This window comes from Labrus bergylta, chromosome 3 (genome assembly GCF_963930695.1).
Source record: "Labrus bergylta chromosome 3, fLabBer1.1, whole genome shotgun sequence".
In the NCBI taxonomy this organism is placed as follows: Eukaryota; Metazoa; Chordata; class Actinopteri; order Labriformes; family Labridae; genus Labrus; species Labrus bergylta.
Window position 1 is genome coordinate 16,643,758 of NC_089197.1, and position 144,179 is coordinate 16,787,936.

Consider the following 144,179-nt stretch of genomic DNA (forward strand, 5'->3'; position numbering starts at 1 on the left):
CAGCGACACTCACCACCTGTCACTGCCTGATTTGTGGGGGCCAGACGCTCCCCACACATCTATAGCTATAGAACCTGGCGAACAGAGATAGGCGTGACGACGTTGCCGCCGCAAAGACCGCAGTCAAAGTAACGCCCCGCCAGAAGGCCCAAGAGGTTTCTAATGGCCTATGTGGCGTGCACTCTTACTCTTCCCAATGCCTCAGCACCCTCTATCACCTGCTGTATCGTTTCCACAATCCAGGGGGCCAGTCTTGACTTGGACACCCGCTCGCCCAGGCACTGGGGTTTAAAACGGAGAAACAGCTGATCTGGTTTCCTATGCGCCACTTTTCGCTGCAGGTAAAAACTAAGGGCTCTGACTAGGCACAGCCCAAGTGCCCTCCCTCACCGTCATCCTGACGGAAAGGTCTGAGCTCCACTGCCTGGCTTTCTTCAGGAAGCTACATGGCAAACATCACTGAAACAAGGTTGTTTACAGTGAAATGCCACACTGCGCTGTACCTTATCACTAGGTCCAAACAGGACTTGAAATCAGATTCAAAGTCCAGAGTGCTAACCACTTCACCATGGAACCGGTCTTCTTCTTTTCTAGGTGAAATCTAATATAGAAAGTCTTTGGCAGAAAGGCATGAAACAATAGCCACTTGAATGTGCAGACAGAGCCTGAAGCTCACTCACTCTCCTGGCTGATGTTATCGCTATGAGGAATGCAACCCAGAGAGATAGCCACCTGAGACTCACTGACTCTAGGGGCTCAAATGGCTTTTTTTGCAATGCAACCAGCACACAACAGGCCCTACTAATCCGAGCCCCACTGACAAGAATGGAAGAGAATCCTGCTTGTCTGGGCAGAAGTACTCAAAGCCAGAGTTCCCATGGCAATCCGTTCATCAGAGGGGATTGCTGAGAACCAAAGAATGGGGAACTGAATTCCCCATTCTTTGGGAGGGGCCACCAAAATCGGAGAAGCTGCTGACCATGGCAGACTCACTGGATGAGATCAGATCTACGTCCCCCCCTGCCCAAGCTACACCAGTTACCTTCAGCCTTCTAATGGTGAAGTTTCCAGCCCTAAGGGAAAGGGCTCCCTGGCGACCTGATGACCACTGCTGAGTGTAGAAGGCCCAGTGTATGTACTGTACGTCTCAGCTGATATAAGCAGACAACTGTACTGGCAGTCCTGACATTAACATGGTAGTGACCATTGAGGCATGGGCGGAGCTATCTGCGGGCAGTGAGAACAGGCCCCAGCCACAAGCCTCTCATGTGCCAAGTCAGGCCGACAAGGTCCAATTGATCCAATAGCCGATCAATAGCCCTCGTGGATAGTGACCCAGCCCCATTTAGATATGGGCCCGTGAACACCTGAACACCTGTGGGCCCTGTTCAGGAGCAGTGGGACTATCTTAACTGCTCAAACAAAGCAATCCATGCATGACAGGATTATCCCTTGCTGTAATGCATGTAACTCCTAAACAGAAAACCACAAAAATAATGTGGGAGGGGAGCATTCAACCCCACAGCTTCTACACAGAGCCCCGCCCCTGCCTACTACATTCCATTGTGACGTAGCAACCCAGGAAATGCACTCACGCTGTTATGTTTGTAGCATTTGCAGCCTTAGCTACCAACTGCTACTTATTCCCTCCTTCCCCCTGGGGTTAAACGGCGAAATATTTATTTATTGTCTGAGCAGCGTTTATGCACTCGTAGGCACTATGAGGGGCCCCGTGTCTGTGTGTTTGTTTTCTGCCGTATGAGCAGAGAGAGGCACCCGTCACCGACAAGCCGGCTTCAGCAACAGGTTACCCACACCTCGGCTCTAGCAGATACCGGGAGACGGAGAAAGCTTCCACCAACTTGGCCGGTTTCCACAAACCCCTGTGCCTGCGTTAGCAGAGCGGATCACGCAATACAGTTGTAGGTACCCCATGCCGGTTTACCGCAGCAAAGAGAGGAAGATGTTGAGGTCCTCCATCCTTGCCCAGAAAAGACAAGAGAGGGGCACGGACGCCAGCTCTCCTTCCTACTCAAGGTAAGCGGATACTATCTGCTGAAGCTTTCCGTAACGTTGTCCTCTACAATTCTGCTCTCACGTCGCACGTTTCCTAGGTGGAAATCAATGAATCACCAGAGCATGCGTACATGGGCCTTTAATACTCTCTGATGCAGCCACAGGAGTGGTGTGTCTTAAAGATTTTGTTCATGTCAGATGTCCTGAATGGAATCAATTCCCATATTGGAAATATGTTTGGTGAAGGGACAACCTCGATACGATAGAGAACAGAAATTCCCTCAGGGATTAATAAAGTATATACAATTAAAACAAAAAGTTTGGTTGGGGGAAAATCTGCCTCCTCTAGAAATTTACAGCTAAGGCACTATCAGGTTGAAGATTTCTCATACCAGTCAAATTAATACAACCAACAATCACTTTATCTTTGTCCAATTAAGTCCAATGGAGCTAATTGGGATTTAGTTTGATGAAAAACAGGCGTAAAACAACTAGTTTACAACAATCTATGTTGAGTTTGCTGACCGTTTTTAGTGTTTCATTGATGTATTTATCCACATAAATTACTTCAGTTGTGGGCAATCATTACTGTAGATGGTCTGGGATCGGCAGAAAGCAAATTAATCAATAGTAAACTACAAACAATTGTCCCTTTCTGCTTACAACTACACTGAAGTGTGTTTGATTTATTCCTGTGTAGTGTGCATACAGGTGAGAGGGCTGAGAGGTCATGACTGTTCAAAGACCTGAAATATACCTGAATGGAGATTTGAGTCTGATGTGAAGGGATCAGACGTTTTCTGTTTGATCTATTAATTAGGTCTTTGCCAGACGAGGCTCCAGTCAAAGTAAGCACTTTAACTCCAGATAAAAGACATAAAAGACTCCAGCAATAATGATCCACAGTTTGATAGACGAATTCAGAGAGAAGCATGTGTTTATGTTGTGCTTATTTACTGCTGCCAGGTCACGGGTGTCATGTTTCTGAAGAAACTGTTCTTTTGCAAAAGTGAACATAATCCCTCGCTGAGGATTTATGTTTGAATTATAGAGATATGGCACTGTTTGATTAGAATGAAGTACTTTTATTTTCCATCTGTCATTTATCTGCTAAGTCTATAAGAGTCTTAGTTCTGCACCGGGCACACAGGATAACTTATCAAGTACCCCTTACACAAAATGCACACAGAACAAAGAGCATGATTTGTTTGCTCTCAAAGAGAGGGTATCAATTACAACATGGCAATGAGATGCTAAAAACGTAGTCTGAACAGCACTAACGTAGACTTGAGGGGAAAAAAATGACTCCATTATGTATGGATTTATGAAATACATGGGGAAAAAAAGTCAAGCAGAACTTATCTCTTGGTAGGAAAACGGACCTGAGGAATAGAAAGCACTCAGGTTCAGGGCTCTTTGACAGCACAGCGTCTGATCTACTCTGATCTGAAAGATTGGAAACTATTCTGATTCATTAGAGTTCTAATGCCGCCTATTAACACATGAATATTAAAATGTTCATATTCTAAGACGGGGCTGAAAACGGGGCTGAAAATAGCAGAGGCAAGAACATTTATATGTAGAAAGCTACACATTATAAAGACAAATTCCCGAGCAGACTAATTGAGGCAATGTAATTCGTCAATTAAGGGTAATTTATTTTCTGAGGCAGCGCTGTCTCCCTCTGATTCAAATATAGTTCTTTATGATAAATTCAATCAAATGGTACTTTGCAGTTAAACACGAGGTATAATGCTCTCATAAAAAATGTAAAAGACAAGAAAATTGTCAGTTAAACATTCATCTCTGTGACCAAATATGGTTACACAATTAAGTTAAGCTGCGAGTGATTAATGAGACTCAGTGGAGCAGCCGCTCTTTTATGCAGGGGAGACTCCGGGTACTGTGCCTTCTAAAACAATAAGCAAACATGGCACCACCCTAAAGATGTAATTTTCTGTTCCTAAATACTGTTTGACCAACCTTCTACTATGATTTATTTTTTCAATCAGACACCTATTTTTATGCATCAGGCATGCCAGTGTGCATAGAGGGGAAAAAGCAGTATTAGCTGACTTATATTGGCATCAGAACAAAGGGGTCTTAGCTTTGGCAATACACTGCTTCCATTACGCAGCTCGATGCCAATGAGGCTTATCATATTTTTAAAGCTGTGTCTTGCAGTGACATGTGCGGAGTAAAACCGAAGAGTTCCTGCAGCCGACTGTCAGAAGCAGATATCAGATGTCAGAGGCAGATGGCGCACCAACAATGAATTATATTAGTTGTTTGTCAAATCTTAACAAAATATTTACACTAAGGAATGAATGATCAAGAGGCTGCTTTTACAAAAAGAATGAGAGAGGTTTGGCATAAATGATCGAGATCGGTATATCTGAGAGAAAGCAGAACAACAGGGACATTATTAATGTTCAGAATAAAGTTTTTCAGAGCCCACAAACTAAGCCTCTTATAAACTTATGTAAATGAACATGTCTCCTCCTGCAGAGGATAGAGACTGACATTCTTCATTTGTGTCCTTTTTTTTTTTTTGGTTTATGGATGTATTATGGGCTAAAGGATTCTGACTTTCTAATTCACATTTTTAGTTTCATAAATTCTCTGAAGTTGAAGAGCTTAACTATAAAGTAGAACAGCAGCTTCGAAAAAGTGCTGAAATCTTGTTAATGAATTCTTGCGTTAAGGCACTTCTATTGGTGAGAAGAAAAAATAAGCTTATGTGTTAATACCAATTTTTTATAACACTAACTTATTTATATTGCATGTCTTGCAGAATTTCTTTCATATGGCAACAAAGTGAAAAAAAAGGAAAAACTTTGTTGGAGTAGAGCGGACAACAGAAGTGGTCTGTGTGTGCAGACAAAGAAGCTCAGGGACGTGGCATGGAGCCAGAGATCCTGAAGACTCCCAGCTGCATATCAACTTCCAAACCAGATCCCATTGGAAAACAGTGATCCGACCACAGAATGGTAACAAATCTGCTCATCCGGGATTCTGTCATTGTGACCTGTGTGCTAGGTGACCCGCAGAGTCAATGGATCAAGGTGAAGAGAGAAGAGGAGGAGAATGAGGTAAGGTAACAGGAGAAAGAGTTGTTGTATTGGTATGTATGTGTGTGTGTACAGCAGGCCGCGGGCCAACTCCGGCCGACGGATGACATCAGACTAGTCCCGCAGATCTGTTCTATCTACTGTAAAAAGCAAATTATAAATGGGGGGAAAACTTCTGATTGACTGTCAGTGTTAAAAACAGCTGAGTGCTCCCGTTTAATTGGTTCTGTGCTCGCAGCCTATCACAAGCTTGTGTTATTGATGGAAAGCACTTTAGTGGGTTTGCTTCTTCTGCCCCCCAGGTCCCTATAGCTTTCTGAAAATTTAGCCCCCTGAACAATATAGTTAAATAGCCCTGGTGAACAGTATGTTAGCTTTGTGCGTTTGTGAGGGAGGAATAAAGAGCCTGGATGGTCATTCTTGTGGTTTGTATTTGTCCATCAAAAATCACTCTCGGACCAAAACCATGGTGGTACATCTTTGATTATGAGCTTTTGAAGATTTTATCACCCACACACTAAAAATCATTGCCTTCATTACATGCAGGAATAGAATAACTCGATGGTCACAAAACAACAAGCTAAAAATGTCACACAGGATTGTGAAAATACTTACTGTTATCAACAGTAGTGTCATATAACACGGACGATTGGCAGTGACCAAGTTAAGTGTGAAAACAAAAAACAGGGGGAGGGACAAACGTTAATGATTTGTCCAATCATGACGAAGGTTGCTCAATATGCTCTTAATATTAATAATAATAATAATAACTATATTTATATAGCACTTATTTAAACAAGGTTACAAAGTGCTTTACAGAATGCATACAATCAAACAAAATAAAACATAAATTAAGAGTGCTTCACAAAATACACGGTATAAAACATTGGTGAGTTATAGAATTATGAATAAAAATTGATTAAATTAATTCAAGCAGGACATGAATTACTAATCAATCTTTAAAATAGCCTTCCTATAAAAATGTGTGTTTGAGCAAGGATTTAAAACTAGGAACAGAGTTTGCCAGCCTAATTTCTCTGGCTAAGGAGTTCCAGAGTTTAGGGGCTATGATGGCTCTTGTAGCTTCCTATATTTTATTTACAGGAGAATCATTGCTTGAAAATGAATATTGTCTTTCTCAGCTGTTAGGTCAAATATGAGCAAAAAGAAGATACCGTGACGTCTGATTTTTCTATCATCTTGTTTTTCTTACTCAACTACAACAGGTGCCTGTAATGATGTTTCTCTGTGTTCAAATAATACCTGTAACATAAGAGAAAAACAATGACCACCTTCTTCCTTTTACATATTCAATTTAACCTTTCAAATAAATATGGTGCATTAAAAGAGTTGTACTAAGCACTGACAGGTTACAAAAAAAAACAACACATACTATGCTGTGCTTGATCTGGGAAGTCTATCTTGTCTGTCATGTCTCACCTGACACACACGCACAAACACACTGACGCACACAAAAAGCCAAACAGACTATCAGAATCATGTGTCAGCTCTGACAGCAAAGCCCTTCATATGATATTACACACACACACACACATACATACATACACGGTTGTCATGGGACGGTTTGCAATGTTGCTCCCAAAATCGTTTAACCAATCAACACATTAAGGAGTAAATGCACACGGAAGTCCTAAGAACATATTCACACAGTTTCCTCAAATGATAACTTAAAGATATATGGCAGAAGCATCACATCAACACTTGATTGGCAAAACAGATTCATGAGACTCTTTTTACGTTCTGTTGTGTGTTTGTCCGTGTTTCTGTGTTGCTCTTTGTGTTGCTCACTACCCCTACAAATGACAAGTAGGATCTGGGACACTGAATCGCTGAATGACAAGACAGAGGTGAAAGGGGAAAAAAATACCATTACAACAGTGCCTTTCTCATTAGCAGTGATAGAATCACTGCAGGCAGCATCAAAGCAGCCAGAACATTTGGGACAAAGAGTCAGTCAGTCAGGAACAGGAAAGCTTTAAAGCAGCATTACGATGACATATTAGGAGCTTCATGACATCATTTCTACTGTGTTTTTTTTCTTCTTTCCTTCCTTCTCCAGATTGTTATTTTCCCTTCAGATTTGTGTTAGTGAAAGCCTAGCGAATGTAGCAGAGCGCTTCCGAATATCTATGCCACAAAGGCACAAGATTCACTCTTACTTCACTGCAGATCCTCAAGTAAGGCTTCACCATTTTTATCAGAGTCTGACATTTCCTATTGAACTGGTACAAATGGCATTTCCCCAGACAACTTGTTAACTTTTAAAGGTTGATGGATTCAATACACGGCCGCCTCAAATAAGCAGTGGATCCCTCGGAAAAACAAAGCTTCAAGATTAGTTGCTGTCAACTTGAGGATGAGATGTGCAAGTTTGAGCAGCAGAATGTGAACACTATTTATACGGTGATGTATTGATTTAGGGGCATTTATTGGCCAAAAAAGGCCTTCATTTGTGGTTCTCTTCTGCTGCTGTCTTCGCCCCCATGACGGCAATCTGCAAGCTCTGTGATATTAATGTTTCCTCCGCTGACTTTGATTTTAACAATATGAGACAAGTCTACATAAGAAACTGTGTCAGGTCAGAAAATGCATGCAAACACAAAGCTGAATGCAGGAAGGACACATTTGCTTCATTATATTGTTTAAAAATGATCAGCAATGAAATAATTTACCCTTCAAGAATACATTAAGGATGATTACAATTTTATGGTTGTACAGAGAGCAGTATCATTAGCGAGCCATATTGAAAGTCGTTTCTCCCCGAGGTTCCAAGGTCATCCCGTGTACATTACCAGGTATGCGCGTGGCGGAAAAAAAAATGAGCACAAAAATAATTGCAAACCCGAAGGTCAAAGAGAGGTCAGCGCAAGTTTTCCTAAAGAGAATTAAAACTGAGGAGATTCACAAGTAGAGCATCAGCCTCTCTCAACTTTAGATTGCAGAGCGATGGAAGAAAAATTAATCATTAAGTGTCTTCAGTGTTCTTATCTCAAAATGACCCACTCGTAATGGTTTTATAAAGTCGGTTTAAAACAAAGAACTGTTCAGCTGAAGAAGGAGTGCTGAAAGAGAACACGTGTTGATTAAAAAAATAACTAAAACTCATTGTTCTTTTTTTTCCCCGTGTGTGGTTTGACGGACCGCAGCGCGCACGGAGTAAATGTGAATTGGGGGTTATGTTGGACTACGTCAGGTATTATTTTAGTTAGTAAAACCACACTCAGATTTGCCTTTGTCTTTGTTTAGAAACACAAGGTTAGGGGTGCTGTTTATTTGTTCGATTTGGTTTGTTAGTGTATTTAGTAAGGTTTTATTTTCATTTATTTTTACTGATTAGACTCAGTATGTAAAACCTAATTTAGAGTCCGTCTGTTTTACTATGTTTTTGATTTGAGCAGCACTCGTTGGCCCTTTCAGTTTCCCTTACTTTTTGTTTTTTTCACAACTTCCTTCTTTTGTAATAAATCACTTTTAGTTTAGAATTCACCATCTGTTTTTTATGTTGCTTCTCATGGCTCACAAATGCAACCTTAAAGAAAACAAGAAGAGCACTGAGTTTTCAAGATAGAACCTTTTGCATTGTAGAAAATGAATGCAAAAGAAAAACAGCCACGCAGTGAAGAAGCATAATATGTTTAGAAGGTGTTATACGAATGACTAATTCTCTAGTTTAATTCTCAAAATAAAAACAGGAAATGACAACCTGAATAGAATGGACTTGCATTAATCATTTAAGCTTAATTGATCGGATGAAATGAATAAAGAAACTATTCTTTATTGTATACATTATAGAGCAGCGCAGGAATACATTTTGATTACAAGAGGCAAGAGGGAGAATAAATGAAGAAGTATGCCTAATTGAACTTTTGCTCAACCCAATAAAACAGAACGGAAAATATTCCCTGTGAATCATGAAGTCAGTGCTAATTCTTTTTTTGTTTTTTAAAGCCCAATCCGACAATAGAAAGTCTGCTATTAAAGTGCTCATAGAGTGTATTTGGATGCAGCCGGTGTTCATTAGTAATGTAGAGCAGAGAGTAAGGAGCCCATATGAACATAGTAACGTGATGTTCTAGCTTTAATCATTCCCTTCCATTCATGCCGGCCATTGAGAGATCCCTGCCTGATGCACTTTTTAATGCAAGTGATGCAGGATCCAACGTCACCCAGCGCACAAACACACTCTTCAGTTTATCTGAATGAAAAAAAAGCCTTTTGCAGTCTGAGTTAAACAAATCAAATGGATATCTCCAAAGTTAAAGTCTTTTCAGTATTAATTCTCCCCTCTTTGTGCCTTGCTTGCTGCTGCAGTGAAAGGACAAAAAAACACAGAGGGATTTAAAAACTTTGGCAGATATTCACTTGATTTCCTTCTCACACAGATGGTTGCCTTGAATCAACTTCAAATAAACTCTTTTCTCCCTTATTTTATGGAGCGAGGACTTTGCATCAAGCATCACTTACATGGTTTTTCTCTCTCTCTCTCTCTCTGTTAATGGAGGGAATGTAGAGTGTTAAATCTGAACACTCAACTAATGTTTTCGAAAAGACTAAAATGAAATGTGAATATCCTTCAGAAAAAAGGAGGTAGTTGTACGCACATCATGTAGGTATAGGGCAGTGCAAAAACAGCAGACTGAGGAAGAAGCAGATAGGCCGACACACTATCACAAATGTTTTGACCAGAGGTCTTCTTCAGGTGATAATTTTTGCATTAAAACAATAAATGGGAACTTAGAGATAATAAACTGAGCCCATTACAAAGCCTAGCAAACATCTTTCACCTGTAGAAGACCTCTGATCGAAAGGTTGTGATTGTAATGAATTCAAAACTTATTGTGGCATTTGAATAAGTATGTGGGCATATCATCTTCTTCCTCAATCTATCACTCAGGGAATATTTATAAATGTGCTGGCCTGTTTCTCAAATACTGACTTACCACACATTTTTCCATCCTAAAGTTTTACATTACATTTGCAGTAACATAAAACCAGCAGGGGATGTGTCAAACATTGTTAGGGCTACATTCAGTAATAAGTGTGCATAATTCTGTCAGCTAATGGGATAATCTTGTAATTAATAGTGGTATAGAAGTATAAGTTGTAAAGTAGTAGTAGTGGTGGCAGTAGCAGACGAAGGAGAAGCGGAAGAAGTAAAAGTAATCATAGTAGTACCAGTAGTAGATGAAGTAATAGCACTAGTAGTGGTTTAATAAGAAGCACTGGTATTTTTATAAGCATTTGTATTATTCATATATTATCTAAGTGTCACACATATTATTCACTTTTTTGTCTCACAAAACATCACTTAAACGATTTAAAACAAAAAATATTATTACCTGTTTGACTCAGCAACCAGATTGGAAAGCTGCCTTATTTGTTATTTAAAATGTCAGTTCAAAATTGGCGGCTGTGGATCAGTGGTAGAGTCGGTTGTCTCTGTACCGGAAAGTTTAGGGGTTCAATCCCCAGCTCCTTCATTCATATGTCAAAGTGTCTTTGGGCAAGACACTAACCCTAAGCCACACAACGTCAGAATGGGATTAGTTAATACTGATAGACACTTTACAAAGCATCCTCTTCTATCAGTGTGTGAATGGGTAAATGTGACCTGTGGTGTAAAAAGCGATGTCCAAGCTCAAGGCCATTTACCATTCACCAAAATATTGCTTATCATACAAGTTATCTGCAAGCTATTAGTACATTAGAAGCAAATTTAGCTGGCTGAATGATGTAGCCCTCAGGCGTAGAGTAAAGATTGAGCACCAGACCTGCCGTGGTGATTGTTGTGTCTCCAGGATTGAAATGACATTCAATCATGCAGGCTTTGCCACTGTGTTAACAAATTCCACAATAAGACCTCCGTAGCAGCTTGACATTATCAGTCGAAAAAGAAAAATAACAACATACGCGTTCAGTTGCACAAAATTGAAGAAATATAAAAGATGATAATAATAAAATTGAAAATGGGCATTCTAACCAGATTAGAGTGGCATCATTTTAGAGGAAATAAAGGAGGAGAAAACCTCATGTTTACTATATTCAAGGGCACGCTGACAAACAAGGACAAAATGAAAGTACAGGATGACATTGACATTAAAGTCCAGTTGAGGCCTTCACTTCTCTACCATCAAAGTGCTGCATGTGCACTCATCACTGTGATGGCTATGATGCGCATCACTGCTGACTAGGCAATGGCACCCATGTGAGAGGAGGGAGGCATAGATGAGGAGAAGGATGGCGACAGATTGGCAGATGAAATTAAGCGAAGGAGCACATCACAGGGACAATAATGTGTCCAGTTGACATTTTTTGCTCAAGTTCTTTTTAGCCTCTCTTCTTATTTCACCAAGTCCACATGCCAGGCTGTTTATTTTCAGTTATGTTCACAAATCAAGATACCATAAAAATGAACAAAGATCACAGTATGATTATAAAAATAAAACTCAGCTATATTTTTCAAAGGACTTCAACAAGAACATTGAAAGTGCGGAGGTCAGGAGGAGGTTTTCTGCTAAAAGATGCACAAACAAACAATGCTCAGCTTAGACATTTTTGAAGCAGGGGCACTCACAACAGTATGCTAACCAAACTAAGCCATGGTGACAGTGAAAGACAGAATTACACATCAGAGAGGACAGCTTTATTGCTGCTTGAAGGACTGAAACTGTAGAAGAAGTGACAGCTCTGTAAGCAAGGTAACTGTACCTTTAAGAAGTGGTTAGAAGCGTAATTAACCATGTTTTCAAAGGAAACCATTCATAAAAACAAGCTGTTTTTAGTAAATATATTACCTTTTTTTAGACGTGATTTAAGGGTAATACAAATGTACAATATTTTCGACTATGTGTATGTTTTTAATCATTGTGCTCATTGTAAATCAAGATGCTTCAGGATTCTCAAATTATTTTTCTTAGCCTTTAAGCGCTGAGTCTTATCATAAACTTACCTATCTTTCAATGTGCTCTAGAATTACCCTCAATAACGTGAGTTCCCTGGGTTCCCTGAGTTTCTTTTTCGCAATATTTTATTATCAAACAGACATGCAACAGATCTGTTATATGCTATCATAACTTCACTGGAAGGGCAATCAAAAGGTTCACATGTTCCTGGGGCTGGATAAAAAGGCTCTATTAATTTCTCAGTATGCACCACCGGCCCACGCAAAGATAAAAGCAGTGGAAAAGCATGCTGGGATCTACAATGACCGAACAATAGGTAAATATACAGTTGCAAAGGATGACATCCATGCCTCTCTTTTCTAAGACGGTGTGGTTTCACCAGAAGCACAGCATTTCCTTAAAGTTCATGATCAAGATAACATGCAGCGAGGTGAAAACTACCTAGCTAATGTATTGCCTATTTTATTTTTATGTGCTTTATCAATAATGTATGTCTTGGCTTGTTGTGTTGGGATATTTAAAACTGTTCTCAGTTACATTTCAGATTTGCTAATATGATTGTTGCGACATTTGTGACATGCCAGAGCATTTTAATTATATATGAAATATTAAGGTGTTTAACTGTTTGCTTGTGAGGGTGTGTCTGATTTCCTTTAAGATGCCAATTGTGTTGGAATTGCATAAATGTAGATATATATATATGCTCCTGAGCTCTCATGTCTTGTAGGTTCCTCTGGATCATAGGGGGGGACGGCCTGTAGCTATGGAACCCAAGATGAAATTCAGCATCCTGTTATTTCATATAACTTGTATTCTTTACGGTGTTTCCCATATTGTTTTATTATAAGCTCACAGAAACAAGTAAAACCATTTCAATTGCAAATAACTTGCCTGGCCTTTTATTTGTCTTTCTCTGTCAGCCCACTTATGTTGTTATTGCCTGTCAAACAGTGGGCTGTAATACACAGAGAGACTAGCATTTTGCTGGCAAAGGGAATAGACTAATTATTTTGATCACTAATTTAGCAGTCCTAGGGCATATATTTTATTTTTTTTTCAAATCCCAGCAGTTGTGCTCCTCTGCTCTGCTGATACACAGCTGGAAGTGAATTAAGAATCCATGTCCTCGAGCATCTGTTTAGTACAGCAGATAATGTTTGTCCCCCCTCCAGGTCTAGAGTACTAGCATGCTGTGCATGAGCTATTCTTTATAAAATACAACTAAGACAAGAAATGAGGGCCAGTCTACCCTGAGAAACTGTTAGATACATTTCGTTTTGATCTGTTACACATGATGAAAACAATTGTTGGGCTATTTTTGTCCTTGTTGAGTAGGAGAGCTGAAGAGAGACAGGAAATGTCAGGAGGACAGAGATGGGATGACGGGCAGTAAGGGGCTACACAATAACAAGGCCATCTAGCACCCACAAGAAACGTTTTATGATATAAGATATTAGCCATGTGTCCATTCAATCGCTTGGTGAATTGACTTTTTAAACACTAAACAAATAAACGGGAATGTGAGTATCAACAAACTGGATTTGATAATAAACTGGGCTAATTACAAAACCTATGTTCTGAGGAAAATGATGTTACAGGCTCCACTTTATTTATGGCTGTAATCAAAAAGAAAACGGAACAGAAGAAGTAAAGACTGCAGATCAGAAAAATAATAAGTCGCCTTGGCTATTGAGCTGAAAAATGGAGAAGGACCCTTGGTAATTTGATTCTGTTGGGTATGTTTTAATTGTTCTAAATTAATACTATGCTGCACCCACATTTTTGAGTCTGAAGTACAATTCAGACTTCTAAAACAGTGTTGTATTCTGGATTTTGGTTGCCACGTTAAGTGTACAAAATATTCCCTGATAGCACTCGATGTGAAGGGCATAAAATAACATGGAAGAGCTGGGCTTAAGCACACACAGTTGAATGCATCTCGAATTAAATGGCTACAAGAACAGCCAAGAGACTTTCCTTTATCTATATACAGTTTGTGTTTCTTTGCCCTTCACATCCCAAACTTAACAACTAATAATACTGTAATGAAGCCTTGTTTAAATTAGCATTACATTAGCATCTAAGCTTCCACTCAACAGTGGAAAAGTCCCCCAGACAGGCTGCCTTTGTTTTGTATTAACCATGGATTACACTTTTGCCCTCCCATCTGGTCTTTTCCTAAAGCCTTGTAATGAGAAACTGAGCATCATTGTGCAGGATGTCCAGGCTTGTTCACAGTTATGAGAGTGCTGGGTGTCTATGCCCAACGCCAAAATATGTCTATATGTTCAACTATGGCCAATTTTATTTTAAGCATTGGCTCTGATAGCACAGTAATAAACTCTGTGCTTATTTTGAAGTTTATTGTACCCTATGGACAGCAATCTGTAATGTGAGAGTCAATTGCAGTGGCTACCTGTGAGTGAAGGCATTTTTTTGTGTCTTCCTCTCAGCTTTACAACCCTCTGGGTAAATTAAAACCTCTACAGATAAGTGGACTGCCTGCAGCCTTGCAAAGGGGAAAAAAAGGAAACAAAGAGTTTTGAATCAAAGGGATTTATTTTCACAGGAACAAGCTGACATCCCACTGAAGCAGTTTTTTTTTTTTTTTTTACAGATTTTATGTGCATGCTTAATGTGTATTGTAGCAATATTTCTGAAAACAATGAAAATGAAGCAACTGGGTAACACAAAAATGAGGGTGATGGGCTGATTTGAGGAAATCTGTTGATAATGAATTCCCAAAAAGCCTCCATAATTTCGGTGCTCAATTGGCCTTGCAGCAGCTTGGGTTGTAGCATTTACTGGATCCACCAGATGGAGACCTAATGAGCCCCTTTTCAGGAGCAATACACAGATGGAGACAATATACTGTAAGTATTCATAGTAGTATGTACCCAAATCAACAGATGAAAACTACTGCCATCCCCTTTCCAACCCGGATACACATCGACACAAATACTTTGGCTTGTTTAAACTGTTTGCTATTTTCTGTGACATTTTGTTGGAAATCGTGCCAGACTAAGCAGCCATATTGTTTCTCAAAATACTGAAATCAGGAAAAGTTCTATGGATCACCCATCATTTGGTATATTGACTTAAGCAGAACAAATCCCTCTGGAAACTGGAAATGAATGTAATTGGAGTAAGGATGGTCCGATCCCATCCAGTTTTTCAGAAAATCTCAGGATAGCCTCAGGTGGGCGCTGTACATTTGTATCAGTCAATCAATCAATCAATCAATCAATCAATCTTTATTTGTATTGCGTCAACTCATAGCAAGTGTTATCTCAAAACACTTTACAAAAAGCAGGTAAAAGACCTTACTCTTTGTCTTTTAATATTACAAAAGAGCAGGTAAAAAGACCATACTTATTGTTATGTTACAAAAAGCAGCTAAAAGACCTTACTTATTGCTCATTTATTTATTTATTGTATGAAAGGCAATGATTGACTCAAGGTCCTTCAGATATTTAAAAAGGCAGTGGTGACTGGGTGAATTTTCTCATGACCAAATCTGCAATATCTACATAAATTCTGGGTTGTGCAACTTGTTGTTTTGCTAAAGCTAAGCAAAATCATCATCAGGAAAAAAAACATTTGTAGCGTTCAAACATTTTCGTAATGGCTCATCCAAATAACACGACAGATGTATGATAGTCATTTAAGCTGCTTTAAGCTAAAAAATAAATAATTTAAGGGAAAAAATTAAAGCATTTGGCGTCCCTAAAAACCTGATATTTACTATGATTTTGTGCATTGTGCTTCATGAAAAGATTCCTTATGGGTTATATAAGCTTAAATAGTGTCTGTGCACCATACAGAAAGAAAGTCACTGCTGTATGAGGATTACAGCTTCAAATGTACCAGTTACAGCATCAAAGATGGGGGTAGTTAGGTGTGGTCAGAGGTGTGTTCTGTTGCTTCATAATCCACAACTAGAAGTTATGTTTCTGCAATTCAACACATCCCACATTTACATCTGTCAGTTAAGGGTAGAAACATCAAAAATATTGAGCAAAAAAAATAAATGTATATATATATTTTTAGCCTACGTTTCTTTTGGGCTTAATGATTTATTTTTCAAAAATATTCAGATATTTTACTTGATTGTTTGCTAATTGCTAATTGCTATTACAATTGCTAATATTTTTATAGCCTTGGTTTCATCTGTATATTGGTGAAAAATGTGATTGGTTGATGAAGATGAATATATAAGAAGCTAAAAAATGTTTGGTCTTTGGCTGAACTTAAACATTGAATCACACTTTTTCGTAATTCTTTTGCATGTTTTGTAAACCATCATTTTGAAAAGAAGGGTTAAAGAAAAATATATACCTATTCATAACTTAAGTATAAAAATATGAGGTAAATGCCTGAATGAGAGCAGTGGAATATTTTTCTGGGTGTATTTCAGCTGACATCCTCCTGAAGCAGTTTCCAGGGGCCTCATTTATCAACAGTGCGTAGAAAGTGTTCTAAATTCTGTCTTACGAATGAAATTTAGAATGTTTCTAAGTACAAAAAAATGTGTATATATCAAACATGCGGACATGCGATCGTACGGAAATTGGTAGGTAATCAGTGTTGATAAATCCCACATGTTCTTAACCAGCAAGCTCGTGCATGTTTGGGGACATTTGCATTCAGAAACGCCTCCACCAAACTATTTATGGTAACAACACACCTCTTTAAAAACCACATGAACATATTTACCTCGGCGGAATAATACAAGAGCAAAGAAAAGGAGCTTCATAACAGAAATGGAAGTGGATGAGGTTGAATAAAAAACGGTAATAAATAAATAGATAAATAAAAATAAAATAAGGTTAGTAAGTCTTGCGCTGTGATCCAATTAAATTATTAGTCTTTTCACTTAGTCGAAGTTACTAACAAAAGAACAAATGACGCATGAGAGAAGGTGACAGGTCAGAGGAGAAAAGGCAGAGATGAAGTTTGATATTAAGCTCAGTGCAAAAAATAAAACGCATCGCGGCACAAAAGCGAGCAGCTGGAGCATAACAGAATAATCCACAATTTCATCCAAGAACGGTGCATTTACAGCATCATCGGGGGCACAGCTCTCTCTGGGAAAAAAATCAAACAGTGACGCTCTCACAAGAGGACATGCTGGACCAAACAGATCAGTGCGCTCTTTTGAAAAGCCCTTACTGTGGAGCGCACAGTTCGCCAAATCATCTAATAAGGCAAAACGAGTCCATGATGTAAAATTTCAAACGCCTGTCCCAGCGGTCTTTTTAAGGTTTTGGAACAAATTAAGGCAACACGTCTGTTTCAAACGAGACAAATCACTTATTTGGGGTTTTTAGTTAAAGAAAACTCGGAACATGCATCTACGTTGAGATTGATTCTGGCGTGCTGTGACACTCATAGTGCTTTTTATTTGTAGTTTCAATGTTCTACCGCTAGATTCTGTCCGTAAGCATGCTCAGAGCTGTGCTTATATTTACACACATTTCTAAGTAAAAGTACAAGTTGATAAATCCCACTATTTGCGTGGCCCTCAGGAGTTTATATACAGTATGTACGGTTTGGTAACACGTTACTGGTAAACTACTTTGTATGTTTTTTGGGCTGACACAAAAAACAGCATTTCTTGGACTTGCCTGTTTAGCTTGAAAATAAAGGCCTTAATGAGACCATTTCTGCATGAATACAACCTGTCCTCATTAGAGGTCTGAGCTGTTTATGTATCATGGAACTATTAACAACCTTCTCCTTTTCTATCATGTTTTCAGCTGCAAAACTCCTCAGTAATGCTGTGCTTGTTAGGGTGGTGGTTATATCAATGTGTTACCAAACCCCCCACCCACCCCCTCCAACAGCCACCCACCCACCCATCCACACACACAAACACAAACTTTGTAAGCACTGACATTCTATAACAGGACTAATTTCACACATTCACAGCACTAGATGACACAGCTGGAGTGAATGACACACAAAACTGACAAAAAAAAACAACATCTGACAGGAAGTCAGATGCACACAAAACAGTCTCTACAGCTTAGTGAAATTGATACACACTTTTTAAAACCTCCCTTGACACAGGATAATCCAGGGGCGAGTAAGAGCACAGACATTAAGTGAGTGCAAATATCTCCAAAAAGTGTGATAGCAGCATTTTAAAGAGAAGCTGTAAGATGGTTTATGGTAAACTTTCAAATGTGTCTTAAAGTGTGCGTAAAGTGTGTTTGTCTGTATGTGATATATATTGGTGATCTATCTCTGTAAATAGTATTATATTTTACTCAAAAGTTTTAATCATGCAAGCACTGTGATGAAATGTAATCAGTAAAAAACTCAGTTCCGACAAAAAGTACATGATATTCCAGTTTGGTTAAAATTGTTGACAATCACAATCATGGTCTATCTTCTCTTCATAATACAAATGATCAATACTTGTATTAGGCTGGTCTCTGGAAAGCAAAGACCAACAGAATAACACAAACTATTACTGATTATATGTAAGGAAATACTGTGTTTATTCCCCCTTTTTTCCTACCAGCTTCAAGAGTTAAACATTTTATTTGAGGAATTTGCTGCAGTTCTGATGAGTTGAAAGCTTTTCACTTCTCTTTCAATTTATCAATCTTAATTAGTGTTTACTTTGAAACACTTGGGAAAGAGAAGGGCATGTGGCTTTGGATAATTTTGCTTCATTGTAAATAAACCTTGTTATTTTCTTTTCATCTTACTAAAAAACTAAAGTTTTTTTTTAATATCTTATTTTTAAGTAACATAAATCAAGAGTACTAAAATACAAATGCTACATGCCTACATCCACCCTCAAGGTCAGAATACTAATGAAATAGAACACCAGAACACATTAAGATTCACACACTTACATTTATGGAAACTTCAGTGACTCTTAGTTTTTGTTTTTGTCTTAGTTTTTGTTGCATGTTCTCTGCCCATGCCACTTCAAACTCCACTAATCCGGTTAAGAACACTGCAGGAGCTGCATTTGTTATCAGTCAACCATGATGTTACATCTGTTCTTTTTATCATCAAATAACTCTGACGTATCATAAAACTGACGTTTTCACTAAATAATGAACACTTAGGGGCGCAGATGGCCTAGTAGTGATTTTGTGCCTCCTGTACAGAGGCTATATTCCTCAAAGTGGGTGGCATGGGTTTAAGTCTGAGCTATGGCTTCTTTCTCACATTTGCTTCTTTCTCCGTCCCTGATTTCCTACTCATTCCACTGTACTATCAAAATAAAGTCCAAAAAAAAAAAATCACTGTGATAATGACAAACTATCAAAACAGAATCTGAGTTGGAATTGAATGTACGTGCTGTGTGTTGTGATTTCAAAGTTTGATCCATATTGACCTTTACTGCAGCCAGTCAACAGAGGGAGCTCTAAATCATCTGGCTTCACTTCCAGGGATCCTGTTGTTTTGTCCATCTTTTTATACAGTCAATTTTGAATGTATGGGTTCAATATGTCTGACAAATTCTAGTTTTCCCAAGTTTTAGTTTTTAGATTTTCCAGATCTCCATTAACAGATCCATGGTTCTTATTGTATCTGCTTTAACTGATGGGTTTATCTTGTTTTTACTATGGGTTACTCTTTGAGTATTGAGCACTGTTGTCACTTAACCATGTTTTTTTCCTGTGCCGTCGTTTGTGTTTTGAAAGAAGCCGACTCACTCATTGTAAACCAAATCTACCTACAGGTACAAATAAAGTTACCATACCTTACCATATGGCGATCAAATGGACTGACCTATGAAAATGATGAATGAGGGGGTGAAGAACACTTTTTTCACCATACAGGCAGAGTGAAATCTCATACAAAGTAAAATATGTACATTAAAAGATGACTAGGTAGTGCACTTTGTTCCTCAATAATCAACAGCCCTGAGTAAGGCTGCATACTTCTTATCTAAATATTTTTCAGTCTATTTGTTGTATTTATGCTGCAGCCCTGAATGTGAAAGATTAGACCGTTTTTCTGTGATGAAATTTCCATTCAGCTCTTGGACTATTCATTTTCAAGTCCAATTGGACTGACCCAATGTCTGCTGGGTGCTGAGTGGGTGAGTTTATTTTATTTATATTCAAGCATAACATCACATGCATACCATTAGCCGGCCTGATCCTGGAACACAGGATCAGATTTGTATGATTAGAAAGTGTTTGAAAACAACATTGATTGTGCAGGAAGGAAAAATCTGAGTGGGAGATTGAATAAGATCATTAACCCTTTCATTACCTTGGGGACTTGTAGCAACTGCATTTTGCCTCAAAATGATAAAATAAAAGAAATATTTCCAATTCTTATCATACATTTATATTCATTATTCATATGCAGCGTTTAAAAAAACAGGTACATCCTGCTAGACCCAAAATACAGACCTCTGACATTTGAAAAACTCTGGCCCTGGCCTTTATGCAAATGAACCACAGATTAATAAGGTCTGAGAGACTCCAGTACTGTCTTTGAGAGAACTGAATTCTGTTATGTTACATTGTGTACATGGGTTAACCAAGGACAGTGCATATTATAAATATCCTACAAATGTACAGTATGTGAACCCAATGGGACAGTCTCATTGATATTCAGGGATAATAGGCTGTTTTTATGCATTTTCAGTACAATGTCTTAGAAGTTGCAACTACCATTATTTTTAAGAAAATGTTACTTTGCATATGTCTCTGCATTGTTTGTAAACGCTTTGTTCGGACAGTGACCTACATGAGGACTGGTTAATTTAGATGCCATTGATGTTTTGAATCAACCCATAACACATATTACCGGAAAAGTATAAAAAAAACACTCATCAATCATCAATCCATGGGGTTTTAATTAAGACTTCACCAATTGATTGATTCCCCCCTGCTTCATAGCATCTTTGTATCTCCAAACACTATAGCATTATCCCAAGCCATTGTGGCTTCGAGGACTATCTTCATCCTAAATATATCATGGTACAACACTGAGAATTATTTTTTTATAACTTTGGATAACTGAAAAGGTGAACAATAATTTGATTCTTCAAATTACATGTAGAATTTTGTCAGTAAGATCTTTTAAAAGAGACTTAACATTGATCATATTGGGCCAAAAGCATGCACTTGGAAACAGTGACTTGGAAAAGCTTCCTTTAAACAGAAATCTTGGGCAGAACCACTCATCAGAAGACGATAATGAAAAAGAGAGCGATGGATAGAGCCAAACAAACAGACAAGGAGTCATATAGACCGATAGATAAACAAGAATAACAACAGATAATATCAATGTATGGTGGCAGTACCAATAATAATGGTAGAAATATGACTATTATAAGCGAATAGCAATTCTGAAAACATCTATAACAAGGATAATACGTTGGACAGGTAATAATGTGTACTAATATTCTGCAGAACAGACTGTAGTCCCTATTACTTTGCATGTATCTTCACACTTTAAATCTAACATCTAAAGTGGGCGGCTAAAAAAAGCTATAACAAAAAAATATCTAACAGCACAGCAGCTGTAAGGACAAATAATTTGCAGTACCAATTGTCCACACTCTTGAGAAAAGCTCAACCTGCGGCCAAATATGAGCAGCTGAGAGTGCAGAAAGGTGGAGTGTGTCTTTTGAGTGAGTTTACTGTGAGAAAAACAAGAACAAGCTGTGCATTTACAGTACGTACTGTAAGTGTGTGTGGGCAGCAGCAGAATAAAGAATACAAGCTTTTTTTTTCCCTTTGAAAACACAAATATGACTATAGACTTAGACTAGAGAGAGTGTTCACTGATGCAATTTGATAGACTTTGACAGGTAATTGAGGAGTGAAGTTTAATGTTTAATGTAGTTATTTAAACGAAAAAAAGATATGAATACACTTTTAGAACAATTGAAATTAAATATTTAGAATTCCAAGAGTTCAGTAAATATCTTGTTCTGTTGAACATCCTGTTTTAAGCCATTCTAGCGGCATTGCTCCTTTCCGACAAGTTAAACAATTTTCAACTCGAGCGCTCGGAGCAGCAGCACAAAAAAGGCAGAGTGCTTGGGCACATGAGGCTGGTGGCTACGGTTTTTGTCCAGGCGGCCGCCTGCTGTTGGAAATGCTCTCTACTCATTGAAAACAATTGAAAAAAGAAGCTGGTTCTCAGAAGAAATCCTGTGACACCTGCCTATACCATTTGTGGCCATTGTGTCCATCACTTTTTTGAAAAACAAATCCTCCCAACAACTGTGGGATGGGTAACCAGAAAGAATGATTCACACATGCACCTCCAAGTAAATGTCATAACTTTTGTTTGAAAAAATACTTAAATAAGTTTGGATTATGACCAAGTTCTTAAAACTCCAAGAACATTCCTTTACTGTCAGTTGTATGATGTGCAAAGCAAAACAAGCAAGCTACGCTTAGATTTAAAAAAAAGAAAAGAAAACATGGATCTTTGCATTGTCATTGAAAATATATTAGCATGTTGTTTGTATTTAGGTAAGGCAAGGAATGGCATGTTTATTTATGTAGCACATTTCAGCAACCAGGCAAGTGCTTTACACAAGAAACCCAAAGCATCATGACAGAAGGAAAACAAATCATTAAAAGAGGCCATTTAAAATATGGTAAAACAGGTCAAAGCACTGCTGCGCCAAAGCACAGCCTCAGAGCTACTAGTGTGGCTGTAGATTCTCCCATTTTGGTCATATTTGGACACTCTTTTTGATTTATTGCAACTGGCAGCTTTTAGGAGTCTAACACCACCAGGATGTGCACTCATCCTCTAATACATGCTTTAAAGGAAGAATACGCAAATGATGAAAGGAAAAATCCAAAGTGGGTTCAATTATGTATTCAGTTTAATTTGACTACAGTTCACACAATTACTGTGGGTCTATTTTTGCATGAAATCTCACTCTAAACAGCAGGTGAAATTGGGCAGGGGTCTGAAAAACTGTCATATGAAGATGAGATCTTCAAATAACGGGAACAGTTACTGCATAATTACTCCTCTGGAAGGAATAAAAGGCAACCTTGAACCTCCCACACATTATTCCTATTCCAACCCAGTAATAGACCAGCTTTTGCATTATTACACCAAATAGCATCTGGATAATTTCAATGGACAGATGCTGCTTCAGCTGGACTTTAACGGTTTTTGGCTGTGCCCTATGTATGCTGGATGGATGCAATCTTGCAGCACTGTAGTGAATATAGAGATTTGCCCTGGAGATGTTACACATACAATAAAAAAATGAATGAAATACAGTAAATACTTTTTGGACTTAGCCAACTGCCCTCTAGTTATTTGCACCATACTGTTCCTGATATGTCACTGCATTTAAGACCATATGTAACCCAGGGGCAAACACTGTCGAATTAAGATTGCATATGACATTTTAAAACAGCAGGTTTTATATTTCCAACTTTGGATTTGGTGCATGCATTTTTTTCCCGTTTAGACAGCAGTTAAAAAAAACTACATAACCTTTCTTTGTTGTTTTGAGTTGGACAAAGATTTTTCTCCATTTCACCAGGGATCATCAATGTGGCCATCAATCCAACAGCTAGCAAAAGAAAAGCTGCAGCTGGTGCCACATCAGCACCCGCGTCAGGCCTGAGTTCACACTCGATGCCTTCACAATGATATTCAATTGCTTCAGTCACGCTGGTGTGGTGCACAAAACAAACCAGAATAAATGCTAATCTGTGAAGGCACGCTGCATTCTCCACAACCTCCACAACAGACACAGGATGCATAAGAATCTGACGTGAGAAGATATGATGGAACACATTTCCCAACGTAAGTAGAGGAATGAAGATGTGACGTTTATGCAGCCTAGATGAAATCCTCTTGCAACACTGTTTCCACACGGTCGATGCCTTTTTTAAGGCCTGCTTTAAACAATCTTATAGTTTGAATAATGGATTATTATCTGAACTACAGCATACACATATGCATTGACTTTTTACCATATCATACATGATTGTGTGATAATAGATTTTTTGGGGGGCTGCTTGGACTTTGGTTTCACCATTAAGGCACCTCGGTTGTTGGATTGCTCCCTGGGTTTCAGAATGGATTCAGTGGATTCTGGGAGGGATTGACCCACAAAGGTGATGGGGTGTTTACTGATCCTGTGGCTGGTGTGTCACACAGGTCAATGCCTGTGTTAGTACTAACACTGCTCCCACCTGCTGTGCCGCTGCTGCTGTCGGCTTTCTGGCTGGAACAGAGACTTGTCTGAGCTCTGACTCTCTTTTTATAAATGAATTGACGAACAACTGATATTTAATTTGCCATATTGCCAAGCTAAGAGGATAACATGATGTAGGATGGATTCAAATTCATAAAAACAAAAGGGATGAGTTTGGGGTGTCCTTAAAGACGGCATTTGTATACAGGTATTCATGTTTTGAAATGTTCTGGTCTTATGAATTATATTTACAGAAAAGGCCAATACGTAGTATGATCAGATCCCTGATCAGCTGTGCAGGGAATTAAATGACTGCAGATAAATCAATGTTTTTAGTATTTATTTGTACTCTTTCAAGGCAGCAGATCTTTGCTCATCTTCCAAAAGGGTCAAGCCACACTTTGTTCCAAGTAGTTCTGTGTGTGTGTGTGTGTGTGTGTGTGTGTGTGTGTGTGTGTGTGTGTGTGTGTGTGTGTGTGTGTGTGTGTGTGTGTGTGTGTGTGTGTGTGTGTGTGTGTGTGTGTAGGAGGCTGTGTATGTGGGTAGGTGTGAGTGCTGGTAATGTTTTAATAAGTTATTATCTTGTTTGTTGCCATTAGAGGTTCAGTTGAAGAATGAACACACACACACGCATACCCACACACACACACACACACACACACACACACACACACACACACACGCGCGCGCACACTTACACCCATGCACACACACTAACACAAAAACTAATTATACAAAAACTACAGTGTTAGCAGCAGCAGGCAATGGCAAAATTGAAATTCTGTCCATGTATTCAGACCACCTTCACACATATTCCCAAAAGATTCATAAATGTCATAAATATGGTCTCTGAATAGCAAAAATGTTCCTTTCAACGAGTCAACACTGCCATTGCTTAGAGCTCAATGTTGACTTTATAAATATTGAAATGAACCTTCAACTTTTTTTCTGCAGTTATGCTTCTCTTTCAGTCCATGCTAGCCAGCATTAGTTGATTATTTTGGTAACTTGTGGGCCTTAAAACCAACCCTAAGCACATGCACTGATAAAATATAACCAACTAAAGTAGATAACGTACACCTGTTGGAGACTTATTACTCATCAATCCCATAGCCCATTCACTATTGTCTAATGACTATACCCAACATTTTGAGGCTCCTGTTGCGGTCAGTTGGCGATACGAGACATCTGCCCAATACTTCCTTTTCCTTCAGTTGCTGTTGTCAGTCAATAGCGTTCCCTCAAACAACTTGAAAAACGAGTTGGAGTCGAGAGATGACACCTATGACCAGATTGTAAGATGCACCTGAATGCAAATGTCCCTTCAAGGAGATTTACAAAAGCTATACCTCCATCAGACAGTGGGCTCCAGGATAACATTATGGCCAATGACTTTCAAGCACACTGCTCTCTACACAGACTGTTTTCCTGCTTACAGTGCAAGCATGCTAAAAAGTACTACTCAGACAGCAAACAGAGACCATACTGCTTCCAATGTGTCCCATGCTTACAGATTCTACATTTGTATTCACTTGTATTGCCTGTTTACCCATCCATACCCAGCAGACACCGGATTTCATGATAAGATGAAAGGGTGATCCTTTACATTGTGTTTGTTCTAATAAGCAACATATTTCACAGTACATATATTAACCATTTTCATTTTCTTAATATACAGTATTAACTAGAGAAGCTTTAAAATGTGATCCTAGGCTTGGTATGGTAGCATTGGCAAAACAAGGATTTGTCTCAGCTCAGTGCGTATACCGCTTTAAGAGCCCCAGAAACAGCACATCTCTGTCCTTCTCACTCCTCACCAATATCTGGCCATCTGAGGCCTCTGTGACAAACACTCACCTTGAGTGCTGAATCACACATCCCTGGGGCTGGCTGACTCCGCCTGATGAATTTTCTTGGGAAAGAAAGGAGGGGTTATCTCTGAGGTCACCCTAATGTGAGCGACATTCATCAAACCTCGCTCCAGAGGAAGCGGCTGAAATTGGAAAAAGGGAAAAGGTAGTGATTCTTGCAGTGTTGCAGGCAAGCCGGGGCCACAAATGGGGGGGGGGGGGGGGGGGAGGTAGCAAAACAAACAAACAGCTTCAGTGCAGAGTTGCATGATAGCTAATGGGTTGGAGATATAACAAGTGGGCAGTGCATGTTTACATGTTGTAAACTTCAGTCAGCTCATTCATCATGGTTGCTCCTAATATTTTCCTCGAGCAGACTCTGTAGTTTCATTTTGGTAGCAGTCGCTGCACCTACATCCACTTAGACACATCAACTCCGACACTGAAGTGAATTAGTGTGTTCATCTAGAATTATGCATGTATGCACACGTGTAAGTGCACAGATGTATTCATACATAATATATGTGTAAGTCAAACATATCTCATCATGTCATCAGTCATTTGTGAAGGTTTTCACATCAAATCTTTTGGTTCAGTGTCTGTTTCCATCAGTGGAGGCATCTCATTTTTTAGTTTTTCAAATTAAAAGGTTTTTTAGTCTTCTAACCTTTAGAAAATAGTTAAAGTTTTAGCTACAGATGTGCACTCCATGTTTTATTTCCACGTGTTGGCATAGATCAGTTATGAATTTCCTGGTAGTTGCTCGGTGCAGTGAAGTTGCTCTGTGATTTGATCGGTTTCCTTTCAATAGTAGGAATTGAATTTGATTTCTGGCCCTGGATTTGATGTGATTTGCATTTTCTATCTGTGTTTGTTTTGTTCCCACATAACAGCAACATGCAAGCGAGGGAGATTGGAGACTCAAAAATGACCCTGGGTATGAATGTGAATGAGTTTGAATGGGTTGTTGATCTTGGATGGGCTACCTGTTTTGGGGCTTTCAGTGCCTTCCAAGTTTTTTTTTGGATCGCCTTCAGGACACGGTAGTGCTGAAAGAGAATGAGCGAAGACAATGGCCAAATCAGATCTAAGACAGGATGAATATGCAGAATACATTTTTTTCACACTTGTAAATGTTTTTCATGGCTGCTTTTTTTATTTTCTCCTTTAATTCTCCTGTGTGTGTGTTTTTGCACACCTTTTAGCGTCTGCTCACACATGTGCACCTGTGTGTTCAGTTAGCATCTGAGCTTTTTCCCTCACATGGGGAAAACAAACATATGAGACCTTGTAACCAATTCTCAAGCTTTGCCACGTGTGTTAAATTCATGGGTTTGCAACAGGAGTTATTTTTACTTGTTTTTATTACTTCTAAGATGTTATATATAAATGAGATCAGGATAGCTCAGCAAATAAAACATGTGAAAACAATGCTGTCCAGAGGATCGACTAGGCCTGATCTGAGTTATGTTGTCAAACTTGATGTTTTTTTTCATCTTTACACCCAAATTCACGGCTCTGGTTTCCTGTTTTACAGTCAGTTTTAGATTTTAACAGGTCAACCGTGTCAGAAAACAAACAAACCACACAAGTGATTGTTTGAGCCAAGAGGGCTGCAGAGAATGCTTTTAGAAATTGCATGTACAGTATTTGACAGCCAACGGAAGAGTAAAAACGGGGAGAAATTGATGTGATATAAGCAGTGTTTGCAGTGGATGTGGTTCCTTTTTTCACCAAATAGAGTGTTGACCATGATGCCTCGGGGAAGAAAGTGTTAAGTGCCTAAAAGTACAAGAGCACAGGCTGAAGTTTAGTGCTGGAACATTTGCCTGCAGGAATGTAGGATACCTGAATTTTAGAATATCCACCTCGTGATGGCTTTAGGGGTAAAGCTATGGAGGGGGGCTGGAGATTGCTTTTACTCAGCTTTTGCTCTGGACGGGGCTAAATAGTGTCCTATTATATGGCTTCTACCTGAAATCAACTGAAATGTATTCTTCAGACATCTCAGCAGGATATCAATGAATGATTGATTACCTGTTTGAACTGGAAAAAACGAACGTACATGTTTAAAGATGGCTAAATAGTGGTTGTTTTTCTCATTCATAGAACATTGCAGTCAAAAATAATAATTTCTATAATTTTGTGATTTTGATGCTGAACAAATTAGTCACTAAAACTCATACTTTGAAGATGAAGTCTCAGTGGATTCTGTCAGTATGAAAATGTGTTCTGAGCACACAGCAGTGAAACAGCCTCTAACCTTTGAAGATAGAGTCATCACTTTACTTCAGGCGTGCCATTCAGTGGGTCCATGATTCATACCGGCTGCAGGGCTGTGGTAATAAGCCTATCCCTTTAAACCGTATCATGTTTGGATTGTGCTGTTCTGCATCTGTGTGCACTCCATCCAAAAATGTATGCCATATATAAAATCAGATTCTAGTAATGTAACATGATTTAATTTTCCTTTATTTATTTGTAGGCTTTTTGGGCCTTTAATGGAGAGACAGGACAGTGTATAGAGTTGGAAATCAGATTCGAACCTGGGCCATCCGCTTGGAGGAGCAATGCCTCCATACGTGGGGCGCGTGCACAAACCACTGCGCCACCAGCGCCCCTACAAATTAACTTTAGTAGAGTTTATTGTGTTTGACCAACATACAGTTATTTACTCCGATGATTTTTTTTTCTATTACAAATATCTATGTGGTAACACAATTTTACAAAAGGATACCTTGTGTTACTTAATGAGGCGCCCAAGTAATGTGACATACATTTGGTATTTGACAACCTGGGGCTTGTAAATAGTTTGCTTCTTGTTTAAAAAAAATAAACAAAATGAAGTCCCATCCAATAGTTAATAGCGCATCCGTTTTGATTTTAAGAAAGATATGTGTTATTCATAGTTAGGCGCGTAGCTGACCTCATTGGCAGACGGGCGCGGTCTAGCTGTTTGTCAGGGGCTTAAAACCCGCCTCAGCTCTTGCTCTCAGCCTGTTGTTAGGTTGACTGAAAAGTTAGGCTGAGACAGGATTTCCAGCATGGCAGCTGCTGCCGTTGAGCTTTTAGAGCCGCCTGCAGTGACAGATGGTTGACGTCACTCAGGCTTCATTAATATTTACAGTCTATGGTCCCTTCCTGATTTTAAGCAATGGTTTTCAAGTTTCGGTTCATTTAAACCGTTAATTGTCTGTTTGATGATTCAAACCATAAAATAACAATTTCCTTAAATTTTATGAGAATAATTCACGTGTTTAATCATAATACAGTCATATTAGTGCAATGTACTGTATGAATTCAAATATGTGTTGATGAAATGAAACTTAACATCTATTGACTGTCCTCTCTCCTGACTGTCTGGTCGGTCTGTTAGAGGAAAGAAAGACGAGACAGAACAGAACCAGCGTGTGATTAAAACCATGTTCAGCTGAGGCTTATAGGAGCAGCCTTGTTGGCTAAACATCTTACTCTCATGTTTTTCCAAATACAGTTCCTTTGGGGCTAAATGTAGGAAGTAGGTCATCCCTTTTTTGGATCAGCCATTTTCTGTTGGTACAACATTAATATTTGATGTACATAACGTCCCGTATGGGTAAAGAGAAAAATCAACTAGAGGGAGGGCTTTGTAAAGGCTATGTAAACAAATTTAAAAAGAGCAGCCATTAACACTTTGACACCATGTGTGCTGTAGTTTCTTGATAGTATTTATATTACAGTCTAAAAAAACACACTTTGGTGTGGTAGTTATGCAGAAGATGGTATTAGTACATTGTATATGTGGTTGATCACAGTCATATTTAAAATGCTTTGACGGCCACAGAAAAATTATGAGAAAGTGTGAAAGTTTTGAAAGACATACAAAATGATCCAAAAGTTCTACTGAACATTACGGTTCTTTAGCAGCTAGAATGAATGTAAGTCACATTTGACAGTGTCGCATTCTTAATGAAGGCCAAATAGTGGTAACAGTTCTTTTAGAAGTGATATAACATCCACTTTACTAAAAAATAAAGGAGAATCAGAGATTTGCATTTCCTCATACTAGCTGAAATCAGTAATGAGGTCATGAAGTCCAGTATATTGAAATATGCATTATATACTGAAATATGAAAATCCAGCGAAACAGAAATACTGAAAAGTACAATGGTCCTGAAGCCAAAACTACTGAAGATTATATTTCATTGGAGAAGGTACGCTGTGCAGGTTTTTTTATTTTTATTTTCGTCACTGTTTATTAGCATTGATCAAGTTGCACCATTATTGACATACAGTAAAGCTTCAGCATACTTTATGTACGTAAAGTAATGTGGAGGTTATCTGGACATTGTATCATAAGCTTGAGGAAAGTCTTATAGACTGCAAACTCTATTTATAATATATAAGTTTGATTAGTTGAGACAACTGCGTTATTGTCGCTTCCCTTTTTTTTTTCCTGAAAAACTCTAGGTTGGAGTTGAATCTTGGGGTTGCAGCAGAGATATAAAAATCAAACGTATGAAACAAATGAAACAGAACTGGGATTAAAGTTTCACAAGTAATCGATGAATGGAATTTTAAGATTCAATTTCAGTGCCACAACATATCTCAGATTTGACATATCACTGCTATACATTTGTTATATACAGTAAGAGTAATGGAAATGTCCTTCCCTACCTAAAACTTGTAGGTAGGGACATGGCCGTCCATGGAGGAAAGCAACGGCTGCAGTTTGAAGTTTCCCCCAAAAAATAACAACAAAGACAATAGTATAAGGCAGTGTTATTTTGCAGCTGGGCCCTTCATTAATTAGTTAAACAGCATGGGCCAGATGTGCCAATGGTGCATGAAGGAAGTTTGGCAAACATATAATATTGACTGAGGGAAAAGAAGGTGTTTATTTCAACATCAAACTGTAATAAGATAATAATTGGGTAGTAATGTATGTGAGATTATCAAGACCCACTTGTGCGTAGTAAATAGCCTTGCAGTGTATAATGGTGTCTAATGTTGTGTGTAATGATACAGCAGTTGCATCAAAGCAACTTTCACAGAAAAAGAGTGCATTCATCATAATATCTGTCTCCCTTTGCACACTCCAGCTACAGAGAAGCAGGTTTTCATACACCACGTCTTCCTCTCTCCCACCTGCTGAGCTGACACTGCAAGACGTCTCACTGAATATTCATTAAGTGCTGAGCCTGCTCCACAGCACCCCCCCACTGGCAGGAAGCCTAAAGGGACATATCAGGATATATGTTCCAAAAAGGATCTTTGCCTATTTGATGAATTTATGACAGGGTAAGACTGTGTAAATACATGGAAAAGTGTTTGTTCAACCCTATAGAATAACTCGTCATGGCTGGAAAATTTAAATGTGTACATTTTGAATGCCAAACTTCTGTGTTGGACGCATTATAATGGACAGCGTGTCAGTCCACCCCCTGTAGCTCTCAATTAAACTCTTCCCAGGAGAGAGTGAATAATATCACATCGGCTTCATGATTTGTTATAGAAGACATCAATTTCAAGTTTTCAGAGGTCAAGTTTGTTGCTTTCAGTGACACATCAAATAGTTCCAATGTAGCGCACAGTGATCACACACAGAAGCCCTATTCAGACTTCCGTTTTAAGGTGTAATATTGACGCTCTTGTGATGTTTTGCCAACAATATGAATGTTACAGAAGCCGCACAGTCTTCCCAGGTTGTAACAGAGGCGTTAAAGGTGCAAGACGGGATCATATGAGCCAGCGGGGGAACTCAGAGCTGTGTGTGAGTGCATGTCTGAAAGTGTGTGTATGTGGAGCTCCGGCTGTGCCGTACTTGTGCAACGCCGAAACGCAATCTGAAATCACAGACTTGGCCAGCAATATTACGCCATCAAGGAATCAATATGAGTACACAAACGTGGAATGACGGCTTAGCTTAGTTACGCCACTGTTGCTGAAACGCAATCTGAAAAGGGTTAATTACTGATATGCAGAGCACACAGCTGATTCAAACTGTAAATAAGATCTACTTAAAGACAAAAAAGTGATACCCCCAAAACTTGTTGTTTTTTAATGATACCTTAGATGTTACTTAATGTAAATGGCCATTAAACAAGAGCAGTAAACAGCAGTGCACTGATTTCAGCAAGTTGAAACAACATGCTGACATTACTTATGCAGCACTTACACAGCAGTTGTCTTCCTTACAGTGTTTATGTAAATTACCCCTTAAAAAATGAAGTTAACTCAAATCTAATAAAAGTGATTAAATAGCCTTACTGCAAAAAAAAAGGCCTGTATCAACCACAGTCTAGACTCAATGAATTGTCCTTGAATATTTTTCTGTTGTTTTTTTAGTTTTAATGCTCCACAGACACAAAAGTACATTTTTGCAATGCTGCAACAGAAAAAAAATGTGATATGTCATAGGCGACATAAATAACCACAGCAAGCTCAAAGTACATATGGGATATTGTTTTCACTCAAACAGAGGAATTGTATTCGTGGACCACAGTTTTGTCCTCCCCATTTTTATTCCCTCCTGAGAATTGAAACTTGTGAAGCTAGCAGGCTGAGACAGGAAGCAGCTGCTGGAGTCAAATAGCATGACCTCAGGTTCACAGCCATGGTATAAATCATGACCTCGCCTAAAATGCCTTGGATGAAGGGTCACAGTGTGCCTGGGTCATCATCACACAAAGATGTCAAGGGGCCAAGAGGGACACTTACCCTAATACCCTCCCACTCCCCTTCTACCCTCTAGGTGCTCTTCAGATCGATTTTTACCTTTGAGGTGAAAGCTGTATGATGTGTTTGGTCCAAGCCCACTGGCGGGCTGACGATTGAATTGGTATGCAGGGTTAAAGTCCAGTAGACCCCTAAAAAATGAAAGAAGAAAAAACAAGGCTTTCAAAAGTCTGGGATTGAATACAAAATAACAATAATTCAAAAGGTTTCCAGCACAAAGTTTTTCAGTTAATAAAAAAAAAGGAAAATAAATATAGAAAATCCAATAAAACAATTAGACTGCTTTTAGTTCTGACTCAGAGCAAGCAAAACATTTGATTAAAAGCAGCTGACCATGAGCTCTGTGTATGTTATCCATTATGGAAAGGAAACAGGATCAGTGCCCAGAAAAATATTAGTTTCCCACTGTATCCAAGAGATACTCAACACATTTTCATACCGGGTCACCAAATACTGTCTCTTTGGCATCATTCAGATGCACAAGGTTGCTCTATTGTGCTATAAGTATGCAGAGGAAGATGGAAGCATTTGTTTTAAGGGCTGTCTAACTTTAACTTTAACTATGCAAAGCTGTCTGATTAGGGATAAGTGAAAAATGTACCATCAACGTCAGCGAAAGTAGATCAAGTAGACTGTCCTCGTCTAAATAAAAGATCACTAAGTGTAGATGTTAGGGCCCTATAGCCTGTTTGGCTGTTCCTTTTTTCTTCTTGTGTTTCAGGTACATTTCATTGGCAGGCGAGGCTGTACACTTGGCCTGACAGGGCGCATCTTGGCCAAAATATAACCAGTAACTACAAAAGCTCCCACCAAAGTCCTTTCGGCAAGAAATCTCTCCATGCACTTTATTTGGTTTCTTTGTCCTCTTTTCTACAATCACCTGTAAAATACACTTCCAATACATCTACTCACTTTTAACACTGAATCTATTGATGTCCACATCACATCTCTTTTGCAATTATATTTTTGTAATTACATCAGTAATCAATTAGATTATTTTGTTGTTTCTCTCCCTTTACTTACCATCCTCTTTTGAGTCAGTCATTACCCCGGTGCTCTGCTCATGAGTGTGCTATTTTGACACCAACAAGGTTTTATTACATCTAGACGGACGTCTGGTATGTCCCATGCAGCTACTGAAGGATAAATAGTTTGTATGAGATGCTGAGGGCCATGACAAAGCGAATGTATTCAAGGACTTCAAGGAATAAGGAATGAGAACCCTATGTTGAGGAGTGAATGGGAGCTGAGATTTGCCTTGAGATTTCTTGAATGCATATAAGGGCAGAATGGAATGTCTGGAAGTATTGATATAATGCTATGAAATGGCTGAGAAAGGATGGAAGGAAGAATGTCATGGAAAAGGAGGGGTTCAACACAGATGCTATGATAAGGTTAGAGGGTTAGGGTCAGGGTTAGCAACCTTGAGTAACTGAATAAGCTGTCAAAGGGAGGTGACAAAGTGTTGGTATTTCCTAAAGAATAACTGAACAGCATGAAGCTTGAAATATATGTGTTAGCATAGTCAGGAAACAATAAGCTTCTGGTAAACAACGTTTTCTATTTGCATTGAATGCACTGTTACCAAAAAATAAAAGTTTCTTTAGAGCAGCCTTTAGTAATACATTGTCTTACATTCTGAAATTAAAAAAGTAGATTAACTACATTTCTGAATTCAATCATACATTAATGTTATCATCTGTATTGCATTGTGTCCTACATATTGGCCTCCTAGACATCACCAACCAAAACTGTAATTGCACGCTCCACTCTGGAGATTGACTCATCCTCCTACGTTTCCTGTGTGTCCATTACCTCCAACTCTAGTTAAGAGTACTCCATGGGTGTGAATTTCTTGCCTAGTCCAACCCTGATTACAACTGAATCTAGCCTGCAGCTAGTATTTTTTATGTTAAATTAGCTAATGCTGTGTGGCAAGTCTTGCAGTTGGTTGCGAGGTGCCAAATTGTTCCCACTCGTTCTGTTATATATGTGTCAGGGACCTTAAATCTGTAAGCATTACGGAAGGTAAATCCTTGTTCTTACTTGACTTAATTCAAATGTTCAAAAATGTACCTTTTTGTACAAGTCAATGATCTATTTATTAAATGTAGCTGAGTTATTAGTAATTTCACCATGATGGTTTTAGTTAGGGAATGTAAGTGCACGCTTTCCCCACACTACTGGACTCTAGATTCTCAGAAGAGGACATCTGGGTTTGTATAAGATTCCTCAAGATGTCAGCCCCCCACACTGGGAAAAGAAAGTTACACTCGGTCACAGGAGGTCAAGCTGTATAGAGGGAAAGCAAGTTTGTCTAGACTTCTTTAAGTACATAATACTTCTGTTTCAATCAGTGTATTTAGGCTGGTAATGCACAGAAGCAGTGAGTGGGTGGGTGGGGGAAAGCAAGAAGCCAGGAGGAAGTGTTGCTGGACTCGCAGTGGGAGCTGTATTTTCTGGAAACCGCACATAACACTGTGGACTCTGTATGTATTAAAGCAATTAAATGAGGCTAAGATTGAACTATTTTTCTTTACAGATGCTCCTCACTGCAGGCAAACTATTCACAATTAGTCAAGCTGCAGTTTTGACTCTCATGAAGCAGTTATAGTCAATTAATCTTTCATTTCACCCACTCAGCCACATGGCTTTAAGAGTTCCTAGACGGAGCAAAGTTCATTGCCAACATCCATGATCGTGTATTATCTTCAAATTATATTTTTGGCACATTCCCCATTACCATACAGAAGGCAAGTGGAGAACCAACAGCAAATGAAGTGCAATGAAATGGAACAAAAGTCCAAAAAATACATTTGAAAAAATTATAATTCTCAAAATTGAAGTTAGAAAATTGTCTCTCTCTTCAGCCATTTAAAATAAGTTGCAAGATTTTCCTTTTAGAGTAATTATAAAGTTTAATAGGTTGTATTTCCACTTTGAAAGACTACAATACTGCAGTGATTTGGGGCTTTTGATAGGGATTGAAATGTTCAGGGAAAATATTCCTTGTTTGCAATGTTGCATGACTGTTACGCAATGATTATATAACAACAGTAAAAGAATATGTCTGTAAAGATGGCTGTCAAATCGTCAGGCAGTAGTTTCTTGTTTAAATTTATGACTTCAAATGATTCCAGTGAAAAGTAGTCTTCAGAAACATAGGTATGGGTTTATATGATCATGTTGGCACACACTTGGCACTGAATGGTCAGTTGTCTGCAATAGCATATATTCTCTCATGCAGGGTGCATGGTTAACAGGAAGTTGCATCATTCCATAATTTAAATCCTTCTTGAATACAATTAGTGATGTTTTATGTCCTTGATGCTGAAGAACACTATTGGATTTTGGTTTTGAATTTGTTTGCATAACACTGATTGCATAGCAGGGATATACATAGATGTAACTATGGTCTAGATATAGTAGATCCATACAACTTTGGAAAAATAAACTTATATACATTTTTATTTAGGCTTCTTTGATGTGCGACTTTTTAAGCTACTGCTGCAAAGAAAAAGGGAAAGAGCAGTCTTTAATAATTCATTGTAAGAGCTGCTCCAGGCGTATTGCAGCCCAGTAACCCTGAATACATCTCTGGGCTATACACCCATTTATCAATTACTGTGCAGCTTTCCAGGACTCGAACATTAACCTCTAAGAATAATTGCACTTATCCATGAGAATCCTTGTTACTCATTTTGAACATTAAAACTCCACTTCAGACTGTTGGAATCGGGGGGAGAAGCTATTTAAGCTACATTAATAGAAGGAAACTGGCATTAGCATCAGATAAAAGACACTTTACTTTTGATTATGTTGAGTTGGTCACACTTGAGTGAGAGTTAATGTTGGGACTGTGCAATGTTGGTAATGCTTTAAAAAAATATATTACTTGCCCTACATGAGAGCACATAGACATGGGGGGCCAAAAGGGCTTAAGTGTTAACTTGTAAAGTGATATGCTCTGCAAAATCTTTGATGCGCTTACTGTCATGAGAGGATGTTAATCCATGGTATTCATGCAGCATTGAATACTTTGATTTAAATAACCCAGAACTGGTAATATTGTCCAATGGTGGAAATTCTTGTCAGAAAATGTTAAATGTTAAACGTGTTAAATGTTAAGGGGAATACAACATTATTAGAATGTAAGGGATCTCATTGTATGTTGAATATTATCCCTTTAGCATCTAAGACTTGGGGTAAACGTCCCATCCTTCAAAGTGTATTTGAATGAATGATGAATGAGCATGTTTGGGGAATGGCCAGAGAAAGAGGGGGGAAAAGCCAAAATGTCTTTCTGCATTGACAGCAACATTTTCCCTGAGAGGCTTTCTAGTGTGTTAGCGCTGACATCTCATTGGAGCCTGAAATTCAATTTAAGTTAAAATCCAGGAAGTCAGTGGTTGGACAAAACGGTCGTTTATCAATCAGCCAGTGACATCCTTTGACCGTGCGTGAGGAGCACAGTAAACCCAGTGTTGTTCCAGTGTTCGCTACAAAATGAGGATTTAAAGGGCCATGCGGGTGTTTTGGCACATTTGCCGAATCCATTTTCTCAAGATGTGCGTGCTCTTTTGGCCTCTCGTAACCTCATAGTGAAAGTGCTGTGTGATAGGTAAACATAAGCAGCACAAAAAGCAGCTGGTGAATCCATGTGTAGGAGAAATAACACATGGCTGATTTAACCCTAAGAGCGGAAAACAGTACACAGGGAATTGTTCGCTTTTTTCTTTGGAATCTCATGAACATTTAAAATATGCTAATCTTCAGTGTTTACACTGTGGATCTTTCTTGTTCTCTAGTTTGAGTATGAAGAAAATTTAAAAAGCTATTTTATGAAACTGAATATACATTTTAAACTAGACAAATTCATATATCTATTTTACTATTTTCCTTATTTCTTTTTCATCTTGAATTGGTATTGTTCATGTTTCTTTTTTCCAATTGTGTGTGCAATGTAGTCTTTTTGTAACCAGAGCCAAACTATATATTACTTTTTAAGCTTTTTTTTTCATGTGTCTACGTTTGGACAGATGTTCAAAACAGTTCTTAAATGGCTCGTTGACTCTCACCACCACCATGTGTCCCAAGTGGGCAGATTAGACCACTGAGCATGTCCACTCCAGTGGTCATTGAATGTCGCCAGCCCTGCCTCCTTTTTCAACAATGTCGAAGAAGGATCATTGGTATCAGTGGTAACGTCCTATAGAAAATACAGCCAATACAATCTATGATGCAGCTGTGATGTGACGGCATTACAGGTTTAGTTTAATTAAGATGTGTCTTGTTGACTGGCTTGCTGATCCTTTGTCACGACACACTTTAACATAACGGATGTGAAATCCTCAACCAATTTGTCTTCATAATATTTTGGCAAAGGTGTATCAATGTACAAAACAACACTACATCCTTTGACAATTTATCAATGCCAAATCAAAAATAAGTAGATGATTGTGTCGCACATTATTCCAGCCAACAACTAAGCTCATCAACAGTCTTAGTGACAGACACAAGGGTACCATGTTTATGTAAGTAAGTACAAGTTATATGTATCAAAACCAATGTGGAAAAGCAATAGGTGCATGTTAACAATGCATCATACAAGACAGGGCCAATATTCACAGTAATGAACCCAAATGTGCCATGCTACTCTCCAAGGACACAGTGGAGCCATCTTTGCACTTTGTGAGATTAATGTGGAGTTTACGAGTGACCTTCGCTGCTGAGCAAGGACACTGTCCTCTGTGATGGGCCTGATTTTAGAAATATTGCTTATATGTCTTTTTTCCGTGTACTGACAGCAACAGCATTTATACTAAGCAACAATGCAGAGCAAAACTTTGATTTGGTTTTTTTTCCAAGCATGCCATTCTTAGAAAATGATGTCATTAAGGACAGTTAAGAGAGGCTGTTTGCATAAGGATAGGACTAGACTGTGGCTTAGAGGACTGATAAGAACCAAGAGGACGTATATTGGTGTACTTTACTTGCTTGACAAGTAGTCAACACATATTTGAGGACAATAACAAATCTTTATTTTAAACAGGTTTTCCAGTCTTCCACATATTGAACAGTTTTCTGCACAAAATAAGAACCTACTTCTTTTTTTTTTTGCTGTGTAGTTTACCTGACTTAAAGGATAAGTTTAAAGATATTTCATATTTTTCTGTCCTCTCCACAAAACCAAGAATCTCACCAAACCACTAATAAATAAATCATACTAACAGTCATGTCCTGTGCAGCAAACTGATGCAGCTTATTCCTCAGTGCCTCAAAGCTCTATTGTTTAAAAATAATAATAATAATAATGAAACCACATCATGGAGCTTTATCCTGTAATGGTTGACATCTTCCTTTATTTCCATGAACATTGGCAGTACAGTTTGTTTTTATTTAATTCCTCATAGGCCGCCCTGCTGCTGTAAACACTCACTAACCAAATCCGCAGCTGATCATATTCCAAATGCATTATTCACTCCTGTTTGGGTACATTTTTACTAAAATAATACAGTACCCAGCTGTTGTAAGAAACTGTTCAACCCTTTAGAAAAATGAAAGTATAATTATGTGGCCTATTTTTGTTTTTAATGAACACCTCCATTTGTCCCCAATAGTTTTGAAGCTGGAGGCTATTAACTCCACATGCAGGCTAGTGAAATAAGAAAACAGTGAAAAGAGGATTGATGCATTGTTTGTTTGGTCTTTTCATTGGATTTATTAAAAACTACTTGAATATAAATCGTCACCACTCTCCCTAAGTTTTGTATTTTAGATTTGACTTTGGTCTCTTTATAACTCATGAGCCTGATGAGTTGTTTTTTTATTTATGCAGATTTTATCAGTATCAACAAAAAGGCACCATCCTGTCATTGACTCCATTTGAGATCAGGTGTACAAAATGTAATATCTAATGTATATGAGTTCAGTGAACCTCATGCTCAAGCTTTGATTAAAGAAAAATGAACAATGTAAATTTCCCCATTGTGGGATAAATAAAGGATTATCTTATCTTATCTTAAAGCTAATTGGTAAAAATGTACATGCCTCTTCAATGTACCAAAAGTGAGCAGCCTAATGCACATGGACATTAAAGTTATAGACTACTCAGATTGAAAGTGCATGCCCACAAAAGAACTAGTTTCATGTGACTGCATTAAAGAACTTGACATAGCAAACTAGCAGTGTGGCAGAGAGATTCAATCATTTACGGTGAATTTATGATAATACTTTGAAGGCTTGTTGGGCGTAGCATTGTACAGTGTGTGTGTAGGAGTGACATTATCGACTACATAATCTGTCCTTTAGGTGTACAATATAACAAAGGCTGTTTGGAGGTGTGACCTTCTCAAATGGTGGAGGACAGTCCAAGATTTATGTCACAGTTGAGAGCTTCTGTTGGGCGCCCTGACAGACGGATAATCCTGTGGTTTAAACTTGGCAAATATTGATCCTGTGGCCCTCAGTGGCAAGCCTCAAGACCTGAAATTGAGGGAAATGGATTACTCTGCAGAGTCAAAAAAAAAAAAAAGGAAGATGGATGAGGAAGAACAAAATTTACTATCTTGGCCATCAAGCTGGATAACACATTGAAAAGGAAACATAGACATTAATTCTGGGCCATTTGGAGCTATTTCATGCTCTCCTTTTAGTAAAAGATTGTCTTGTCTGTCTTTGCATTCATGGTTTAAATGCCGCTTCTCCTCATCCATCAATGTAAGCATCCCACCGGAGCTATTGACATTAACCTCAATAACAATGCCACACATAACAAGGCTTTATGGAGACTGATGCGATGGAAGACAGTCAATGTTGGGACTTTTTTTTATAAAGTAAGACATCTTTTTCTCCTCATCCAACCTTAAAATGATCTATACGTTTGAGACTATATCCTGCACAAATTAGTTTGAGACCATTGCAGGCTAGAATTTTTTAATTTACATGATGCGAGTTAAGATGGTTGGCATTTTTCTGTATCTTAGTAAATGTTGACATAATGTGCAACAATTTTCAAGTTTCAATGATCTGTTCATATCAGAGAACCATCTAGAACCTATGGAGGTTGTTTACATGTTTGATCTGAAGCCTCTAATGACCCTCACTTGTACTGGGATTAGATTGCTGTTATGGATATGGTAACTTCGAGTGACCCATCAAGGACTCATCCATGTTGGTCTTATGGTTGAGCTTGGAGATGGTTTCTTCACCATGGAAACAGCAGCTGGCAAAACAAACTGAACACACAGTCTTTAAAGACTAACGGTTTATCGATATCAATATTTGTGCAAGTTTTACCAGAAACATTTTATGAAGGAACAACACCTCTGCTAAGAAAAGCGATAAATTGGCTATGTTGAATACTTTATTCTGAATTAGTCATTAATGGCATTCTATGGTCTGCTCTTTCAATATATCCATCAGCAACTGTGATTATGACGCATCTCTGATCACAGACTGCGCAGGAGTTTATTGACGTACTGTAGTTTCGTTAACAGTGGGGGGAAACATAAGAGCCAAACATTATATTGAAAATGCAAGAAAGATTATAAGACACAAAACAGTTGTATGGCCAAAAAAGTTCACACTAAATGGAACACAGTATGGGCTACAGCAAAGACCAGTTAATAACAAGACAGTCAACAGACTCTGACATGGAAGACTCAGAAAACCTCAGTCAGTTGCCAAATTAAACTCGCCTCACGACGCCATCAGGGGAAATGTTTAGTTTTATGTGAGTCATAATGGCAAAGTTGACTGATTTGAAGGAGGCCTCAGAGTTTACTGTTGCTTTTGAGGCAGTTCCAACCACAGAGTCGAAGGGACTAGTTGTTTAGAAGTAGAAATAAAACCCATTTCATATAATAAAACACTTTCTAAATAATTGTTTGTTCAAATGACTGATTTTTCTAGTAGGTTGTTGTGTAATATTTGGGATGATGTATGGTGAGCAGGTTGCTATAGTTTGGTGAACCCCTTCAGGATAGGACAAGATCCCTTGACCTTAATCACATTGTTGAGGTTTGGTTTCAACAACCTGTTCACTGTACATTAGACAACATATCTTAACATGTAATGCTTATCTGCCATACTGAGGGAATAGATGCAGTGTTCACTGTTTCATTGGTTGTTCTTGAGTAGAAATGAGTACAGTGTGTGCTTCTGCACCTGGCAGATGAGTCCTGACAAGCATCAACCAACTTGACCCTGTTAGCCTGTTATGTGTACATCCACGCACAAACAAGGAGCCCAGTCATTTCATAACGGAAGAAGGAAAGTCAATATATGAATTCAATCTTTCTGAGTGATTCCCAGCAATACAATGTTATTTCACTCCAATTTGGTGTTACATGTCCGGTTGTTGTTTTTTTAGTTCTGTCTGTCTCCCCAAGCCAGTAGATTTCTTGTGCATTAGATTATTAATGAGACTGATCATTGGAGGGTCTAAAACTATTGGTATATTGCTTCTCTGTCATGCCAAAGTGGAAGAAAATATGAATCTATATGAGTTAAATATACACAACATCTGCTTTCTCTGAGGTCTACATAGTTCAGGTACACCTCACATTAGAACATACATACATTAATTGCACACTTGTATGTTTATACAAGCAATTGTTGTGACAAATAAGAAGATAATACAAACCAACATAAAATGAGGAGCTCTCATAAATAATTAAGAGTAAGTGTTATATACTAACATGTGATGTTTTGTATAATGAACCTACACAAAGTGTGCAGTGCTTCTTTGCTTGCTGACACTGCAGAACAATTTATTTTTATACCATATCATAAAAAATGCACTTGCGTTTCAATGTTCACAGGGGTTAAACGTTGAATTGTTCATTTTCTTTTACACCACAATCGCGATAACTCATAATGGAACATTCATGCATGTGATTGTAGTTCAGCTCACATGGCATCTAAATTATTCAGCGTTTTTAAAGGTGTATGCACTTCCTCTGTTACATATCAGTTTTAGTAATACACATATCAGTGCAGTGACAAGAATGTAAGGCACATATTATCATCGGTCAGCTGCAATATTAGTGCTAATTCAGTGAACTATGATATTAAAGAGCCAAATATTTCCATGACAAAACTCAAACATCAGGCAGATCTTCCCTCAAAAGGTCAGGATCAGCTGCACAGCACATACGCTGAGCAGTTAGGGTTCAGTTCCTTGTTGAAGGGCACTTCAGTGTGTTGATGGAAACCATATTGCAATCCCCTCAAGGGAGTAGTTCACAAGCCACAATGCTTGTGGATGGGTGGATGTGCTGTGAGCACCAGCTGGATGCAGAGAGGGATTGCTTTTCTCTTGACGTTGCCAGTTGGCACACCTGTCCGCGACTCAGGTTAATTGGCTTAGAAAAAGCTAAGGTTCTCATCTGTCCTGATAAAGTGTGAAAGACTCAGGAAGGAAAAGAAAGAATTTAAGATCTACACCATTGAAACATGCATATTAAAAGACTGTCCTCCCTGTGGATGTATTTAAAAAGCCATGTTGATGGTAGTTGATGATATATTGAGTATTATATATTACAGCATCTCTGTACTTATCAAATAAAGACAGCTTGTTTTCAGTTTCAAAGCAAAACATATTTTGGTTGTTTTTTTCTGAAAATAGGGATGTAGGGGAGACTTACAGTATCACTCCAAATCTGTTTGCAGGGTTTTTTTTTTTTAAATCTAAAAAGTACATTTACAGTAAATCAATCAATTTACTTAAATATACATTCATTTAGAAGATGCATTTTTATCAGACCAACTTTCAATAAGTGCAAAAAAACATCAGACAAAATTTTCCTTTTTGCTTTTTGTTGGATTTTGTTGAGAGAGAAAAAAAAGGAAGTAAGCACTTGCATTGCTTGTCCGGGTGAATTTCTGAAGTTGAAGTCATGCATTGGCAGTTACTCTGCTGTCCTACGAGCACCGAGAAAAAAAACATTTCATCACACTGGAGTCAGATTAGAGCCTTTTCATGTGGAACTTCATCATTTCATTTTCATAGGACCTTGTGAACATCATACTATTTCCTGACCCCAGAAAAGTCCACATGCTGAAGAGGGACAGGCATCAATTGAGCCACAGGGAAACATCCATGCAATGTTCCCCAGTCAATCACAAGAAAGACATCAAATACAGATGGACACAGGAAAAGGTCACAATTTGTGTGTGGGCAAGTTAATCCTTCTAACTCACCTTGCAAGCAAACTATGCAAAGAATCATAACACCCAAAGGGAATGATGTAAAATCAAAGGAAAGTCTGCACACATTTTTTTTTTTTTCATCATGTGAAACTAGATGATTAGGCAGGGAGATGTAACAACCATGCGGTGCACTTATCAGGAGCAATCAAAGACCAGAAAGCCTTTTTGTCTATCAGGTAACACCTCTATTGTTAGGATATTGAGTTTTAGTCTCAAGTTCCTTTTTATAATACTACATTACCCTCAACCTTTATTGATTCTTCTCCTGTCAGTCTGACAGCTGATTGCAAGCTGTTAGAATTTTTAAATACTCCAAAGTCGAACAAGTGTGTTAACCTAATTCATTGACAACTGCTCAAGGACTGTCTATACTGCAGCTGTTATGCTTGAGTTATATTATAGTGGAGAACTTAGTTTCTTTGGCTGTGGGTTTCAGGTCACTGTATTGGAAATATCGCAAGCTGGTACAAATATATTTTTCTTTAGAAATGTTATATATGCATTCTATACATTAGTATACGTTTTTTGTATTGGTGATCTGCAACAATAATTGGAATCATTAAAAATAATGTTATACTCAACATATGAGAGGGAACATAATGTTAATTCTTGAGATCTATTTAAAGAGCCCTGTTAGTGAAAAATAAAGATGGGAGAATTTCACTTAATAGTGAAACTACTCTGACAGTGTCATTAGTCATCAGAATTAAATAGTGAGCAGTTTAGGGACACTTTAAGGTCGGTTAAATAAATACAATAAATTATGGTATGGATATAGTCAGGTATAGTTTAAATAAACAAACATGTTGAATATGTTAACTGATGTAAAGTGATCAACGCTCAAATTGTACAAGGCCTGGACTAGATTAAAGGACAATTGAGCATGTCATACAGTTCAGGACAAATGTCCTGAACATAAAGATCTGAGCAGCTCATAAACTGTACGCTGAGGAAACTAGTTGCAATCCATAAGGTTTCTGCCTTTATCATTCTTGTGTCCTGCAGACAAATACGTGTACTCAAATGTACACAAGAAAATATTATGGAACTGCATGTATTTGCTTTGACAATTTTCAACAATGGCTGACTTTCGATTGAAATATAATACAAACCTTTTCTGACATTTTCATGCAAATAGCACGACTGGAAATCTGCAGTTCTCCCTTTGTGTTCAGGATGAAGTCTATTGTTGATTTGATTATGCTTTGTTGAATTTGGGAAATTAAAAAAGAAAGAACTGTCCCATATTCTGGAAGCACACACAGAAGCATTCACAATTTGGTTGCAGCCAAGCTAATCTTGGCAAAGCTAAAGCAAATACAAAACAACACTTCTGGGCAGTGTTCCTATCGACTCAGTAGCCTCATCCAAATGCAAGGAACAAGTGATTAGACAAGTGAGCCCAAATTGACTAAAACCTCGCAACAATACACTAACAGTGCCTAACGGAGCATACGAAAGCGGACAGAATGCCTCAAATAATTAAATCACAGATGTGCTATAAACAAATAGCGTTCCCAATGATAAACCCAATTTTGGATACTCTACAGCTATTATAGAAATTAGGATTTTAGTTTTAAGCTTTAGAGGTATTAATTTGATGAACTTTGAATTGTTTCCTGCTTCATTTTATTTCTGAGAAAAATGACACATATTCAGCCTAAGATAATGAAAAGTCTAATATTAAAATGTTTAATGGAGATAGAAATATTTTTAAATTCCCTTAATAAAAAAACATCCAAGTTTAAATTTGAATTTGTAAAGGTAAAAAGTTTTATTCTTAGTATTCCCTTTTATTTTTCTTCAATTACACCAAACATGTGACCGATGAGCCCAATAATGAAGGTTTGGAGAGTCAGTGAAGACGGTAGGAATCATGTTGTTTTTGTTGCTACCTGACCTTGAATTAAAAACAAGATGCCTGGAAGATGGTTTAAAGAGGGCAACTTTTTAAGGAATAAGCCTATTTCTGCTGATATCCTGTTTAATGTTTTTCACTAGACATCAGTATCCTTTGATTAAAGCCTGTCTCAGACCTCAGGATAATCAGGCTGATTTGAGGTCCAATTCCACCTTCCAGAAAATCTGTGAATGTTCTCAACTAAAGGCTGCTCTGAATCGATTATCTTCCATGATTATCTTGTAGACTCCCCCCATTGAGTGTATGATATGTAGGATATGTGTCAGGTTCTTCTTGGTCTTCCTCAGAGCCTTGTTGTTCTTGAACGAGTCTAGGTGAGTCAGCACGCCCATGATGCGAGGGAACCCGTGCACCTGGCAGATGTTCAGGAACTCAAACGTCTCCATCTCGAAGCCAAAACTGGCGTCGATCAGCATCAACACCAGGTCGGTGACTCTAGCGAGGTCGATCATGGTGTCGATGTCGTTGTTACACTCATATCCTCATCATAAAAGGGCTTGGCGGAAGTCGAATGTGATTACAATAACCGCAAGACGAGAGAGATCATTGGACAGTAGTGGAGAACTGCGGCAGGACGCAGCCTGCACAGGTCCGCTAGACAACTGTTATGGATATGACAGTTACAATCTTACCTCCAGCTCTCACTGAAGAACAGACAATCCATGTTGCCCCCGTCTCCCCAGACATTTCTTTACCCTAACTTATTAGTGATGTGCCATGATTTTGATATGTTGTAGTGTGTGCATGCTTGAGATTAGGGAGAAGAAGATTTTAAAACTCCTTTAGTGGGAGCCAGGCTTAAGATGTTCATTGGGGTTGTGATGGGAGGAGGCATGTATTTTACTTATATAATATTCATTTTATTGACTGCTTATAGCTGCAGTGGAAGCCTCCCAACAGTGTCTCTAAGAACGTAACCACTGAATAGCTGATTCATTATGCTCCTGCATCTTTTATAGGGATCATTCAGTCACCTAAATCTCACATGAAGGGATGTATAACTCGGTTAACTACCATGTATCTGATGTAAAAGTCCAAACAGCAAACACACAAACAGCAACACATGGACAGTGAACTTAGAGAGGCACATTCTTCAAAGTGAAGGAAAACCATACATGGAGGATTTGCTGAGGAAGCACCTAACTCTTATTGCATCACAGAGTTGGAAAAATCCATCACAATGGGCCCCTGGAGCTGTTCCTTTGTGACTTTGAGAGAGAGCGAGCCCAGACAGGATTGTTCTTCTCTGCCTGTTTGAAGTGTGAAGCTGTTCATATTTGTTGCTTTATAGCAACATTTTGAAAGTACATTTCTTATAGAGGGTTGTTTATTGGCTTTATGAAACTGTATCAACAGGCTTACTGTCTCCACAGTTATTTCTCTCCCCCTTGGTCAACTATTGAGATTACTTTTTCACTTTATGAACTGGAGAATGTGAACAACAAGCAACAACATTGTTTCTGTTTTGTTTCTTGTGTTACATTCCTTGCAACTTATACTCAGTTTCGGACAGTATTGGCACTACGTATAGCAGTGTCAATGGTTTGACTAAATTTCTTTAGTGGTCTTGTGGTATTGTTGCTGTTTTCTAAGTCTAAAAGCTTTTCAGTAGCTTAATTGTTTCATCGATTAAGCTGTGTGTTAGTGTCCAAATAAGTTACATTTTCCCACAACAAAGTTGAGTCAAGGTCCAAAAGCAAACTTCTAAGGATGAGTAGAAGACGCCAGCCAATATACAGACGTGTATCTGTAGAGGACTCTTTACTTCTATATGACGGAGGCTTCACAGTCTAATCCTTGAGGCCCGCTACCTCCATGCTGGTGATAGTGCAGACAGACAAGCATGTGCTCCCCTACAGCAGAACACGCAGGTGAATGCCTAACAAGCTAATATAACCAGCACCTGTTCAGTTAACCATCACCAGTGCAGTCTGCATTTTTAGTGAATTGACCATACTTTACATCAAAATGGAATGGAAATAAGGTAGTATGTATATTTAACCAAATTGATCTTGGTCAGTTAACACTTCCATAACTTCCACAATCACCAGGGAATGGGGTTCAATTTGAGTAGCTCGCCAAAATTATTTGTTTGAAATAAAAATAAATAAAGCTGATCATGTCAGTACAGGGGGGGGTCCAACTAATCAGTACAAAAATGGCATTGGTTCAATAGAACAATAGTGTTCATAATAATGATTTTAATAATGTAAACAATAAAAACTAAATAATAATAATGATTGAATGCATTGTTTTCCACAATGACACAGTGTTGTTTGCTGACATACATAGACTTTAATATAGAGTCTCCCTGTGACCTGCTATTTAATGGCCAGTCTCTTCCCACTCCTTTTAACCACATATTTCCTGGGCGCTCCTGAGCTCTCTTCTCTCGTAGGTTGGTGGGGGACGGCCTGCTGCTATGGACCCCTGTAACCACTGTAACTTTGTTATATGTTGCTTAGTGCTGTGCTCATGATGTATTCACATTGGGTCTTTGTAATTTAACAATTTTAACATGCTCTTTTGTAACATGACAAAGAGTAAGGTCTTCAACCTGCTTTTTGTAAAGTGTCTTGAGATAACATTTGTTAAGAATCGGCGCTATACAAATGAAGAATTATTGATTGATAGATTGATTGAGCAGAATTCATTTACATCACTACCAGGAGGCACCAGTGTCCATGTAGCATTTACAGAGACCAATAAGAAGAAACATTTGAATATATGAATCAATCTAGGTTGGGAAAAAAAAAATATAATCTATATATATATATACATTTGATTCATCATGTAGTGACCTCATACAGAAAACTGTTTTCTACCAGATTAAATTCATCTGTTCATAATTGATTTTTACAGTCTTTCATTGAAGCAGCAGTTCTGTAGAGCAAACACATTTTGCCGTGTATGTGAATCATCTACAACAATGTAACCTATTCCACTATGTTCTCCTCTTTTCCTATGACAAATTGCACACAGTGAGTGCGCCTCCCTTTAAATTGTATTATAATCGACAAATGAACCCAAAGATTAAAAATATCGCCTCCACCAAAGAAGATAGGCCATTTACTTAAACCGTGTTATTATAATAGCCAATTTCGACCTCGAGGAGATTAGTAGGAGACGGATATTTCAAAGCTTTTGTGTACTGATATCTACAAACAAGCAAAGAAAGAGGCTGTCTAAGCAATGCAATACAAGTATTAGTCAGAGGCAGCATATGCCCACATGCTTGGCCCTCGGCACTGAGGCAACGCTGGTTGTTGTCTGCTTAATTTTCTCCTGAGAGATTATTTGCACTCGCTTTGAGACCCAAACAAATGCTGGAATGCTCCAAGAGAGTGTGTCACTAAGAGGGTAAATAAATAAATTGGGGAAAAATCTTGACAGGTTATTACACCATGTGGGTTAAGAAGGAGGAAGTAGCAGTAATCCATTATTTAAAGTTTGTTTTTGGACTTCAAATTAACTGCTTCCAAAAGAGTCATTGCTTACAAGATTAAAAGAATGGGCAAAGCAGGCCATTTCTAAACCAAAGCAACTTTTGCTTGAATATTATACAGTCATGCTTTCTGTAGTTTTGCTTGTAGTCTAACAGCAATATTGTTTCAAAGGGCACTTTCTCTTTTACTCCATCCCATAACAAATGTCTCATCCTCGGAAGAATGTCATCTTATTGTTGAAATGATCAAACACATCTCTAAGAAAACATTTTTAATCAGGTACATAAAGCAAAAAAAAAAAAAAAATCTATTGTGCAGAAAGGTTTAGCAATGTGCAAAGAACAGTGAGAAAAGGAAACACAGGGATCCCTAAAAGACAAATGACCCTGCAGTTCTAATATGAGACAGCGAGAGCTGGTGAGAAGCTTTAGCAATTTATTCTCTGAAATCTTCCATCCTGTTTTTTTTTTTTGTTTTTTTTTTGTAGAAATCTCCAAACGCTTGACAAAGCACAAAGTAATGTTTGTCTGCGTACTTGAAATCACTGAAAAACGCTTGAATGCTGATGTGGTTATTTTCTTCGCTGTGAAACTCATGCATTATGAATAAAAAGTGATGAAACCTAAAGTAACTGTCTGCTCCCCTGAGTCCAAATCTGTAAACGGCGAAATAATGTAAGTGGAAGGGATGGGGGCAATACGTGGACAAGTGTGTCTGTTGTAGTACACATTTACACCTGTGCAGGTCACAGCCAGCAAAAACACAAACACTGTTATCTCTCCAGTTTAATCCTCTGAACCGCGTGTCAAGTACTTCCATTTGGCTACATTTTGCAGACACTCAATGCAACAACAGTATTTTTTAAAGTGTGATTTATTCAGTTGTGTTTGCACCTCCAATGTGCAAGGTGTTTTTACTGCTAAACAAATATCAATCAAGTTGAAAAAGGAAAAAGAGCACACTGAAGAAGCTGCTTACTTTACAGAAATAGTTCTACCTGTTAACTTCATTTTTAACCCAGATATCTACTTTAGCAGTTTAAAGACACACAGCTTTGTGTGAAGGCTGTCAAAGCACTGTGAACAATCATAGTCCAAACCTCTTAGAGTACAGGAAACCTATCTTGAATGTGCCCTGATCCTCCTACACAGGTAATATGTCTATTTTTGTATGAAATACATGGTGAGAATGTGTACTGGCTCTGGAGTTCAAAGGGGGGCATTATTGTAAAACAACTTACTTATGATGTCCTGTCAGTCTTTGTACCAAGCTATAAATTGCTGCTGGTTGGTTTGTTAGTATGAATACATAACATAAACAGGGGAGAGTTGATATCTGTAGCTTCATCGACAAGACACCAGAGAGAATCACTCCCATGATTCCCCGCCAGCCTCGACGTCATCTTTTGTTATTGTTTTGATTGAGAGCCCCCTGGCGGTGGATTTTACATACTGTGCATTTAAAGAGAGGTTTTTTTTTTAATTTGATATCTTTGAAATGGCTTTGGATTTATACATTTAAAACAAGCTTAAAATCCTCCTGACTAAAATGACAGTGATCATGTTGCATTGTTAAAACTGGCAGAGGCACATCAGCATGCACTTCTGACAGACTCACTGCAGTCACCTTGAATTCTTTCTGTCCCTTTGCAGCTAATAAAATGTGACGTCTTCTGAACACAATGCAAAATAAAATTATATTTTGTGGAAACTGTTGCATTCATTTTCATATCATTATTAATTATTGCATGTCCTAATTGTCTGACAGTACAGAGCAGCGTTTCAAATTGCAAAGAAATTCCCTGGTTTATTGACTGCCAAAACCTACCTGCCTGGTTCAAAACAACCCACCTTTACTTCTGTTTCAACTGCTAATCTCATCTTCTATTTTATCAAAAACATTAATCCTACTTAGTGAAGGCTGTTTAAAGCAAAAATATATCATTTGTATCACCTTTAAACAGTAGTTTCAGAAGCTCTAATAGCACAATACCGTTCAACTGGGAGAATGGGGTCTCTCCCATGTCCACAGTGGAGCCTGATCACCTGTATACTGCAGTATGTAACTTTGGAAGCGTACCAAGGCCATCTTTTGAGAAGTGCGTAAGGCTTTACGACACTAGCTAACACACAAGCTTTCACTCATGAAAAGAAGCCAGTTAGCCCATCTCTCTGTACTCCTTGAAAAAAAAAAGAAAGTCACCTAACCCCAGTTATTTCTCACTGTGCATATAAATGAGGAAGTTGCCTCTTACCTTGACAATCTTCAAGTGAGCTTTATAACTTTGGAACCTTGCAAACCTACTTTTACTAGCATGTAATAAATTACCCTCTCCAATGTAGCCATTTAGCCCCAGCCCATAGATACCATGCAAGGCAACAGTTGAATACACATCCACATACTCCACATGCAAACTGGTGTGCAACCAACGGGCTATAGATGCTTGCAGAGTTATATTTTGGCACAATCCAGTAATATTACTGTACTTTGTCAGTCAACATGGCTGGTAAGCTTCTCACAACATCTTTGCCAGCACCATCTGCTTGTAAACAAATACACGTTTTCTAAGAGGGGGAGGCGTAACAGCAGTTGCACTCAGAGACTTTTGGTGGCTGCACAAGTAAAACCAAATTCCTACAAATTGTTGCTTTAAGCGATATATAATTAGAGGTATTTTAATATTCTTCGTCCCCATTCCCTCCAATTTAAGCATTGCTTTGTTTGAAAAAAAAACAAAGTTCTTAACTCACAAACAATTACTAATTTTACAACCCATGACACAATATTTCAGTTTGTGGAACGTATTATTGGGGACAAAGAGCTGTCCCTCCCTGCATGATTTATCATGGACACTGGGTTTTCTATTTCCAGAGAATCAAGAATTAGTTCAGCAGGGCAGATGAAGACAGGAAAGGCAGATTCAATCTCCGAGAGGTGGAGCAGCAGAGCATGTAGAAATGATTCCTTCAGGAAGGAGCTATTTCATCTCAGCTTCGGTTTGGGGAATATTCAGAATGTGTCAGAGTAAAACTTCACAGTGTTCTGTGGTTGTACAGTGTAACCTCCTAAATTAGATTAACCTAAGTGTGTAGTCATTATGGTGTATAAGAATGCATCATTTCAGGGGTTGTACAGAAGCAGAGGTTTTGGGTGGGTGACACAATCTGAATCAAAGCCTGAACAATAAATCACACTGACACACCGTGGGCAGAGTAGACGCCTAAAGGCAACTCTGTTGCTTTTCACTTGATCAGCACGATTGAGATAAGATACAAATGCACTGGAGGAATGAATGCAAACAGGTATGAGGGAGGATGATGAGAATTATTAGTCACTGCAAAATTCAGTGAGACATTACTGGACTTTTACTTTTATTTCCATTATGCAGCACATTTTGCACAACAGAAGAAATGAACTGCTTATATTCTAGATAAAAATATATTTTTTATATAAATGTATTAGTTTATTTCCCAATCATAAAACAAGTGGGTTGAAAACAAGTGGCAACCTGCAGTTCCTCATGTGACCACTTGAGAAGCAGAAATTCATTTTTTTTTACAACCTGGTTCAAATAACAAATTCGGTCTGAATATTACATGCCCTTAATGTCACACTGTACAGGGGCCGGATTGTTTTGTAACTCATCCCTTTTGATGACACATCCCCTAACTGCCACACTTATAAAAGGGGGCGTGGCTGATCTGACGAGCAGGCACATTGCAGCTGTTTTTCAGGAGGCTTGAGGCCCTCCTCAGCTTCACCTCTTTGCCTGTTACTAGGATACTCGAATGTTAGCTGGAGACAATATTTCCCATATGGCGACCACCACCAATGATGATGATTCAAAGTACACTTCAGAAACCAATGGGGGGCATCAATGATTATATACAGTGTACATGGTTGAAAAGATGACTAGTGATTGGAATATACAAAATTCTGCACCATCTTTTCTTTGCTTTTCACTATACTGTATTGTTTTACATTCCATCATACATAATACTCTTAAGCCTGAGAGGGAATCCTTTTCATTCAATTTCATTTATTGATATTAACTTTATATGTTGAGCCTTAAAAACAAGATGTATTTTCATAAATTTAAATCCATCAACCGATTTACAAAAAAGTTCAAATATGGTGTAATCCCATAGTGACAACATGCTTAAAAACAGTCCAACAATTCTAAATCATATTCAGTAATATCAAGCTAAAAAAAATAACCGTTTTTCAAAATACAAATATAGAAAATGTTTGTATACTTCTATTATGGTATGTTTTGCATGTGCTGTATTTCTGCTCTTACTAAAGTAAACACTTTGAGGTTCACCTTTACCAGTACAGCCGTCATGAACTCAAGCGTGAAACAATGATATCAAGATGACAAACACCAAAGTTTAGTCTTTATCAAACATGAGTCAGTATTTGCTTTGATTAGCCCCTGTGAATGCAACACAAAGAGCCACCAAGCTGAATAAAAAGCCTGATCATGTGCTAGAAGTATGATTTGTGACTCAGACTACTTCAGTGGGGACTTTGGGCCAGCTATTCATCATTACTTTGCCTAGAATAATACACATAACAACTGCAGTCAGATGCAGTGGTCTCAATGGAGACAGATAAATGATACATTACAAGATACAGACGCTGAAGAGGAACACAGAGAAAGAAGAGTGCTAACTGCAACAGTTTAGGTTTCATTATAAAGTAAAACAATGAGGAGATCACACCTTTTTTTGCTCAGAACACAATCGCTCACAATGAAGGGCCCGACGATCCCACCCTCATTTAGACGACGATCAAAGCCTCTCTCTCTGAGTGAGCTGGCATATTGGTTCCTCAATGTTGTTTTCAATTTCACCAGTATGCAAATTTCCCCCCACATTTCCTTGGGAAGTAATGAGGAAAATAAGAAAGCTCTAACCCCAGATGAAAAGGAAATGGCTTTTGAAATGACACGCATGCACTGTTTTGTGGTAGCGCACTCAAAAAAACAAACAGAAAGCAAACACTGTCACAGAATATTGGCCATAAACAAAACAAAACAAAAAATTTGGAACATCCTTTTTTTGTAGTCCATTTGTGCAACTGTGTTAAATTGTATGCTGTATTTGTATAATATTGTAGTCCTCAAACCATCCCTTGTAAGTAGTCCTCAGTTATCATCATATTTCAGTCTATAATGAATATTTGAATAATAATGAAATCAGCACATTAACTTAATGTACACAACTAATTAAGAAATGCGCATGCAAAGTCCTAATAGTCTTAGGTGCAAACAAACAGGTTGGTGTTCTTAACAGGCATCTTGATAGTGTATCACACATTTTACAAAACACACATTATTTAGATTTATATTGGTTTAATTGCATTTATGATTGATTATGTTTTACAGATGCAGAAGGCCTGGAAGTGAGCATGTCACTGTCTCATTTAGTGATTGAAAATAGGTCAGTAGACAGTGATTTACTATCTTGGATCAAGCTAGCACAGTCTAGACGGTAATAATTTGTCATGCTTTAAATGGCAGAGCTGATTACAGTCTTGGTGCTGGTGTTACATTACAATGTGGATGTGGATGAAGACATATGTACATTTTATACAGATTAAGAAGAGAATAAATATTTTAATGAAAGATGTTAAAAGGATCATATTTACAGTAAGCACTGTCAGGATTGTTTTCTTTTTTACTTTAACAATGTTCTATCAAAGTTTATCACTGATAACTCAATATTCCCCAGAATGGCTGTTTGGCTACAGGATGAGGATGCCAGTAATGCATGGAGGCAGATCTTATATTGCTTCACTTGAGCGTCAAAACATATTGATTTGTAATGTGAACCTGGCCAAGGAGTAAAAAACCACAAGCCACAGTCTCAAAGAGGATTTATTTGTATTCCATTACAATCTATATAGACGGCCTCCCTTATCAACCTTTATTTACATGGAGAAGAGCTTCCTGCACCGCACACTCTGCTGCTGAATTCTAACACTGCGTCTTATAACCTTTAGCCTCTCTTATGATTGTATTTTCGATCGTGCATGCACATCGTTTTTGTATGTACTTGTGCTGTTTCTAGGTTTGGTGACACTGATATGATGTTCAATGACTCATGTAAGAGTAGGTTCAGGGAGGGAGAGAGGAAATCAGTGAGTCACTATGGAGCAAAGCCAAGCAACGCTTTGTGTGATGTGTTGTTTCGCTCTTTAAGGTGTTTCAAAAACTGAGAGATTTAAACTTAGCTTCCAAATCCAATCCAAATTTATTTATAAAGCAACATGTAAAAAAAAAAAATTGACAAAAGTGCTCTACAATCAAACTTAAAACTGGCAAAAACAAAAAAAACACAGACCAAGTCAATAAAATCAGCAGGACATAAAAAGTAAAGACGTGTTGAGACAAATAGTAAGGGATGAAAGGAATAAAAGCCAACTCTCAAGCAGAGCCAAGAGCCAAGGCATAAAAAGGTTGTGAGAAATGTGTCGCTGGTTTGCTTTCTGCACCCTTTAGAGTGTTAGGTTTTTAGGCCAGGAAGTAGATTTGCAGAAATCGATGAGAAAACTATACAAATCCATTTTTGTGGTCTTTGAAAGAGAATTTCCTCTAAGGTAAAATCTTTATAGCGTTTTAATATGCTTTGATGAAATTGGTAGTAAAAAAAAAAATTGGATTTGTAATAATACAGAGAGCATTTGTGTACACTATTGGATAGAGAAGTGCTAAGAGTGCAAAGACAAACAGTCGTTTAAATGGAAATAAAAGCGTAATTTGGAATTTTGAAGCTAATTCTATGGAGACATTAATGTTCCTGTTTTTCTTCCTCTGGATCTGATACATTTCTGTCGAGTGGGGGCTTAGTTTGAAACACCTAATAAGAATTAATCTCATTCGCTCCTTGTCACACCTGTCTGCTGAAGACCCATCTGCTGCCAAGAGACCAGTTTAATTGTTTTTGCTGAGCCTCCATCACATGTAGATGTGTTTGTGTCGGTGCTTACACGCACGTGTGAACCTTGTTGAAGGCAGCCAGCCGACGTCAGAAAACAACAGCAAATATATGGTCGTGCTCTAAGGGGCAAAGAGAGAATCAATTACCACTGTATAACACCCTTCAGTAAACCACAGGAATAGAATTTGATAGGATTGGAGATTAGATGTTGAGTGCTTTTCTTGGCTTTTGGTGGTTTGGACGTAAAATGTAATATCTAAGTTAAAGTTTGAAATATTTATGTAGAGATATTTGAAATTACTGATATTTCAGTCCTATCTGTTATGTCATGATAGCATTTTACTCACCATTGTCATTGTGAAGATAAGGACACAAGAGGATTCTGCTTGACAGAGGCTTAAACTTCGACCCGTTATACCCTAACACGAACATTCATGCCTCATTGGGCCTCGCCCATTTGTACCTTTGTTAATAGAGACGCCCTGTAGCTTCTCTTTTGCTACTGGGGGTTGATGTCTCTGTAAAGGTGCTAAACACAGATATGTTGGTGGCTTTGGGCCTCTTCAAACCATCCTGGATGTCCCTTTAGCTCATCATAAGTTTTAATAGGTCAGGAAATGAACTAATCTCCGCTCAACTGGGAGTTTATAGGCTCAAATTTATTGCGTTGATCAGGACATCCCAGAGCTTCATACTTTTTGATTGTTAAATTTGTCTCTGCTGAATCAGCCTTTGATGAGAAATTGTGGTTTTGACTGTTGTTATGTGCAATTTGTAAGACATTTCTAATTAATTATAGAATTCTAGGAATGTTAGTTTGTTAAAGTGGATTTTTTAAACGGGTGGAGGGGAAATGACAGAGTTATTGAGACAGTAGATTTGCATTGTGCTGTCCAGCATTAGATTTTGTCTCTTGAATTGGATAACATGACACAAAAGATTGTCCTGATGGTACTTAACATTTTGCCGGGCTGTAAGTGGGTGACCTTTTGATTTTTTTAGTGTTATGGATGGATGGTGGGCATTTCTCACTCGTTAAAGTAATAGCTCTTGATCGAATGTTGTCATCCTTTTTCTTGGATTGTGCCTTTACTCAATGCCTTCTTATCTGGGACAGAAGCTGTGGTTAAACTTTGAAGTCTGTATGAATTTTGTGAACCTCATTAAAGCAAACTATCCAGCACAAAGCAAATATCTGCTGAAAAAAGAGATTTAAATGTGATGCACAAAAAAATGAATTAATGTATAATATTATTATTACACATTAAACAATTAATAGTATAGTGTTCTTAGATGAAGTAAGCATATAATTGATTAGATCACAAAAGAATAAGAGTTTGTATGTAGAAAGGGTGTATATTCCTTGATATGGTTTTTTTTTTCACAGGTTGTTGTTTTCTTGGCAAAGAAAGCCGTCTTGTTCAGTCTAAAAGCCCAATTTTCATCTCAAAACACCTATTTAAGTAAAGAGTCCATTGTCCAGCACTTCGTTTTCATACATCTAACTGCCTTCACAGAGAGAGGAATTACCTTCTGGGGCTGGAAAGCAATAACTGGTGCCATTTAAGGATGAACGAAAACTAATGGGCCAAAGGTTTGGGTTGGTGACAATATTCCCTGCAGGCTTTATCTGTAGTCTGACTAAACTAGGCCTGCCTCATCTGTTCTGAATAGGCTTGAGCTAAGCAGGTTTTTGTGTGCTGTTTTTATTGCATGTAAATATATAATTCACAATACTCAGATGAATAGTGATGGGAAAAAAGTATTGTTCTGTTCATATTTATGCAAATACGTACATGCAGTCCATATTGTGATGTATGCTTCTGTGCTGCTCCGGGTACACCTGTTCAGAACTGGATAAAGTTGGAGAGGTCTGTACTTTTTGATACAACAGTTAGGTTGCCATTTCCTCTGAATGTGGTGCATTCTGTCCTCTAACATCTGGAGGAAGGCTACGTTCTACTAGGATGATGCCCTTTTTTATCGTAGCGACCCTCGCACTTTGACACAATAATAAAACCTGGCACTTTTGCTTTACTCTTAGTGCTGTGTTTCCAATAGCTTGTGCTATCCTCAAGTCTTCTGTGTGATTTCCTGCTTTATTTTGTACTAAATCTTTATGAGGTTTTGTTCTTCGTTGGGTTGTATTCCCCTTTGATATACTGTATGTGCCCTGAGGAAAACTTGATTTCCTTAACTTGTGTTTCTATTTGTGATACAATTTTCCTCTTTTGTTAGACTTCGACTTTCCGCCTTAACAATGAAGTCTTTACAGTAAAATTATAACTCCAGGAGAGCAGGTTATTGTACAATTACAATTTTAAGTTATACCATATGCAATAAAAAAGTGTTGCTTCTGGCATTTCTTCATGATTTAATTATTTCTGAATTCAATAAAGGAGGTTAGCAGTTTGAGGTTCTGCTAAACAGGTGCTCTTTAACAGGTGTTAATGGCACATATTTTATATGCCATATCTTTAATGCTGTTAAGATGGATTGTGTAAAGAATAGAATCAGAATCAGTATTGTTTTTTTTGCCAAGTACATTTACACATACAGGGAATTTGTCTTGGTGTTTTGGTGCAAAACAATTAACAGAGGACTAAAGATAAGATAGTAAGAAGCCATATAAAAAAACAGCAGTGCAGAATGTGCGACTTTTTGATCCAGTAGATGTCGCCCATGAGCACCAAAACAAACTGCTGTTTGGCGATACCTCCCCCATACTGAAGCCTTTGCTCTCCTCTAGCGACACACAACCAACCCCCCCCCCTCACATTCACACAAAGGAGTTATTAAACAGAACGCACCATAATTAAACACTGTTAAGCGCAAGTGGCAGACAAAAATTGTCCTTGGTTGAGCTGCAATAGCCTGTGTCCTGCATTGTTGTGTTAGCAGGCTAATGTTAGCACGCTTTAGTTAGCCTGTAGCCTCACATTGAATATAAATTGACACAGAATGTCTATGTATTCTAAAACGCTTACTTGACATTCAAATTAGCAGTGAATAGGCTGTTGTTCTTCTTTTCTCTAGGTCCTTGACTAAAACAGCTTTTATACGCAAGGGGATGAGCTGGCCCGATCGTCCCATCCATGTAAACGCGATGTAAATACATCTCAAACAACAACACAGCCAGCGGGACTCATGCATCTCACTCACTGTAGACATTCATGACTCAGAGAGATATTTACATAAGATATACTGAATGTATGCTTTATGTATGTGTAAAACGTCACACATTCTTCATTTAAGTTTAGCTATAAGGCTTTAAAAATATTGTAAAAAAAATAAGTCAATCCTTCACTGTATTTGACCTCCAGGCATGGGTTGCCAGGTTTGATCACAGATACAAACCGTACCATTACTCTAACCATCCCAATAGTTCAGTGTTCAGAGATGTATCTGCTTTTTTTTTTTTTTTTTTACATAGACCTTTTGTCAGCATTTAAATGTTGATTTTCTGTATAGCCATATGACCCTGATGTAGTGTGAGAGGTTTTATCATAATGAATAAAGCAGATTTATACTTTCTAAAACTTTTGTTGTTTAATCATTTACTTTTATGGCAGGTCTAGATTTTAACAATAAATATGTGTCACAGTGAAAAGTCTCGCAGTATTTACCTTCTGGAAGTCAGAGGCTTTCATTATATGAAACATTCATTAAAACTGCTTGCAAACATAAACATATTGCTGCCTCAAATAATGCCATCCATCATGCTGAACAGCACACACTTTGCACTTTTTCTAATGTGACTATCATGCAGCTAATTATTGTGTTTAATGGGGATCATAATCACTTTTTCCATTAGTACACACTGTTACTTCTGTTGGATGTGAAAAGGAAAAAAATATATTTTCAAGATGAGTGGAAAAAATCAATACATGCATTTAACTCCAAAAGAATGGGATTACTTCTGATGTGATTGTTGGTTTTAATATTATTTAAATGAGAAATGAAATGCCAAAAAAGCATCTGGTAACTGTGGGAGTTGAGGGGGTGGAGAGAGGCTCTTCATATGTACTCACTTTCACGCTGTTTGCAAGTTTTGTAAATCAGACCAAAAAAAAGGCATCTGTGCATGCTATCACATTTGTGCATGGACAGCTTTTCAGTGGTGAGTCGTCAAATGCATGAAGCTTCAGCTTTTTGGGCCTATCCTCTGCCTCCATACCCAGTTAGCAGCATGTTTCCTCAGGCACCCAGAGCTGTGCAGCTCTCTATACACAAGGTGATAAGCAGTATCTGTGCAGCAGCCAAACCTGCCTGAGCCTCACTGGAGCTGAAACTGAAATGTGAACACCTTCCTCAACCCTCCTCTCTATCTCAGCACTCCCCTCCCTTACAACATAATTACGTCTGCCATTTTTTCCCTCTTTGCCCACACCTCTCTGCACATTTGTCTCAGATTCAAACAGAGAAATTTCTTGCCTGCTCTGTCGACAAGTCTGGCTGGAGATGTGACAACCTGAGGTTTTGAACATCCTTTTTGTCATGTTTATGCTACTCTGCAGAAATCACTGCTTATCCATGCAAATTATGCCTTGCTTGTACGCTGCTCCTACATTATGAAACTTCTCATTCATAGGGACAATAGCTGTACTCCAAATGCTTACAAGTGTACAGAAAAAGAGAAAAGCCACAGCTAATTGGATTTAAAGAGGGGTTCTTTTCCCACAAAACAACCTGCACTTTATAAAACAGCATTTGTCAAAAATTGAAAACAAAACTGTACTGTGATATTCCAAAAGCATGAGCTGTTTTTATCAATCAAAAATGTACCCACACTTTGTCAATTATTTCTATTCAATGCAATTTGAAAAATACTTGCAAAGGACAATCAAAAAAATCTTTCTTTATTAAAGCTGGCCATTCAAAGTAAAAGTCAACACAGATCTGAATATATAAACCTGCAGGCGAATCTTTTTCTACACTTCAAGGATCAGATGAATTAAAGTATTTATTTGGACTTCCTTGCAATCATGGCATCAAAAGATAAAACTAAAGACATCATGGTAACAATCCAAAGATGAGTAGCCCCAAGACAATTCATTATTGTGGTATTACTACTCTATGCACTATTTTAAGTGCACTATTAAAGCATGTTGTCATTCTGTGAAACCTACAGAGTAGCCTGGCATTATTTGCAGCTCAAAAAAATCCCTTTAATTCTTATACTGGTGTCAGTAAAAGCACTTCTGCCTAAGCATATCAGCTGCTGTCTCTTTAAGGCCCACCTTCCCACATGCTTCCAATTTCTGAAAGTTCTTCAACATGGGGGCAGAACACTGCAGAGCTGCCAGGGGGAGGGCAGCTCTCCAGTGCTGTGTGAACAGCAATATGTAAATAGCTTCACCAGCCCATACATTAAGGCTTGAGGCTGTTTAGTGAACTTCTCGGTCTCACATTAAAAAACTGTTGTGTGACTTGCAGGACAAGCCATTCAGTATGGGCATCCAGCATTGTAACGCTATAGGTCAGTTTTAAAATGGGGATTAGGTCAACTTTATAGCACTTTATCTGCCAACAGACCTATGTTTCCTCTACTTAACACTCAAGACTTTCTGGATCATGCTATCACCAGCGCGGCCCCTTGCACTTTTGTAATGACACATTTTTCAGTGGACTAGTCTGTAAAAGGTGTGTACATATATTTAGAATATAAGAAAATAAATAGGGTATCAATGAACTGATAGGGATTCTTGAAGTCATCAAATGTCACCTATTGTTGAAACGATAGTTCAGCCATCAGACGGTGAGTCACAAAAAGTCACAGAAATCCCACTGTGCATATTACATCGTTAACCGTTATTAACCTCCAGCCACAAACAGAGCCTATCAGGCAATTTCCCCCTCTCCTTATAATTTTAAAGAAAAAATATTCAGCATTGTTGAGGAAAATCGTGATACCTGATATAATTATTTTAAAGTAATAAGTATTAGTTTTACAAAAGCTATAATTGAAACCAATGCATTTTTGAACTCCTGATTTTTACAAATGCTCTTGTACTGCACTTACTGTACTTTTTAGGAAATAAAGGCTCAAGCTCATCCCAGAAGTATTATTAATGTATTAATAGTAGTGTTTGTTTAACCAGTAATGTTTGAGCAGTTGTAAACCTACAGAAACATGTATATCAAATATTTGTTATTTATATTTAATTAATCATACAAGATGTATCAGGGATTTCTGATGCCTTCAAATAGATTAAGCAAGTCTAAAAAACACTTTCCACTTCCTCAACATCGCATGATTTGACGTGTCATCCAGATCCTCCTGACAGACCTCTTCATTAGTTCAATGTTATTCCTTTTGCAACATTTCCTGCTGACATCATATTCACAATCAACAAATCAGCGCATGCAAGGTGCCTACTGTCCTCATTTTTATGATTTATCCACCAGATCTGCCCACAGTGTCAGGATGTCAGATTCTCACTCTGATTATAGATTGCCCTTTCGTAACATGCTTGAATAAACCTTGTCTCTTGTCTTCTCTTCATTTTCATGCGGTGCCAAAGACAGCTTTTTTGTGCTTGCTCACGGACAACATGGAGGATGCTGTGGCTGTTGAATGAATATGGTGGACCATTAAAAGGTTAGAGTCATCAATTACGGTTAAGAGAAGGATGGTACACGGGAGGATGGAGTCTGAAATTCTGTTTTAAAGGGAAAGACTGTACAGCAGATGTCGAGGATTTAGGTCACCCCAGATTAAGATAAATGGTTGCCTCAGAGAGCCGAATCAGTTTCTCAGCTCTGGCTAGAATGCCATTACAACATCTGAGAGCACACATCCACCCACACAAATACAAACACACATACACACAGGGTCGGTATTGAACAAACATGCTTTGCAGTCATCATGTTGGTATTAATCTCTTCTGTACATCTCTCTGCAAAGGTTATTGGTATGTCTTAGCAGCTTGGTGCCTCACTTGAAGGAATTAGAGTTAGATGTTTCCATTTTCAACCCATGCTCCACTTCCAGCATAATCAGTATTTTACTGTACTGATTACCAAGTAATCACTTAATCATGTATTACTAATAAGCCTCTTAGTTTACTGTCATGTGTACGATGATGCACGAGTCTTTGGGGAGATGTCAGAGGCATATTTCCAAAGGTTTTCAGGGCTCTGCTGTACAGTTACAGAACTGACCCTCTGGAAAACCAAAGGACTGTCAACAAAGCCCTCCGAGGCCCATTAAAAGCATGCAAACATGGATCACTCTCTACGGTATTTTTGCTGGAGCACAGCCGATGAAGGTCAGCGGATCAAAGGCTTTTGGCTGACATTCCTTGGTGCCTGATGAGCCCTCTTGGGTTTCATTGATTAGCCAATGAGAGGCTGGGGCAACGACATTGAACAGATAAAAACAAAGTGACTTGTCTCACTTCAGATGTAGAAAAAAATGATTCTCCCTTCAACTGTCCCATGAGACACCAGAGATCTTGGGTTCTCTTCAGCAACAAGACACTTAATCTGACTTTGAGTACTGTCAGTGATCCTCACATTCTTAAATGCGCTGACAAGCCCGCAGCACACACACCCACGCGCAACACTCCAAATACAGTACAAACTACATAGAAGTGCACCCTTACCAATTTTCGTCACATCACAAATTGAAAAATATTAAGAGCCAGGGCTTAAAAATACTGCTAAAACTAGCAGATGTGATTAAAAAAAAAGACCTTTAATGACATGCTCTCTTGCCTGAATGTGAGCCTTTGAATTTCTTTACTATATCACTTACACAATGCTCTCTGAGGCACACAAATAGAATGTGTTTGATTGAATAGGGACAAATATGACCCCTTTCATAATCCCACAAGTGTTTTTAATTAAGTCATTAATTAGGGAGATATTCTCCAGAGGTACAGCTGGGAGTGGGTTCTGATAATTGTGGATGAAATTAGTGAGGGTTTTTTTTTTTTTTTTTTTTTCTTTTTTTTTAGATGTGTGACAAAAGAAGTGAGAACACTGAAGTGCAGGTCAGTCAATTACAGACTGGCAATCTTTCTTCTATTGAGCAGGGGGCAGTGGCTCCCTCCACTGAAAAATACATCTGCTAATATAAAAAAGTAAAAGATAATATTAAAAAGTAAGCTAGAGAGAGTAAGGAATGAAATTCAAGAAGGTTAATTGTCATTACAGAATATGTTGCTACATGAAAGTATGGGTAGGCGTAAGTTCTGTCCAGGCATGGATTTTTGCCATAACGTCATCACGGTTTAAATACACATGTTTGATTGTAGTGCACACACGAGGCAACTCTGATTGCTCAACCTAACTGCCACAGAAGAAGTAGGTAAATGAAAGAAGCATTCAATTGTGATTTGTGTTAGATTGTGTCCCCTGGCCTCCTGCTGACCCTCAGAGCAGATCCAGCTGTCTGACTTGCTAACTGAACGCATGTCAGAGCGGTTGTCAGTGTTAACAATGACAGTAAATTATTACACAGCAATTGGGCAAACTTGTATTCGCCCCTCTACAAATTTCAGCAAATAACAGCAATATGAAGTGGGTGTGCTCACTTGCAGAGCATGTCTTTCTGTCTCTCTGGGTCTTTAACATATGGCTAGGTGCTGGAATGGCTTGGCTTTGTGTTACTTGACCACAGTGCAGCACAGATTTGCATATCCGTCTCCCTGATAGAGGTGTGTTTCAACTGATGTCTTGCTTGTCTGATGAAGATGAAAAAAAGCGAGCTTTGGCTGAGGTTCATGGTCAAATGAGTGGATGTATACAATGTAGCTCCCTACAGTGTTGTTGAAAATCTCCACAAATGCTCGGCTAATTTCATGATATATAAATTCTATGCCTATTATTATGAAAGAGTCATATCAGGAAATGTGGTTGTGTTTTCAGCAGAAGTGTAACACAAGAGGAACTAAACTTTTAACCATACAGATTCAGTAACAAACTACATCATACTGAGAACTGAACACAGAGTGACTTATAAAAACATCTTTCTCTGGTCTCATGCACAGCAATCAGTCTAATATTGCATCACAGGCTTCTTTGTTCGGGAGAAGGGGGGTTGAAGTGGCTGAATATTCATTCATATTTGCGATCCCTTTTGATACTTTAATACCACAAAATAATACTGTTAGCCCAAAAAGCACACAAAATAAAAATCTGTGATATGAATCTCAGGTCATATCGCCCACCACTTGATTAAAGGAAAGAAAATAGGTACACAGGTTCTGGTTTAAAATAAAGCAAACAAACAATTACTTCAATTATAAAAAATAAAAAAAAAACTCTGAATGGAAAACGTGTAACCTCTGTTTAAAATAGAAAAATAAAAAACAATAAATAAAGTACGTTTAGTGGAGATAAATATGTAAATCTCATGCCTAGGTATATTTAGACGGTGGCAATCTGTCACTTAGTCACAAGCTTGTCACAGCCAGGAGTGACCACAATTACACCAATATCCCTCCGTTTTACCTTTGACATTTTTCTTTGTTTTGCAGACATGTGTTAGATGTATAAATTACTTATTATCAGACAGCATCATGCTACTGACTTAAACACTGTGTGTCACTCTGCAGGAAAAATCCTTTGGAGACCGGGGCATCAGTATGAAGTATTTTTAGATTGTTCAGCCCAGGGACCACTAATGTATATTAGCTATAAAGCTAACTTTGAAAAGTTGGATTGCATCAAATAATCTAATGAACATATCTAAACATAAATCCAGTGTAATGGTATTGGTTCCTCATTGAGTTGTCAGGAGATTGTTTAACAAAAAATGTATGTTTTGTGTATTTACCACAGAACAGAAAAAAACACAGTAGATGTGATGAGACAAATAAGATGGCAGAAATGTTTTGTGGAAGTGGAGGAAAATGGATGGAAACATTGCATTGTAAAAGAGCGGCATGTTAATGAATACGTCTTCTCAACACTCCTGGCTTCTGCACTGAAATATGAAAATAAGCACTGGCTTCGACATCTGGGAATCACTATTCTCAGAATATATAATCCTCATGTGAGATTAGCATCAAGGAATGGATGCAAAACATTTCCACTGTCGTTGAGCATTCCAGGGCCACATTCACATAAACATTGGTTAAAATGAAGCCCTTGGGCATTGTTTGAGATTCATAATGAGTGTGAAGCATCGCACATCACTAGATACTCGAGCATGTCCTCAAAGTTTCCCCGCGTCCTCTTAACGGGTTTGTGCATATTTAAAAATGTGAAGATGGAAGTTGGAAGTTCTTGGACATTTTATGTTGCCACTCAAAGCAAGAAGCAGGATTGGTTTACTCAGGAGAAGAAGCTTACTTTATTTCATGAGTAAACAATGGATTAAGAAATGTCTCAAAAATGGAAGGCATTGTCAAAGCCACAAAAAAGTGTCAAAGGAGGCTGTTTGCCAAATTCTGTTAATTCATGTAATGATCCAATGTAAACGTCATCATCTCATACTGGACTCTGCTCCGACTATTATTGCATCATTGAACAAGAGGAAAACCAAGATCAATGTGATCAGGTTTGCACAGTAGTATGTAATTTATCCAGGGGCAATACTCCAATAATGCAAAAAAGACAGTATATGCCTATAATATCTTGAGAAGTATTGCAGTAATGTTCATATATCTAATAAATCATTTTGGATTAAGGTTGTGTTAATTTGGTAACATTTTATTTAGTCAGGTTTGTTAAAAATGTTTTATACTGATTGTTAGAAAATCAGTATAAAATGTGGATGTCGGTGATTTGTTAGATTGAGATTGACACGGTGCTTAAGTCAATAGGCTTGGCCTGATATGACGCAATTAGATTTAGTTCAATTCATTATAACCATTATTTTCAATTCCAGTTGTTCAAACTGCTCTCCTCTATGATTAAAACAGGTTTTTTTGGGTTTTTTTTTTACATCGCTTGGATACTTTTTAATTATCCAGTGAGCTCTAAAATCTGTTTAGGTTACTTTTTGTCCAATCTGGCATCACTGATGCCAACTTTGTAAATATCAGCACATGATTAATAGAGTTTTGTTTAATCCTAAAACTAACCATTCAAAATTCTGTAAACAAAGTCTACAGTTGAGTACAGAAAAAACATGAATTACTCGCAAATAAACACCAAGCACATCGTCTTTTTTTCTAAGTCCCAGAAAAAAGTCTAAAAATATCCCAAGGACGACAATGTACACTGCTGCTCTGGGATTGATTACTCTGCTGACAATGTGCCAGTCTGACTAATGCGTCACTGACAGTGACAGACATATCCAACTCGCCAAGAAATGTTTTTGCTTCGTTTTGGAAAGTAACCAGATCAGACCCATAGGCTGAGCTGTCAAGATAAATGTAATAGCTCCTTAATTTTATTATAGTGGTACCATTTAAATAAATGGCTTAATGAGTGTGTTTGTCTTGGGGAATCTTAATACAACTACAGTAGTTTTAGAGTGTGTTACAGGAGGGGAAAATGCAAAGACAGAATGTACAATATCAAAAATAGCATTAAAGAAAAAATTGAGTTATAATGTGTAGCAACAGTAACACATTGTCAACAAATCACGTATTAGAAATAACCCACACTGTGAACACTCAGATTTTGAGTGAAGCTGATGGTAGTTGAGAGTTGATAGTTGTCGAAACTGCTAACTTGTAGTACGAGGGGAAATAATAATGTAAGGAATGAGAAGCTGCTGAGAAGGATGTGAAGAATAATCAGCCTATCTCACATCAACTCAGTTTGCAGCAAAATCTTCAATATGGCATGAGGGTCAATTTAATGAGCGGAAGGAGTAACTCGCAGCTTGCCAGCTGCCTCCTTAAAACTATCATAGCTGTTCCTGCCACATTTGGGCAGCAGAGGTGGAAGAAATTGATTTCTCCCTCACTATTACTGTCCATGGAAACAAGGAACTGCCAGACTGGTGATATCTCCTGGTGTGCTTTGAAATTTTTGTCATCGGTCAACCTCAGGAGGGACAGAGCTGCCACGCTTCCCCCCAGTGTTTCCTGCCCCTGGCAATCAAGACTGACACTATATACAAAGGTTGGTTTCCAAAAATAGACGGATTATGAGTAGATGAAAATACACACTGTCCGTCATATTTCTTGGAATTACCATACCTTATGTACAGCTGTACAGCAAAAATATTGATAATGTAAAAAGTATTTCATGTCTGTTAAAATGGTATGACCAATGTGATAACTGATAAAAGATGTGCAAATACAAGAAGTTTCCTATGCTCAATCTAAAATATCTTTCACACGTTCTTGTTCATGATTTCACTAAGTGAGAAAACCTGTTTACAATAACCAAATTAAAGAGGTAACTAATTCAAAAAACGAGGTTTCATTCATGATTTAATAGAGATCCTGTTTTGATGTAGTAATTGTACACAAGGCAAAGAACTTGAACTTGAATGTAATAAGAAAAAACTGAGATTGGTTTAAACCATTCTTAAACATTGGATATGTTCATTAGTGGGAAGAAAAAGAAGGCAAGAAAATTGAGTTGTAGGTATCAATTGAAAAGTACTTTTCATACTCTTGATGATTGGCGACAAAACTGTATATGGCAACTAGATGAAACAACATCAACAGAAAACTACATTGTCATATATAGCTTATGAGAAAAATGTGATTTGATAGTATTTCAAGGAATTTGCCGTTATGTGCAATAGTGATAGGCAGGAGAGGTAAGAAAGACTGGTTAGAGAAAGAGGGCATTCAGTGCGGCCGACAACTAAGGCTGGAAGAAAATCCCAGATCTTGGTCCCACTGATGAATCCGAGTCGGACAGTTACAATCGAAGTGCATACTGCATGTGCCTTTAATAAGCTCCCCATTCAGTGAAGACCAGTGTTTGGTTGAGGATCTGATACAGCTCTCTGGCTTTTTGAAACATGCTGAAATATGAGGGAACAACTACCCTCGGCATGAAAGTTGATAATGAGCTACCAGGTGACACATGGTGACCTGGGACATGAGACAATGAAAATTATAAGAAGGCATGAGGGGATGTCGAAAAACAACAATGAAGACCCACCAGGAGGAAGAGAAATGGAAAAAAATGGGACACATACATTATTATATTTTATCATAGGTTGCCACATAAATACATATCAGTGGATGAAGATATAAATCACAAGAAGGGAATGTTGCCTGAGAAACAAGTTTATCCACAAAATTCAAACAATGTCTTTTGTTGATTTTAATCAATCAATATAATTTTTTTCTGCTATGACATGAAACTAGTGTGGTAGTACTGGAGATTGGTCTTCGTCTCAAGACCGGTCTCGAGACCACTTTTTGAAGGTCTCGGAATTGAAAGCATTATTACTCATAGGTCATAGGCCACGTCCACATCATCACTGTGATTAGAAGGTAAATGCCGCTTTCTAAAACAACAAATAACTTAAATTAATTTGAAGTTTTTTTATTTATTTTTTTATTCCCGTTGCGGCTGCAGCCTTCTCAGTAAAACATTTTTCACACATACGGAAATCTCCTGAAAAACTCCAGAGATTAGGCTACCTGGAGGGGCTTTAGGCTATATGTGAACGCAAACAGCCGCATTTTGGTCTTACCTCAGTCTCGACCCCTAAATGTTGTGGTCTTTTCTCAGTCTCGAAGCACTCTGGTCTCGGGTAGGTCTCGGTTAGTCTTGACTACAACACTCCATTGAACAATAGTGAAAATATCTACAAATGTTCCTCAAGTTGGATGTTGTTGCAGCTGAGAAGGCAACAGTCTATATCAAATCAAATACAGTCATCATCAAGCATCTCTAGCTTTTAAATAAGAACATTTAAAGACAGCTGGATAAATCAGAGAACACCCGCATGTTGAAGCAGATGAGGCAATTGCAAACAGAGTATGGATGTTCCATGGGTTATTGAGCCCAGAATATAATTCCATGAGAGAATGTCACAGAAGGTCCTGACTTCAGGTTATGGTATTCTAAATGAAACCATCTTCTCTTACATCATACTGTTTAGTCAGGAGCGGAGAAGCAAGATAGCTACAATGCTACTTCTAATATACAAGGGCAAAACCACATGACATCCAGTGCCTCCTAAAGTTGAATGGGACATGAGTCATGAGACATGGATTGTGATAAGAGGTCAAAGATGGTAAAGTAATAGTGTTGCTTACCAGATACATGAACAGATGACTGGATTCTCATTTAGCAGAGGATGCAGGAAAATGTCATTCTTGAAAGCAACACATATTTCTATGCAAGACCAAAGTCTGACACTCTCATAAAAGATTCAACCTCTCTCAATGTCCAAAATGTTTGAGACTGTGACCTCCGCTGAACTACACAAGCGCATTGAAGCAAAAGCAAAGCACACCAGCTATTTCTCGACAATGACAGTGGCTATCCAAGCTATTAAAAGAACGATTGGTCAGGAAATGTGTTAAAACTAAAGGCCATAACACAGACTTAGCCTATAATATTGTGCATTATCAAGAACCCTTGTGTGTTCTTATCATGCCTACCATTGGAAGAAAACATTAACATGTGAATAGACATAAATAAACTTCTTACAGGTGGAGGGTCTGTGGTTCAAGTATGAGGCAGATGCTCACAGAATTTTATAGTCCTGCGGTCGGAGTTCACATTGAATTTAGATGAAAGCTTATTGCATCTCATGCTGACACTGAAGGGTACCTTGGTTGCTATATGAGACACAGAAGGGCATGACAGAGCTTGGGTACTCGATGACCCGGAAATGTGAACAGGCTTGGAAGACAGTAGATTAGGAAAGAGGGAGACATACAGTAATTAGCAAAATGGAAATAACCTTCCATGTATACTTGTGCCATGAACACCTGGGAGACCCTAGCTGCCTGGATACTTGAGGGCTTCTAATTAGCTGATAGTTTCTATCTCACATAAGTGACAAAGCTTTATATTTGCTGCTCAGTCGAGCCTGCCTAGCAGCACTGAGACTAATTGTTTGCATTAGACTATCTTTTTACTTTATATATAATGTGAATGTATGTATGTATGTATGTATAATAATCTTGGGTGATCTCTCTTGGAGGTCTGTGTAAAAAAAATTACAGACAAGGATGGAAAGATCTGACACCTTAGTGTGAGTTTTAGGGTGGTTTCACACTAGCGACCTGAGCCCGGATCCAAGAACGCTGGACCCCAAACTGAACAATGTAACTAATGTGAACACAGACCAGCAGGGAAGAGGGGGAAAACAGTTAAACTATAGTGCCTCATGTGAAAACGACCTTTTTATTTTTATTTCTTTTTACTTTTCCCACCATAGCAGCCTTGGCTAAGGAGGCAATCTCTTTAATGGTTGGCGAAATGAAATGGATAGGACACTTTGCTTCGGTAACTTTGCCATTCTGGCTTTTGCATTCCATATTTTTGTTGACATACTTGTTGGTCTTTGGATAATTTTTGCATTGGATCTAGAAAAAAAATGTTTGCAACTTCTCAATGTCAGATTTGTCATAGGTGGTTATTCGGTACATCGTGGGTATTGTCCTTGTGATGAACACACTTTAGAACCCTGTGAATGGCTGTGAGTCAGTGTATCTTTATATAGGCTGCTGAAAATAGATTGAAAAAGTTTCACTGGCTTCTTAAATCAGTTTTGTACATTGTTGAGACAGGAGAGTAAGTTAGAAAGTGTATAGGTTTTACAGGTGTCAAACTATAAAACATTCAGTTGAGCAAAGAATGGCACATGTCACATTGTGTGGTGAGAAGCAGACTGAAGTTGTCAGTCTTTTTTTTGTTCAATCTTAGGTTTGAATACTTTAAAAAGTTCAAAGTCAAATCTTTGTTGTTCTTCAGCAATTTTTTGCAAATCAAATAAGAGGCTAAGGGAAATCAATGGGCTGAGTCCAAACTGTGAAACAAAGGAGTTCATGAATCAACACGAAACTAAGAAGTGTGTTTGAGAATCCTTGGGGAACCATGCTATGCTCATTTCACTGCTGCTGGTTACCCTACACCAAAGGTTCCCCCAATGACAATTTATTGTTGCTCTCCCTCTCTCTTTTTCTCTCTCTTGTCACTGTCCCCCTCTCTCTCTCTCTCCTGCCTCCTCCTCTCTCTTCCACTATCTTTCGCAGTCGCCCTACAATTCTTGTAAAAGTGCCAGTGAACTGTGGCTGCAGGGCCTAAAAATACCTGCCCCTTGACAATGTTCTGTGACGTGTCTTTCTGCCAGCTACCTGATCCATTTGAGCCTACTTTTCTGGCTCATCTTCACCAGTCCCATTTCTTTCTCCTTGAGCTATGTCAGACTAATCTAGCCGTGCCAAAATCTAATATGACACTTAGGACCGATGCTTCCCCAGTCAAAGTCACCATATAACAGTCACGGTCAATATGGCTTTAATCTGCAGACTCTACTGAAGTGGAACAAAGAAATTTTGTCTTCTTTTTGTTTTTCTCTCTGAATGTTCAAAAGTTGTCTTAATTTCTTTGTTTAAATCCATGCAGTCATGATCTCTCTCGGATGGTACTGAAATATTTATATCTTTAAAAGTGAACTTGAGCACTGAGGCAGTGAGGAGGACCGAAAATGGAGACAATTTCCTCTTAAACAAATGTCATTGGCAAGGTATTCCTGTCTTGTTACGGTCTCAGGTTTCACGACACAAGTAATTTCCTGGATCGACAAATAGCATTGATTTGAGTTGTATTGAAGTCACCATTCAATTGCATTTCTTACAGAATGCAATCAGGCATCACTGGCACTATTGATTTCAAAGAAGTCCTAGCTTGGATGAAAAAAAACGGCCCTAGTGTCTAAATCCACTGAGTGTATGTGTTTTCTCCCTTGCATTGCATTTTGCCTTAATAGAGGCTTTGGGTAAGATGTGTCAAGAAGTCACCAGTGCAAAATAATCACAAAAGAAACCTCCTGAAATCGCACACTTACTGTTGACTGTGATGCAGATCCTTCGCTGTGTATCTACATAGCAGACAGTTAATCATATAATATCACACCCTGAGGGCAGTTACTCATCACATTGTGTTGTTCTTATTAACCTTATTAATAACCTTATAAAATAATGCCAAATTCCAATAATAAGACATGGTTCTATTTTCCCATAATGATTTTCTTGATTGATACAAAGCTAGAGCTTTGGTAAGGAATATTGTTGGGTGGGGGTTGTTGCTGCTGTATAAACTCAATGATGAAATCGCAAAACAGACTGTGGATTATTCTACGGTTTAATCGCTGAGGCCGTACAGTTACAACAGAACACAAATTGTTAACAACCACAAATTGACAAAGTACTGACAAAGTTTCTATGTTAACAGACTTGTTTATATTCTGCTAGAAGGTACATCCTACACATTCTTGGCTACTTTGGTACATCTCTATAAGGCAAGAAAGAAGACATCAGCTTGACTCGTAAATGTCAGACATATACATTTAATTCTTAGCAAACCTTTGCTTACAATAAACAGTTGGCTCCAAACCAAATATAACTCTGATGCTATGACATGTTTTACATGGTTACAGCTTCAACCTAAGAGAAGAGTTACTCTTAGATGGTAGACAGATTTAAATGGTTCATTCACAAAGTTACCAAAAATGTATGAATTCATGAAAATTTGTACTAAGAAATATAATCTTACTCTTGCATCCCTCATATTCATTAAAGTACATATTCAGAGTGGCTTCTATTGTTTAAGCCTCCACCCATGTTTAAGCTATGTGAAATGTGTTCATAAACGGTGGTTGTGTATTTCTGTGTGTGTAGGGGGGTGGGGACATGAGAGAAGCATGGTGGTCTTCAGGGGGCTTCTTAATGAGCCAAGGTAATCAATGCCAGAGGAGATGGCTTTGATGGATGCCTTTGAGAAAACAATGTGTCGTGACGACCTCTGTCTAAAGCATCTACAAAGCAAAGAGTCTAAACAAGAAAACTGACCTTCAGCCGCTTTCTGCCGTGCAGTTGACCCTTTAAATCACTATTTGTGCACACAAGTGTTGATTTAAGGCTTACCTTGGTGATAAGAAAGGAAGATTAGTGAAGATTTATCTTTTGGACTGCGTTTACTGATAAACCTCCCTTGTGGTTTAGCCGCCCTGATTTAAATTGCAAAACATAGGGCAAAAACAATCAAATGCTATATATATAAACACAAAGACAACAAAAGGAATACAACTATTTCTCAAGGACTCAGTTTTGTTTGAACATCCTTGTGTGCTAGATTTGAATTTGTCTATTACCAAAAATTAAAGGCTGTCCAAACTGCTTTAAGTTTAAGCAGCATATGCCTTTTGTACTCACTACTCTTGAGATTCAAGCATTTAACTCCCATCAACCTGTATCACCTCTTGTTCTATGCAATAGTGTTTTTTTTTTTCATTTCCTGCCATCATGTTTGCACATTTTAAAATGGGGTCACTGGGAAACCCCTCTATGGATCATATGGTTAATATTTCTCTGCAGGGTGCTGTAAACATGACTGATTGCAAAAGGAAGCAAATAGCCTCCGGAAATGTTAACTTTTTTTTTTTTTAACTAAAGCTAAAAAAAAATGACATTGCAAAGATGACATCAAGTGTACTGTTATGAGGCTTTTTTTACACAAAGACAGCTAGGCAAACTCTTGCTGTGCAACTGGGTAGGAGGTGGTTAGGAGTTACATGTGAATTACAGACGTTTGAGTGCAAATACATCACAATTCTAGGTATTGAATATCTGTAAAACGAAACAAAAAGAAAAAAAAAGGAGACAAATCCAAGGTCCATTCTGTCTTATAGGAAGAGTGCCTATTTGAAAAGACTGATGTTGACAAGAGATGGGAACAAAGAGCTGCAGGTTAAAGGGATACTTCACCAGTTGAAACATGAATCTGTATTGACATTGGATCATATATGTAGTAGAAATGTGAAATAAATGTTGAAGTTGGTGCCTTCTTGGCCGAGAAAAGGCAGAATTTTTTTTCTTTTGGCTCATGTGGATGAAAGACACCAAATCCAAGAATGCACAGCACCGCAGGCCACTCCCACTAAGGTCCTCTATTTGATTAATCCCAGAGGGAAATTCGATCGTTACAGTTCCTTCAAAATATACAATATAGCAGTAGAAATATAGTAATAATATATAATAATAAAACATTTACAGACATATTTACTTCAACACATAAGGCCATTTCCTCAACTGATTCCGAGATTTCTTCCAGAATTGATCTTGGAAATTCCTGGCAAAAAACAGACTCTATGTCTGTGTCCATAGGCAAACAGTGAGAGCACCGACACTACCAGTCCGCCCCAGCTCGAGCCGGCCCGGGCTCCTCATCCTCACCGCCGCCGACAGGCAGGCCTTATGTCTCGGCTGCTGAGCTGGCAGCTGCCGGCAGCTGCCGGCAATATAGCCGCAGCAGCCCAAACACATGACCAGCCTGTCGGCAGCAGCCGTCTCACCGCTATATTTATATTTTTTAATTATTATATTTGTTCATTATAAGCCATTATCAGCTTCCTCCATAGAGCCTGTTAGCATAGCTTCCAAGCATTATGGCGGGTGTTAAGTTTCGATTCTAGGAGTGAGTTCCCACCCACTGATCTGTGATAGGTCTGTAGCTTCAGTGGTCGAAAATATGAGGAACTAGCGTTGTAGTTTCACGCCGCTAACCGCAACAGCTTCCAGTGACGCAAAATCGTAATTTTGCGTCCCTGGAAGCTCCTTTTCAGACTTAGAAATACAAAGATTTCCCATCTCAGGGGAAAATGAGGGCGGGATGCACGACCATTCAAAAATACTACCAGGTTTCTAATGATACAAAGCTTAATGCAAATGGGTGAAGTATCCCTTTAAGGTTGTAGAACCTGGAAGTGGCAGCATTTCTGAATTTAACACAAATAACATTTATCAGAAAAGAAACTATACATTAATAAATGTATATAAATGAATAAAGTATCTGTGGTTAGATAAGCTTCATATTGTTGGTCATCCATTGTGTTCAATTCACGTGCTGTCTTTTATGCATATATATTGTTCAGTGTAAAACAATTGCTTGGACACAGCATGAAGTCCATTAACTTGCGGTAAGCTTCCCATTAAACTTGCATAATGGTGAGATGGGTAGCATGACAAGCACTGTACTGTAATTGCTTTCTTCACTGCCAAATATGGAATGACATATATATGTCATATATCATTATAGAGACAGAAGTGCAGGACTAAGCTGTGAGTTGGCCTGTACATCTGCCAAAACCCGCATGCATGATAGAGATTAAGACTCAATGTAAACTCACAGTATCTGAATGTAGCATGCATGTATAGGGTATAAGTCACTCGTAACTCTTGCTTTAATACATTGTTACCAACAAAAATCAGAATTTTTACTTGATTTATTTGTTTGATAGAAAGTAGGATGATGGTAAATATGAACTTAGTACTACTTTTATTTGAATAGAATTGGAAAAAAATCCACTATCAGGCATCTAGGTATTTGAGGTATTCCAATCTGTCCAAACCAAATACTGTCACATAGATTGGGACTATTTCACATGAATTAACACAGTTGCTATTTTTTCACAGGCCAGCTCCGAGCTGTGTGTGACAGTGTTGTTTGGGCACAACAAGAATTTAAACAATAATCAAGACCAATCAAGCACCTCAGCTTTGAGTCCTGGACTCGACGACTGGATTTTAATAACATGGAGGATGAAAATGGAAGGGATGTTAAATGAACCATTTAGTTGACATGCTTGGATTTTATTGCTTAGTGTTTTGACTGCTCGTAGAGACCACAGTGAACAATATTACCAAGCCTGTGTGGCCTTTTGTTGGTAACTGGAGCAATAATGCACTAATCATTTCTCCCAATATGATCATTGAGGGGAGACACATTTGAGAAAGCTGCCCAGCACAGGATCAATGGAAGTCACTGAGAAAATGAACAGCTGTGCATAGCATGCATAATGTGAAGCACACCGCCTGTCTCTTCCGTGAGGGTTTGGCTTTCTCCTCATGAACCCTCTCCTCAAATTACAATATTGACATGATATTCTTGGATTTAATTGTCACTACTTGTCTCTGAAATCCGAGGTGTTGGGCAAATGGTTCCCATATGGGATGCCTCCTTTGTTAAACTTACAGGGGGTTGCATCACATGGAAAAGGATGGATTTGGATTTTATAGATTTAATTTCTTAACTCGTCATAAGGCATTTTGAAAAGGAACATTTGACAATGAGTAATTTTGCTTTTCTATGTCTTAAGTGTGTAGCTGTCTGGTTGATGTTTTTAGAGTGGATACCAATTTGATTGTTGCACTCAGGTATTAGCAGCTACTCACTGAGGTAATGCACTTCTACCTTGTGCCTTTGGGCATACAAAAATACAACGGCCTCCTATTGCAGGTATGAGTTTTATATCAGTTGATCTATGAATGATGTCCAAATGTGAATTACAGTATATTTTAGACAAAATACAAGTTGACATTCTGCTGTATACGTTTGAGTCAACCTGTGTGGTAAATTGTAGTTGTTGACAAATCATCCAAGTTGGGATAATGAAAAAACCTCCATACTGATAATACAGAGGGGGGAAAAGTGGAAAAGTTTGGGTAGCAAATACACAACAATCCTCCCCTTTATCTTGTATTACTGTGGATGACTTGTAGTAGATAGTTGGGAGTTAGCTTTTAGTTTATGAACACTGATTATCCAGAATGTAATGAATCCTAATGCACTCAAATTACCTGTATAAAATGTTATACAATCCTCAAAGTACTTTTCTTCATTCTGAGGTACATTTAATATGGTTTATGTCTGTTGTATTGAACATTAACATTAAACATTAAAGTCTCATATACAGGTGTCTTGGCTCTGAATTTTTAATTGCAAAGGGAAGATTCCCACACTCTATTAATCATTTGCATTAACTTTCTTCATGATTTTGTGGTCCTCAGGTCTTTATTGGGAAATTGGTTTATATAAACCAGATATACAACATCTGACCTAAGAAGAACAAACCAATCAAAGATGGGCAGCAGCATCCCCCAGGTCAATAATTATTTCAATAGTAAACAAACTTCTAGTCTACAGTAGAAGAGATTTCCCTCCAGGCCAAAGTGTAGGACTCATCGACCCACAGATGGACTAACCAACGATGTTATCACTTTGGGCTCTCAGTGTGGCTACAATATACCTTATGATGTGGATGTATGCACAAACACCAACTAGGAAAAGTAGACTTTCAATTAGATTACTGTGTTTAGCCTTTGTTGCAATGCAAACCAATGATATATAATTCAGATATTGGAGATCTTTTTAGAATAGTTATTATTATTATGTGCTTTAATAGTCTTGATTATGTAAATAATCCAAGGTAATATCTAGGCCGCAGGATAACCAATCCTTATGTAGAGATCAACAGTAAGCAACAACGAAGACAACAATATCAATGGGTATAACTCAATTAAAAACAACTATTCTAGAATTATTTCACTGTTCCAAATGTCTTGTATCGTATCAATACTATAAGCTAATGAAGAGAAAATCAGTTTTTTCAAAGAGAGAAAGACTTCAGCGTGGGGATGGAAATTCATTGTGTTTGGCAATAAATAAAGTGATGCAAGTGTTTGCAATATGTGTTTTAGTATGCCTTTTGATCTGGAGCACAAATAAATATCTCCAACTCATACACTCTGAGATAAATTATTTTTCCACCTGATGCACTTTCATACGTCTTCCAAAACAACAATATTATGTAATTTAAATTTAAGTTTACATTGAGCAAGCTGGGAGACCTGCACCATGTGAGCTGTTGATTGTCATGTAATGCAGAGTCAGTTTTTGTTGGCTGGTTTGAGGCAAACTCTTAAGTTTATATCCCTGGATGTTGATACATAACACATCAGTGTTTTACGCAAGGGCTTATTAGTGTTGCACACGACAATACGTGTACAGCAATGCTAGCAGATTGCTTGTTTGTCCTCATAGATATAGCATCTAAGCATGCACATTTGGATTTGACAAACTACAGCTGAGGATGTTTGGACCGTCATTAGTCTTGTTGATAAAAAATTAAAGTAATGGAAGAATTCAACTTGTTCAATAATGATGGCGCTAGATAAGTGGAACATTATTGTAATCCCTCCACTTTAATGGACATGTTTGATTGAGGAATCACCAAGTGATAAGAATGCATCGACTTGGAATCATGCATTTTTGTTGAGCTTAATATGATTTTAACTTAGGGCATATCTTGTAATACGGATCTTGGTTTTTACTTCAGTTAAAGTTGAATGTTTTATACAATACATTATCTTTGATAGTATCACAGGATTGTCCTCAAGTGCATTAAATAATGTAGTTTGAATTACCATTGCTCTTTTGTTACCTGGTATAAATCACATTGTCTGTAAGACATCAGCTTGATGCATGCTTGACTCCCCTAACATTTTCATCAGAGGACATAAGTTAAAGTGACGGCATAGGCAGAGATAAATGTCTCAGTTTAAAATTACCATTCCAAGGTCACAGCAGTGGGACATTTCAATTAGGGTCCTTTCTGAGAGCAAATTTAAGTGAAAAAAGGAGAAGTACTTAAGAGGAAAAATTACTGTTTAATGAAACTGTCATCCTTGATTGAAATTTAAAACGGTGGAGGGCAACCACCAGAGAACTCAGTGTAAGGGATGAATTTGAGTTTATCTTTAAGAGAATGGGATGATGACCAAGCGACATTTTGACTGACTTTGAGTGAATGTTTGTTGTGCTGCTTTCTCAGTATTAAGGTGTTTTAAAGTTGTTTTAAATTGTCCAAAAGAAAGCGTTGGTGTTTGCCTTGCCTCTTTCTAACAGAAAAAGATCACCCATTGTCCCTCTTGTTTTGTGGTATAACGGTCTTTATCGCTTACTGTCAGTTGTGTAACCAAAACCGACATTTGAGATTTGTTGTCATTATGTCTGGATTTTCTGCACTTGGCTTTGATTTGACCTCAGTGCAACTAATTGGAACCAAATAAGGGAGACCAATAAAGTAGCCCTGAATCAAGGGATGGATCTGCTGCACTGATAAGGGGGTAGCAAATCCCCTGGTTTTTCCTGTCCATTAGTCCAACAACCCTGTTCTGGTGGACAGTGTTGAGGCTGTTTGTGAGTGAAATACCACCAACTGACAACTGCTTACATTTTCGCTGGTTACAGTTTGCAACACAAGAATCTATCAAATTGGATGTAGCCCATTGATGGTATTACTGTGTAAACTTGCACTTACTCTGACATTTGCAAGAATTGCCTTCTACACACATTCAGTGATAGATAGTAAAATAGAGCCGCAATGTTAAAAATGTGTACACAGGTTCAATGTATTGCATATAGCTAACATAAACAGTTAATGCTATTCAGAGTTTACATGCTGTTGAAAATTAACACAATTTTTGTAAGAGAATTTTGGTTTTTAACCCAGGCACCGAATAAGAAAGCATTCATGGAAATATTAGAAGAACTCATATTGAACTCATATCGGCTAAACTCTGCATCCATTTGATGTTTAAATAAATCCTATTATTTTGCACATGCCACAGTGTGATTTAAATGTTTAAACATGTAGTTGTTGATGGTTTTTGAGGATTTCAATTGTGCAGATTGGAGCAAAATTATGCAAAAAAAAAAAAAAAAAGCTCAATAGTTGAGGTGGTTTTAATGGCGATTGTTGCTTGCTGCTAGTGACAACTTTTTAATTCAAATCATCTCTTACAATGTTGTCTTGATCTGTCTGATTTCTTTTTAAAACAAATGAACAGTGTCTTTGAGTTCCTGAAAAGCACTTTATAAATAAAATGCAATATTATTATTATTATTATTTATTATTATTATCTCATTCATCATGCACACCAGATCTGGCTCTACAACTGTGAATAAATACATAAGGATGAACAACATTTTTTATGCAATGAAATGTTTCTCCCCTATGCCCGTTGCAGCTTATGACACTTATGCAAAGTGTTGTGCATGCCAAAGATGGTGGAATGTGGTTGATTTCCTTTCATTTGTAGAGTGCAGTTTAAAGCATGACTGGTTGCATATTGCCATACCAGTTACACAGCTACAAATAAATGGTTTACAGACGGGATGCTCCACAGCTGCTTCTCATAGGATTATGTAAAAGGTAGTGAGGAGAGTAGTGCAATGATAGTATCTGTGACTCTTGTTTAAGGCTGTACTTTCCACATGACTGCACAGAGTCTATGTTGTGGAGATAGGGCATAACAATAAATCTAAAGCTCTTGGTCTCAGTGTTTTTATTTGGCTGAATGCCTTGCTTCTGTTATTTAAACAGGATACATCAAATCATCTCCACCATATGCACATCGAAAATAACCTCTGAGCTTCATTGGACATGAAAAACAACAGCTGTGATTCTCTTGTGTGAAACTAAATATCCTTTTAGTTATATACAATTTTCAACCATTGCAAGTTTTAAGACTTGAATATTTGAAGAATCAATACAACATGTAGCATGGCATAAACTGCTGTATAGTATTTGATAGGAAAAAATATATGTGCATACATTTTCTGCCATACATTATTTAAGTGCCATGTAGTATCAAACAGCAGGGGGTCAAAATAATTAGCTTGTTTCTTCTTGATACTAACCCTCCAGCTGTCCAGACCAACCAGTAGGAGATGTCACTGCAGAGACAAGGACATGATGCCTTGCTGGCTTCCCACCTACAAAACATTGGTGTTTGTTAAAACCCATGACCTAGAGAGGGATGCCCCAACCAGGGACAGAACCCGAGAAATTGTTTTTTTCTGATAAGCTATATTATTTGGCTCAACTCAAAGTGTCTGAAGTAAGGGCTCCAGAATGGCTTTACATCAGGATTTTATGATATTTATGATTCAGTCAAATGTTGCAGTCGAGGGTTTTCTGGAGAGTTCCTCTGCAGAGCATACCATCTCCTGGTGATCACAGGTGTCCAGAAAAAAAAAAAACATCTGTATTTGGTGATATTTATAAGTCAGTCAAATGTAGCAGTTTTTTTTAATTCATATACACGTGCACATCAATAGTTTCCTTCATTAAAGTGCATCATCCTTCATCTTTCGTACATCAGAAAAATGTTTCATATCTGCAATTACAAATTGGGATGCATCAATTGGGATGCATCAATAGCTATCTATATATATATAGTTAAATTTCCACAGTATTTAACATCATGGTTGATAGATAATTATGCAAGTGTATATAAACCAAAAATATTTCTTCTCTTCCAAAAATGATTTTTTTTTTTTTTTGTCATTCATTGTTTGAACTCCAATCAGGAGGTATATATTCACACAGTTTTACTTTGCCCATCATTATTCACTGTACTTGATGCACTTTAAGGAGCAATGTAATGAAATCTGATGATGTAGACACTTCAGAGAGCCAAGTGTGCATATTGCAAAAGGTGAACACAACAATACTGTAGTTAAGAGTTCATTTAATGGCAAGTGTGCTAAGTTCTCGGGTATAGTGTGAGGTCCCACATTAGCGTGAGTGTGATTAGTGTTGTACAAGCTTCTACTGCATCCAGGGTGAGAACCAGGATGAGGGTCTGGGCAAGAGAGGTGATGAACACTCAGTTAAGAGGCTGTGTGCGAATCAGTGTGAGAGTCAGAGTGTCGACACATATTAGAGCCAGGGTGAGAGTGAGTGATGCGGGCCCTACTTCACACTGCTGTGTGGCCCAGATACATATTCTGACAGGTCCACCAAGATGATGCAATGCTTTCCATGTCGGCCATATCACAAGTAAATTATGTCCTAGCAGCTAGGTTGCGAGCCACATGTACAGAGGCTGTAGTCTTTAAAGCAGGCAGCCCAGGTTTGACTCTGACCCTGGGCTCCTCTCTTTGCTGGCTTTCTATGTCTATCCACTGTCCTATCAACTAAAATGAATGTATACGATTTTTTTAAAAGTTTGAACAGAAAAAAATGAATAGAGGAAAAGAAACAAGAAAAGTGTGCCAGTGAAAGGCTGAGCATATACTGCCATGTCTGTCCTGACATTTTTAGTTGCATGAATGATTTTGAAGTTGGGCTGAATTCAGTTTGATTATTCATATGCTGTGAAGGTTCTAGTGGGGCACAGGGGCCAATTATGGCCCCATCAGTTGCTCCTGGGATGGGATACATTTCTGGCATGTTTGAAATTTTGGTCATAACAGAATACCCTCACACAGTAAAAGCAGAGCAACGAGCCCAACTTCATGGCTTTTTTTTCCCTGATTGCACCTGTGCAAAATTGTATTCAAGCACCTTGGCTAGAGCAGGCATGATGGTTTAATGTGTCTTCCTCCTCTTATTGTGTAAGCTTTAAAAAATAAAAACTTTGCAGGAAAAAGCTGCAGGCCTCCAGCTGCCAAGGCAAGGAATGGAATCGTTTTCTAGCTAGCTTGTGTTTGTTAGTGATGCTGCGTGCATGTGTGTGTGTGTGTGTGTGTGTGTGTGTGTGTGTGTGTGTGTGTGTGTGTGTGTGTGTGTGTGTGTGTGTGTGTGTGTGTGTGTGAGAGAGAGAGAGAGCAGGACAATAAACATAACCAGTAAAAGTTCATTAGTAAAATTATATTAGCTGACGATAACTGCTTAGTTTGCATGTTTTTCTGTCTGAAACAAGCCTTTTGACCAGCAAGTAGTACCGTATTTTCCGCACTATAAGGCGCACTTAAAAGCCTTTAATTTTCTCAAAAAACGACAGTGCGCCTTATAATCCGGAGCACCTTATATATGGATCAATTGGTTAATTGGTTGATCCATACTGGTTGTACACGGCGCTCAGTGACACTGACTCGGATAATGACGAGAGGGAGCCGGGCATGTTGGATGCCGTACTCGCCCAACTGTTCAATTCGGACACTGAAGAAGAAGAATTCGAGGGATTTGTGGACGGGGAATGAACTGAAAAAGTGAGCTTTACGTGTTATACGTAACTGAACAATGTTGAGTTATGCACTAACGTTTGAATTAGCGGTATCAGACTGTATTTCTTTTACGTGTTTACAACTGAACAAGGCTGGGAGATATTGTGAATATGCACATTAACGTTTGAACAACGTTGAGTTATTGTGAATGCACTACGTATAAAACTACGTTTTGAGAGTTAAGAGAAACGTCAAAGAAATAATTTATTATTTGGGGAAATCGTCTTATGTACTTTTGTTTTTGTAGTTTTATACGTTACGTTTTATACGTATTTATATTTATATATTCACAATATCTCCCAGCCTTGTTCAGTTGTAAACACGTTCTATTCTATGCGCCTTATAATCCGGTGCGCCCTATATATGAAAACAGTTCTAAAATAGGCCATTCATTGAAGGTGCACCTTATAATCCGGTGCGCCTTATAGTGCGGAAAATACGGTATTAGGTTTTACTGATAAGCTTAATGATGCCTCTGTCATATTCCTATTCATTGTATTGTGGCTGTTAGCCAGCATGCAAAGTACAAAGACATTGAAACTAAAGCAGCTAAGTAGATTGAACCCTTATTCTCTGAGTACTGTGATAAAAAATAATTTACTCTTGAGCATGTCAAATAATCTCCATAAAAAGAAAACATATTTGCATTGAAAACTTGGCATGTCTTATTCATCACAAACACCCTTAGTTTAAAGTCTGACAAAGTGCCACAAAAATGTATATTTAAGTGCCCCATAGTAGCAGTCTAGTTTAGTTCAGTTCTGTAGATCATTCATGCTAACCTGAAAGGCGTTTCTGATTTCTCCTGACACCTTAAAAACAAGGTTTCTTTTTTTATGCCAACCCCCAAGACACTTACGATTGCAAAAAAACTCCATTTGTATACCCAAGGCTTGAACCCAAGCTGCCACATTTGCTCTTCAGAAAACAAATATCCACTGGAGTCATGCTAAGCAGCCACCAGTCACTGATGAGAGGTGGACAGGTCTCTTTGATCTGTGCCACGGTTTAAAAATTAGTCCATGGGGCCCTTATTAATTTATTTTTCCTGCATCCAGTGTCCTTGTTTGTCTGAAAAAGACAAAGACCGCCTGCGTACATGGTGTCTCCAGCTTCCCTCGCCTCTGTTGCACTCCCCCTATTTCATTCTGCCCTCTTCAATATCACCCACCCGTCACTCTCCAGGCCTCCATCCAATCTTCATTCGTGAGGTGTTGTGGTTACTGTGAACCTATCAGGCATGTGCGAAGGGTCATTAGCACAGCCATCATTAAATAAATGAAATCAATCCCAAAAACAGCTGGCTCCTGGGGAGGGAGGGGGATTTGGGAATATACCGGGAGGGTTCAGGCAGAAATAATTGATGGCGATGCTGTTGTTATTTGTGTGTTTGTGTGTGTGTGTGTGTGTGTGTTCATGCAAGGGTGGCTGGTTGATTGTTGAAAGCTTCATATCACCAGCTTCAGATTGTTCTCGATCTTGGCCACAGTAATTATGATGTAAGTGGAACAACAGCGTGAGGTGTGTGTGTGGTAATTAACCCCAGGCAGCTGAGAAATTAGTCTAATGAGGAGAGCGGGATGCTGAATCTGTTCAATCAATCCTTTCTCGCTTTCCTTCTCCTCTGGAGCATTTAGATGTATCAGTGACCTTGTAATGGTTAACTGCGACACACATTTGAACCCATTTAGCACATCACCGTCTCTTCATTTATTTTTCTTCCCAGTTTTTTCTGGCATGTTGAAGGGGATTCAAGGAGTCTGGTTTGACTTTCTGTTGTTAGAGTTTCTCTTTTTAAATCCTACAAGAGTATAAAAAAAAAACAGGGTATCAAAGTGGTCAATCATTGGAGCTAGTTTCTATGTCAAATTAGTAGTACAACTAATAAAGCCTTGGAAATGTTGTTATATGATTAACATGAAAATGTAATATTAATTTAAGAAGTGAATTTAAAAAAGATGAGGGTAATAGAGTGAATCGTACATTAGGGCCCATTGAATGAACGTCATTACAACTATAGCATTACCATCCAAACTAAAATGCAATAAGAAATTTGGTCAGTTGTCTTGCTCTGAATCAGTGACAATCTTCAATGTCATTAACAAAATGTCATATTAATTAAAAGGCCATTTGATGCAATTAAAATGCTCCGTGGAGTAATTGGAAATCACTGAGCACAAGAGGGCAATGTTTTAAAGTTTCCTGATAGAATAGGATTTTAATGTTGGTGTAGAAAATATTAAGAGTGGTGTTTTACAGTTGTGTTGTGTGTTAAGTTGTTTAATTTAAATAACCCACATTATGCATTATTTATATGTATTGTTACAAGTCATTTGAACAGGAAATACTGATAGAAGTTCATATGCAATATTTTAGAAATTAAAATCTTTACATAGTTTGAACAGTGGCGATTCCAGAGTCTGTTGGGGCCCTAGGCAAAAATTAATTTGGGACCCCTCCAACCACCATTAAATCTGCAAATGCCCCAATACTCTTCCTCGTTTTTTTCTACTCCCAGACAGGTAATTCTTAATTTTCCTTCAGTGACTGTCATTGACGAACTTTGGTTTTCACAGGAATAATGCACAAGATGCTTAGCAGGGCAATGAGTGTGAGTGCTTTCAGATGGGGCACCCTTAGGGAGGTTTCCTACTGTCATTGCAAAATTTGCACATTTTGACCCGCTGCAGTTTAAAGTTTGTAAGCATTTGGGGGCCCCCTATTGGCCTGGGGCCCCAAGCCTGCCTTGCTTGTTGACAAGCAACGCCTCAGAGTTTGCATCCTACTGCCTATATTCTAAATCACTTGGCATCATGTTGTTATTCCTGCATCAAAAACAACAGAAACGCTAGCTTGGATTATTACATATTATAGTAGACAAATAATTTATTTTATCAGAAGATTGTGTTAATGAGTAATACACTTCTGCTGCTGCTTTTTTACACATGTAGGAGTGGTTTTGTTTGTCTGTTTTACAGCTCTCACAATAGCTCAGAGGTATGATTAAGCCATTAGTTTAAAATATTGATAACAGCCAGTTTTCAGGAAAGGGGCAGGAGCAGTGGGGGTTCATTTAAAGTCCAGCGGATGTGCAGGGATGTTTGTGAATTCTCATGCTACACAAATGCCAGAAAAAGTGTTGCAGGGTCGGATCGGGGTCTGGCTATGTCTCACATGGAGCAGAGGTCACTGGGGTGAGCCACATGATTCTACACCATGTGGAGGGAATGGCACATTAATCAGTTTAGTAACGTAATCTGTCACAAATGGGGGTGTACACAACAGCCAAACTCATGCCTAACGGGGCTATTAGTGATGCCAATCAGAGCAGTGTTCACTCATATAACAAGGCCAAATTGCACGACTCGTTCATGACAGAGAGGATGCATCAATATAATTGGAAAGTCTGACTGGAAAACCTGTTATTTTCAGGCGGGGTAATGGTTGGGACATACTGTCAGTGAATAGATTGAGTTGATGATGTAGAACATCAGATAGCAGAAGTGCAGCACAGTTCATACCTAGCATAGCAGTTTTGTTTTAGCATATTGGATTTGAGATAAAAACAAGTGCAAACTCTCAGCTTTAATTTTCGTTGTTTACTTCCAAGTCTGTTTGATCAGGAAAAGGGCTACCATTTGTAATAAATTGTAAAAAAGACTTGAGCTTAGATAGTGCTTTTTGTAGTTGTCTGACTACTCAAAATGTTTTCACTACATTCATACACTGTTGGTAGGGGCAGCTATGTAAAGTGCATCCATTAGTATTAACTAATTCCATTCATACATATTTGCTCACTGAGCTGGGTTAAATTTAGGGTTCAGTGTCTTGCCCAAGGACAATTCAACATGTGGCTGCAGGGGCTGGGAATCGAACAACAGACCTTCTGGTCGAGAGACGACCAACTCCACCAATGATCCACAGCCGCCCTTTGATGATGCATGAAAAGGGCAACAAATCAAAAGTGGTTCCAAAATAAAAAAGAGACTGGTGGCTGCTTAGTAAAACCATTTTGAAATTTTGAAAGTACACAGTTTACACATCAACAAGACGATCCAAATACTTTCAAGACATATGCATGGGACGTAGGTTCTGTCAAACATTGCAACGGATTTTTATCAAACACACCAGAATGAGGAGAGGACCAATGGTTAAATAAGTTTTGATGAAGTTGGTCCGTGTTATGGATGATTTTATTGGGAAAGGTTACTATCTGGTATTTTGTCTGACTGAACCATCTGAAGTGTTACTCTCCACAGATGAAAGCTTTTCTCTAGCATACTGGCTTCAGTCCGCACTCTTTTTTTCATATCCTATCTGCTTTTTGACATTATTTATTTACAATTTTGGTCTAATTTTCAAACCTAAAAATGTACGTTGTGTTGAAGAGCTGTTTTTTTTACCCTTATTTCTTAAAATTGACCAAAAGGAAAGGAGAAACAGAACCAAAAAGAAAAAGTTGTTGCTGCTGTAGCTCGCAGCAGAAGCAGGGGAAGCAATCCTGACTGTCAAGCAGACAGTGAGAAACCTTATTGTAGCTACAGCTCAGAATTGAACTTGGCCACACCCTGTTCCCCCAGGTGTGGGTTATTGCCCTAACAAGCACCTGCAGAGACGGGGCACACAGGTCACTTCCACTGACTGACAAGATGACAGCACAGGGACTGTCACAGATCTAACTAGAACTGTAGTGGTTATATCCTACAAGTGCAAACTTAACTCCTCAAAAGAAGTAGGAAAAATTAGAATGCTCTTTTAAAAGATGTGCCAAATCCGAGATAATCAGTCCAACTACATTATAACGCTACATTTTTAACAGCCAGACAGTGGTGCCGGCAAGATCAAGTTTTGTTTACAAGATCAATTCCATTGACAACATGAGACGACACCTTTATCTTCTATTGTAGGTTCCCACACACACATGCGCGATCACAATGACTAACTCCCAATTTCCACATACTCCATTCGCCCGTCAGTGCAGCGGACTCTAGAATTGTATTCAAAATGTACACTAAAATATCTAAATTTATTAAAAACAGTTATCAAAGCTAGAGAGATCTATAATTGTATAGCTGTAACGAGACGTTACTTGTCGTGGCGGACCATGACAAAACTCCTCCATGTAAGATGGGCTTCAGGGCATTCTGCTCAGGGACCACCATGGCATATAACAAAGTATCATCTTGCAGTCACCTTCATCTACTACTACAGGGTTGCTAAATGTTAAGTCACTTACACAAGGTACCCTTTTATACTGGGTACACTGAGATATTTTTGAGATATTAAAAAAGAGTTTGAAATTGTTGACATCTGTTTGTTCAAATGCTGGTGACTCACTGTGCTTCCAGAGCTAAGTTGGCACATTGTTATTAATGTGAGTGTTGATAAGCAGTGTCTGTCTTTTCCGTCTCTCAGATGTCCTCTAGATCATGTCTGTCCCTGTGCTCTTATCTGTCTGCTTACTCTGTTTCTTTGCTTGACTTTGTAAACCTCCTCCCCTCAAAACTTGGCTCATGCTTGATTGTATACATTCTCAGCCTAAGCTCTGTATAGTACTTCACCCTCCATGCCTGGTCTTCCAGCACCCAGCCCCTCAGGGTCTAACGGTCCTGTTCTCAGCCTGCCCCTTGATTTTTGGTAAGCTCTGTATTTGAATCCATTGGCCTTTGTGTTCCTGTCTGTTTTTCTCAAGCCGTCTTCCTAAGTGATTCCCTGCATCCCTAAAGCATCTGGGCCGCACTCCTGAGCCATCTCTCCTGTCCCCTGGCTGCCTTCCTGAACTGTCCCACCACTATTCCCACCGCCTGAGTAGTTCTGCCCTGCCAGTTACCGATGCCCAGGCAGACCCCTTGAGCAGTCCAGATTGTTCCTCTGGTCCAGTGATCATCCTCCTGGCAACTGTAGCTGCATATATGCTCTCTGTTACCACATCTGGCAAATGCTTGGGTTGTCAGCCTGGGACCTGATTCTCTCCAACCCTTACATCCCTCTAAAGAGCACAGATAGGGGATTTGTCTTGTGACAGCAGGAATAACTATATCCAACCACTAGTAAGCTTACTGGCATAAATACCCTGCATTATGTCCTGCTCTGCATTATGAATAAAGGAGTTTAACTGACCTTTGGACCTAAAAGCATACTTTTGTTGAACTTCAGCCATATCCAGTAAAATCAATGTGTTCGGTTCGTCTTTGTGGAAAAAACAACAATGCCATTGTCAGATTTTGGCTTCAAGCATCACAGCCATGTAATTGATAGAAGAGATATTTTACAATATTTAATCAGGCTTAAAGTTTTCAGTTGCTAACACACTGAGAGCAAATGTTCTCAGCATTTGTATCAATAGTCCATTTTAAAGTTTTTTAGATAAGATTGTAATGGAATTTCAAAGCAAGAATTCTACATTGTTTTGTCTTCTGCTATCTTCTTATATCCTGCAATGACCTGGAAAACCTTTTGCCATTGGCAGTGGAACCGAATTGTTGGTACGCTACCAACACTTTACCGTTTAAGATAACTTGGCAAACATATGCTTAAACGTCGGAGAAAAGTCATAATTTCTTTTGTAGCAATGTTTTAGCTAACTGATAGATGCAAGTAGATGAAGGATGTTACTTGGATAACACTCTGTTAAAGTGCCCTGTGTTATCCGTCTTCTGTTTGGGGATGATACAGTTGCAAACAGTTTGATTTTTAAAGAGCTTTCCTGATAAAAACAGCCACCTTCAACAGACAAAATGACGAAATGGTGAGGGTCTACCAAAACTGTGACAGTAACTATATGGTTAGCTTTTAGTTGAAGGACTGAAAAAAAGTTCCTTACATTAGGGCAAACAATAAACTCAGGTGATCATTACCTTTGGGGGTTTGTCACTCTAAGTTATCCTCCAAAATAAGTCATGTCTACCTGTTAAATAAATGTTTCCCTTTTTATGCTGCAAAGGTACAGAGAGCAGCAAAGTAGAGCAGAGAATGTCGTCGAGAATGAACGAATGCAAATAAGGGGTTTCCCCAAATGAAAACAGGGGAAACGAACATCTTAGTATCACACGCATTTATACCAGGTCTTTCATATATTAATTACCTAAGGAGGTGGGCTTTGCATTGGTAAATGACACCAGTGGTTTCCTCCTAAGGGTGGAGCTGACAGATGAAGGAGCGATTAAAATGGAAAAAATCTTGACGCTGCTTTTCTGTGGTGCTGAGAATCATTGCTGTTGACAGACAGGGCTGTTCCACACTCACACAACTTGAAACAGTTGCCACAGGCTATATACACCTCATCAGTCTTCACCTGTCTCAAGCAGTTTCATCATCAAACCAGTTTAGGTGGGGATCTCGCCAAACACTCCACTGCAAAGATGGAACATTTGTCTTGGTATTCAAACTTTTTGACAATCTCAGATATGATTCTAGATGTTTTGGTTTTCTATACAAAGGCTGCTAAAGACGACTTGGTGTATTTGGTCTAAAAATCCCTATACTTGCTCTACTGTATCTCACAAATACATCTCAGCTAGATATTTGTCAAAGGTTGACATCTGCAGTCTGCTTTATTATTTTGCAAACTAATCTTGAATAATATTGTGCTTTAAAATGAACCAAATAATACATTTACTGCAATTATATGAATTTGTTTTCAGACAAGACATTTAATCAGAAAGCACCAGAGGTTTGAAGCTTGCATTAGTCATTATATCCCAGAGAGCCAGACTGAGTATAATACTTCCTCTACAAACGACTCTGATTTCATTCTAGCATCTGTGTAAAGATGTGTTTGAAGTCGACCAATCAGCTCAAACATGTATTGTCTAACAAGCTGAAGGGAAGCTCATTAGCAGAGAAGCGGCTTATCTGAACTACAACCCAAAAACACCCCATTATAACAGGTGACGTTATCAACACTTGGAAGAAAAACATGTAATTTTTAATCTGAATAGTTTTGGGATAAAACAGAATCACATGTTCTTTTCAGTCACCAGGTTAATAAAGTAATTTTTGGAGGGGAAAACAGATAGGGTACATCATTGCTTCTTTTTCAACACATACCAAAAACAGCAGTACTGTTTCTGCAAACTAGCTTCTATCAACTTCAACTTCTATGTTCTCTTTGGGCCTGACAGTTTGACTTTCATACGATTGGAAAATAATGTCAGGACACCTATGGAGTTCAGAAGGAATCAAATACCTGGCTTAGGGGGATTAACTTTTACTTTAACATGCAACCCCGGAGCTGTGAGAAATAGCATAGAGAATTTTCTCCTCTTTATGTGTTGAAAAAGTGTCATTTTATACAAGAATGATCAAAGGTAACAAAAAGCTGCTGATAAATATGCATGAATTTGAGAAATTAATGAATGAATGAATGAATGAGGACATAACTGCAGGTATGAGATACAGGTTTAACAGGATGATGTCACATCACTTTGTAGACTTATTGCCCAAAACTTGACATTTCCTGAAGTACAAGTGGAAATCTTTTTAAGTTAATACCAATGTGTTTTAAATTCAAAGTTTCTTCTCATATAACTGAGAATAATTCAGTCCAAACCGGTTGTTAAAGCTAACAAGACCTTGATTTTAATATGGCCGTTTAATCCTCGTACAATGTGGCTCAGAGGAGGGGGGGAAAATTCTCGTTCTTTGACCCCAGTTTCTTGCTTTTCTTTAACAGCAGTTGTCAGTAAATGAATCCTATCCATTCCACACACAGCCTTGCTTCTCCCTGTCTTATAATTGTGTGTTTCATGAATTCATGCATGCTTATATTTAGTGGGATATTTGAGGCAAAATAAAGGATTAACATTAATGTTCAAACAAAAATCTTCCCAGACGGCCACTAAGTACAACAGTACAATAATTAGATTTAGCACATTTTGCCTCTCAGAGCATCCCTGAGCTGTTTCATTTCAATGTTTTTTGGTGCAGCTTTGGGAGGATTAAATGTACCCCGGTTTCCTAATTCATCCTAAACAGCTGCCACTTTTCTTCAATATTTGATCTTTAGCTGATCATTTAACCTTGATGACACTCAAGCAGCAACAGTTCCTGGAAATGAAAAAGTGTCTTGATAGTTACTCCAAATAAAGATTTTTAAGATGGTCTTTGTGGGAGCGCTAAGTCAGTGTGAGCCAAAGTTTAGCTTCCTGTTTTTCATGGCTGCTTTATTTGAATAGGTTTTGATGAGATTTCTTCACACTTATTGTAGATTTGTTTTAAATATTTGCATAATGATTTGGTATAAACAGGAACTATACAAAAACATATTGCTTAAAAATGTAAAAAGATAATAACGTGACACTGTAGAAGGATCGGTGGACACTGGCTTAACCTCCTATACCTATTTTTTCCACAGAACACACACAAACACAGGAGTGTTTCACTAAGGAGTCTAGAATTTCAGTCAGTTTTCAGTCTCGTCTTTGCTCAGGAGGCAACTGGTTGTGGTAATCTTACCAAATAAATAATTTTATCCTAAAATGTTGGATTAGATCACATCATCAAAACCCATATTCCCTCTAAGATGGGGATTTATTAGGTACACACAGTGCCAGGTGCCCCCTCAACGCCCCAGCCAATACACATGTGCACATGAACACACACACACACACACACACACACACACACACACACACACACACACACACACACACAAACACAGATATACACACAGATACACACACTCTTTCCTTCAGAACACTGTGAACTCTTTGAGGAATTATTTCAACAAAGTGCTGGAAACCTTTCAAGGGACCTGGGTCCATGATGACTTCATAGCTTTTTGGCAGCTCCTTCACAGGCAGAGATAGATGCTTCTAGAGATTTACAGGATGATTCAACAATTATTTAAAAGGCAGAAAGAGAGACAGGAAGCAATGTTCCATTAATGGCAGTGTGCATGAATATCCGACTATAAACAGTACAGTCACATGAGAGGTTGATGAGATTAAGACTATATGTACTTGTTCACAAAAATCACATGCAGACACCTTGTTTTTGTGGATCGGAGAATCAATCCATTTGTATAGCATTGAATCACAAAAAAAATCATCTCATAGCACTTTACAAAAAGAGGTCTAGACTGTACCCTTTGTCATAAATTATCAAGAAACCCTCCATTAATCAACCTTCAGCGAACGTTGGGAAACAGTGACAAAAAAAACGTCCTTTTGAGGGCAGAGAACTCGAGCATAACCTGACTTTTGCAGGTTTCAGGTACTTTTTCGCAATATTGCCAGACAGTCTTCTAAACACAATGACACAAGACATTGTTCGTCCATTATCTTAAGAATTAGACCAAACAGAGACATAACAAGGTTTTAGTATCTGAGGCCCAACCAGGCAGAATGACTTGTGGAACAGTTAAGAAAATCACAAGCTTTTTTTCTTTTTCAAACGAGAAATGGCACTATTCTGACTCTGATTTCAACTGTCTGTTTGTGCTGATTCCATCAGCGCCACGGTTTTGATCCGTCTGACGGCATGCACCCTTCCCCATTGGATCCATTTTGGGAGCATGAGCGCAGCAGGACGCAGCCATGAGAAGCTTTTACACTCGGGTTCACTAGAGCAAAGAAGAACTACGAGATCATGCAGGAAATAAGGGAAAAACATACAAACAACATGTTTCTTGTTCTTTCTGATGCTCTGTGCTTTTCCTTGACTGACTTCCTGTCTGGATCGATCTAATTGTTAAGCTAAACCCATAATTGCGGTTGGCTCTGGCAAAGCGGAATGGCGCTGCTGGCATGTCCTGGAGATGGACCAGCGGCACGTGATGTGGAAACAGGAGTATTGACTAGAGAGGCAGCGAATAGTGAGTGGCGCTAACAGACTGCTGCGAGCACGGCCTACATGGAAATTGGCAAACTCATACAGACTTAGAGATGGCAATATGTGAGATCCAGTGAAAGAGGTTGTGGAAGTTTTTACAACAAAGAGGGCATATCATGACTCATGTTCCACCTGCAACTGTAAGTCAGTTGTCTAAGCCTGATGGCAATATGATTGTTTCTGAAAATGATGCGAAATAAGCGTTTTCAGACTGCAGGAACTATTTCATAGTTCTAGGAACTGTTGGAAACCCTCCCTCTTTGTATTGGTTCCTCACAAAAGAAACTATGAACTATTCTAGTTCCTAGAACCCTGAGGAGGAACCTTTTTAGCTGCTGCTTGAGAGTAGGTACCATGGGGGACGAATGCGGACGGAGAAAAAAGCCCCCACGTTGTGTAGTAGTGGATACTTAGTGTGTCACTATTATCCCTTTACGAGTTATGGCTAATTTTCTTTTAACCTTTTATATTCACATTGCTCTGCATGTTCAGAGGGACACTTATGCAAATACAAGTATTCAATTGTTAATTCAAATTATGTCCTCTTCATTGCCTGCGTAATCAAATTAATCAAACAGTAACCTACAAGGATTGCCCGATACACTAGAGTTGATACCGTCGGCACTTCACAAAAGCACATGTCTGCGCTTCAAAAAAATTCAAGGCTGCACATTTCAAATCATTGTTTATCTCCTGTCATGTTTGCGATAGTTAGTCACGATGAGTAATGTGCGAGTCAGCCTCTTTGAACCTGATCTTCATAACCCACTTTTAGAGCCAAAACACAGCCTCTGTTAATATCCCAGAAGGATTATGTTACAGTTGTTTTTACAACTAGATATCATTTCAAACAGCAGGGTGTAATTATAATATCAAAATGAATCCCTCTATACATCATTATGTGTTCTATTCAGAGCAGGTTTTCCACCTCTTACATTATGACATTAGATTGGGATTAGAATAAATACTCGCATTCAATTATTTTGATAGTACAAAGAGACACTATTGTAGTTTTCTAGATAAATGTATATTCATATGCAGGCATAAAGACCTTCCAGAGAGACTCTCCAACAACTACTACTGTCAAAAATCAAAAAAGCTTCCTGTTTAAAAAACATATCCAAACTGGTGTTTGTTTGTTGTCCTTTTCCTTTTCCCTCTCAGGAGGACAGAGGTCTTCCACCCCGACAGGAACACATATTGATTTTGAGGATCTTGCAGCAACTTACAGTCGACGGGCTCCATGAAATGTTTGAGAATGCAATCCAACGCAATAGTCATGCAATAAATACTTCCTTTGTGCCTTTGTTATTTTTTTAATGATGAAAAGGTATCAGAGAGGTTTTGATTAAACTGTGTGGTTAATTTCTGTGTTCCAGATGAAGCTTTGTATTACAAGTTCTGTCAATCAAATGAAGGTGAATTAAAAACAGATTTAGTTGGGCTGACACAAAAAGACTTCTTTCGGCCAAGTGTTAGCTTTCAGAATATTGGTTGGTCTAAACATTTTTGAGGTTTGATTTTGCAAAGAGAATATTTTTATTCATGGGAAACATTAAATCTGTCCTGCAAACCCCTCCCCCCCCAAAAAAAAACACCGAAGTAATTCAAATTCAGACGCATGGAAAAAAGTGACAAATGAACAAGGTACAAGCTCAAAGATAAAAATGTTCAGATCTGTTCATTAAAAGCTCAATTGCTCTCTGAAAGAAAATGAGCTGGGTCATTCACCGTCTAGCAGGCGATTCAGTGACAAAGAAAAGAAGACAGCGCATTCAACCCTTTCAGCGGAGGTCTGTTTAAAATGCCTTAATTAAGTGAAAAACAGACCCTTGGAATCCCTTACACCCTCAGATATCATTTATTTATACAATGCATTCTGTGACTTAGAGATGAAAGCTGTAATTAGTCATTCAGACACCAATTGAACCTCCCTTTCATAACAAAAAAGGGAAAATTGCAACACAAATTAGATGTAAAAAATCACCCAACTTATAGGGGATCCATTCAACTGTCATGTGACATTGACCATCAATGGCTTTTGAGGGATTTTGCACTGGTTTTGAGGGTGGCTTTGGATCAAGTAGAACTGTTGGGCGGTTGGGCACTTCACATCGCAGCCTCTGCCATCAGTGTGTGAATGTAGTTATATAGATGAACATGACATGTAGTAAAAATGCGCATTGCGAATCCATTTACCATTTTATTAGGCCATTTTGATTGAAAAATGTCTTAATTCTTGTATTAAAAACCTCAACCTGCCTATCAAATCGTTGAACAAATATTAGGATACCAGAAAAGCCACGTCTACAGCCAGGCAAGTGGCTGTTCAAGTTTGGTGGCCAGAGTATGATTAGGTCCTGGTGGAAATCCAGACCTAGTGTTTACACCATTTAACAATAAATGGTGTTCAGCCAGAACAATTATGCTGCTGTTGAGTGCAAGGGTAAAAAAGTCAGTCATTCAGGACTTCCAAGTTGGCTGTATGTCATTGGCGTTCTATATTTTCAGTGAACATAATTATAACAAACATAATTTCCAAATGTGAGAATAGTTTATGCCAGACTCTCGATTTTAAAAGTTGAGGAATGATAAACACGGAAAAGAATATTGGGCTCCAAGGACCTTTCATTAAAAATCATTATTTAACAATATAGTACTTTATAAACACAAATGCTGCATTGACTGCAGGGTCCCACAACCACAGGGGCGTATCTATATATATCTTGGACGTGGTGATTTTCTTTTGGCATTTTTTGACAATTCCTTATACACTTTTTAACCACCTGCCTCATGGCAGGTAACAAAGGAGGGAGGCCACACAGAATTACTCATCCAAATAATAATTGAATTAACAAAAGGGTCACATATATACATACATATATGAAGGTCATCCAGTTGACAATAGACCATAGACAAAATGTACAGATGTTTGCAGCATGCCCCAGCTGGGAGAGTGAGCACATCTTTTGGGCAGGCTTAAATAACCTTCTGTAGGCCCTACTCAGCTGAGCAGGCACCAGCTGACAACCCTCCCAGCTCCACTCACATCCCAACTCCAATCATCTGGTTAGAACCATAGACTGTAAATATTACTGGACGAACCCTGACCCGTCTGTTATATAGGCAGAAAATGAGTCCAATCGACGGCCGCATCCATATTGGATTTGCAGTGTCAACCTAACTTCGGCTCAACCTAGCAACAGCAGTAAGGCGGGACCGGCGGGGCTCAACTCCGCCCATTCAGCTCAACGTTAGCAGTCCACTTCACAGCATAGCTAACAGCTAGGCTGCTATCATCAACTATTCCTGCTCGTCCTGAGAAAATTCTATAAACAGTAAGGTAACATTTAACTTTTCTACAACACACTTAAAACTAATTATATTCAACCCAAATATCTAATTAAAATCTTAAAACTACACTTTTTTAAATATACAATTATGTTTATTAGTTATTTGTCAGAGCAGTTAGACTTTGTCAGTGTTAGCAGAGAAATACATTAACAAAGTTTTATCCATAGACTGTAAATAAAGAAAGCATACAGTTCATGTTACTGTTCTGACAAAAAAGAGGAATGTCTGTGTCTTATATTTACTGATGTCAACAGCGATGTGGGTAAACATGACAATTAAAAAATAATAATTTAGTATTTATTACAAGACATTTGTTTTCTATTGAACCCCGTGAAGTCATGGAGTCTGTGGACAGTGTCAGCTTCACACCAAAAACTTTAAGTATTAGAAAAAATAGTGTTTAAGACTGGCATCTATTATGATGAGTTGCAGCTACCTTGTTCAATATTATTCCTGTAGATGTGGCTAATAACAAAAAAACACCCTGAGCTGTCACATGTAGTTAACTGTACATTTTGTCTGAGGCATTAATTGAACACCTTTGTATTTCTCCTAAAGACACAGTGTGGATTATTGGTGACTTGTCCGTCGAGGTGCCCAGAGAGCTGCAGAGACAGAGGAAGAAACCTGAGCCTCAACAACATCTGTATTTGTTGGTTCTTCTGGGGTGGACTTCGGTTGCGTGTCATGGAGGAGATCTATTTTTGTTTGAACAGCTGAAGCATGAATACAGTCTTCCAAGGTGCAAACCCTCCTCCTTCTTCTGAAGCTTGTGGAGCTCCTTGATGTACTGCTGTCTTATCTGCTGGCCATCTTCTCTCACCAGAACTTCAACTGTTGAAATGTCATTCTGAAGAAGCTCGAGCATGTGACATGGATCCAGGAGAACATGGACTTTCAGTGCGGGGTCTTCAGGATGGCAAAGAAAGAGAGAAAATATGAGTTATTCATTAAATCTTTTTTTTTGTTCTCATCTATTTGTCTGTATTCATCTGTGTTTAAGAGTACATTTATAAATTCAACAGTGTACTACCCAGACAACAAAGGTACAGTATTTAGGTAATCAACATCTATTCAAAGTTAAGAAGATAAACCTTATTGTAATCATGCTATTTTCAGCTCTCTCACTCACACAATGATATTCCACATTAAATTGTCTCAGATTTTGTGAGGAAAAATTAAGCAGTTTATTGTGGACAGTACTTCATCTTAACATGAAACAAATATAACCTGATTTTTTAAAATCATTAACAGGTCCCAACTCTCTGTGCTTCAGTACAGAACATACAGTAACGCATTTATTATTAACATGAGCTCAGTACATGGCTGTATTCTTCAAACTATTTCTTGTACTTTATATCTATGTGCTTTATATCTTATTTTCATTCCATATGTTATTTATATTTTATATTTCTACAGCTATATTCTGTGTATGAGTTCAGTGAAAATTAATATGGTTATTAATATAGTTCTTAATGGTTACAGATGCTCTTACAAAGTGATTTTTTTTTTTTATTTGGTAACAGTTTGCACAAATCTTAAGACACTACATCAACCATGTAACTTTAATGTCATCCTCTATAACCTACACAGCATATTAGGTTGAGTTCAGTTTATGTTACTGACGGATAATTACGACACAAAGTTTGTTTTTTAATGTCGACATTTACGTGGAGTATAACATTCATCATAACGTCAGATAACCATATTTACAGTCTGCTGTTAACTACCGAGGTGAACCTTTAGCTTCTAACATCACACAAACTCATTATTTTCAACAACAACATCTTAACAACAAACATTTCTAAACCATTGACTGTAAATAATGAGCTACACAGTTAGCCGACTGGTTTACAAGCTAACGCTAAACAAGCTAGGTCCGTAAATATAAATACCGACACATGAGTAAGCAGTAAATATAACACTACTATATCACTTAAAGAAAAAAACTGAAGCATCAACTTCTTGGATGGTCTGTTAACCGCACAGCAAGCCATGTATGTTGTCAGATATGTGTTAAACAAACTCTCCAAACGAAGTAAGAAAGAGGAGAAATCAGGCGGATCAAGCTGTTAGCCTGCTGACCTGCTGACCTGACAGACAGATGCAGCGCGCAGAGCTGTCAATCAAATCTGCCACAACCCTTATATGGGCATAGTCGTTTTCCTTAATAAAATAAAATCCGATGAGTTATAAAAAAATCCCCCCCCCCCCCCCCCCCCCCCCCCCCCCACAGTGTGAGGAGAAGGGGCCGTCAACTTATCAGATATATCTCGTTTTTTGAACCAGGCTGTAAACATGTTAACTCCTGTGATAAAAACTGGCTTTTTTGGCTGTGGGCTTATGGCACTTCCGCTTCTGCAGCCAACCTCAAGCGGAACCTCGAGGAACTGCAGTTTTTTGTACTTCCGCATTGGCTTCATTTTTCGAGACCGGAGGTTGCCCCTTGGTTAGAACACAAGGCTGAAAGACAGGAAACACAAAGACAGACAGACGGAGTGGGAGCAGAAAGGGAGGGGTCATCACACACTTCTGTCGCGAGAGAAATTCTCTCCTTCTGACATCCGCCTCAGGATCTGGAAGCAGATATCTGTCTATGATCCTTCTGTATTACAGCTGACAGTGTAACATCTCCCACTGACTACAGACAGGGGCGGACTGACCAACGGGACGTTCTGTCAAAGTCCAGAACGGCCGTCCCTTTATGTGGCCTATGTGGCTCATCAGAAGAAAAAAAATGATCAACGATATTAACGTCAAAACAACAGAGGGCGCCAATACGACAATTTATTACGTGGGGAAAAAACACCAAACTTGAAACAAACAAAAAAAAAACACAAAGAAGAGGGAAAGAAAATGTCAGGTAAAAAGCGTAAGGAGAAAGGTGGCTGGGAGAAATCGAAAGAGAAAGAGGGCCAAATCATTAGAGGCGGAGGAATCAAAATGTAAAAAGCTTACTGAGCTATTTAGTAGGCCTACTGAGCCACGCAAGACTGCAGAGGACGGCCAAGAGGAGGAGGTTGAGACAGAGCATCACCCGGTAGTGCAGGGACAGACGAACGAAGAAGAGCGAGAGGTGCTGGTAAGTTGCAGAAGCATTACATAAGTAGGCTAACCTATTTATTTGGGTTATGTTGCTATGAACGCCGAGTTTTCACCATGATTCAGCTCATTCCAACCTGACGTGTTTGGGGCCGACAACGTTAATGTGTGAAATATCACGAACGAACCAATAACGCAGTATGGAAAATAACAAAATGACACCGTAACTTCAGGTAATCTGCGATTATTTCATTAATTTCCTTCTGATATGCAAGAAAAATGGGAAGATGACAAAAAACAAAAAAAAAAATTGCGTTTTGGGGAGGGAACGTAGGCCTATTAGTATTCTATCTCTCTCTCGCCCTCTCACACATGCAAACACTGTGTTTTGTCCTCTTTTCTCAAAAAGGACAGAGCCTTAATAAAAGTAGCCTAAGCACAGCCATTGTCCTCATACTTGGAGAGTTTAATTTATTAAAGGGTAGGTTATATATTGATGAAATATTGAATAGGTTATTTAAGGGTAATTCTAACATCTCGAAGCATTTATGCTTATGGCCAAAGAAAAGAACATCCTAATGTCCCTTGACAGTGAGCTCATTATAGATAGAGTTGCAGAAACCAGTGCCCTGTTGAGTAAACTTTTACTGCCACAGCATTGAGTACATTTTCATTAGCAACCTATAAACAAAGTTTCTATCCTCCAAGTTCAAGTTTTTATAGGTTAGGCCTCCCTTCTTTGAGAGTGTTCTGAAATACTTTTGTTTTATTGTAGTTTTGTTATAAATAAACACCTCAGAAATTATCATTGATTGTGAAATGTTACTATCTGTGAATATCTTCAGTCTAGTAGGCTTGTGGTATAGTATCTTGAAACACTGGCAAGTGCTCTATTTTAACACAAAATCACGTTTGGGCTGTGGGCCTAAATTTTGGAAAAAGTCCAGGGCCTTTGTTTAGCCACAGTCCGTCCCTGACTACAGATATAATCCTATCTTAAATATTTCCACAGAATTACTGTCCTCCTGACACACTCTCATTTTGATCATGAAAGTGTTACATTATTTTGACCGTCTATAGTTCCCTGTCGGATCACTCACGTGTTCCTGTTGAAGCACAGCACTGCTCTGTTATATTGCTATGTTTTAACTGTGTTGGGTCCTGTAATACATCTCATGACATCATTATATCAGATGGTTTATCACTGCAGTTCTTGAAGCCTTTCTATATGTATTTTTATATTGCTCTTAAATGATCATTTTGTAATGACACTAACCCATAAACAGTGAAGAACTGGTAAACTTCTAAACCAATTTCTCCTGAAGACAAATCTTCCAATAAACAGGTCACATAAATCACGCAAAAACCAGCATACCCGGCGGAAAAGGAAAATAAATATGCAGGAAGGGGCTACTTTATTTACCTAAATCACCTTCAAAGCTTTGGACAAGTTATCCCATAGTTTGCAACATAACTTCATGTAATGAAAAATGTTGAACTAGCAAACAAATTGGAAAATAAGGAAGGAAAAAGAACTGAAACAAAATTGGAAAATCAAGTGTTTTAGGTCAGGATTACAAACAGTACAACCTTTTTGTTGGGGGTAAACATTTATTGGATCCATTACAAAAAAGTTTTTTTTTTATTTGTGCAATGCATTATTATTATTATTATATTACAGGTTAATTCTTAGCATGAAGGTTATTTTCCTTCATGTGTGGGGTTATAATTATCTACCAAGGAAAAAAGAAAGTAAAGAAACTATCAACACCTGTTTAATTGGATTCAGTGAAACTTTCTGCCAATTCTTGGTGCTACATTCTTACTGGGTTTATATTTGTGCAGCCATGCGTTCATTCATTAAAATGCAAACATTTAATTGCTCTTTGTACCAGGATAATTAAATGGAGATGGATGGATAGAGACCTCCCCCCCCCCCCCCACCCACCAGGTTTCCTGAAAATACTTTCTAAGATTTTGTGAGTGATGTATGCAGTGACCATCTTATGTTTCCTCTCTCTTCATAAAAATAGATTTGGTGTTATGTAAGTAAGGATCAAGCTGAGATCAAGAGTCGGAGCAGAGAGCGAGAAGCTCCAACATGATCCACTTAGGGCCCTTTCAAACTGAGAGTTTAGTCCAAATCCAAAAGTATAGAAGAGCTGCTTTTTTTTTTTTTTTACCTCTAATGCCAACAAGAAACTGTACATCCAACCTTTACAACCCAACACCGTATTCTCCCTAGATCTATGAAGCTAAGCTACAGAGCTACACTTTAAGACAATCAAAAAACAATTATTGTAAACATTAGAACCTTTATAGTTTGACTTACTGAACTACAGATCCACTCACTAAATGCTTGGTTAGATTTCCAGCAAGAAGCAGTGAACATGATTAAAGTGGAAAAATTAGCACCTGAGGATTTTTTTGTCTATATTTCAGACATTTCCACACGTCACAATTGCTATCCTTTAGTGGCAAGGCTCATGTAATCAACAATTTAGGTAATCATGTCAAGCATTCTTTATTTGTTTTTAATGTCAACTTAAATTGGACTATATGTACAGTGGCTGGGAGGTGTGCAACTCCTTTGCATTTGTGTTGTGGCTCTATTGCATTTGTATTGTGGAGTTTGCAAAGCATTTTTGTAAATGCATTCCTGACACCAGCAGCCACTGTATATATGCCATAATGTAGTTGCCATGCACCTATTGCAGCTAGTTTAATTATTTAAAACGTGAAAAAGTTGTCAGAAATATTTGGGGGCTTTACTGGATTGTCTGTTTGTAGATCTTTTGTTTGGCTACATTGGTAATTCTTAAAATGATTCACCCTTTATTTCAGACAGGAAGTGTACGAAGGCAGGCATCTTATATTTAACTGAGACTCAAAATCCCTTGTTGGCTACTTTAGAGATTAAATGCTAACTCAGTGCTGTGTAATGATGCAAAAAGACTAAAGGCCATGCTATGATTGGAAAATCATATTTAAATAGAAGGGATTAAGTGGTCAATTAGGCATATAGCTGTGACTTTAACAGATAACAAAGACAACAAGTATAGCAGAAATTACAAGAAAAATACAAGAATCTAAACAGTGCATCAGACAACCACCTAGTTGTGCATCTCTGTGTTTATAGGGCATGTGTTACTGAAAACGGTTTAAAAGGAGGATATCCAAAGGAGTGTATGCTACTAGAGACAAGAAAACACCCCAAAAAGAACCCTCCTCTGGTTGAAGCACCGCTGAAATTCAATCAGACTAGTTCAGTCTTGTTTTTTGAGGACTGCTCCAGTCCTTCTGAGATAAGCTGGCGACTCATCAAGGCCACACTTTGAAGCAGTTTGGCTCACAGGCTTTCATCCTCACCTGACTAGTGATTTATCATCGCCTCACAGAGCAGAAAGCAGCACTCCTCCCTCAAGGTAACAAAGAAAACACACATAGAAACCAGCCAGTGTAGGTCAGCAGGGTCTGCAAAGTGCTAAGAGGAGAGGAGCCAGAATTATTTGGACAGCACAAGGTTAAGCCTGTTGCAAAAGTGGTTCTTATTTTCCCGATGGCCAATCATGGCCTATTAAAGCACTTGTTGAATGTATTTATATTATTTATACAGACACTTTAAGTCTAACGATGCATGAAGTTGAAGATAAATCAGAGGGTTTGGTGATTCTTATTTCACTGTGACTTTACCTTTTTCTAGAATTCTCATGACATTGGTGGAAAAAAAAACATTCCCAAACGAAAGAAGTCATGACAGTGTGGTTTACTTGGTGTTTCATATATAAACATTGCCCTTTAAAATCACAAATAAATGACTCCTATTTTTATTGATTTTTTTGGACAGCTGCATAAATATGCCTAAGCTTGCCACAAAACATTATCCTAAAGTGGAACAAGAGACACAATGCAAACGCATTTCATCAAGTGGCGTTTTGTGATCACCGTGGCAGGTGTGGTGTATTTTTCTCACCTCCTCCAAACAAAAGCCGTGTAAACAAAAGGTCGCTTAGCCAAGCACAACATTCTGCTCAATGAAAAGGTGACATCAGAGACGCAGGTATTAAGTTTAGGTATAAACTACACTGACCATGCTGATCAAGAGTGTTGTAATTTATCACCTATGACAACCAAGAATGGCATTAGGCAACGGTAAAGCAGAGACAATTATGTGTGGACCCCAAAAAGATGACAGAAGAGAGGATGAAAAAAGAATCACTGTTGTTTAAGAAACAATCAAATTTTCACAAATTCCTATTTAATGGAGAATAAACCGTCACTAATTGAGACACCCCTGAAGCCATCTTTAGATGAAGATGATGAGTAATGATGATGATAATGATTAAGAAGAAAGAAGATTGTGAAATGTGTCATTAAAATCACACATTAGCTTGTATTGTACAGTATAAGGTATGACCTGTAAGTACAGAGACATAGTTTCACATAGGAGGAAAAAACCTGAGAATTCCAGAAATTGAAGAGATCAAACTGACAGTGGAGTCTGCACATTACAATAAACTAGATGGGCCTCATACATGTTAAATGTAGAATCTAACTCTGTGTAGAGGACTCAAGGCAGAGATGAAAGAGTGAAGGTTGAGGTCAAGTCAAAAGTTGGAATCCATCCATAAATCAGCGCCCTAAACGCTAATCTTCCAACATGTAACATACTGTATGTAACATGACTTTTTCCTCAAATCGCTTGAGTGAGAGATCAAAGTTAGCAAAAAAAAATCAAATAATAAATGTGAAGTACATCAAAGGCATATGAATTATACAGGGGATCTTTGAAAACCAACATATATCTTTAGAATTGTGTTTTTCTATCAACATTTGGTTATATAGGCTAGTAGAACACAGATTCCACATATGTGAAGACAGGTTTTAGAAACACATATAGCCTAAGAGAACAACTTCAAGAGGACCTTTGAACCAAAATATGAGATTATGTGCTTATTGTGGCTATTGTATTGTTACTGTAATGGAGCCATTTAATGGAGCCATTATTAATATACATATTAATAATGATTTGTATTGTTGATTATTTTTCTTATAGTGCTCAATTACAAAAGCATATTTTCACTGTAACTCTAAGTTGTGGAAGCTGGTTGATATCAGCTTTAAGATCTAACACCAGGTCTTAAAGATACTGAGTGTTGGATATCGTATCACACCATGCCAAATCACATGCTAACTTTTCACACTGCATTTGTTAAATATTTAATTCTTTGCTCCGTGAATTACCTTTTCAATATGACATCTAGCGCGTTTGTATTGGAGGTGGAAAAAAGGAAGATTGGTGGTTTGTACTGACTAGCTTTTGACTAAAATAATAAATACTTAAAGGCTTGTCCCTAATCGGCCCGTGGTGAGGTAAATAATGCTTTTCTACGGTATTTATACAAGTTAAAGCACAGCGTTTCAACACGGAAGTGGCTATTATTAATGCACCACTATCTCCGATAAGTAAAACAAGCTTACAAGCTCTGTTGAGTGAGAATAGCATGAGCCAGTGCCTTATAGAGTCCCCTCCTTCTTCTTTCCACCCCTTATGTCTACGGGCCTCGTGTTGATTTATGTTTGAGCTGTCTCTCAGCCTTGAAGTAGATATTTTGACAAAGTACTTGGAATTTGAAAACTAGCTTCTTTTTAGAACCAATATAGACGCAGTCGCATTAGTCAAACCTTATCTAAAGTTGGCAAAGGAGATGAGCTAACTGTCTTGAGTATCTCTCAAGTGCAGTTCAATTCATGCCGGGTGCTGCCAAGCTTTGGTGTTTCATGCCAACCGTCTTGCCACTGCTGGTGACCAAGACGTTTATATCTAAATTCACTTATAACCATAATTTGCTGTTATTAAGTTTTGGTTTCTGTTACAATCAAACACAACTATTAAAGAAGGAGTTGTGATTTGTAATTCAGAGCTAGAAGTTCTGTTGGCCCCTGCGTCCAGTTCTTATGCTAAGCTAGGCTAATTGACTCACACCCCTTGCTATATAGCTCTATGGTTCCTGCACATAATTTACTGTTGTATCGATCTCTTCATTCTTATTCTCAGCAAAAAAAAGGAAATGATCATATCTTGTAAAATGTTGAATTAATTCTCTCTAAGTCTTTTTTTTTTTTTTTTTTTGGGGGGGGGGGATGTTTTGGGAAATTATGTTTCCAAAAACATTTCTTTTCCTATAAAAAAATACAAAATTATTCACTCAGTTTGGTAATCTGTTTGCAAAGTTCATGAATCTAAATTGTTAAATAGTATGGTTTATTCAACTGAAAGCACATTAAGCCATGTGCTATTTTTTTTCTCTAATCCTTGTAAGGATTTCCAAACTAATATTTCCTTCTACCATGGGGCTCTGGAGTAGCAGTATTCAGTGATCAAATGCTTCATTTCAAATGGCATTATTGATTGCAGACAACTGCTATGAATTCCAACTCAAATACAAGTAAACATGCTTGATGTTTTGGCACTGCTCAAATTTCAAATTACATTAACCTCTCTTAAACCCTGATCTTGTGTTTCCTCTCACTCTTGGGGGATGGTATTTTCCTGCATCTTCTCTCTTCCATCCATCCTCCTCCTCCTTGTCTCCCAATTAATATCCAACAAACTAAAGTATGACTTTGAATGGTCATTCTGTGGATGTAACCCACTCATTTAAATGCCACTCAGCTCAATTTCTCAAGAATGATATACTACCCCAAATCAAAACATTAATTAAAAAGCCATTTTCTCGGTCCTCAACAAGAGGACTTTTCCTTTTTACCAGTTTGTTGATCGCTCTGCTTGGCAGGGTCGGGGCTGCAGCTGCTCCACTGCAACTCATCTGAGTTTGTGAAGAGCTGAGGAAGAAACACAAAAGAGAAGATGGGAGGGAAAAAAAAGAAAAAAAAGATGGCTATATAAATGTGCATGGGTGTGAGTGCAACATGCTGGTATTCAAGTATTGCTCACACAGAGTCTGTGTGGAATGTGACTGCCCACTAGTGTTGGCATTGAAGATGTTTGATGACGGACACAGAGCCCTACAGCACCAGGTATTGTGAGGACAGCAAAAACACCACAAACATAACTTGAAATATAACTTATCTCAAAGCTTGGAGAAAAATATAAACAACATTCTCCTACATAAGAACTACAAGTAATCTCTCTCTCTGTCCAAAAGTTGTTGTTTTTTTGTTTTTTTTAAATCGGATTTATTTCAGAAACCATCTTCTCACACAAATATAGAGCACATATATTTTTAAAAATAAAGTTCCACACAAACTGTTGAGAAAGTTAATTAAACCTACAATTGTTTCGGTCGCACGATTTTGCCAAGCAAGTATGGAAAACAGACTAAATATGGCTTCACTTTCCCTGCAGTTCTTGTCATTTCCTGTCCCTGTTCTCTATCTCCCGAAAAGAAAACCCCAAATATGTGGGGTGTGCTGGGTTGGAGGGGGGGGGGGTTTCATGGGATATATGATTATTTCAATTCCACCCATTGGAAGTGCATTGGCTCACCGTTATAAGGATAAAATGGCAACGTAAGCCCGCCAATTTCTGATAAACACATGAATACATGAATATATGAGTGGGGAGCTGTAGCGAGCAAATGTGTTGTGGAGTGGAGAGGTTTTGGGCCTGAGCTGTTTACACTGCAGAGAGAAGTAGCGGAGAGCTGCTCTTTTTTTAACGGCTCCTGCAGAAAACGGCTCGTCTAGACGAAGACGCTCTCTCAGCGGATGCCATTAAAGCCCTCTTCCTCCCTACCTCTGTTTGTACGTACACATTTTATGAAATAAAGATGGAAATCTACTCATTGAGACGAAAAGCAATCAATATGATAATTTGTGTATTTTCCATTCACCTGCAAGAACTGCAGCAGTGCACTGTGTTTATGTTCCCCACAAGAGTAATTTATTTTAATGTGTCCACTGGAAATATTTCTCATTGTTTCTCCTTTCTGACTGACATGGGACAACACAGACATCCTCTCATTATTTTCAGCTGTATTGAATTTCTTTGCCCGGACAGTATTTGTATTAGGCTTTGTTATGGGGGGGGGGGGGGGGGGCACATTTGCGTTGTCAATCTGGCTGCACATTGTAAAACAGCATTTTTTTATTTTTTTTTTAAACATCCTGATGATTTATACCCTCTCATAAATGCACAGTAAACCCACAAGGTTAGTCAAGGTTATTCAGCCATCCTGCCTGGCTCACTGTACAAGGTGAGAACACTCCTGTCCCTAACACCCTCCCCCCTCCCCAAACCCTCTTCATATCACATTTTACAAATATCACATGATGCGACGACTCCATGACCCTGATGTGCAACGTGTTGGAGTGTGAGAGTGTTGGCAAGGTAAAGGGGGGGGGGGGGGGGTGGAATGCTTTTACTGTAGCAGCGTGTGAGTGTGTTTTAATGCTGTGTGTGGGTGCACATCTAACATGCATGTACACACGTGTCTAGAGAAACTCCAGAGGACATTTTTAGGATAAAGAATATGGCGTAAAACATTGAAACATGACCCTGCCCATATTTGCACGTCAACTCTGCAGTGGAAGTGACTCCTGGTGATGATGTATTACATGTCACTGGGATACATCCCTGCAGAATACTAATGCAAGCATCTGTGGAAGTTGTAGCAGTATTTGTGTGCTTTAAGGGGAAAAAAGGAGACAGATTTCCTTTAGTATGTTTTCTTGAATGGTTAAGTTTTCTTGTCATCTGAAAAGTTAGATTGGTTGGGTCACATTGATTTCACCTTGCTTTGGACGAAGGAAGGTGATCTTGTTGGTTAAAGAGTGAGTTTAGGGTGTTTGTTGATGTGAAAGACTGGTGAGGTCCAACAAATAATAGTGATACAAAGGCCTGAATTTGATGTTGAAAGGGAGCCTATGGTTGTGTTCAGCCTGTAATTTATTCCGTCTCCGCCTTGAGCAGCCTCAGAAGGACACCGAGAGGATTTGTAGTGATGGGAGGTCTTAAACTCCGTCTGACCCTCAAACCCACCTGAGAAGGCTCATTGAGTGTCTTTTTCACATTACATATGCAACTTGTGGTGTACGTTGTTGATGTTGGCGAGTCATTAATCACTGTTGGGTAATAAAAAAAGAGCCTGTAATGCAGTGAAGGGTAAGCGAGAACTGAGATGTGCCAGTCTAGTGCTTTTGCAGTGTGTGTTAGTTGATGTCAGAACAAGGCAGAATTTACAGGCATGGCGAGTATACCTTATTGTCTGCCGCCATCAGCTGAGTGGCCATTAGAGGACTTACAGGGGCCACTCACATTGTTATGATAAACAATAGATGCTATTCATCATTCACAAAAGGCAGAGAAAATCAATAGATAATTCTTGTGTGTTTTTGTTTGGACGAAAAACACGCTGTTGGGAAAATATCAAATTTACAACAAAAACGGCACAGCTGATCAGTGAGAATACAGAACAAAGCAGTTTGCTCTAAATTGCATCTGTTCACGACCACAATTTTCAAAATTCAAATACAATTAAATGGGCTGCCAGATGAAATTAGATCCTTAATCAAATGCCTCTACATGAAGTTATTCATCCTTAAACACACTGAAAATGATACTACAGTTGGTTTAGTCTCTACAATACTGATTAAAGTCATCAGTGCTGTATTTGACAACACTCAAGTTTGTAAATGTATGACTAACTTTCTTTTTAACAAGCTCTAACAGCATTCAAGAAAACACATCCAAATAGACAATATAAAGGAAAACTGAACATACATTGAAACGTCAACTTAATTATGAAACCCACTTGTTTTTTCAATACCTCAACTAGAAATGAGGTTGCATCCAAAAGTATTGCAAATATTGGCTCATAGTCTTAGCCGTTTACCATTCCAAAGCATGCTGATCAGTTCAAGTGTATCACAAAACATAATCTTTTTTATAGCTTAGTGAAGCTTTAAAAGCATTAAAGTGTCACTATGTTCCCCTTTGCCACATGCTCATGCTCCTGCTTGAGCCTGTGTCTACCATAGACAGTATCAAACATGGACATATGGTCTATGTAACGTCAGTCATTGGTAACTGACGGGGTGATTTGAACCCTAAGATAGCGGTTGCCATATTGAAAATGCTGTCTCAATCGAACATTCGGTCAGATCAGCCACACACTTAATTACGCATAACTCTTGTAATTCATAAAATAAAAACAAATGAGTAATATAAAATCACTGGTTCTGTTGTGTCTTCTGGGGCTTTTGGAGCCAGCTTTAAGTGGACACTTGAGGAACTGCAGTTTTTTTTCACTTCTGCATTAACTTCTTTTCGCTAACAACAGAGATTTAAACTTGGTGCCTAGAGGTATACATAGATGTATTGTTTTTATTTCCATCTGTTAAACCAATCAACAAACATATTTATCTGTGTTTCTGCATTTGAATAGAAGGCCAAAAGGTGATTTTATTACCTTGGAAGTCTCATTAAATTGCTCTCCAATTTTTATAGCCTCATTCACTGGCAATGCACCTGTTGTTGTTTCATAACATGATATTGATTAAATATTGGAATTAATCAAATTAAAAATTTCCAACTTTATTTAATTTACTTTGTACCTGTATCATTTATTGCGGAATGGTAACAAGCATCTTACAGGGGAGAAAAAAAATTGTTTCAATTTCATTATTTTTGCTCTTTCTTTTGCTTGTGTCCCTAGTGCACATGCATGCAATAAATAAAACTGTTAGTTGACCTCCCACTTTCCTCAAAATGTCAATTATGTCGGTTCCTTCCTTCCTTTCTTTTCAGTTTTCTTGAGTTGAATGTTGAGTTGTGTATTACTTTGTCAAAGATTGGAAAACTGTATACCATTGGGCACCTCTGGTCAGATTTCCACAATAAAGATGTTAAGCAATTTAATCCAGAGGAGAGGAGGAACAAAAATGTTGTTTATATTCAGTGCACATTTCAGCCAGGATCCAATAAGAGCCAAACTGTGCTAAGTAAACAAGATTTAGTGCAGGATGCAATGGCTCCATTGTTGGTATTTTGTAGAGCCAGGCAACAGTTTCCAAATTAATTGTGAATCTGCAGAGATAGTATGCCTGTTCCTTACATATTCTACCATTAGTCCTGCAGCGTCGTGCAGCAGGTGACTTTAAACAGCTTGTTGGTAATGCATAAATAACACATGTCTTTCCTCTCTCACCTCTTTTACACTCAAACCATCCTGGCAGTATACTACAGCTTGTGTGAGAAATTCACTAATTCCCCCCCCCTTTACAGATCAAGTTTCCTGTGGTTTTGGCATATCAACAGGTTGAGTGTTTTGAGAGCAATCTGACTGTCACTCAGGAGGGGAGTTAGCAATCAGTAGTGATGTGGCTTTAGAGTAATCAGTGTGGATTAGAATTTCCTAATTGGACTGGCTCAGATGTCGCCATTACAGTCTCATTCAGGTCAGATTGCAACCTGCCTCACTTCTGGGCTCCAGGGCATCTGTGGCTAATCAATGCCATGACCTCAGAGGAACGAGCCTGTTTGTGCTGCGGTTGGCTCGCATACTCCAACTGTAGCTCGTCTTCCCCTTTGTCATGGATGGAGCATTTGGAAAGTTAAATGGTACTGGTAAAAAATTGAATTGAGTAATGTGTGACAGTTTATAAAGAAAAGATAACTATATTCAAGTGTAAAATATGTAAAATAAAATATGAATATAAAAACAGTGTTTAAAAAAAATGGTTGCCTTGAATATGTTGTAAGTTTCAAAAATGAAATGCTAAAAAAAATGATTCAGTATAAGAGGTGTAGGAAATGAGTGCAATACTGCATACGTTTGTGTGCTATTTCAAAGCTACAGTATTGGCTCAAGAAGCAAACAAATTTAATTAAATGGTTATGTTCAGCATCATGGCTGCAGCCCATGATATGAAACAATTTCCATAAGAGGAATGGTTAATCAGTAGAGCCAGTGGGAACCGTGGTGGACTGGTGAGTGTGTGGGCTGGTTGGATGTCTCAGGAGCTAACAGTCTTATAAAACAACTAACTTGGACCTTGAATTGACTGTGACTGTGAGGTTATTCTGGCCCTTTTTCTGCCCATTTCTATGTTAGACTCTTAATAATGTACAGTATTTTTTGTATTTTTACCTTAAAAAAAAACAACAACTTTCTTTGCAGTCAATGTAGAAAATGACTATAAGGAGCAGGTCGAGAGAAAAAGACAACTGGTTCGGCAAAAAAGAAAACATTTCACCACGTACAAATGAACATTTTTTTTAAATAACCCTAACCCTTTTTGTGTGTTTTTGAGCTGCCTGAGTGGACTTAAAAACATAAAATGTCCTGAGGGTGGCTTTTGATTAATGCCATGACATCATTAACATTTGAAGAGCTCCCTGTCTCCCTTCTCCAAGATGTTGCACCAAACTGTCATAGCATTCCCATTATATCCGTCTGTTAGATAAGACATCTTGTCTGAGAGTCTGATACAGGAGAAAGCACACGAAAGGGTCAGACAGGAAAAAGGGTTGACTCCCTGGAGATCATGAACATGCTTAGTGAATTTAATGGAACCTGCCCATTTGATTTATATATTTCTTGTCAAGAAGCCACAATTCTGACCCGATGGTGTTACCACAGAAATAGATGTCAACACTATAAACACATTAAGCAGATACTAGATGGAAAATCAAAACAAAACAAGTGGCAAATGTAGATTCTGTGATTAGAGGTTTTTGTCATATTTAAATTTGGTTTCAGAGAAGACTGATCTGTGAACCCTTCATGCCATTTAGTAGAGAGTTCCGCTGAGTGGTACCATCTGTCTAAATGTTTGCCTTTTTTTCAGCAGCCTCTCATTTACATCAGTTGATTCTCCAAGTAATCGCACTGGCAGATAGAGTACAGTCAGCTTGTATGAGCATGTGGGCTGAAAGCAACTGTGCATGCTTTTATATAAACTAGTATTGTCATGGTTTGATGTACAACTGGACCAAAATCCCAACTGGCTTTTTTAGTATTTGCATACTTGTTTTATACACTTGAGGTGATTTTTTCCTTTGGATTTTGATCTGACCAGTAGTATTAACCCTAAAAAAATGAGTATTTTTCCACAAAAATCATTAGTTATAATGATTAAGAAAATTCTGATTTTTTTCAGGAACAAACTATCATACATTTCCAATCACTTAGATTTTAGCTTTGCATATTATTCCAAAGATAATGAACAACTTCCTTTAATTATCAGATGGAAACATATTCATCTATCATTATTATTTTTGTTATAATAATAAAACATTTTCATTATAAACAAAAATAAAGGTGACACTGTATGCAGGACGCCATTTCTATTATGGAAATAACTCAAAGTAGGAGATGGCTCAAATTCACCTCAGTGGAAACAACTCCTGCTTTTCTAACAGGAAAGTCGAGAAGTGACCCCCTGGCAAGGTGACATCCTGACTTTTCCCCTCCCTTGATAGCCCAGGATGAGGAGGGAGCGGGACACAACCAGCCTTTCAGCCACAGCCAAGGTTTTGATGTCCTGAGCCAAACACTGCTGCTTACTAAAGATAGAAGGCTCTTATCAATTAGCGGCTGAAGACACCCCACTCTCAGCACCTTGGTCAGATAATTCGCCCTTGTGCTTGGCGATTGGATTCCCACCTCCCTATTTGTCTGCCCCTCCTACTGTCCTTCACAGTTTGGCATAAACACTCTGCCGTTTCTCTCTCATCCCCTCTTGGATGCTAGAGGTAACCTTTAAAGTACAGTACCTTGGCATTATTGGAAAAACAGGAGAAACTCAGTGTTTTAGAGGAGGATGAATGCTTGGTAAATGTTCTTAGGCCAACATGTCGAACATCCTTGTAAAGTAAAATAGACATGAGTATGAGACATTGTTTTCAACATTTTATGATCCTGGCGAGCTCGCTAGTCTGATCTCTCATTTCTAACAGAAAAATCTTGTCCTCACTTCATGCAAATGAAAATGGGACGTCTAAATATTTTAGAGGATACAATGGATAGATTCCTCTCTGTTAAAGATCCATCCATTGAATAGGCTTTTGAAATGCTTGAATAACAAATCCTTAGAGAATGAAGTTTTCATGTTCTCTTGCTGCTTTAATAAACATCAGAGCCTGCTCTGTTGGCATCTTGACTCTGCTGCAGCACTGTTCATCCAAAACCTATCCTTTATTAGGACTACAAATTCAATCCACTGGCCTGAAAGATTTATAGATTCATGCAAGTTTTACGCCACTGGGAGCGCTAATGGCTTTTAGTGCTGGGGCCCCAAGGACTCATTGTGCATGAAAACCAGAAAACGCAGAGCAGCACTTAAGCTTACCGCAATGTCAGGTTTCTGTCGAAAAAGATGCAGTCGACTCGGAATACCCGTTCCAACTGGTGGGTTTTTGAATGAGGAAAGACAGGGTCTTCAGTCATCAGCACATACTTAGGCTTGAGTCGCTTGCTATCTCTTCCTTTGAATGACAGGGTTCTGTAGAAGGGTATTTTTTGTGTGAAAATGGTTCGTGTTCCTGAAAGAAATCTAATATTCAGTTTTAATAATGAATATCTGACATAAATGATTCCAGGTCTTGTAAGGTCCAGTTCCTTACTTGAGCATTTAGATAGAGTGATGTGCTATATTCATAGTCTCTCATTTAATGAAAAATAACATAAAAAAACCAAAACATAAAAAATTCTGTTGATTAGCGCATGTTGTGTGCTACAAAGGACACTTGAGAGAGATGAAAAGAGCCAAATGTCTTTGTAAGGAGATGCAGGGCTGACATGCACTACGAGAACCTGGAGCACCCAATAAATCAAGCAGCATCTTCTGCCACAAACCTGTCAACCTATTAGGGATAGACAACTGTGAAGACAGAAGGTGTACGGCTGAGATGTGACTGGGGAGTTTGAGAGAAAACATCAGATAGCAAGAGGCGCTGGAAGGATTGGACACACATGACAAGAAAACATAAAAGCACTAAAAAAAGCCAAGATTCTCTTTAAACCAGTTACTACCTGAGTGCTGAGTGAAGTTGTATACACGTCTAAAGGAAGTATGGACATGGAATAAAAAAGGCCACCGCTTACTATCAATAATTCAATGGATTGCAATGGCACAAAAATAACAGTCGGAAAAAGCCCTGAGGTTGGACCTGTTATCACAGGGCAACTGGGCTGACTGTGTGAATGTTGTTGGCTTGTAACGTGTCAGCCCGAGAGGCTCCACAAACACATGTTTTACCTTTTATTTTAAACTGTATTTACAAAGTGCCATGTTTAAAATTGCTGACTGAAATTGAAAAAGCAGCCATACATAGAAAAATATCTTTGCCAACATGAAAGTAAAACGGATAGAAACTCCCGAGGGGACAATAAAAGTATATCTTATCATATCTTATCTCAGACTAGTAAAATCCTTGCAGGATTTCTGAGGAGTTCTTAAGAAAGTTTGGTATCTTCACAGCTTTCAGAAATCTTTTGATTAAAATTTAATCAAATCTCTGTTTTGACTCTTGTGCAATGAAGTCTATCAATAGGTTCTCTCTGACTTCAAACCTGAAGCCTCAGATGTTCTTGACTTCATGCTTTAGAGAAAAACAATCCAACAGCTCCATCTGTGCTATAACAGTTTTCCTTTCCCTACATATGCAAATGTGTCTTCTAGATACTATGTTTGTAATAAACAGATTTGCTTTCATCAGTATGTTATCATAACAATGTTTTCATTACATGGATTTATTTCAAGACCATGTTGCTACAGATTGGAAACTGTGATTTTGGTGATATGTTAATTCAAACCATAATGTCTCATACTATAGATGTGTATTGCTGTATAACCTATTTTGGTGGAGCAATACAGAATATTAGCTGTGTATAAATGTAACATCTTTGGGACAGGGCTGGAATATGTAAGTCACAGAAGTTCAGTGTTTCCCATTCACAGACACGTTCTCACATACACAGACTAAACCTAAAAACAAATGTCACAGACTTGAGTAGGGTTAGGGTGCAGTGCAGCAAAAAAAGTAGATTCCTCTCAACTCATACACAAAGGAAATGTTCAACTATTGAGTTAGTCTCTCTGTCTCTGAAAAGTGGATAACCTTGGGAGAAAGTTTCTGAAAGAGAAAGAGTCAGAAAAAGGGTCTGATGCACCTGAAGGCCATCGTGACTGTTGTCTTTTCTACTTTCATCAGCAACCCCCCCTCCCTCCTTCTTTAACACATGGTACTGTGAACATTGAGGGAATCTATTAAGCATCAACTCAATAGATTAAAAATATATATGGGATGAATTTGAGCATCAAAAAGCATGGATTTAGTTGGACAATTAAAAAAGATGAAAGATCAAAACAAAAAAAATGATGTTGTCAAAATGATCTTGGACTTTGAAAGGTTTGCATCAAGTCAGGGACATACTAACAGGCTCCTGCATGATAATACACAATGACGTTTTTATAGCTTTATCATTATTTCTATGAAAGTCCTTACTGAACATGTAGTATGGAAGTTACAGTAGCAAACTTTAGCAGAATCAATTTGTTAGAAAAATATTGTTTTTAATTACACTTTTTACCCTTGAGGTAAGACAATCTTTGGGTGAACATGTTTCTCTACAGAACAGATGTTTTAATGTTAAATTCCCTGTAGAGTATAAAAATATTCTGGGGCGCAGATATGTAACTTTGAATCCAAATAAGTGCAAATATAATGTATTCATATATTGTGCTTGACTAAATACCCTCCATGTGTTTGTCTTTTTTGTGTAAGTTTATTGAATCTGCTCATGTCAGTGTTCTGGCATTATTAAGTTGGAGAAACCATCTTGATAGAGAGCTGTCATCCATCTCAGTAAACAACATGCTGTCTTTGTGCTTCATGGCATCCAAAATACTTTTAAAAAAAAAAGCATGTACCTAAGCTGTTTAAAAAGTGCTCCACTTTTCCATAAATGCAGCGTGTTGATACATCATTGCCTGCTTATGCTAAGTAATGACTGTTTGACTGGATTCCAACACTGCAGACTCATCATAAGGCTCAATACACTGTGCTGCTTAACTATGCTAACATCACATAACTGTTCACTTTGTAGGAATAACTGTCAGCTCCCAAGTGGCGTTCAAGGGCTTGGGAAAGCAGATGGTGTTCAATAAAGTTTTACTCCGAACAGGAGCAGCTTCATTATAAGAAACACTTACTGCATTCACCCCATCACCACGGAAACTTACAGAAACAACAAGATTAACCCTTTATTTCATATCGTCTATCATCTATCAGTAAACTGCTGCCATATCACAGAAAACAGAGATGAACACATTACTAGCTGAGCTTTAAGCTCCTGTTAGATTCTTGTTGCTGATTGAGAAACAGCCTGAAATTGATACTGATGCTTCTATTTGACCTACAAAAGTGAACAAAACCACCAGCAATGAGACTGACTAATTCTTTATATTTATGTCTCCAACCGCTGCTACCGGATTGGTGCCAGCCCAAGAGATTAAGAGCATGCTGCCAAGAAAGCCTTTGTTAACATTTTCTGTAGCAAAGGTTCACAATGAGTGATATATTTGACTAAAAAGGACATTTTTTATTTCAGAAAGCATTACTTACACATGTACAGGACAAGATCAGCAAGAGATTAGAGGTACCGATTTGTCCACACCCATTGCAAAGATCAACTCAAAATAAAAGTTCCTCACAGGAGATTTAACCTCACAATCATGCAAAGCCAAAGTATATTAAAGTGTTGTGTTTTATTTAAACTAACAGACAGAGGCCACCTAACAAAAGGGACACAATGACTGCTAGTGTTATAATGACAGAGTCTTATTCCAGCTCATTAAACCTTGACATTGCTTTAGTGAAAATAAACAATGAGATGAGATTTTTTTTTGTGATTACTGAATGAACCTTTCTCACAAAAAAAGTTCCCAAAGGAGAATAATCGAGTCCAAAGGAAGCATTTTGCTTTTGCTAGCCCCTCTTAACTGGTCGGGTTACATTAAAGAATTTATGTGAGGTAATGGTTAAATGTCTGTGAAGGTTATCAGTCATGGTCATGGTAAATTCAAAGCTTGATCAAGTTCAATTGCCTATGGATCAAGCTTTGAATGAAAGCTAATGTTGCATTAAGTGGCCCTTGTTCAGCTAACATATCAAAGTGTGTAACCTCTCAATTTTGCATTCTCAGGATTGACTTTAGCTGGAGCCTTACAGTACACTAGTTAAAATGGGGGTTAATACAAGTCTGATGTTTAGGAAAATGTTCCATTTTAGATATAGAAATGTAAAAAAATCAAACTCAGATTTTTATTCTAGTTATTCCTTTGACTATTTTTTCATTTGAAACACCAGCTTATCAGTGATTGAACAGTTAACTGTCATGTTGGGTTGCCAGGTTTGGACGATTTTTCTATTCAATTAGTTAAAAAAACACGCGCACGCACACGCTTCTATTTTTAAATGTTTTTGTTTTTGATCTAGGATAGAAGTTTCTCCATGCTTCCAGTTTAACATGTGCTAAGCTCGGCACACATCCCAGACCTGTCTTTATTGCTGGACCAGCAGAGATGAAATTGATATGGATCTTCCCATTTAATTGATAAATCAACAAACAACCATTTTCTCAAATTGCTGGACAAATCCCTTAAGAGCTGGGATTGATTTTAAAGCAATTTTCAAAGAATAGACAAGCAATTCAATCATATTTTCTATCATGCCATTTGCAAGTCCCAACCTCCTCTGCTCAACTCCATTTCCCCTTCTCTTCATTTATGTCCATCACAGACAGATACCAACTCACCTGGGAGTCTGTGAGTGAGGAACCTCTGATGCGTTCCACATTGCTGCCTCTGTGATTGCACTGTTTACAGCCAAAGACAACTGCAGCTTGGTGCAGTGGAGGATAATTAGACCTGTGCTTTGCTCTGCTTGTGCTGTATGAGTAATCGGTTTGGCAGAATAAAAAAGCAACGAGCAAATAGTTATTTACCTGTGGTGAGCAAAATGCCAATGTGTCATGAGATAGTTGAAGAGTCTCACTTTGGCCGGGATAGTCATGGATTTTTTTATTCCAAAGTCATAAGGGTTATATTTGTAGTAAATTCAGGTAGTTGTGAGAAACTGGAGGAAGATCAGGTGTTGGTCTAAAGAAATAACATGTTTCTCTACCAGCGCATTGTGTTGTTATGGTGATGTGGAAATGCTACTTGTAAATGCCAGGCTGAAGCAAATACTAATGTATGCAATTGAAGTATTCAAATAAGTATTTCTGCAGTCATACTGTTGAAACTCTTATCTGTTCAAATCTAAAAAAAACTAAAATAAAAAAAATAAAAACTTGAACACATTAAAAGTGTCTTGAAGATATCTAAGATGTCTTAAGTATTGACATGACTTCCAACATGTGAAAGGTATTTTCATATCTCTGCTGTAAAGTGGTCTTCAGAGTGTCTATTATCTTTAACAAAGCCCTGCTCTTGTGTTTCCTATCTGATGCAATAAATGACATCCATGACTGAAAAAAAATGGACTTTCAAGTTTGATTTAAAGTAAAAACTTGCTGAGACCTTTTGCTATCCCTCTTTGTTTTTTATAATGCATGTGTTCAGTGAGATATGGATCGAACTCTCTGAGAAAGATTGAGCGCAACAGTTCCACTAACACAGCAAAGTGTGGTACTTGGAAAATCATAACTTTTCTTTGCCTGTTTTAGGAATTCAGCTCGTTAGGAGATGCCTGTAAGAGATATCAACCTTTTTTTCCCCAAACACATGCTAGACCCAGATTGCAGTCTATCTGGCCTTTACATCGAAGACATTATTTTTACCTGGACTGTTGTGGAACTGTTTACGTCCATGTTAGATTAATGATTAACCATTGATTCCCAGGAAGGCTCAATGTAGCTGTTTTAACGGGTGAAACAGTCTCTTCTTGGCCTCCGGCACAATGCAACTTTTTTGACAGAAATGATATACTTGAGATAAATAGATGTTGTTGTTTTGTTACCATTCCAATTTTGGTTTAATAACAAAAACAAAAGAGACTTCCCCTCATCTGTGATGATGAAGAACTCATTTAAGAAATGTACAGTTTTTAACAACCTCTTTGTGTAAGTATTTGCCTCCACGGTCGAGTCTATTTCTCAATCATTCCTCTCAGTCACATTTCCGCTGTCATTCTCTCGAGCTGTCAATTTGCATGGGCTGTCATTGGGTATTCAGCTATCTCGTCAGCCGGCCTCATCTAACCAACTGCAAGACGTCCCTCCCTCATTGTCAGCCTATTGTCTTTCTACTCCCCTTTCAAATATGAATCTTTCTCCTCCTTTGGTTCCTTCATGCCAATACTTCATGTGCCCCTCCACCCCCCCCATCATCGCCTGTCTTCGCAGAATCATCCTCCATCAATTCTTCACCCATTCAGTCTCAACAAGTCATCAGCTTCACCACCACCAGTGTTTGGAATCCATGGGGGAGTATTTATTCTGTTGCCACTCAGAATTGACATTCTCCAAGCACAACAACCACCCCGTAGAGCCCAGGCGCCAAAGACCCCTCTGTCGAGACACATTTCCATGTTATCTATAGTAATAAATGCATTTTCTTCATTCACTCGTCTCCCCTGGTTGAACTACGTTTATACAACCTTCATAAGATGGGAGAAACTGTCCTGTTGTGAAAACAATATCATGGTTTTATTGACTACCCCTGCACACAAAGGTCAGAATTCAAGGTCCGTGTTTAAGGTATTATAGGTAGAGAGATCAAGTAGGCTAGCTGTCTCAGAAACACTGAAGGAGGGCAGATGCATGCGGACATGTGGAACATACAGCAACCTTCTACATGGCGTCCTTTACAGGAGACAGAAACTAAGCCATTGTTATACACCAATTAAGATGATCAAATATCCCATCTGAGATGTAGTTTATTTAAGGCAGGCTCATCGAGAGAAGAAATAAATATTGTTCAGACCTTATATGATCTATGGAAATGAATAATCTAACCAACTGAAAGGACTAAAACTGCATTTTGCCCTTCGCTGTGACATAGTTGTTTCAGATGAATACTTTATTCTTGAATAACAAATCAAAAATCATTTACAGAACCATGCTAGCTGTGTAGGATTTAAACAACTTGAATGCAATCAGCGGTGTCAAATAAGGTACCTTGCTTTCACAGAGGAACGTGTACAGTATGAAAACTCCCTTCAGCAGACTGCCTTCATAAGTAGCATCCCTGAATACTGATGTAATGTATTCCACACCTTCCCCTTGAGTTCTGCCACATCAGCTGCTGAGCGCTGCTTTGATGTTTCTGTTGTAGAAGCGCTACAGTCTCAGGACCCCTTTGATTGTGCGAAATGTGCTGTGTGTTCGCTATTAAACATCTGTTAGCAATTTTAGTCTTTAAGATGAAGGGTTGGGTTGCCGTTGTTGACCTGTCTTTTCTCTCTTCTGTGTCAGCCTGACTTCAAGGTCTTTTTAACTCGGAGATTTCAACTGATAAGCAAAAGTCTGGATTTTCTTTTTTTCTGATTTATTTAAGAAAAACTGAGAGCTCGCAGTGCCACAGGATGACATCCCGTGTGTCACTCTTTCAACAACAAAAAAAAGGGAGATGACGCAGGTTGTCAAGACACTGCAGTCAGCACCCCCTTGCTTTAAAGAAGAACTTAATGTGTGTTTTTAGCTCCTCTGAGGAACTTTTGGTCTGTGCTGATGTTGGCAACCCCTACAGTCAAAGTGCTAGCTCTTATCTCTTTGAGGATTTTGTCCTGTACTGTAGAATTTTCACACCACTAAAACTCCCTCTGCCTTTTTTTTTTTTTTTTTTTTACAACAGTTAAATGTATCACTCTTTGAGAAACTTTCACTTTAAAGCTGTTTCTGCAGCACAAAGATTAACACTTCGACTGACACCAGCCCCAGCATAGGCTTTAAAAGTAACTATCTAGAAATAGTCAGTCTTTATGCTGATGGTCTTGTTTGCTTGCGTGGGTCACAAGGAGGCATCCATGTCAACACCAGTCTGGTTCATAACCAGCTAAAAACTCCTCAGGGCAGCCTAAATATAATTTTCTGTAGTCAGCATACAGATTGGAGGTGGAACAGCTGTTCCTCTGGTTCGGTCAGAACCACCTGGAGCTGAACCTGCTCAAGACTATAGCGGTGAAACTGGACTCCAGAAGAATACACACCTCCCCTCACCATACTCACCAACAGAACTGTGTCTACTGTGGACACCATCAGGTTCTTGGGTTCCATGATCTCCCTCACCCTAATTTAAACCTCCCACATAGATACTACAAGGAAAAAGGCCCAGCAGAGATGTGAATGGGAACAGATGTACTTCCTGCGTCAGCTCAGGAAGTTCAACCTGCCTTCGTAGCTGCTGATCAAGTCCTACTCCGCTACCAAACAGTCATTGCACGTCCCTCACTGTTGGATTTGGATTTGCAAGCAAACAGAACAGACACACACTAAAATGGAAAATCAGCTGTCATTTTACGCTTTATCATGCAAATATTATGACGCTCCATCTCTGACATCAATCTATGCATATTGCATCAATGTAAATACTGATACACAAACTCTTGTAAAGTAGCCCATCTCTTACATAATTATACAATTTAATCTCATGTTTCTTTCAGCATCCTTTGTACTCCTCACTACTGTACTATTGTCTTATATAGGCTTATATTAGTTTATTGTTGTATTGTTTGTTTATTGTTCAATATTTATCATTTAATGTTTGTACATAGAGAGCACCGTTTACCAAAGTCAAATTCCTTGAATATATAAGCCCACCTTGCCGATAAAGCCGATTCTGATTACTAGTTCAATTATTTTGTTTGTATAAATCAATCAAAAGGGATGTCTGTCTGAGCTTCAATTAAAGATTAATTTAAATCCCTGCCTGGATGTTTTTACTCCCATTACAGTGGAAAAAACTGACCTTAGCAAAGCTGCGGCATTTTCCTCTATCTAAAAAAAAAAGACTATTTGCAGGCTTCAAGGAATCCTAATAAATAGTGGGTCTTTTGAGTGCAATCTTAATAACCTTTAAATATTTTGTAAACCTAAAGAATGCACTTTTATGATCCTTCTATCGAAAAGAACATGACCCTGTATACAGTTCCAATCTAGCTAAGTAGATTCCTTGTTTACACAAGCTGCATAGGCAGGAAGTCCCTTGTTTTCTGTATTACATTTAAAGCAACCCTAACATCTTCAACCCACAGTGTCATGCCGTACTGGGACACTGGAATTAAATGTGCCATTGTTCATATAGCAATAGTGATTATTCTGAAAGGTCTGCTGTGAAACAGGTCTATTAAACATGATCATGTCAAACAAGTGGAGTGTATAAGCCAATCAGAAGCTAGCAAAGTGGTGCAATGCTGACAGAGGGGTGTGGTTAATTAATTAATCTTAAAAAAAGATGAATTTAATATCAAATATCAATATTAAAGATTGAATTGAAAATATTCATAATAATACAAAATGCTAACACAAGTTTAATCATGCTATGAAATTCAATATTTCAAAGGGATTTACTGAAATTGTCTAAGTGGAAAAAATGACCATGTTAAGAGGGCATGGTAAGATTTGATGAATTAAATGTCTAATTACAGCTGTGGTTAGAGATTTGAGATGAACATGCTGACAGACACAGCCGTGACATTTGGTCTGCTACAGATACAACATGTCAGACTCATGAAGCAACGAGAAACACATGCATTATTATTCAACTTCAGTGATTGTTAAGTCACATAAACCGACATTGTGGCCTTGTTTGCCCATCATAAAACAAAATACACCCCAAGAAAACTGTGGGGTTATCTGTAATATTATCAATATGAGATTAAGTGATTTACTACAAGCATCACTTAAAATGATTCTGGTTTGATTTTGAAACATGAGGTCCCAGTGTGTTTCATAATAATAACCATGATGCATTGAATGAAAAAATGATTTCAACTTGCAAAAGATAGCAGAAAAAATGAATCAAGCTCTTTTTTGCTCAAACACCTTACAAGAAATGATGTCAACACAGTGAGCCTCCTTTTTTTACACGCTTTTCTTTGGTGTAATTCGTTAAGTGCATGCTGTATTTTCTGGTAATAAGTTTAGCCCATGCTGTTTGTGGGTTGCTCTAATTAGTTGCTTGTCCCACAAGCTATCTCTCTGATGTGGTAATGTGCGTTATGGATTGTGAGGGTGCAAACAGAATTAGAGTAAACAAGTTCATTGTGCTCCGTTTTTGTGACGGGGGGAAAGTCAAATTACACTTTTCCCTTTATTTGTTTGTTGTTATTGGTTTAAGAGGACTATTTGAAAGGAAATAGTGGCTTCCAAGGTGTGTAATTATGTGTTAAAAAAACATGAATACAGTCGAACCTGAAGCTGATTTACCTCTGTGAATGATGCTTAATCGTAGTTGAAATAAAACTAAACCTCTGCATTGAGGTGAACATGAGCTTCAGCACTGTGTCAATGTAGGGAAAATGGCATTTAATCCTGCATACAGCCTCATAACAATGTTTCAAATGTTGGTAATTTATTAGAAAATGTAAGTCTTTGTAAAACATGGTAACTCTAAAGTTTAGTTTTAGCAGGTGGTTCACCTTGCAGTTCTTTTAAGTTCCATTTCTTTTGGAGTTTGTGACAATGATTAAAGGTCTCATCCTTCACTGATGTTGCATCACACAGGATTGGACTTGCATCAATGTCAGACGCCATGCTGTACATCCTGACCAAGACGAACAAATAACAGAAAGCTGAAATTCCCAACATGTCTTCATGTCCTGTTAGCAGGAAGCTGCAGCATCTTGCACATACAGTATACTCCTTAAAAGACACTGCCCCCTTTGTTTCCTGCTTGCAGAACCAAGAAGCTAAAAAATAAATGTGTGATTCTTCTCAGAAAAGCACTGCGGGATGTCATAGTGGCAGAGTACTGGACTATGAAGAGAGATATGTGTAAACATTGACATTAATGTTTAAATTCCTTATGTAGATCAAGAAGGCCAACAAATCCAATCAGTTTATCTATGGCCTACCAGCAGAAAATTAGTTTTATTTACATTATGGATAGTATGCTAATAAAAATGTTTGTCCATTTGTTCTATTCTTAAGCCTATATTCCATCAGATGCATGCTCGGTCTGTCTAGCTGGCTGGCTCCGTCTGAGCCCTCCATAGCACATACACAAGGCCTCTATTTTTTGCCTGATGCTGGAGCACAGAGCATCAATTTACCACAGAAAAGATTGAGCGGGACAGGAAGTCAGACAATGACCGTATAGGTTTGTTTTTGTGTTTTAAATGGTTTTCTACGATTTTATAACACATGCATTGTATTATCGTGCGCTGTCACGCGTGAGTCTATAAGATTACCGCAGGAATTCCTTTGTTTCAGCACTCCAGCTGTCCCGCTGTGCTCTCGGTGTGCGCAGAGCCCATGGGTGTTGACAGACGAGGGTGCACGGAGCCGTAACAGACCGGTACAGACACGCAATGCAAACGTATCTGGTTGAAGTTCTGGGTAAGAATGAAGCTTCCAATTTTTTCTTTTCACACATAAAAAATATATACACTGTATATTTATATATTCTGGATATTAAAATACATTTCAACCTGATTTGAAACATATGTGTGCAAATCTTTTCAAAATAAAGCTATTTTTGCTTATTCGTCATTCTTACATTTTATATCAGTATTTTTTATCTGTGTCAAATAGTGTTGGGTTCATGATGTGTCATTTTGTTAAGTGGGACAGAAATCCTTAGAAAACTACATCTGCTCCTCCAACCTTCTGCTGAAGAAGTACACTTCGTCAACAACCTGAGGAGAACGTCCTCAGCTGTGTTTGTGCATAAGCAGCACATTACTGAAACTTTTAACAGACTCTGCCTGCAGCCAAAGTGATGACCTCCCCTGCTGTGCGCGAATCACCCACACATCTGCCACCATTCCAAACGACGACAAAAGTCTGTTTGATCAGTGACGGCAGTTGGAGAGACCAGCCAAACTCGGGAAAAGATACAACATCGACCCACTGGGACCATCTACTGAAAAGCAAGGGGGGAAAAAAGCGAAGAGAAATCCACTCTGTCCCGATCAGAATCAACGACCCGACTTCTTCAACTTGAGCCACGACTGGATGCATCCATCACAAACAGGCTTCAACAGAGCTCAATGGAGGGGGGGAAAGCAACCATCCTTGCCTTGATTTCTGTAGAAAGTTTGACGCTTTGACCTTTTTTAGGTAGATTGGCTCTTCTGACAATTTTGTTTTTCCCCATAAAGATCAAGGTTATTCTTCTCTATTGCTAGTGACTAAATGTCTAATTTATCTTTTACATTACTTCATTGTTTTAATACTTCATTATTCATTTTTAACAAAGTTAAACACAGTCAGTTGTATTGGAAACTATACTTAGCCATATAAGCAGAATTCTGATTCTGAAGAAAAAGCTCTCCAATTAGAGATTAGCTGTGTCTTGAAAATCCAATTATTTGTAGCATTTTTTTGTTGTATACCAAACATGATATAGTTTTGATGATATAGTCTTTAACATAAATGTCTGTATTTTGACGTAACTTTAAAGTCTAATAACACATTATATCACATGTAAGATTAAAGCTACAAACTTTTGTTCACAGTTCAACTCAAAGAAAAAAAGAATCTGGTATACACTGTTCAAACGGAGCTTGGTGTGTGCAGGAAGGCCTCAAAGCTGAACAAAGATCAAAGAAATGCCAGGATGATAAAAAAAAATAAAAAAATAAGTACGGAAATCAATAAAAATGGTCTTTTGGCCTGACACTTTTCAATGATGATAACTAGGACTCAGGATGTACCAGACAGCATTTTGTTTTGGCCCTGGGTTTGATTGACAAATAATGGCCCCACAGTTGTTGTTTTTCCTCGCTCGGCACACAGTGTGTAACGGACACCCGTCTCACCAGCTTGTGGCATTGGGGAATAATTACAGGGGGCCGCCTGAGGTAAGGCCTGGCAGAGAGAGTTCGTTAGTAATGAGGGAGACGGGTGGAGGAGAGGGAGGCCCAGGAGGGTAGATAGCCTCACAATGCACAACAGGAGAAGAAAAAAAAAAAGAGAGAGAGAAAGAGGGCTCTTGCTATAGTCGAGCTCAGTGCAGACTAAACACTTTCCTTCAGCAGAACCTCTTATCCCACCCCCACTGTCTGTAGAAATCCTTATGGCTGCTACAAGGTGGGAAAAGAAAAGAGTATTGTGATGCTCATGGGCCACCTGTGTGTGATGGTATTTAACTCATTTGTATGGAAGTTTATGTAAAAAAGTGCCACAAGGGGCTCTGTTTGTGCCCGTATGCATGCACACATATGCCTCTCGCTGTTATTTAAATCACCAAATCCACCAGGGAAGTGTGCAGATGCAGACTCGTTTGGAAAAAAAAAATATATGCACTTGAATTAATCATGTAAATAAAGCAAGCCGAGAGACCAGGGAAATTCAAATTCATTTAAGGCAAGAGGTATGCAGAGGTATGTACACAAGCAGAACATACTGTATAGTCACATACACATTATTTGCAATAAAATCACTGTATGCTACAAACAAAAGCTAGCCAATAAAAGCAGATAGTTTAAAAGGATAATTTGCTTTTTAGTTCAGCTTTAAGTTACTGGCATGTGTTTTTGATGCTGTGAATGTACTGTGGGGAAAATCGTGAAACAGAATACAGAATGTGGTTTATCTTAGAATTTATTCGGCCGAGTTCAGAACAAAGATGGCTGACAAAATTGTCATGCTGACAGTCTTGCTTGTATTCTGTTAGCAGGTACAGCCTACAAATTCCTTTCCAGTTGAGCACACTTCTAATAGGCTAGAAAGAAGAAATTACCTTCACTTGTAAATGTCAGACATTTCTTCAAACTCAGGCAATCACATTTCCTTTTTAGCTCTTGACTTAAATCCAAATATAGATCTGCAGCCATGAGGTGTCTTACACATATTACAGCTACACAGAGCTAAAGATACTGTAGCCTCAGATGGTAGACAGATTTGAGATGAGATGAGATGAGATGAGATTCAACTTTATTGTCATTACACATATACAAGTATAGAGTAACGAAATGAGGTTTGGCATCTCACCAGAAGTGCAAATAAGCAGAAAGTGTGAAAGAGTCTGTGCTATGTACAGTAATTACAAAATTTACAGATGTAGACTAAAAAAAGTGAATTATTAGGTATATATGGATGGCTGGATTAATGGGATGCTATAAATATAAGTGTATTTTTAGGATTATAATATACAGATTAAGGTGCAGTGAGCATGCTATACTAATAATATACAGATTAAGGTGCAGTGAGCATGCTATACTAGTTTACAGATAATATAAAGAATATGGACATAATATGAACATACTATAATACAATAAGATTTAAGATAATATATCCACAAAATTACCAAGATGAATTAATTCATGAAAACAGGTTATACCAGCTACCCATGTATTTCAATATGATTCATGGTACAAAGGGAAAAAAATGAGAATGTTTTTCTTAAATTGCGTCTGTCTTCAAACCTATTCCTATTATGTATTTCCATGTTACACGTCTCCTTAAAGGTATGTGATAGAGTAGTAAAATATGTGTAGTTAGACTTTATCTCCAGTGCTCTGAAGCATTCAAGTCATTTATGTTTATACTGTCTCTGAACAGCATTCACTGAGGAAGCTGCAAGTCAAAAATCAAAAAGTGAAGTATGAAAAAGAAAATAAAGAGATGAGAGAGCAGAACGGTGTTCCTCCCTCAGGACAAAGGCCATTACCCAGGCAGTGGGTGTGATCCTGTACAAATACAGCTCCCAAACTATCACACAACACTCCAATTTACTCTACCAAGAGACAAATCATAGCCTGCTTGGCCGAACACAAAAGATGATTTAGTATACATCACAGGCAGCATGTTACATGGAAACTGTGGAGATGGAGTCTATTCCATACATTCAAAATAGACCGCTGTAAATATAGAATATAGAATGTCTGTCTTAGGTTCAAAAGAAACCTCAGAAACAAAGTGCAAAGATGTACAAAAAAATATTGGGTGATAATACGTCGACAAAATGTAAATGTGTTATTTCTACTGGCCTGTTGTCTCAATACTCAAGACCCCCCTCTAAAAAAACAGCATAAGGCTTTTTAAAAGATGTTCAGGGGTGAGCTGCTTGGGCAAGGTTCATACTATACAGTACAGAAAGGGCAAACTGAGACTCTCTGTTGTTTCACAGCATCAGGTTAGCTGCAGTGCTGTGGTTTTGTATTCGCACAGCAACAACCACGGAGAGTTCCCTGGACTCAAAAGTCTTGAGCAAGACAGCTGAGGTTAAGAGGCCTTTTTTTTTGCTTGTTTGTTGTTCAGGCCCAGAGTTGGCAACAGGAAAGAAGGCAGGTAACGGGCAACTTAGAAGAGGCATGGTAACCTCAGAGGCGAGAGCACTAAGAGCAACAAAGGAAACCCAGACAATCTGACAAATGACATATAAACTCCAACACTAATGAGCTGATTTAGGACAGGATGCTCGCTGAGGGTGTCTGGAGGGCAGGTGTGGGAGGTGAGCAAAGGGCCTAGAAGATAAATACACAATGCACAACAAAAATGCACAGATGACTGGAGCACGACTGTTACATATCTGCAGGAATAATGAAATCATAACATTCATTAAACCCCCAATGTGATCAAGCACTCCTTAGTTTACTGGTTATACCAGAGGAATGGCAGCAGGGCAACACAACTGAGAGCCCGGAGGCCAACCATCAAACCTCGTATTAAAGTTTTTTACAGTGTATCTTCCATTATTTTCAACATGAAGTCCTTGTATTTGTCCCAGTGAGTTTACTATAAAACAGCCTCATAACAGGGGGGTGTCCAGAATATTTTACAGGAGTTTGCTACCTACACAATCCCATGGAAATAAAACATTCAAAAGATGGAGAACCACAGGGCTGAGTACTAGGTCTGGATAGGTGGAGACAGTCCAAAAAAATCCCTTTACACGTTGCGATTTCCGACCGTAAACTAAGATTTATATTGGTGAGAGAAACCTGGTGAAATCTTGAGTTGTCAAATAAAAAGCCATCATTCTAAAAGAAGTTCAATGACAGGCGACTTAAAGCATCAACGACCCAAAACGGGCTGCATAAAGATTCTGTCAGTGTGGGAAATTTGGAAAAAATCCCTTAAATGTGAATCTTGCAAGGACCCCCGTTCATAGATCAGAATAGAATACATTAGAAAATGACTGTCAAGCTGCCATATTGCTACTGTTCAAAGCGATTTCGTCTATTTCATGTTGCCTGCTTTTCCTTGGCATCAGCTTCATGACTTTTCTATTCTTCTAGCATTCTGAGGTTTTCCATTGCAATGGAAATATCAGCACTGTGGGTTCAAACTGTTCATTGTTTGGCTTTGTCGTAAATCATCAAAGCAAGATGAAGTCATGTGTCCACCTAAATCTGTATTTTTTTAATTCAATGTTTTTAATGTAGTTGAATAATGAAGTTATAAGCCTTCTCATGCTAATACAGTAAAATATTAGACATCCAAATTTTAATCTTAACCTCTGTAATAAATTCCACCTCCTTCTGCTTTACAAAATACCACAAATACTTCTCTCCTCCCCGATAGGTCATGGCAATTTAAGGCCATCAAGTTACCCATGGCTGTTTTCACCTTGGTGGCTTAGAAAAGTAATCATTGTGCACTTAGTCAGTGACCTTGATTTTGTTTGTGTGTGTAAAAATAGCCTCCCCCATGCATCAAGAGAGCAGCAGTAACTTTATTTGTTACTAAACAATATAAAGACACACTTTCTTACACTAGACAATAATAGTTCATACTGATAATAAATACTTGTATACTGCTACAGTGAATGGGAAATAAGTAGGATAGAACCTTGACTACTTTGCTGACCCTGTTTTACTTGTAATAGCTTTGTAAAACTGCTCATGCCTGTTAGCTCAGTGGTCCCAGAGCTGTTGCCATTTTGGGGATGTCAAACCACAGTGTTAAAAAGAATTCACAGTCAATTGCAGGGTGTAAGCAGACAGCACTGACCACTCTAGACCGCCTGTCATGAAATACAAGAATCTGGCTGTACATCGCTTGGTCATCATTGTTCTGTGTCATGTAAGGGCCATCGCTGACTCAAAATGGAATTTCTCCCTCTAAAACTGCCTTTGACTTTTTCCCTGTCGTGGAGGACAGACACGGGCAGAAGGGTGCAGATGAATATTCGATGTATTAGCACCACGCAGGCAGGTAACACTATGCACGGACCCCCGAGGATGCTGGGAAAGGGATAGTCAGGATCAAAGGGAACGTGGAACACAGCAGAACGAGGGATCTCAGGGCTTAGGGGCTCATTAGGAATATTACAAAGGTAAGGCTGGGAATTAGCGCTGAGACAGTCTTAATACAAAACCCTGGAAAGGATGGCTTATGCATGTTTTACTGGCATAGGTAGGGGATTTGGCTGTAGTTAAAAAGTACTGATCCTGTGTCAGTATGCTCATAATGATCAATCTCACAGAGGCAGGATTTCTGACCTTGACTTTAAAATGATGCATATGGACGAAAAAGATACTACCAACACTGTAATCTATATATCAAATGGGAAAGAAATAAACAGAAAAGTTGAATACAATTTCAATCTTTGATTTTATTGCTCTGCAGTTTTTGTAGTATTAGTGTCTGTCTGTAATGGAAATACTTAGTTCACACAAGACCAGCCTCTCTGTCAGTATTACTAACGTCTGCTAAACATGGATACAAGAAATGTAGGATAAATTAGAACCAACAGATTATGCAGGAAATTTGTTTTTACACAAAAAATTGAATTTGCACCAAACCTAAAAAAAACAAAATATTTGTAATGACAACTGTTTGGGAGATAGGTTTCAGATAAGTTTAGAATTTAAGTATAAAACATGAAGAGGTACTGTTTAATTTCAACAACACATTTATGCTGGTTAGTGCTATGGTTCCTGCAAGGTTCAAATGCCCAGCTTGACATGGACCCCTCTGTGTGGACTTTGAATGTTCTTTGGTGAGTCTGTGGAATCCCTCTGGGTACCGTGGCTTCCCCCCATGACAGTCTGAAGACATGCTTGTTTGGTTAATTGGTTACTCCAAGTGTTCTGTAGGTGTGAGTGTGATTGGTTGTTTCCATGCATTTGTCAGCCCTGTGATTTACTGGCGAGCTGTCCAGAGTGTATACCGCCTCTCATCCAATGACAGCTGGGATACGCTCCATCCCCCTGTCACCTTGAATGGTGTAAGCGTTATAGATAGTGAATGGACAGAAAATTGATCTACTGTATGTTTGAACTGAACTTGATATTAAAACTAGAGAGGTTAACTGGTATTTTTAACTAGGCAGTTCTTTGTTTAATTAATATTTTTACTCCAGCCATGAAGTGTTCAATTATATCCTTTTTCTTTTGTTTGTGCTCTGTAATATGTAATCATGGCCTCTTGGTCAGGGATATAAATACAATCTAAATGTGGCTTTAAATTCTTTCTTTAAAAAAAATATGGGGAGTTGTCCATTCACTTACAGTATGTTAGTTGTGTTCTGTTTTTATTATTTGAAAGAAATTGCCACCAGACATCTGTACCATCAACTATCTTATACAAGGGAATCTACCAATTGGCATCCAGATGGAAATCATTGTATAAAAAAGTAAAAAAGCTGCAGGTTCATCCAGAAACCAACATATTTTTCCCCACTTTTTGAACTTTTGCCCTAAATCTAAAAAAAAAGAAAGAAAACAATCTGTCTCTAACACTAACTGTTAGCAGAGTTTAAGATGAACTGAGAATAGCAAGCCAGCTGTTGGCGTACCATGTTTCTCCATCTTTGTTGTAAAGTTGTGCGTGTGTCTTATAATGAGATTAGGCAGGTATTCATGGTGTCCATATGCACCATCAACGCCCAGGGGCAACCCTCCAATGGTGTATTTAGCATGTGAAAAGAAAAGAAAATAAGAGATAGAGAGGGGTGAGACTGCACCACCATCTGGGCAACAGTGTCAGAATCCAGCAGAGGATGATGGAGAGCTCCATCCCGGATACCTCGGGGGTTAGCAATAGAGGCAAACTCTCATTATCATCAAAGCTAATCAGATCCTGAAACATGATTCTATGGGACCCATGGCTGTGTATCAATGTTGTGTTCATTTGTTACCTGGTGATAATGACTGAATACACCAAGGAGCCCGGGGGCGAAGCTTTGTCAAGCCTTCCTGAGGATTGTTACCAAGACACAATACTGCATCATCTCAGTAACTTGAGGAAAAGGAACACAACCAAAATCAGCACTGCAAACAACCAGGCAATATAGTTGAGGTCCCCCCCCCACCCCTAAAACATTTGATGACTTTCGCTTTAAGGTGTTGTAAAATCTATTTTACGTTTTGAAATGCAGAAAATAATTGACATGAAAACAGAGATAAGCTAGGTTGCAGTCTGTAGAATAAGCAAAAGCATTTATTTCCCAAGAAGATTGACAGAACGTTTCAGGCACTCACTGCTGATTGTGTTTGTTCACTGATTTTAAGACTGTGTGAAGCAAGGCAGCGCATAAAGTTGCTCCGTGCTTTCCCCCGGGCGCTGCAACAATGTCCTTGCCAAGCACACAGACATGAACTGCACAATGCACCTAATATATATCTAGTCAAGCACAAAAGCACACACAGCATTTCTGACACAGATGTATTCATTCAGACATTTATGTGGCATTTGTCACAGTTTACTATAACTTCTGGTGGAGAGAAACGGAGGGGAGAGAAACTACATGACTGTTTGTTGACATTGGAGTTTCAGCACGTATTGTATTCTAACACAGTCTAACTGAAGTCTTTATTTGGAAAGACTAAAAAACATTGTGAAAAATTTGTTTTGAAAAGTTGTTGTTCTTGGTGGTGTCCTCGCTAAATGAAACTTGGCACCTCACACATTTTTGTAGAAACAGCATAACTCTTTTCATACACCAACATCATATGTTTAACATACTTTTTTTCTATAACATTTTAATTCGTGTTATTTTAATAAATTTAACTTTATTGACTCTAGGATTTGTGCTCTTCACTTGTAATCTATAAAACTGTTTTCTTTATCAAATGTTTATTTTGGGTAATTTATGCCTTTATTTTTGGACAGATCAGTGTATTGATTAAAAAAAAATCGGGGCGCGAAAGAGCGGAATGACATGTGAAAGGAGCCACAGGTCAGATTGGAACCCCGACCACCTGCTTGGAGGACTATAGCCTCCTTACACAAACTTAGCAATACATGATGATGAATACTGATTCTGAGTTCGATTCAGAGATTCATTCTACAATAATAACACTCTTACTTTTAGTCTTGAGACTATGACATTATATTTCAAGGGTTACCATTGACACAGATTCTTTTGAAAGTAACCTCTGTTATGAAAGCTGCTGATAAGTGTTAGTAACCTTCTGGTTTCAACTGAACATATACAATCAAAGAGCCTTCCAAAGTAGACTTTTTCAAATTATTTTCCATTGTCAGTATTCACTTTTTCCTTTCATGTTGATATAACGGACAATGTTTTGTCAGGATCGTGTATGTTCAAGGCTGAAGAGAACTCTTCAGAATAACGGTTTTCAGTCAGATAGAAACATGAAACGCTGTTGAGAAAGGCTAAAACTCACATTGACAAAACCTAGCACATATATTTTGTAGCATACAATGATTAAGTCTATTAGTAAATAATGCTATGTTAGCAATATTGATGAATTTATGTTTTGATAACTAGCAAAAAAACACAAAATGTATATAGTCTTACCCTAAAATAGTGGAGTGCACTACCTTGTTAAACTCTAAATAGTTTATGAAACAGTGACAAAAACTATTGTAGTTTTCCTGATTCTGCATAAAAGACTGCAGGCGTAGTTTTAGTCTTTCATAATGCTCTTCCTCTTTTTATCTTGTGCTCACTGTTGTGTGGGAAGGAGAGGAGCAAATCCCAATGGCATCCGTTATTTAATTGTTAATGTTAAGCATAAGGTTATGTTACTTGTGTTGCATGCTGGCCTCACTCTCCTTGTTAACATGGGTCCCAGGATACGTTTTGTTACAGTGCTGCATGATTCATCAGTGCAGTCAGGGTCAGGCGATATATGCACTGTATTTCTCAGGCGTGAAAGCAAACACTTAATACTCGTGTCAGGAGAATAGTGGAGCAGTTGACACTCTTCCCAGGTTGCTGCTTAATGATATGTGGCTCACGTTAATACAGCTCCTTGTATTTATAAATTATTTTCTTGAATTAGTATTCCAAGAGAATGCAAAGATCAGCAATATTGTTTTCATTTGTTTCCAAGTCAGATGAAAGACCAAGACTTTGGGAACTTTTAAGACATTTTACCTCAGGTTTGGTTCAGGGCCATTTTAGTTTGGTGACTTTTAAGTACATTTCCTTAAGTTTCCTACTATGAAATTGGTAAAAGGCTTTGAAAATCCAACTTATTTAAAAATGTATTAATAGTGGTGCTTACACTGGTCCCTGCTTGACTTCCAGTCATCACGCTATATGGTGCATATCATCACCTCTCTCCCCCCACAGTTCCAGTCTTTCTTCTGCGGTCCTATCAGAAAAGGCAAAAAGCGAAACCAAAAAGAAAATCTTAAAAAATTAATTTAAAAAATACACCAATGCCAATTGTGACACAACTGGTAGGGTGTAGGAGAAAAACATGTTGTGGCATGGTAATTGAAGTTATTGATGGTAGCTCTTTAACAGAAAAAAAACCCAAAATATTTATGGAATTGTCCCAATCTTTTAAGCTTCAGTGGTAAATGAAATGTTTATCATCAGTGCTTCACTATGTGTTTTGACATCAATAGTCTTTCAAAACATACATGTATGTTCCAATTAATTTATTACCTAGAAAGTGTTTCTCACAAATAATTCTCAAATTAATTCACATTTCCATCTTCAGAAAGAAAAATGACATCAAACAAAGAATTTGCTTAGCAAACATAAACCGTTCACTTAAATCTTTCTGCTCAACACTCACACAGTAAACTTAGCATACTTAGCTTAATTGGCTAACAGTTCATTGGGACACCATCTCTGAAACATTTATCATAGCTATGGTCCTTGCCATCAAATTTAAGATGAAGCAAGATGAAATCATTGAGTATGTAAGCTACATATGAGGAGAATAAGATGGCTAGCTTGATATTGCAGCATAAAATGAGCTAACAGTGTTACAGTGGCTAATATTTGAAAAAGACCATACTCAAGAAGAGTAGTATCAATATCTATATGAAAACATAACGTTTACTGAAAATACTTTATTTTCTTACCTGCAAATGTCAGGCTAAATCCACAAGTCAACACAGTCTGCAGTCTTCATGACTTCTGTCGGTGTGTGTTCGATTATGGGGGCGGGGAGGGATCAATAACACTAGAAGAGTCACATCCAGGTTCAGAGCTCAGAGTGAAAAGTTAAAGATGTTCCAGTGACACAGATTTGATTACTTGACACTTCGTTTTTACACTCGATTTTGACTCCAACTCTTTTTCAACTGAGAGTAAAGTTTCAGGGATTTGACTCCGTCCAGAGTAGAATTAACTCTGCACTTGCTGATATTTCACCAACACCAAAAATGTTACTCTTATCGTTTTGCTGTGTACATCAACTTAAAAAAATGCATCTATCAAAGAAATGGCTCGTACAATGTCCATTGATCTTTCTTATCCTTAAGTATAGTTTGTTAAATTTCAGAAGATGAGAATAAAACTTAAATAATACTTATCGTGTAAATTCTACTTTGACTGTTGAGTTCTCAGAGCAGCATGAGATGCAGTTAAAAGTTTTGGAAAATGCTTAAACAACTACAAAATGGGAATTTGTATTAAATATTCATCGCAAATGTTAATGAGTTAGAGAAGTTATTTTGCAGCAATTGTTTGAAACAACCTGTAAAACCAATTGTAAATGTGATCATTCTCCTGGCAGTAACTTAAGTTACCTCAGATATCCTGCGTTTTTTCTCAGAAAACTCTGATCTAGTGAAAAAAAAACTATCACACTTGTCTGCTGCTTGGTTTCTCAAGATCATATTAAATTATTACTTTTCCTCATCTTGACCTGTATCAATTTGGAGCATACACTGTCTGTAGAAAACTGTCTTTGGGTATCACATTTTGTGTTGCTTTCCCTTTAATTCTGTGTTTTATAATTGCTTAGTGTTCATTGGTTCAGGAGCAATCTGTCATAGCAGTCTCCAATTATATTGTGTTTAGCGTTAGATCCTCCCTCTTTTATAATTGGTTCTCAGTCGATTCGTTCTTTCTGGCCTTTCTCCTGGACCAAGTTAGATGTATAGACTGGTTACAAGTTTTCAGAGTGGTATTGTTTGCATCCTTGTCATTCCTTTGTGTGCGTTTCCCTGACAAGAAAGTAAGTTTTATCAATTTGTGTGAAATTAGTAAATTTCTTTAATATTTTGATAGTTTGAGTTTTAAGTTTATCCTGCTCAAAGTATTTGATATGCAGATTGGAAATAGCCACTTATATCTATTGTTATGGTAGTGTAATTTATGTAATTCATAGTAGAAATGTTGAGGTATTTGTTGTATGTAGTTGGATTATCTTGCTGCTCTACTTGTATGCCATGTGCTGTTGTAGTATACGTGCTTTATTACAGTGATAGTGCAATGAATGCTGTGTATTCAGCGAGCAGAGGCCGCAGTTGACTTGCTAATGACCTTTTGTGGTATAATTACTAGTTAAGGTGTATTCTATCCTGCCTATTTGTCTGTTGTGTTTTACTGTTTCTGCCTCTGATGTATAGATTTGTATTCTTACAAAATGTATAAGAATTTGAAGTGACCTTATTGTTTAAGACGTGAATTTAATTCCTCTTTATGTTCTGCTTCTTGTAGACCACACACGTATACAGTACCTATGCCAAATGATGCCTTCTCCTGTCCTGTGCAAGTAGTTGCAATAAAGACTTTGAAAGTACCTGCCAACCGTGTCCTGAACGACACCCCACAGAGATAGTCACACATACCTTAACCAGATTCCTAAAATCCTCTACACGGTCCTTATTCTTTGCTCAAGTCAGTCGTGCAACTATGCCTGGATATTAATATGCTTACTGTATAATTTGAAGCCAAAGTCTACTCTGCTAAGCTCAGGGATAAAATATTTACTGACACATGTATATATACTACTTCAGCTCATCAAGCACAGCACAGATACCTCAGAGCTCCACGCTAGGCCCATTTCATCTTAAATTGCAGCTGTAGGTTTACACTGATAAAACTGGCCATCCTGATTTAATATGGCAGTTTCCTTTTTTTCTTCAGCTGAATTATTGTTTACGATACCATGTAAATATCTTAATGAATACCAGATCTTTTCTTTTGATTTTGAAAATCAAATAACCATCATTTAAATAATCAGTTTCCATATTTGTATTATATCTAGTCTTTATCACTGCAAAATATTGTACACCTGTCTTGCATTTTATACCCTGACCAGAATCAAATAGTACAGAACAGATTCCTTTCTACTAAGTAAAGAGAGTATATTATTGTGATCAAGCAGCTCTGCTTTGGCTGCTGTAACAGTACTAGGTTGATTTTAAGATTCTACTATTCATGTTTACACATTGGCTGGTCTGGCTCCCAGCGACATCACTGAGCTTTTAAGTCCCCATGAGCCCCTGGTTGCTGGCTGAGATCATTTGGAAGGTCACTCTAGGCTGTACCCAAATCTAATTTGAAAACTCAGGGTGACCTTGCTTTCGCTATTACATCTGCAAAGCTTTGGAATGACCTCCCTGAGGAGAACAGGTTTCATTAACGAGTTTTGAATCTCTTCCTCAAACTTTAGACTTGCTTTGTATTAACCCACTTTCACCTAAAGTACTGGCAACTTTCTTCTTTAAAGGTCATTTTCATTGGTTATTATCAGATGTAGCATTCATCCAACACATGTACAATGTAGCCTCAACATCTTGAGTTCTCTAACCCATTCAACTACATAGAAATGCCATAAAATGCAGTTTCATGCAGAAATCTGAATGTAAGATGATGATGTACCCAGCAGAAACTAACAAATTTGTTGACACCTCAATCATTCCACTTTTCAAAGCACAATCACTGGTCCATTAATCTCCTTACTTTCCCTACTCTGTTTGCATTGCTTCCCTTCAAGGGGGGGTTTAGAGTTCTGACACCCTTCAATGATTGAAAATAAATCTGTAATACATTTTGGCAGGGCAATTAATATTGCAACAGGAGATGCTGTTTCAGAGGTCCATCAAAAACTGCACTTAATAATTAATCCTGAGAGCTAAATTCAAAACCAATCCATGCTTATAGTTACTGCTCTGTGAGTGAGCAGCTAGATTTTGACCATACGAGATGTGCACTTTAAGTGTGTCTGGATTAATAGACAACTAACATGCAAAATCATACATGCATACAATTTCAATATTTTTGATACCAAAGAAAGAGCAAGACCAACGGATAAAATAATACAATTAACAACTGAGGGTCTGTAGGTTTTATTGCAATGTAAAATGACCATAGTACTACATGGATGTTTTCATAGAAATTGTGTTTTTTGTAAGGCAGGATAGAAACATTCGGTGTTGCTAATTTACCAGCCGATCACAATAAAGAAAAAAAAAAACCTGCAGCACCAAATGTTGCACCCTCTTTTGCTGGTTAAAGCTTTATCTCCAACTAACCAGCTACCGCCTGTGCCACCATATCTAGTTGAGCCTATGGTAGGTCTTAAAGTGATAACACTGCACTGCTTTGCAATCCTGCTGCTGCTCATTATGTCTCAGGTATACCAACAGCATGGCTGCTGGGTAAGAAGGGAACAGCTTCATGCAGAGCAATGAGTGCCACACATAACCACATCATCCTTTATTGTTATTAATGGTTTATCTTGTGATTAGAGTGCTCATGACTGAACAATGTTTGGTGGCAGATTTGTTTGAAATGAAACAATGTCTCTGCCATGGAACATTAGTCACAAAATTTCCCCAGCATTTATTTGTTATGCAGCCCTGCTAGGAACTGGCTAAAATTGAATACGTTATGAGCAGAATATGAGCTCTCCTGCGAGGTCAGAGCATTCTAACTGATATGCGGCCTTTGCTGAATTCAGATATGTGAAGAAAAATAGTGCAGTGCTTTTAATGCCACTGATGGAATCAGACAACTAGAACTCAGAACTGATTTTTAGGTCCACTGACTTTCATAAGCGTTGGTAAGAAGTGACACAGTTTGCATTGCATCGTTTCCCTTATGCATTTATTTCAGAGACTGATAGCAGCCTAAACAATTTTAACAACATGAACACGGTGCTCTGCAACAGCCAAATATATTATTATTTTCTGTGCATGACTCTTCTGGATGCACTTTGTCCTCAAATCTGTATCTGAATGCCTGGTATAGCCTCTGACACCTGGAGCAACCACCAGACAACAGCTCTTTGCTGTTTCTTGCCTACATGCACACAGGATATAAAAGAACATTTAGAAAAACTGGCCTTTGCTAGAACTTTGCAGGATTCAAATTCTTACACTCATGAATGAAAATAGTTGGCAAACTTAATAATGAATATCCAATTTGCGATCATGCAGGGATAAAGTAAATCAAAGCTCATAAATGGTACTCTTTGCCACTGTATGACTTTACTTGTGTTTAATTGCTTATTTATTTGTGAGAACACATACAAAACACAGTATGAAATAAATATGACTGTTATGCAGTTTAATAATTTGAGTAGCGATGCTGTAATTCAGCTTTTCCCTTTTTCCCCATTGTGGGGGGGGGGGGGGGAGCTGGAACTGATCCCAGCTGTCATTGGGCGAGAGGTGGGGTACACCCTGGACTGGTCGCCAGTCAATCACAGGGCATACATATAGAAACAGACTATCAGCCCCGCTCACATTCACACCTATGTGCAATTAAGAGTCACCAATTAACCTTATAAGCATGTCTTGATTCGAACCAGGAACCTCCCCGCTGTGAGGCGCAATAACCACTGCACCAGATTGTAGCCCACAATACAATCCTAATCAATGTTTTTTGTTGGACATTTTCTATAAAACAATCCAGTTTCAAAAGTTTTAGTTAGGCCAGAATGAGTCCATTATTGTCATACTGTATGGTACTGACTACATATGAATATTATTATTATATTATTAGAGTCTTTAAGTCTTATTCCTACCATTTCTGCTAAAATAGGACTTCAGTTTGTACTTGCTACATTTGGTATCCACTGGTTTATCTCATCACAGAAATGAACTGATATTACATGTGATAGTCCTGTAAAGCCTTTGCAGGAATAGTGCTGCATATCATTCAGGAATACCTATTGCATCTGAAGCAGGACACCCAGGCCTATTAAAATCATTTTGCTTAGAATTGGAATCCTTACCGGTTGTCTCTACACATGTATAGATACCGGCCCCCTCATTCATGTTGGACAAATATGCTGCTTAGTTATGCAGTCCTGCACATGAGTCCCTACAAATGTGAAATGACAGACTTAGCCAAAGGGATGACCCACTGGCAGCTCACTGTCATTGGCTTTCCCCTGTGGATTAATTTGTCATGAACATTAGGGATATCATCCTTCAAGTCAGCCAATGAAAGTCATGGGATTGGCAGATAAAGGGCATGGGGGATTTCAAGAGGGTAGATTCGCAGGGCTTTGTATATATTAGAGTGTGACATAAAGCCTGGAGCTATAGTGTACTGCTCTGCTTCAAGGTAATGGATACCTGTCTTCTTAATCGTGTCCCCATAGAGCTGTAGGGAGTGAGGCGGGGAGGAGGGGGAGGATACATTGTTAAAGGGATGCCTTTACATGTGTCCCTGCATGACTGTCTGAGGTTATTTACATTGTAACTTTAAAATAGTTACAGCCCAACATGGAATAAATCATATTAGGTGCAGAAACCAATTTTCAAATAAATGCTATGGTTCCCCCATTTATGCTGAATGTGTGAATGTTAAAATACAGTTAGATTTAGTTTTGGTGTAAAATATGATAAAGATCATAATAATTAGCCTCACTGTTATATCTGGGGCCTCTATTTACTGTATCATAATGATTGAACCACTGTTAACCACCTTACAAAACATCTGAATTTGAATCTACTTCCATATCTTATATGGTAAAACATACTGCTATTGTGACGTGCTACCTAATCCAAAGACTTCCACCCATGCATGTGAGCAATTGGAAAGCTACTTTGAAACATGCACATGTTGTCCTCTACGGCTGTGAATTTTGCAGCTTCTAATGTGTCCACTGTCCATGTAAATTGATGTGATATGTGTTACTTTGACTTAACATGGGCTCGTGTTATGGAGTCACGTAAGCGATTGCATTGCTCGAATAAGCATTGAAACTTCCTGATTAGGTTAGCCTCTTCATATTAGATTAATCAAACAGGGTGTTGCTAAAAATAAGGGGGTTGGGGTGGGCGTTTGTGTGATACTTGACATGTTTCTTACAGTTATTTTGGTTTTGCTTGTTTGTTTTTTAATGGCTCAATTTACAGTGATGGTCATGACCTGACAGTCCTCTATGCAAAGCCTTTCTGTGTCGTACATAAGATCATGTCCTCCCTATCATTTTCATCATTATTATTGAGGCGTGGCTGGCAGGTGAAATAAGCTCTTTAAGGGGTCACAGCTGTGATAACTACAGTGAA

The 144,179-nt window shown here is 38.3% G+C and overlaps 1 long non-coding RNA gene across 1 annotated transcript; it reads left to right on the forward strand.

Annotated features, from left to right (window-relative positions):
* Positions 1-1,600: 1,600 nt before the first annotated feature.
* Positions 1,601-62,875, forward strand: LOC136178500 (uncharacterized). Its single transcript, XR_010665902.1, has 3 exons — positions 1,601-2,037; positions 4,811-5,108; positions 62,799-62,875. It is a non-coding gene; the product is annotated as an uncharacterized lncRNA (long non-coding RNA).
* The last annotated feature ends 81,304 nt before the right edge of the window (positions 62,876-144,179 follow it).